Source organism: Leptopilina heterotoma, unplaced genomic scaffold, assembly GCF_015476425.1.
Source record: "Leptopilina heterotoma isolate Lh14 unplaced genomic scaffold, ASM1547642v1 Lhet_42, whole genome shotgun sequence".
Classification (NCBI taxonomy): domain Eukaryota; kingdom Metazoa; phylum Arthropoda; class Insecta; order Hymenoptera; family Figitidae; genus Leptopilina; species Leptopilina heterotoma.
This window is the reverse complement of record NW_025111078.1, coordinates 753,420-859,751: the sequence shown is the minus strand read 5'-3', so window position 1 is coordinate 859,751 and position 106,332 is coordinate 753,420. Positions and strand designations below refer to the sequence as shown.

Below are 106,332 nucleotides of genomic sequence, written 5' to 3'. Positions count from 1 at the left end.
TTAATAAGTGGTTTTTGAGTTTGAAGAAGAGCTCTTAATAAATGATACAAAGTTGCATGAAATCCATCGGTTCTTATTGAATCGAGACATAACTAGCCACAAAGTTTAGAAACTTCATCAGTTTATACACTCCGAGTTTGTTGTTGGAAGGTTGAAGTCTCCTGCAACAAGGGGGGGAGGAGAGATTTTCGTTCCTTTCGACCACCGAATGGCATCTCTATTACATGCAAATTCGTAGCTCGTCGGTTTATAAACGAGACTTGAACCCCCGTAGAGCCCGAAGGGGTTAGTTGTTAGTTCAGTTCGGTTTAATTTAGTTTAGTTTGGTCAATAGTTAAACCGTTATTGTATTTTGTGTCCTATCTGGCCAATGAGATGAAAGACCGCTTTTCCTTATTTACATACTTCCTATTCCTGCAAATAGAACTCGCGAAAACTTTTCTTTTTAAATTTCATCAAAGGGAATTATTTAATATATCCCTGACTTTTAAAACATTCATTAAAAAAAACCCCCCCTTTCTCAAACATAAATCAAACAAAAATCCACTTCTGGAAAATAATTAAAGAACAAATTTTATCGTCTAACTATTAGTAACTTTTATTTGTGTCGTAAATCAACAAATCGTGTGTCAATAAAATTATCAGATATCAAGTATAAAATTAGATGTTTGAGTGCATTTACTATCTACATATAATTTTTCTTTCTTACACAAAAAAATAAAGATTTAATCTTTAATAAATTGCTGACTTCGGGATAGTAAAAAGAAATTTGTTCTCAAGAACAAAGTCATAGTTTTTTTTTTAAAATATAAAGAAGTTTGAAATTACGAATTATGAAGAACTTTGTTGAAAGCGTTGTATGATGTTTCCAGATCGAAAATCAATTGTCTAACTTGATTGTCGGAAAGTTCATCGGAAGCTGACATGTTGTTTAGAGTTTGTAGCCAATCGGAAACTTTTTCCTTACCATCGAAATCACTGGGAAGAATGCTAAGTCGATTCATTGTGTCCATTAAATCGCGAAGATCCGGATGCAATTGGTCCATTGCTTTGATTTCCAAACGAAGTTTATCCATTAAGGTGATAAATAAAGATACAATATCGGCAATGCATTTTGATGTATTGCCCTTATCGTCCTTTATCGTTATTGGCCTATCCTCTTTGATTCTCTCGAGAGCAGCTGGACAGTCGAGCCTGAAAGCTCTTGCAAAAGCATCAATCGTTGGATATTGATCGCTCTGTACCTAAAAGGAAAAAAAATGTGTATGACAATTATTCAAAAACAAAATTCAGCTCAAATCTCTTGTTTTGTGGCTCTAAATTAATTTTCTAAAACTTCTCTCTTATTTGGGATAATTATCTCAAATACTTAAGAGAGAAGTTTTCTGAAAACTAATTTACCTTTTCTGGTAAGTATAATAACTTTTTGGGGTAAATAGAAACTTTTTCGCCTCCATGGAAACTGATAAAATTTTTAAATAAACGACTCGGGAGGGAAAGATGTTTAAAAAGTAATGTCATAAATTTACCTGCTTGAAAGCAGCTCTGTATTGTACTAATAATTTACTGCAGGCTGCTGTGTATTCTTTTGGTGTGACACAATCTCTAATATAGGCCTTTTCAAGATGCTGGAGAGTATTAACAACTGCGTATAAATCAGCTTGATTATCGTATTTTTCACGTTCTCTGGAATTTTTATATAATTTCACCTCCTCATATAATTCCGGTCGATCCTGCGCAATCGACATGATTACCTAAAAGCAAAAAATAGTAAAATTATTATTTTTTCCAAATTATTTTTTTTACCTAACTTGGATTGATTCCAATAATTATCAATCATCTATAAAATAGTAAATCTGACACAATATATAGAAAAATTAGTCCAATATGTAATACTTTCGTATTTTATATAAATTAAATTTTTCCTTTAGTTCAAAGCGTAAGGAATTTCCAAGAATTTAAACAAACGTTGCATTTGAATGAATTAGAAATTTAAAAAAATTACAATTTTTCGCATTAAGAAATATTTTTAGGTTATGTTACCCAAAGTGTTTATAGTTAAATAAATTAACACTAATAAACATAGACATTATTATGACAAACAACATTGACATTACGACACAACAGAATTGTTAAAGATGTACTTAAATAAATTAAAATAATAAAATAAAACTCTGCGTGTGAAGTAAAAAGTTTAAATGGTTTTTATTCAATTCTGGGCTTCTGGGAATAATTTTTCAACTCTATTGACTATATTTTTAAAAATGAATTTTTTTAAAACTTGGTTAAATTTATAGGTTATGTTTGGGTACCCTAAGATTTTTAATAAGTCTTCCCCTTTGAATTGAAACGGTAAATTAAATTAATTAATAAAGTGAAAAGTAAATTAAAAGTAAATTAATTCAACTAAATAAACTAGAAAATTAGAACAAAATTTAATGTGACATATAAGAAATGACAAGTGACTCATCCTTTGTCAAAACATTAGATTTTTTCCCCTTAAAAATTTGAACTGTTCTTACCTTAAAACAACTATAACTTGTCACAAAACTTAGTTTTATTAAATCTACACCCTATTTTTGAATAATTAACTAATTATTAATGATTCCTCCCCTAAATTCATGGGGAATAATAGACAATTTCTATTCTTCGAAGTATTGACCTTACGACACTGGCGGGAAAAATGGGAACTTGTTAGCTACTCGCAGAAATCTGCCGTACCTTCTATCGATAAAAGAACTGTCCTCTATTCCTATTGTAAATTTTTTTTGTAATTTTATTGTTGTTATTGTTATTTTATTGTAAATTGTACTTAGTTTAAATAAATATCGGAATGAGTGAAAACCATTTTTTTTAACGTATTCTGCAAGTGACGATATAGTGATTTATAATAAAAAAAGGCTGTAAATTTTAGTAAAAATTTATAAATTCAATTTTTAATCTTCTCTTATACAATTTAAATTCACAAAAACTAAACAAAAAATAACGTTCGTAATTGGTAACATTTAGGAACGATTGAAAATCTCTTTCATCACATTTGGTTTCTTAAACTTAAAATTACAATTTTCAAAAATCTTCCCTTCTTCAATACAAGGACAAGTGAAATTTTCAATTTTTTCACAAATTGCTTTTTCCTTCAATTTCCCACTACTAGACATCACGTTAATTGCCTTTGCATCGACTGTAAAATACATTACACTTAATGTTAATTTTCTCCTATCAACAACTTCCCAGGGTGAGTAGATTCTGATAATATTTCCTTTTTGTCCCTTAAATTCATCAACAAATTCAGGAACGAACATCAATGTTAATACTTTGTTGGTAAAATTGAAAGAATTTTTATTTTCTTCCTCATTTATTTTTATCTCTGAACTTAAGAGATAAGTTAATTGTTCATATTTGTCGGATATTAAAAGACACTCGGCAAATTGTCTACTGTATGCATTGTATAAATTTTGAATGCACAACTCGACAAATTGTGAATTAATACTTTGAAATGTTGACTGATTTTTCTCGTGTCGCCAAATACGTAGAAATGACTTTTCAGTCTCGACTAGTTTTCGTAATTTTGCCGCAAAACTGCCTCTGAAAATAAAAAATAATTTCTTTAGATCCTTTAGTTTATTTTGTAATATTTAATATTTTAAATATTTAATTTTTAATATTTCAATTTTATGAATAATTCAGACTTCGCAATCAATAATTAATTTTTTTTAAAAATATAATAGAAATTCTAAAAAAACAGAAATAGTATCGCTTTTAGTGCCTGAAATCTAAAAAAGTACCAAAATAGTAGCATAAAGTTAAAAAGAGTAGTAAATAGCAGGTTTTAGTAGATGAGTGCGAAGCCTGAAAAATAAATTGAATGAAAGAATAAATCCAAAGATTATTATAAATAAGTCGAAAGACTGCTTTTTGATTTAAAAAAAAGAATCTTACTTCTTTAATCTTCGCTTTTTCTTCTCACTCCTTAGAATATTGCTGAATGATTCCAAATTTGCTTTCGGCGATGTACTCTCATTGTTGATGATGTTAAGTTCACTGGAATTCGGCTGATTAATTCTCGTTGATGAGAACTCAGAAATCCTTTGCGAGGGTAGAAAATGCTCTTGACTTTCTCCTTGGGAAAAAAATGTATCTTGCGAATCCCTTGGCAATTTAGAATCCTGCTGCGGTTTTTTTGTCGTCAAATCGTTGGCTAGATTCACAATATCCGGCGTATCGGCGTCTTCAATAATAAAACTCTTACTTTTCTCCGAGTCAGTTACACTTTCAATAAATAAACTATTATTATCTATAATTTCCTCCTTTGTTGTCTCTGACAAATCATTCGTTATACTTTCTGAATTCTCTATCTTTATATCCTCTGTTTTCAAATTTTGATTTGAATGTTCCTCCCAATCTTCAATTAACTGTGATAATTCCTCTTTTTCTACTTTTATTTCTTTTTCCTCCTCGAAGAATGTTTCCTCAATTTGCGATAAGTTGCATCTTTCCGGAACGGTATTTGTCGTCGTATTCAATTCGCTCTTTACTTTTAATGTACTATCAAAACTCTGATTATTTTTACTTTTTTTCGAATGATTTTTTCGTCGTTTTAACTTTTTGGCTAGAATTTTACCACCAAGAACTGGCGATTTCGTCATCGTCGTTGTCGTCGTCGTCGTCGTCGTCGATTTGGATAAACAAATATCCGGACTTTTTTCACGTTTCTCATTATCATTTTGTCGAGGTCGTTTAATTGAATTCTTATTAATAATTGGCGATTCCGGTGAACGTTTTATTAACGGTGAAGATGGATATTCAACACTCGATTCCAAAAAATCATTTTCATACTTTTCCAACCATTCGGAAACAATTTTTTTACTATCATCTAAAGAATCATCTCGTCTTGATTTTTTATGACTTTCACCAGTGGAATATTTGAGGTTAGATTCATCTGATTGATCGAAATTCAATTTTTGTCTAACCTTTGATTTCAATGATTTTTTCTCATTTGACAATGTCTTTTTGCCAGATGTTGACATTTAAGTGAATAAATATTTTGAACATACCTCTTTTGGGGGAAAAAAATAAATTTTCTTTTTTCACACACCTATGACGAATTCCTGGTGTTTGTGAACAGTCGGTGGTCGACAACGACGGGGGAACATATCGAGAGCGATGTCGCACTTCCTGGCACAGTTTATTGTCGTGAGAAAGTAATCTTCTTCAAACATTACTCGAAAGTAAAAGAACGATAACGTGTGCCGCTATTGTTGATCATATTGTTAATTTAAACACATTTTTCATTATTCGTGAAAGAATTATAACAATGATGCGAGTGACAGTAGATGAATCACATGATTTAAAACAATTCAAACGAGTTTATCATCACACACGAGATAAAAAAACGTATGGACAAGTTGAAATTGTTTTTCAATATTTTAGAATAAAGAGAAAATTTATTTCAATTTTCAATTGTGATTTCACATGAACTTTTAAGAAGAGAGAGAACACTGATGCTTTAAATTTATTTTGATATTAGAGATATTTTTAGAAATGAAAACGACTGTAAACACATATCATGTGTACACGTGAAGTCACGCATAAAAAGTGTGCGCGCGCATATCCGCCATCTTAACGTTACTATGACAACGCAATTATTGTGGTTTGGAAATAATGCTGTTTTCAAAATTTTTTAAATTTTGCATGATTATTTTAGATTCAATGTTTCCCTAATATTCAGATTGTGAATTAGAATAATAAATATTTATGTGTATTGTAGAATTTATCCTTCTTAATACGTAAAATTATCAGTCATTCCGTATTTTAAATAAAATAATTATCCTACCGATAGCAGACGGAAAAGTAACTGATAAACTGAATGGTAACTGAAATTCTACGTAGCTTAATTAATTTCAATCCTTTTTTTTGTTTCTCTAGAAATTTTTAAAGACCGTAGATTCCAATGTAGGTTATGTCAACAAACCGTTATTTACCGTCTGGAAATGAAAATAAAAATATTTTTAAAAAATTTGCAATGGAATTTCCGTTAAATTTCAAATATATAATATATATATTATGTACCCTATGTACATTCACTGCCATTAAAATTATTTTCCCTGACAAAATTCTTTTTACAGGAAAATATGAAAGTTTTTCAAATAATGAGTAAAATTTATATGAATTTTAATAATTTCTAAAAATTATAATTATAACCCCACATGAATTCAAATATTTTCTACAATTTCCAAGTAAACTTCATTTCTAAATCAATTTGAATAATTTTACGAAAGGTTCTTTTAGAATTCAATTATATTTAGATAAAAAAACTCAAGCTTTTATAATAATTATAACTGTTCGTGTTTTTTTTTTAAGTTATTAAGATAAAATATTTTCAAAGAATTATAATAAAGAAATTCTTATGATTAATTTTTTTAAAAGTATTTTTCAATAATTTTTGAAAGATAATAGTTTTTTAATTAAATAGAATTTAAAAATTTTCAAATAATTGAAATTTGGTATAGAATCTTTTAAAAATAGTTAAATTTTTAAGAAATATATATCTTTTTTGTTATGTATTTGAATTTTTGGTAATTCAATTACTTTTAAAAATTTGCAATTAAAATTCTTCAAAAGTTAATTTTTGTATAACAAACTCATTGAAAAAAATAATTATTTCCAAATAAATTTTACAAAATTTCAATTATTCAAAGAGATTTTTATTATAGTTAAAAAACTTCTAAGAAATAGATTTTAAAAATATGTAATTTTTCGAAAATAATTGAATTTCTTAAAACAATTTTTGTACAATTTAAAAAAACTGATTAATTTTTTTAATGAATTTTAATTAAAAATTTTTTAACATGATTTTTTTCTACAAAATGTTAAAAATAATTATAAACTATTATTTGAATTTTTGGAAATATGTAACTGAAAATATTGCGAATTTTACCAAATTAAATGCAAATTTTCATTGATTTTCATTTTTAAATTTTACATTTAATAATTTTTCATTAAAATTTTTGATAATTCAATTATTTTCAAAATTTCCAATTAATATTCTGTAAAAGTTGATTTTCCAAAATTGTAACGAAACACTTGCGAAAAAATTAATTATTTTCAATTAAATTTTAGAAAATTTAAATTATTTCAAAAAGATTTTTATTATAGATAACATTTTGGAAAAATATAATTATATCCTTAAAAAATTGATTCAAAAATATTAAAAGATTTTTTTTATAATTACTTTTCGCACTTGAAAAATCGATATAAGTTGCATTTTTATACTAAAAAAATTTGGTACTTTGTTGCAATATTTTGAAGAAAAGTCGAAAAAGTCGCAATTTTTGAAAATATGTCGAAAAAAATTAATAAATAATCCAATTAATAAAAATACATAATAAATATTGAATAAATAATTAAATAAGACAAATAAATAAGAAATAAATAAATCAAAGTAATGAATAACGAATAAATCTATCGGGTCTAACAATTTATTTTATTATTATTGTTATTATTATTATTATTACTATTAGTATTATTATTATTAATATTAATATTATTGTTTGTTTGTAGTCGGAAATGAAAAATCTGTGAATTCAGATACCTGGATAAAAAAAACTAAGTTATATTATTATTGTTTGTAGTCGAAAGTGAAAAATCTGTGAATTCAGACACCTGGATAAAAAAACCCAGGTTATATTATTATTACTATTATTATTATTATTATTATTACACAGTGATGATAATTATTGTAATTTTACTATAACCTAAACTTTTCTATTAACTTTCATAATAATTTTTATTAACCTTTAAACTTGAGTAAAATTTCAAAGATATTCTTTAGTCTGTTACTTTTATCTCCTTCTATATTAAACTTGCAATAATTGTAACAAGAAGATTAGTCTGCTTGAAATTTTAATAATTATTTTCACGTTTAATTTTCTTTGTTTACTATACGAATGAGAATAACCACGAAATAATGCTAATAGAGAGAGAGAACACGTCTTATTAGATTAAGAAAAGTATTTAAAGTGGTGGGGGTATAAGGACTAGCAATTAAGGAAAACTTCTATTTCAGAAATGGACCACCGTGAGCGCGTCAATCGGAAGGTGTAATCTTTTGGCTAACATGCGAATGATTCCAATAAAAATGTACTTGTATTATGCAAAATTTTGTTTAGAATACAAAAAATTGTTAGAATTCTAAATTAATTGTAAATCCTATCAATATTGTCAATTTTTGTAAATTTGAGGTATTTTTATAGTTATTTGAGTAGTAAATCTTTGTGAAAATGATTCTTAACTTATTTTTCTGTACCTTTCTGCCATTATATTTGCCTTATTTTTATACCTTAATTAAACGTTTCTTCCCAATGGGAAGTAAACGATTGGTTCAATAATGGGCCATGCTTGGCGAACTCCGTTCCATTATTGGAACATTAATGGCAACCATCATTGGACCACCAATGGTTTAAACTTGGGATGATCACGCTACTGCCAATGATCGGTAGCCAAGCATCGGGCCAATATTAGTTGCCAAGGAATTGCCAAGGAAACAAAATCGATTTTCAAAAGCTTGATTTTTTATTGGCAGCCAACAAAAAACCAAGGTTTTGAAAATTGATTTTTTTCAATTATTAATTAAAATTTATTTTTAAAAAATAAATTTTTCAAAATTTTATTTAAAAAAAATATATTTTTTAAAAATATATATTTTTTTAAATTAATAGAACATATTAATTTAATTTGTCACCTCTGGTAAAACAAAGATGAAAGACTGATAAATTCCCTCACTTTATATCTTACAGTGGAGGGATAACTGTGAATGTCTTTGCGAGAGAGGAGCAGGTACTTATATAGAGCCAGTGAAACAGGTCACAAGCGAGAAGAAATCACTAGCATGCACTCTGGCGGCGCTTGTCGGAACTGTTTTCTGGCGCGCATGTATATCCTGACATTATCGACACAGCGCTTGGCAACCAACGTTGCGCCACTTCCGACAAGCGCCGCCAGAGTGCATGCTAGTGATTTCTTCTCGCTTGTGACCTGTTTCACTGGCTCTATATAAGTACCTGCTCCTCTCTCGCAAAGACATTCACAGTCATCCCTCCACTGTAAAATATAAAGTGAGGGAATTTATCAGTCTTTCATCTTTGTTTTACCAGAGGTGACAAATTAAATTAATATGTTCTATTAATTTAAAAAATATATATTTTTAAAAAATATATTTTTTTTAAATAAATTTTTGAAAAACATATTTTAATTAATAATTAAAAAAAATCAATTTTCAAAACCTTGGTTTTTTGTTGGCTGCCAATAAAAAATCAAGCTTTTGAAAATCGATTTTGTTTCCTTGGCAATTCCTTGGCAACTAATATTGGCCCGATGCTTGGCTACCGATCATTGGCAGTAGCGTGATCATCCCAAGTTTAAACCATTGGTGGTCCAATGATGGTTGCCAATTGTTTTGCCAAGAAAAAACCATTGGGTACCAAGCATGGCCCATTATTGAACCAATCGTTAACATTGGCAACTTCCCGTTGGGTTTTAGAAACTTTTAATAGTAGTTTTTAAAAAAATAAAAAGTAGTTAATAGTAGTTCCGTAAAAGTATATACAATTATTTTGAATATTTTTATTCCAATAATTACAAACAGCCTACAATAATTGTAAGACTCGTAAGGTGCTCTTTTCTTCAAAAAGCGTCAATAATATTTAGTATTGTTTTTCTTCTAATGTTTAAAACTTTAAATCAGATAATAGTCAAATAAATAAAATATTTTTTTCCGTTATTTACTATGTAGGAAAAATTATTATTTAATTATAGAGACATTGTTAAAAATATATTAAAAAATATAAAGACATATCTGATTCAAAATTAAAGAAAGATGAAAGTTTACAAATTTTAAATATCCGATAAATAAAGTTATATTCACGAAAAAAAAGATAAATATTCATTCGGTAAATAATAATAAATAGATTTTTTTGAGAAAATGCGGAAAGAAAATTTATGTGCATATCTAATCTTTATGTTCTACTGTTATCTGTATTGTATCAAAATTAACATTCATCAAAAATGCTAAAGATTGAGGAAAGAACTATATAAATGATCATGTCATGTAATACAATAGATATAAATCAATTTAATCTTTTATACGTGTGAGTATTTATTGTGTATATTTATGTATCCCTTTGTTATGTAAATTATATAATTCTCTTAATTCCTAATTATATATACATGAATTTTTTTTTTAGTATAGTCATGCACGAGACGAGACTTTTCTCGCATAAAAATAAGAGATGAAAATCATTCATTGTTTTTCTTGATAGAATTTTTGTTTTTTCAAGATAAGACACGACCATTATTTAAAAATTATTATTTATTTAAAATTCAAATCATTATTTATTAATCAAACAATTTTTGAAAATTTTAAAACGAATCAAAGTATGTTTAAATCGGTCGATTGAAGGTAAGACATAAATTTCGTTTATGCAAAAAAAAAATTAAATTAAAAAAGTCAAACAACAAAGATTCAGGTATTTTAATTATTTTAAGATTGGTATTTTAAAATACCAATTTTCCTGAATGTTTGTTTGACTTTTTTTTAATTTTTATGTTTTTCAGTACGTTTCTAACAATAAGTTGACCAGGTCAAGAATTATTCGTATCTGCGTATAAAAAATCTATTCGGAAAATTAAAGATAAAATGGAACCTAATTATTAGAAGATAAATTGCATTATTATTTATCAGTCAATTTTCCGCTTTGCATATTATTTATTTTGCATAAATATTTAATCGTTTCAAAGTAAGGAGAATTTTAAATTTAATTGTATAATGTAACCTGTAATGAAACCATTGGCTTAATTTGATAATTTAGTGGTACGCGAGTGAGAAAATCACTGTATCACTAATTATAATTGTATCACAAAAGTCATCGTTAATTTTAAAATCACACACCGTTTATAAAGTTTACTGTTTCACACTTATGAGTCAGAATTATTAAATTTGGGATTATATTCTATCATCCTTGACTTGCAGTATACGAAACAATTGAATTTTGGTAAATTGAAAAATCTTTTTAAAATAATTGAATTTTTGAAAAATATGAAATAATCAAATTTTTCAAGAATTTTAATTATAATATTGAAAATAATTGATTTTTTAAAAATTTCCGATGAAAAAAATTCTAAGAATCATTTTTATATATAAAATTTTAATATTATTTTTTTGCAGAGAAAAATCGAAAAAGAATAGTGAAGTTTTACAGCTATAATATAGTTATGTCACTAGTTTTAAAAAAAATTGACGGAGTTAATTAGAAACAAGACAATAGTAGAAATGCAGAAATAGAAATTAGACGCATAAAATTTAAATTATACTCAGCATTGGACTATTAAGGTTTATTGGGTTATTACACCGCGTTTTGCCACATCTCGAGGTCTTGCATTAATGACCTACGCTAAGATGTCGAGTCAAAAGGATGTTTCAGATAAAAGTACTGCATATTTTTAAATTTAACTAAAATAAATAAAACAAAAACCGAATTTTATGATGACCGGGAAATTTTTTTTAATTTTCCGTCAACGTTCAAAACAAGTCGAAATTGTTATATCTTTGACCGCATATTTAGCTAAAATTTGCCATTTTACCATTTCTTCGCGACAATGAAGTAAAAATAGAAGAAGAAAAGTTTCTTCCAGGACGAAAATCATCAGATAATGATTTCTCTCTCATAGCATATATAAAAATTAAAAATTTGCGGGTGCTCCTTATCTGCGAAAGAATAAATCGGCAAATAAAAAGCGAAGCAGCACGCACAATTACCGCGTGTGTAATGTCGAGGAACCCCTTTTATATTAATAGTCGACTGACTGTGACGGTGATGATCGAGGGCCTCAAATGGAAAGAGAGGGAGTGAGAGAGATAGAACAGGCAAACAGAGAGTGACAAGTTGAGTCGTTGCTCGAACGTTGCGGATCAAAAAGGGGGCTAAGGAGGGGGGCTTAAAAATAATAGATAGGAGGACGGGATAGGATACAAACTCTATATGCTGACCGTATATACATACATACATATACTTTTATGTTTCACTTTCAGCTCGCGATGACAATATATGCTGGTGGCTACTTATTCCGTCTAGAGCGAGTTTAGTTAGATTCACCAAATAGATAAGGATAGAGATAAATTCAACAGTCGAGAGAATGCTCCTTACGCAATAAATATAGACGCACAGAAGAAAAAAAGAATCGTTCTAATAAAAAAAGGGGAGACGAAACAAGACGGCAACAAAGACCATATATGATATTAGCAAAAGGGAAATGAAAAGAAGAAGAAGAATGGCAAATGATGAAACAGAAAGACAAAATTAAATGATACACGAGAGGCGGTGAAAGGGGTCAGGGAATGAAAGGAATGAGAAAGAACAATCAAATTGGATTTGAGGGATCGGGAGATTGAAGGAGACAACAGTGGAATTAAAAGGTCATTATTTTTTATAAAAGCGATTGATACTGGATTGAGGGAAGAAATGCAAAAGAAAAAATGGTGAAAACTATAATAGAAATTAGTGAAGAAAGAACATAATTCTTCATTTCCTTATTAGTTCTTCTTTTCTTCTTTATTACAATATACTTCTTTATTGTATTTCTTCTTTATTACAACAAAACAATTATAAATTAGATTAGATTTCTTCTAATGGTAACAATGAAAACAGTGAAGAAAGAACACAGAAAAGTCTGAAACCTTAACGGTTTCAGACTTTTCTTTATTCTTTCTTCACTGTTTTTTCTTCCTTAAGAAAAGACAGAAGAAAAGACCTTAACGGGTTCAAAATTTTTTTTCTTCTTTCTTCACTGTTTTTTTTCAAACTTAAACAGTTTCAAACTTTCCTTTGTTCTTTCTTCACTGTTTTCCTTGTAACTCAAGTAGTTTCAAACTTTTCTATGTTATTTCTTCATTGTTTTCCTTGAAACATGAACGGTTTCAGACTTTTCTTTGTTCTTTCTTCACTGTTTTCCTTGAAATCCAAACGGTTTCAGATTCTTTCTTCACCATCTTAAAACCAAATAATTAAAAAATCGCCTATTTTAAGATTTAAAACTTTGCCTTAAGTGAAGAAAAGAAAAACAGTGAAGAAAGAACAAAGAAAAGTTTGAAACCGTTTAAGTTTCAAGGAAAACAGTGAAGAAAGAACCAAAAAAGAAAACAGTGAAGAAAGAACAAAGAAAAGTTTGAAACCGTTTAAGTTTCAAGAAAAACAGTGAAGAAAGAACAAAGAAAAGTTTGAAACCGTTTAGGATTCAAAGAAAACAGTGAAGAAAGAACAAAGAAAAGTCTGAAACCGTTCAGGTTTCAAGGAAAACAGTTAAGAAAGAACACTGAAACCTTAACGGTTTCAGACTCTTCTTTGTTCTTTCTTAATTGTTTTCCTTGAAACTTAACCAGTTTCAAACTTTTCTATATTATTTCTTCATTGTTTTCTTTTGGTTCTTTCTTAACTGTTTTTCTTGAAACTTAAACAGTTTCAAACTTTTCTTTTTTCTTTCTTCACTGTTTTCTTTGTAACCTGAGCAGTTTCAAATTTTTCTTTGTTCTTTCTTCACTGTTTTTCTTTCTTCTTAAAATAGGCGAATTTTTAATTATTTTGGTTTTAAGATGATGAAGAAAGAATCTGAATCCATTTAGATTTCAAGGAAAACAGTGAAGAAAGAACAAAGGAAAGTTTGAAACTGTTTAAGTTTGAAGAAAAACAGTGAAGAAAGAACAAAAAATTCTGAAACCGTTAAGGTTTCAGACTTTTTCTGTATTTTCTTAAGGGCATTTGAAACTTGATGACGTTACACATGCTTTGCACAAACTGAAACGTCATCAAGGTTCAAATGCCCTTAAAAAAGAAAAACCAGTGAAGAAAGAACAAAGAAAAAAGTCTAAAATAATTGAAATGTCGACTATTTTTAAATTTAAAACTTTAAATTCATAACCTCTAGACATAACCTCTTCTATCAATTTTAATCAAAAAACATTATTTTTCACGGTCTAATAAAAAAAGCAGAAAAAAGCATCGACAGAAGAATAATGAGGAACAAAACATACAAGAATAAAATAAACGAAGCAAAAAATGAATCATTAAAAATTCTAAACGATATATTAAAATTAGAAATTAGAAATTATTTGTGCGTGAAAAATAAAAGAAATGTATCAACTTAAAAGGAATTAAACCAGGAGTTTAGGAGAAAGAAAAAGAAAAAATATCCTACCTCCCAGGAAATGGAAATATAAAAGAATGAGTACTGATGCATTCTAGTGAGAAAACCGAGAAAAAATTCCCACCGTGTGCACCCTCATGAAAAAGGAGACTGAAAACAAATGTTTTCTATATACTATTCTTTTTCTTCTTCTTCTTCATCTTCTTTTTAATAATGAATGAAAGAAATTTTCGTCATGCAAACTCAAACAATAAGATTTTTAGACGACGAATATATATATATTTTTGTGGAGAAAATTCAAAACAAAAAAGTTTAAATGTTTCGATATAGAAAATAAAAAGAAAAAGATCAAAGAGAAGGAATAATACAAGAATTTTGATATAACAAAAAAAGGAGAAATAAACATAAATTCTAAGGGCGATAGAGATTTTCAAATGAAAGTCAAAGAGATATTATTGCAAAGAGGTAAAATATGTAAAATTTTTAAGGAAAATTCCGACAAGCAATCGGTACAAAACTTTATTCCCGAAATCTTATTTAACATAAAAGTTATTTGACATAGAACCATTTAACATTAAGTTTATTTGACATATAATTTGATATAAAATTTATTTGACATAAAAAATCATTTGGCGTATATTTCGATTGACGCAAAACTTATTTAACTTACATAATGTTTGACATAAAAATAATTTGACATAAATTTCACTTGATAAAAATAAATTTCAAGTTAATGTCATTTGACATTTATTTTATCTTAAATGACTTTTATGTCAATTGAAGTTTATGTCAAATGAATTTTATATGAAATGAATTATGTCAAATGAATTTAATACAAAATAAAATTTATGTTAAATGAATTTTATACAAAATAAAATTTATGTTAAATGAATTTTATACAAAATAAAATTTATGTTAAATGAATTTTATATAAATCGAAATTTCTGTCAAATGCAATTTATCTCAACTAATAAGTTTTAAGTAAAACAAAATATATGCTAAATGAATTGTATGTTAAATGATTTTTATGTCAAATGAAGTTTGTGTCAAATGAATTTTATACCAAATGAATTGTTATGTCAAATGAACTTTATACCAAATTAATTATTATGTCCAATGAATTTTATACCAAATTAATTTTTATGTCAAATGAATTTTATACAAAATGAAATTTATCTCAAGTGAGTTTTAATGTAAAATGAAATTCATGTTATATATGAATTTCAGGTCAAATAAAATTTTTATCAAATGAATGTTATGTCAAATGATTTTTATGTAAAATGAAATTTATGTTAAATGAATTTTATGTCAATTGAAATTTCTGTCAAATGAAATTTATCTCAATTAGAAGTTTTATGTAAAACGAAATTTATGTTAAATGATTTTTATCTGATGAATTTTATGTTAAATGACATTTATGTCAAATAAATTTGTTTTCAAATAAATTACATATACAAATAAAGTTATGTCAAGTGAATTTTATTCCTTAAAGAAATTCATTTCAATTGAGTTTTAATGTAGAATGAAATTCATTTGACATAAAATAAAATCATAAAATATTTGTATCAAATGAATATTATGTCAAATGACATTCATGTCAAATGATATTTATGTCAAATGATATTTATGTCATTTGACATAAATGTCATCCTAAAATTTAAAGCATAATTTACTTTTTTTAAAAAATTTTTTTTAATATTTTTTTTTTAAATATTAACATTTTAATTTATTCAAATTGTTGTAAATTCTTTCTCAAGAAAAAGAGTGAGAAAGAAACAAAAAAAGTAGAACAGAATAGAAGAAAGAGCTTCCAAATAAAAATTAACTTTACGAGGGGGAAAAAATGTGGGTTTGAAAAAGGATATTTCAGGATTGAATAACAAAAATCTTTTTTTTCTTTTTCTTTTTTTTTTGAAAAGAGAGAAGGGAACGAGAATCGAATCATCTGCGAGTGATGAGATTGTGCGCTTTTCCAACGACCAATTTTCTCTCTCTTTGGTTGTGTACTTGAAGAATGATTTTGCTCAGACGCGCTTGCCAGAAGAAGTACTGACGGCAGTGGTAGCAGAAGCGAAGGAGACCGGATGTAGGTTGGTGCAGTGATTCCACTGATTCGTTTCAAGAGTGCCCGTGGCTTCCAGCGAACTTCCGAGTGCCGCGTTCGTTGTAGGCCTGTAACTACCGCGTGTGCTGCAAGCCATCCTTTTGTCACTTTCAAAAAAATAATTATCATTTTTTTTACACTCTTTATCCAGTTTTTTTTTGTTTCTTGTTTTGTCTAAAAAAAATTAAACTTTGTGCGAGAAAAAAAGTTTCGTTAATATAAAAAGAGATTTTTTTTTTCTTTTTTGAAATGTGAAACGAATTTTAACAGTTGCAACATTAAAAAAAGGATAATATTTTCGGGGTGAGCCAAAATTTACTAATTTCTTCTTTGATTCAAAAGAAACTAAATTCAAACTAAAGAACTAAATTTTGAACTTCAAGGAACTTTTAATTTTTATTTAATTTATGATTTTTATTTTTATTATTTTACGAAAACTTGTTGCCACAATTTTTTATTAACAAAGTGTTGATAGTTTCAAAAAATTTTCAAATGAAAGAACCGATTTAATTATTTATAAAAATTCTTAAAAACAAACTTCTTCTAACAAACTTTTAGAATTTTATTTTTGCAATCCATCAATTTTTTGATGAACATTCTTATAATTTTTATATAAACACGAAAGTGTTTATATCAAAATTATAAGAATGTTCTTGTATAACTTCAATTTTCAATTTTGAGCTTAGATCATTAAAATCATTTTTGGATTTTTTTTTTTTGAAAGTTTAAAAATTAAAAAAAAATGTTTAAATCCTAAAGTCAGTACAAGTTTTATTTTAATAAAAAAAGCTTCAAGTCGAACAGCAGAAATTTTCACGTTATTATTTAAATTTTTGGTTTCTTCAACTAAAACTTTCGCTGTTCCAAAGAAACTTATCGCTGGTCCAGATGAAACTATTTTCAAAAAGTTTAAAATTAAATGAAAAGAGTAAAAATTAACAAAAATTAATAAAAACTTAAATTAAAATTAAATTAAACCAAAAACTGTCTTTCATTGAATATTTACTGATAAATATTGACAGTGGAAATTATTTTCAAACTCACTTTTTCGATGATCGTTTATTTCGAAAAGAATGCAATGCTAAAAACCGTAAGGGTCATTTTCGTGTAACAAAAGACAGACTCTTTCAGAGTTAATTCCATTTCGAAAATCACGATAAAGGCATTTTTTACCAATCGAATAAATAAAAAAAACTTAAAAATTAAAAATAAATAAACTTAAAATAAATACTTGTTTCTAAAAATATTTTTAAATGGCTAAGTTATCAAATTTGTGTTATTTTTTTGGAAATCGATTCGGTATTTTTTTAAGGGAATAATTTTTTATGTTTCTTTTTTAATAACTTTTCTTTAAAAAAAAGTTTCTTTAAAAATCTTTTTCTTAAATATCTTTTCGTTAACAATCTTTTCCTTAAAAATCTTTCCTTTGGAAATATTTTCTTCAAAAATCTTTTGTTTTTTAAATACTTTCTTCAAAAATATGTTTTTTACATCTTTTCTTCAAAAATATTTTTTTAAAACTTTTTTCTTTAAAAATCTTTTCTAAGAAAGAATTTTTACTTTATTTTACTTTTAAATATTATTTCATCACTGCAAAAACGGTGAAATAAAAAAAAATTTGTGTCATTTTTAGGAAGAGTGATAAATAATTACTTTTGCATTTTAAAAAATGATAAATGTTTATAAATTATTATAAAAGTTTATAAAAGTTTATAAAAGTTTATAAATGATTAGAAATGATTAAAAATATTCATAAATGTTTATAAAAGTTTATAAAAGTTTATAAATGTTTATAAATATTTATAAATGTTAATGCATTTTTATAAATGTTTATAAATGTTCATAAATCATTTCAAATGTTTATAAATGCTTATGAAGTTTTATAAAGGTTTATAAATGTTTGTAAACGTTTAAAAATGATTTCAAATGATTTCAAATGATTAGAAACGATTACAAACGATCACAAATGATTATAAATGATTAAAAGCGATTACAATAATGATTCGAAATAAAGAATGAAAATTTACGAGGCATTTTTTTCGAGGTTCAAGCAGATATTCAAACCTCTTTAACTGATACCTCTTGAACTAAATAGAATTTCCTCTCATCAGAGCAGTATTTAGTATCACCTCTTCCTTTTTTGTTTCAATGAGAGATATATATGTAGGGCTTTTGCATTGATTTAATTTTTTTTTTTTTTTTTTTTTGAAGAGAAAGGGAATTTTAAAATGACGATGAAAATATTAGACAAAAGGTAGAAAACGAGTCGTCTGAAGAAGTGTGTTACAGATGGCGTAAACAAGATGTGCTTCGAGGGCGAAGGCGTGCGAAATGAGATGACATTGTTTGCACTCGTGATGTCACTAGTAATTGTAACTAACAATGAAAGAAGCACACGAGTGCGTACGTACTCACTTTGCAAAATCACCTAATATGCATTTCAACTTATTATTATTTTTATACCTATGTGTACTTTTTAGTTAAACAAAAAAATTTTCGGATTCGATTATGAAAGTGGGAAACTATATTTCTTTTTTTGTTTTTTTTTACTCTTTTCTTCGTCAGAAAACTATTCTAATTTCTACTCCTTTCTTCGTTAAAAACATTTTTAATTTTTTACACTTTTCTTCACCGAAAACTATTTTAATTTTTTTACCCCTTTTCTTCACCGAAAAGTATTTTAATATTTTTACTGTTTTCTTCATCGAGAACATTTTCAATTTTTACTCTTTTCTTCACCGAAAAGTATTTTAATTTTTTTAGCCTTTTCTTCACCGAAAAGTATTTTTATTTTTTTAGCCTTTTCTTCACCGAAAAGTATTTTTATTATTTTACTCTTTTCTTCATCGAAAACTTTTTAGCTTTTACTCTTTTCTTCACTGATAACTAGGATTTAATTTTTTTTCTTCTTTTCTTCACCGAAAAGAATTCAAATTTTGTCATCCTTTTCTTCACCGAAAAGTATTTTTATTATTTAACTCTCTTTTCTTCGTCAAAAGCTCTTTAATTTTCACACTTTTCTTCACTGAAAACTATTTAAATTTTTTTTCCTCTTTTCTTCCCCGAAAACATTTGCAATTTTTCTATTTTTCTTCGCAGAAAACTCGCAGAAAACTATGTTAATATTTTTACTGTTTTCTTCATCGAAAACATTTTTAATTTTTACTCTTTTCTTCACTGAAAACTATTTAAATTTTCTTCCTCCTTTCTTCACCGAAAACTAAGAACCTTTAGAAAAATCTTAATTCTCGACAATTTTTAAATTCTAAATTTTTTTTAAATATTCTAATATTTATTTATATAAATTATATAAATTATAATTTCTCCGATTTCCGAAGATTGTTTTTGTCAATCCTGAAAATTTAATTTCGAATAACATTTGATAATTAAAAAAAAATACAATCGAATATTAAATAAACTAACAATTATGAAATGTAATTAAAAAGTAATTAATTGAAATTCAATTTTTATAGGATTAATAACCCAGGATACCAAATTAATATGGGTCGAGAGTAATATTTCCATTTGTGATAAATTACTGATAAACGATTAAAATTGAAACAAGATTTTCTTCTCTCCTTGAAGCTCTTTACTAGTATTAATAAAATTCGGTTTCATTTTCTCGATACTCTCGTCAATTCCCAACTACTTTGAAATAGAGTTGAAATTCATTACCGGTGTATTAATTATTTATTCATCTTGAGACCTATCGAAGGAGTTTATTAATTGCCTAGTCAGACACGCCGGTGACGTTCGTAATTGCAAATAACGATAGACTTTTTTTTCTCTTCTTTTTCCTAGAAAAAATATATTTTATCTCGAAAAAGAAAATAACAATTTTGATTAGAGAAAAAAAATTAAAATAATTGTTTTTTTCGTAATAATTTAATATTATCAAAAAAATGATGAATTTTGTCGGAAATGTTTATCCTTTTTAAAAAAAATCATTATTAATTCGCTTTTTCATTTATGATAATATTTACAAAAGCAAAGTGCTCTCAAGCTTTGTGGCTTCTGAAAAGTGATTGAAAATATTCTTATCTCGTCCCCTTCGTGCTTTGTTGGAAAAAATAATTTATTTTTCAAATTCTAAAAATTACTCATCTACGATAGAATTGTTATTCATATCAGAATATTTAATTAATAATTTAAACTTTTGAAAAGAAAATTTGTTTCGGTTTGAAAAAACATAAAATTTCCAATATTTGACAAAGATAATTTATGATAATTATTATCATAATTATTTATGATAATTTTAAAAAGAGAAAATTATTTTAACTCTAGAATTTTAATCTAGAAAAATTTTTCTGTTTGCAGAAAAAAGCGAGCCGATCAAAAGCGAGAAACAGAAAAAATGGAAACAACCAGACAAGTGGAAGTCTTCACCGGAAATGGTTGAGAAAAAAAAATAAGAATCGTACATTTTAGAAATGTGATCACTTTTGAAAAGTATTTAAAAAAAAAGAATTGAAAACGAAATATTAAAAATTCTCTTCGTTTTAATAATCAACATGAAGGATTAGATTTTAATTCTCGAATTTGCCAAAAAAAAAGAAAATTAGGAGTTTATGAATACAAAAGAAACAAGAAAAAAATCAATGAAAATTCGTGATGGTGTTAATTTATTCACTACAACGATAAATGTGATTGTTTTATAGTGACGCAATTGCGCGGAGTTGGGTGAGGGCGTTCGCGATGAAATGTGAATCGCGAGGTGATGCGGAGGATATTAATTTTACCGGTGCCTCGTGCAAATGCACAATTCAAACTGGTAATTATTTTACTAAAAGTGATTAAAGTCTGGCAGTATTTATTTAGAATTCAAAGTGCAGTAAATAATTCATCTCGTCGAATCGGGTCAATTTTTATCTCTTAAATAAAAAAAAACATGGGGAAAGAATTCTGAAAATTTTTCATTCCATTCACATTAGTGATAGTTCACTTATAGTCTTAATTTACTAATGTTTATAAACAATTTAAAATCTACAAAATTTAGTAGATTTTTAGGGAATTTCTCTTTGGAGAAATATAGTGGAAAGAAACCTAATTAAAATATTTTAAAATTATCAAAAAAAGTAGATTATATTTAGTAAAATTCTAAAAAGATTTAGTAAATAAAATAATAAATTAATGGGCAAGAATTGAGGAAATTAATGAAATTAATGAAATTTATGGAATTGGTGGAATTGATGGAATTTTAGGTATTAATTCAATAAATAGTGAAGAAAAAGTATTTTATAGTGAAGAAAAAGGTATATAGTGAAGAAAAAGGGCATACAGTGAAGAAAAAGGTATTTTAGAAAATAAATGTCGCACTTGATTAATAGTGGATTTGTATAAGTGAAGTGCTAACTTCCGGTGCTGATGAGAGGAAGTGTTAGGCTTTAGGAGAAAAGGGCTTTGTGTCCTCGAGGATGAGTGGAGGACATGCCGAGTGATTTGAGGAGGATCACGCTTGTTTTACAAGAATTCTCATCCCCCTTGAGGACTTGGATCGGTCAGAGAAAGCTCCTCTTTTTTCTGAAAGATGAGCTCCATAGACTTCGACGAGGTGCTGTTACACGTGGGCGAGAAAGGAAGATATCAAAATATTATGTATTATCTGCTCTGCATACCAGCCACCCTGCCAGCTGCCTTCTTGGCTTTCTCGCAAGTGAGACATTTTTTTATTCAAAATAAATTATTTGCACGAAAATTCTTTTTCCTCATTCACACCAAGCTCAGATTTCAAACTTTAGTGACCATTTAACTACACTCATAAATAATAGTAAGCCTTGTTTGGTATTTCAAATGAAATTTCAAGTTTTTCTATTCTGGATAATAAATCAAAAGCTTTTTTTAATTTTTGAATACATTTTTAACTAATAGATGTTGCCTTTGATGCTATCTTTATGTAATCAGTATGGCAATGTTCGAAAACTTTATTGCAATGTTTACAATTCGAATTATAATGTTCAAAATCTATGTTGCAATGTTCAAAATCAATATGGCAATGTTAAAAAACTTTATTGCAATGTTTACAACTTCAATTATAATGTTTAAAATCTATGTTGCAATATTTAGAATCAGTATTCCAATGATGAAATTCTTTATTGCAATGTTTGCAATCTAAATTATAATGTTTAGAATCTATGTTTTATTTTTTATTTAATTTTTATTTTAAAATGTTTACAATCCTTATGGCAATGTTGAAAACCTACATTACAATGTTTACAATTTCAATTATAAAGTTTAAAATCTATGTTGCAATGTTGATAACGAAATTAAAATGTCTAATATCCATGTTGTTATATTTACAATCAGTATTGCAATGTTTACAATCTGAACTAAAGTGTTTAAAAATGAAATACTATATCGCAATGTTTGCAATATGAATTGGTATACTTATAATTTTTTAGGCTTGTTTTTAAATCATTACAATCCAAAATAAAATGTCTAAAATCCAGGTTGACACCATTGTTTTGTAATCTCTCCAATCCAAAATTAAATATCCAAAATCCAGGTTGCAATGTTTACAATCAGAATGGCAATGCTGAAAAACATTATTGCAATGTTTACAATTTAAATTATAGTGTTTAAAATCTATGTTGCAATATTTACAATCAGTATGGCAATGTTAAAAAACAGTATTGCAATGTTAAAAAACAGTATTGCAATGTTGAAAAATAGTATTGCAATGTTTACAATCCGAATCATAATGTTTAAAATCTATATTGCAATGTTTACCATCAGTATTACAATGATGAAAAACTGTATTGCAATATTCACACTTTTTTGTTTTCCCGTCTTTCTTCAAATATCGTTCGACGTTATTCTACTCTACACAATCGTATTTTTTGGTAATCCAAAGACAACCGATTGATTTTCAAATTCTAAGTTTCATGAAAACTTTAAAAAAAAAATTTTTTTAAACTTATTTTTTTCTGCAATTTTGGAATAAATATTCCTTTGATAGAAGTTGACATTCCTATATATGTATCGTGATGCTCATTCTCCTTGTTTAATAGTCCGTGCTTTCTTAGGACAATGATTGCATTGCATGGCTCACAAAGATCCAAATGGTCCAAAAAAGTGTACCGCGATTACTGGTCGTATGCATTGATACTTATGGGTGGAAACTCCAAATAACGTCTAGTTTTCAATGAGCTCTGCAAAATTTTCTCGACAGTTTTTCGTTTTGAAAGAAAAATATATAAATAAAAATAAAATCGAATTTCTTTTGATCCTATAATTTACAAGTTGAGCACATTCTTAGGGCAAAGTTGTCAATCGTCTCTTGAGACACAAAGTGATCACTTGTCCATTGATTATTTAGAATAGAGTTTCCACTTGTCTTACTTTAATTTTAAAACTCCGACAAATAGTTCTAGAAATCCCTATCATTATTTCTTACCATCAATTATAATCCCTTTTTACATTTTATTTATCTCCATTATATTTCTTCTTCCGAATACCGAATATCTGAAATACCAATACAAAAACCCCGCATATCATATTTTCGCCTCTCATCATTAGTTCAATCTTTGATGTTCCAAATGGGGTTTCGTTTTGTTTTCTTGTATCAGATTTCTTGTCTTTAACTTCTTTACGTAACATAAATCGATTTCAGAGTCAATTTTGGTCCAGGAAATTAATCCATTAAAACTGACCTAGTTTATTTGATAAGACGAAGGAAGGTCAAAGAAAAAAAAAATTGTACACTGCGGTCTGTAAATGAAATTTTTTTCGCAAAAAAAAAGAATTAATTTCCTGTCTCTCTCTCTCTTGTTAATGATACTCTTTTTTTTGGATAAAGAGTTTCTGTGGATTCATTTGATTTTCTTTTATGTTTTATGATAAAAGCTTTTTCCCCTTCATAATTTATTTTCTCAGATATGAATGTTTGAATATCAAGTATCAAAATCTTTTATGAATAAAGTAAATTTTTTTCATAATTATTATTTAAATAAGAGGAAAATATATAAATGATAAAGATAGAAACTCAATATTATGGGTTTTTAATGAAAATATGCAAATAAAATTAGTTCTCTTAAAATAAAAATTCGTTTTTGCATTTTTAAATTAATTAATAAAAGAAAAATTTGTGTTATCTCAATTTTTCTAAAAATATTACTTGGCGTTTCATTGCAAAAACATATTTGATTGAGACATTTTTTTTTATTTATAAATTTTGTAGATTTAATCTATTTATAAACTGAAATTCAAAACCAAAATCTATTTATAATTAGGTATTACCTCTACTCTATTATTTTTTATTGATTTTATTTATTATTTTATTTACCAATCCACTGTTGTATACTTTACTATTTATTTTTTTTATTGTTTTCACTATTTATTATTTTACTTAGCCATCCAGTTTTATTGTTTTCCTCAAGTATATTTAACTTTGAGAATAATTTTAAATAATGTAATTTTTCCTTTCAATTGTATTTTTCATTTTTCTCTTCAGCTCGAATTTAATTTCTAAAGAGCATATAATCATGTTCCTTTCATGTATTTCTTTATTCAAATAATAAAATTCGGGTTCCATATGAATATAAAATCATCATTTATATTAATAATAATGGACTGTATAAATGAGGAAATCATTTGTATTTCTCTTTCAACAAATTCAATTGTTGTTGAATATTGTTCTTGGCTGTAATTTTATGTAATTATTTGTATGTATGGTAATTGTGATAAAAATAATTTATATTCTTTTAATTTAGTATTTGTTACTTCTTATTTATTTCTCTTTAATCTATTTTAATTATTTATTTTATAATTAATTTTTATTGTTTATTTATTGCAATGTTTACAATTTAAATTAAAATGTTTAAAATCTGTATTGTAATGTTTACAATCGATATTAGTATTGCACTGTTAAACAACTTTATTGCAATGTTTACAATCAGTATAGCAATGTTGAAAAACAGTATTGCAATGTTTACACTTTAAATTATAATGTTTAAAATCTGTTTTGTAATGTTTACAATCAGTGTAATGTAAATAAAAATCGGTATTAGTATTGCAATGTTTACAATCAGTATGGCAATGTTGAAAAACAGTATTGCAATGTTTACAATTTAAATTATAATGTTTAAAATCTGTTTTGTAATGTTTACAATCGGTGTAATGTAAATAAAAATCGGTATTAGTATTGCAATGTTTACAATCAGTATGGCAATGTTGAAAAACAGTATTGCAATGTTTACAATTTAAATTATAATGTTTAAAATCTGTTTTGTAATGTTTACAATCGGTGTAATGTAAATAAAAATCGGTATTAGTATTGCAATGTTTACAATCAGTATGGCAATGTTGAAAAACAGTATTGCAATGTTTACAATTTAAATTATAATGTTTAAAATCTGTTTTGTAATGTTTACAATCGGTGTAATGTAAATAAAAATCGGTATTAGTATTGCAATCTTTACAATCAGTATGGCAATGTTGAAAAACAGTATTGCAATGTTTACAATTTAAATTATAATGTTTAAAATCTGTTTTGTAATGTTTACAATCGGTGTAATGTAAATAAAAATCGGTATTAGTATTGCAATGTTTACAATCAGTATGGCAATGTTGAAAAACAGTATTGCAATGTTTACAATTTAAATTATAATGTTTAAAATCTGTTTTGTAATGTTTACAATCGGTGTAATGTAAATAAAAATCGGTATTAGTATTGCAATGTTTACAATCAGTATGGCAATGTTGAAAAACAGTATTGCAATGTTTACAATTTAAATTATAATGTTTAAAATCTGTTTTGTAATGTTTACAATCGGTGTAATGTAAATAAAAATCGGTATTAGTATTGCAATGTTTACAATCAGTATGTCAATGTTGAAAAACAGTATTGCAATGTTTACAATCTGAATTATAACGTTTAAAATCTATATTGCAATGTTTACAATCAGTATTGCAATGATAAAAGTAATGCAATGAAATTATTGCAATTTTATTATAAAAACTAATATTTTTTTTAAATCTTTTCTGAAGAGGGAATGAAAAATTTCATATTATTTACTTCTATTTATTATATTTCTCATGACGTCTCTACATTTCAGTTCTATATTTAAAAATAAAATAATATGAAAACTCTTGGAAACTGCTATAACTTAAAGTTATTGAATTCACATCAGAATTGTTTGTTTCTCATTTCCCAAGTGTATCGTCCATCAAATAATATACGCATATTATATTAAAATTTGAACGAATGAGGTTAAACTTTTTTTTTAAATAAAATTTTATAACAAAAATCTAAAAATCATTGTCATTAATCAAAAAATTATTCTGTCAAGTATCTCTTTAAGCTTTTTGGCTCGTTTTCTTTTGTGCTTGTGTGTGTGTGTTTGTGTGTATATTTGGTCCGCTTTTATCATTCAGTCTGAATGGAAAATCCATACCTCATGTTTCTCATCTTTCTTATATTACTTTCTAGAAAATTCAGATATGAGATGGTTTCTTTTGTTTGTATAAAAGAAAGTAGGTTTTACTGTTTTCATTGTCATTATGTATATATATATGCAGAAAACGTGTGCATCCTTTATGTGTACCTGCAAATCTTAAGGTCATTTTGCTCAAACATACGTCACAACTTTTTAATTTATTTATAAAATTCCTTTTTAAGAATCCTTTAAAGATTATTTTTTATTTTTAAATTATTCTTTTCTTGTATTTTCTTTACTTGAATTTCTTTTTTTTGTTCTTTATTTTTTTTATTTTCTTCACTTGTATTTTTTGTATTTTTCGTACTTTCTTCACTTGTATGTTTTGTATTTTTTTCACTTGTATGTTTTGTATTTTCTTCACTTGTATTTTTCGTACTTTCTTTACCTGTATTTTTTGTACTTTTCACACTTGTATTTCTTATATTTTCTTCATTTGTATTTTATCCTCTTCTATATTTATACCATATCCCAAATTTTAGACTCTTCGTGTCCTGATGAATAAATAATTTTTATGCAACGTAACCCAATTTTACATTTTTCTCGAGGAATGAAAATTGTTAGGGCTTTTTAAATTTCAAGTTGAAAATTGCCAGCAACAGGTGCTCATATATTTTTTTAATTAGAAAAGGTTGTTTCGGAAATGAAATGGATATTAAAAGTTTACAAAGACGATTCAATTAGTTGGTTTATTGCAAATTAAATGTCGAGGTTCAGTTATATTTTTTTTTGTTAATTCAAACAGTTCTACTTGAAGCTTTTTAGAACATTGACATCGTAAGAGTACTCCTAAAAGGTCCCTCCTCAAACTTCAATTGACACACTTATATTTGGAGTTTTTTTACAAACCCTACTGCAAAATTTTTAAATCGACATCATTTACATTCAAGCATTTTCTAACAGAAAAAATTATATTTAGTATACGTTATAACAAAAAACTTATGTGCAACTATACATTTCGAGAGGGTTGAATTTTAAAATTGATTTCTGGAAAAGGTTTTGCTGTATCTATTTATTTTTAAAGTGCTATTCATTTTCAAGTTACTATTTTTTTTATTTTTAAGGTGTTTGTCAGCGCATCGCCAGATCACTGGTGCAAAATACCAGAACTGGATAACTTAACAAGTATTCTGAGCCTGGATGAACGTAAGGCTCTTTCACTGCCTTATAGAATTAGGTCAGATGGAAGAAGAGAATATGACAGGTGTACAATGTACGATGTAAATTACACCTCAATTGTTGAGTCATGGTTAGATAGTTTCTTATCAAATGACTCTCAATTCGAGAGTTCAACTTCGTCATCATCCATAATATCGTCGAATTTGATTTATCCACCAAATCGTCTTCCACCGCCACCGGTCAGCAATCCCAACTGGCCAATTACTAAATGTCGTCACGGATGGGACTATGACACTAGAGACTACGACAGTACCCTCGTCACAGAGGTAACATCATCTCTCTTTCACTCTTTTGTTACATTTTTACATTTTTTGTTTTCATTGAGAAAAATGGATTACAAAATCTCTAAATTTTAAAAATGCATTCAACATTCTATACAAATTTTGTTTTTTTAACGTTAAGATTTAAATTTTCAACCTTTAACTTTAAATTTTTAATCTTTAACTTTAAATTTTTAATCTTTAACTTTAGATTTTGCCTGTAATCCATTTTTGTCAACAACTTTAATCTCTTTGAATGATTTGAAATAAAAATAGTAAAAGTAAATGGTTCTGATTATGTGTAATGACAAGTTTATTGGTCAAATTGCTATAATAAGGGCATTTGAAGAATTAAATCTGAAGTACTTCCGGTTGCAAAAAAAAAATTTGCGACCTTCGATTATAAGTGGTTAAGGACAGTACACGATGGAACTGTTGAAAACTTTCAAACATTCATCTTCCTTCAGTGAAATGAACAGTTTATGGTCAGACAAAATAGAATCTGGGCAAAAAAACAATACAGTATTATTTCTATTTTTAATATGTGGAGTAAAACAAACAGTATTAAAATTTGTCTGCTGAATTTTTGAAAACTTAATAGAAGCAGGAAATAGAGAAAGAAGTTTGTAAGAGAAAAAAAAGAGAATATTATGAAAATATTATATATGGGTTAATGTTATGAAAAGAAGAATTGTGAATAGAATGAAAAGAGGAGGGATATAATGTGGGGTGAGTGAACGAAAATGAATTCGACAGGTGAAAATAGGCGTAAACGTATATAAGACCAAATAAATTGCAGCTCTTGGTGGCGTCAGCAATTGACGACCAATTTACCTACCCCCACATCCGGTCATGTGATACATTGCGATCAAACGCTCATGCATGCCTCTGGCTTTTATCTATACAAAAGGGTACATCTCATCCGTAAATACATACAATCCACAATTTTTCTTTGTATGACGTAAACACGCCCCTTCATTATTTCCACCCTTCTCTGATTATTCTCCGTTATATGAATTTCACGTTTATTTTTATTAGCTTAAAGCTCTGCACTCTCATTCGTTGAAAATATTTAATTTTTGTCTTCAATTATGCCAAATTGTTTTTTTAAACTCAAATTATGCCAAATTGGGTTTTTTAAATCAAATTCTGACAAATTTTTTTTTTAAATAAAGGATTGCATACTGTTTGATATTTAGTTGCATATTTACTTTGCACTATTTGTTCTAATTAAAATTTTATATTACATTGGGAATTGTTAAATCTTAGGTCAAATTATTGCAGTGTTTACAATCAGTATTGCAATGTTTACAATCGGTGTTGTAATGTTTAGAATCTATGTTGCAATGCTTACAATCCGTATAGCAATGTTAAACAATATTGTTGCAATGTTTACAATTTAAATTGTAATGCTTAAAATCTATGTTGCAATGTTTATAATCAGTGTGGCAATATTGAAAAACAGTGTTGCAATGTTTACAATCAGTATGTCAATGATGAAAAACAGTATTGCAATGTTTACAATCCGAATTACAATGTTTAAAAGTTATATTTGAATATTTACAATCCGTACTGTATTGATCAAAATCTGTATCACAATTCTTCCAATCGGTATTCAAATTTGTTGATATTGTATAATATTTACCATTTGTAACGGAAAAATAACAATTAAAATTGTTAATTCTGCAAACAATTGCATTTGAATTTGATCAGTGCGAAAAAAAAGTATACATAAAGAAACAATCATTCGTGTAAAGTGCATGGGACCGTGATGCTCGATACGGAAAAGACAATGACTTGTTCCGGGACTCGATGTAGTGGGGAGTGATTATGATTAAGTCGCAACTCCTAAATCGAGCCCAATAAATCATCGGATCGGAAGCAAAAGTCAGTGTGTCGCCTACACGTCATCACAGGCTCGAATCGTGCATGAACCAGAAAGCAACTGCGGCTTGTGACGTAGTTACATACTTACCTACTAAACACACATTGGCATTATTGAATATGCACGAACATTATTATCTACTTATCCAACGATACACGTATGCGCTTATCTCCGGCTTTCAGCAGCTATCTATTATTTCATTCATAAGGTTAATACCGCACGAGTCCTTAAGATAAATCGTTCACTTCAAAAAGATGCATCTATTAATCATCTCATCTACTTTTATTGTCTCTTTTCACCACCAATGGTAAAACTGTTGTTCACAGTTAACTATAGATCCAAAATTATCTTTTATCTTAATTTTCAAAAAAATATATCATCCCCGACAAAAAGGGGACAATTTTTCTAATCTTAATTGACCGAACAAAGAGAAAAATAAATCTCCATTTACTATAGAAATAGATCCTCTACGATAAAAAATATTTCCCATATCACATAGCTAATTGTGGAAATAAAATCTAAATTGTCAACAATATGTTCAGAGAAAGAAAAAACATATTTCCCACACTTGAAATTCCATTAGATGGTAAAAGAAATTGTTTTTTTTTCAAAGTAAAGTTAAAATACGTGGTTGGGAAAATTTAATAAACGAGAGGTATGAATGTTGATGAACATTATTGAAAGTCCCTCATCTCTTACTTTTTATGTTATTCGGCGAAAAATCTAATTTCCTGATAATGAAAGAAAAAGAGAGAAAGAGAGAGATAGTGAGAGGGAGGGTGGGGAGTATACGAGGTAAATTTACAGTTCACCACAAGAATCGATGAATCAGCCAATTCTCCCCTTGGATTATTAAATTACTGTTGCACTCGTCCTCGCGAATTTCAATAACCTTCGACCATTCCGCTCATGCCTATGAATACGTCAACGTAAAAAAAAATGTTCCATTAAAGGGACTATACTACATTTTTCTCGCCTTAAGCTTTAAGCTTTATTTTTCACGCTCTCTAAACAAAATTTCGTTTGATCTTTTATAAACTGAGAAAATTTTTTAACAAGATTTTCAAACTAGAGGAATTTGTTCTATAACAGAATCTGAATTCCCTCAATGTTGCTCTATTTTTGCAATCTATTCTTTTTGATATTAAATATTTAGGATTGCTATTCAAGTTGTTGGATTTTTTCTATCTTAAAATCTGTGTTACAGTTTATAATCTGAATTGTAGTGTCATTTGCAATTACAATACCGCAATGTTGAAAAACCGAGTTGCAATGTTAACGAACGATATTGAAATACTAAAAATTAGTATTGCAATGTTTACCATCCGTATTGTGATATTCAAAATCTGTATTGCAATGTTTACAATCTGTATGAACAAATATCGGTATTGTACTTGACAAAGTAAAGCATTTAGTGAAATGAGATGAGAAATATTAATGGTGGCAGCGGTGGGATTTATTTCTAGATAGAGATTCAGATGACAAAGAAAATTTGCTGATGCAAATTTTACTCCTGTTGAAAATGTTCTCGAATACCCAATGGAATATTGGGTCATCATACTCTTAATGCTCCAGAAAAATTGTCAATTTGTAAAAAGAGAATTTTTGATGAAATGAAAAACAGAAAGGGAAACAATCATGTTGGTGATTGTGAAAGAGATTGACTAAACAGTGGGGAAGGACGGTGGAGTGGAGCAAAGGGTGAAGATGAGGGGCCAAGAGAGAAAGGGGGCACGTTCCTCCTGTCAACTGAGGGTGATGGACACCTCTTTCTGTGGGAGCCACCAACACAGATTGCTATTACTGTAACCATGTAAAAGAATTATATATCAACACATCACTGGATGAGAATATAGATGTGATCGACGTTGGTACGACCAACGATCTTTCAACGATCTTTCTCTCTTCTTGTTTTAATTCTGAACGAATAAAATAAATATTCTTTGATGCGCGCATAAAAACATTGCACTCCTTTGGTAACAATTGTGACGTGTCACAGCCAACACGTGTATGATGACTACGCAACAAGTACACATTGCTGTCATTCAACAAATTCAACGTGCCTTCCGATTGTCGGTGTAATTACGTTGAACGTATCGTAACGCACGTAATTCATGATGCGTGATTAAAATATAAATCACTCGAACACTCAGATTCGAAATAAGGAAGTGCTTCTTCTTTAGATTCAGAAATCAAATCCTCTTTCCAAAACCAATAACATAAGAATGTCTTTCTTTACCTAATTTTTTCTACTCTTTTCTTTTAAAAATTGTAAAATGTGGTAATTCGAGATTGGAAGAAAATTCGAATTAGCATCAAACAGAAAAAAATTTGTAATTAAATTTAATTTTAATGGCACTTTGCATCCACATAGCTAGACCTCGTTTGCGACAACAGTTGGTGGCCTTCCACGTCGACGACGTTTTTCTACGTGGGAAGTTTATTTGGAAATGTTGTCTTCGGCTGGATCGCAGACAAATGGGGCAGGAGAACAGCCTTTTTCGCTATACTCTTCTTAGAGGTTATTTTCTCCATAGCCACTAGTTTCAGTCCCAATTATGTCATCTACACAGCGTTAAGAACCGTCAATGGCCTTTTCTTTCCTGCCATCTATCAAATTCCCTTCATCCTCGGTATGTACTTTTACAAAAAAAAGTAACTAATTATTACATTTATAAATTAAGGGTATCCTAAATTAATTAGAAAACAAATAATTTTAATCTTCTGCTTTTTTAATTTGTCATTTAATCAAGTAATATCTAGGGACAATTTTTTTTCAAAGTAGTCGGAAGTGTGTTTAATTGAAAACAAAAACATTTTTATTACAGCCCTCGAATTAATGGGACCGAGGTACAGAACCTTCGCTGGCATGGTCATTTGCATGTTTTTCGCATCTGCAATGTCACTTCTCGCGTTATTGGTGAGTATTTTTAAAAAATTCATTAGTAGTAGGTAAATAAGATGATTATCATTGCATTATAAATCAATCGTATTGTTTTTCTCACTGAAGAAAACGGAAAAATTTAAATAACAGTTCGTGTTTAATTCACAATAACAGTTAGACTTAATTTACGGATGCAATAATTTTATTTTTCCACAACGTTTAATTATTCGAGATTAATTAATTATTGAGTGGAATATTTAGTTTCTAGATATATTAGAGAACTTTGCTGCTAATATTTAATCCTTTTTTTCTTTTAGGGATACCTTCTGAGACATTGGTACACTTTATCATTAGCCACATCAGTTCCATTTATTCTACTCTTTAGCTACTATTGGATCATTCCGGAGTCTCCAAGGTGGCTTCTCAGTAAAAATAGGATAGACGAGGCGGAAGAAATTGTTCAGCACATGGCAAAAATGAATGGTAAAACAGTGCCCACGAATTTTTTGAGAAAAATGGAGGTAAGCACTACAGCAAAGTTTGGATCAATTTTGTACCACAATTGTCAAATAGTTTTGTATTTATAAACGTAAACACAGTTCTAAAGAAAACATTTTTCTAGATGGATATTTTAAGACGTCAAGGAGTTGCCTGTAATGGAAAAAATTCCGCCGAATTCTCAGAGGAAATGGAGACTGAAGACAGACCACCACCACCATCAGCTACCCCAATGGATTTAATAACGAATCCCAATATCAGGAAGAAATTTTTTATTTTAGCATTCGATTGGGTTGCAAATGCAGTCGTTTACAATGGTTTGTCGTATAATACGACGAATCTTGGTGTCTCTGATTACTTAGCTTTTTTTATCGGTAAGTAATTTTGAACGTATTCTACAATTCTATAAACTTTCTTTTAATAAATCGAAACAGACGTTCAGGGTACTACTTTCAATGAATTCGGTTAGAAGGAAAATGAATAGGTTGCTCATAGGAAGAGGAGTTGTTATCACTTTTGTATTTACTTCAAACAAATTGTTTGCAACTTGCAAATTGAACTACTCAATGATGTTCAAGTGCTTCATTCCTTTTGTTGCGGTGCATAACGCTAAAAGTTGGGTTCTCCATTTCTTAAGTTTTAGGGTTTCGCGAAGTCTGTGTTACTTCCTTTTAATTATTTTAATTTTTCTTCAGTCCTAAATTCTTCTTTCCACGTTGTCTAGCCTAAAAATAATTAATAAACTTTATCTTTCACAAATGTTTCAGGTGGAATAGTAGAAATTCCATCCTACGTAATTACATGGTACGCTATGGATAGAATAGGAAGGCGATGGGTTCTTTGTCTAACAATGCTTCTAGGAGGTCTAGCATGCGTCTCCTGCATGTTTGTTCCCGAAGGTACGATCATATTTTCACAATTAAAATACTAATTAGAAATTTTTAACAGTAGAAGTTATCAACTAATGAGAAATTAGCTGAAAATATTACCAAATACTTTTCATGAATCCAATAATTAAATTTAAACGTTTGTCTCAGCAGATGCCGTTTGGGTAACAGTGAGTCTAGCCATGATTGGAAAGTTTGGAATAGCAGCGTCCTTTGCAGTATTCTACGTCTTTGTGGGAGAACTCTTGCCAACTGTTCTCAGGTCCCAAGCAATGGGAATTGCATCATTTATAGCTGGAATTGGTCTCCTAACATTTCCCTACATTGTGCATTTAGCTGTTTATTCCAGAGTTCTCCCTCTGATAATTATGGGATCATTAAGTGTAGCCGGAGCTATAACGTCTATTTTCTTGCCAGAAACTTTAAATATACACTTGCCACAGACTGTTGAGGAAGGCGAATTATTTGGAGCAGATTTTAAACTCTGGTCTTGTCCACCAATTTCAGCGTAAGTAATCAAAACTCAACTATTATTTGGATATAAATAAAATCGAAAAAACTAAAGGTGATAAATTATCTAAAATCTTCAGGAGATGTCCATCAGAAGAAAGGGCAGAAATCCCTCTAAAGTACTTCGTGAATGGAGGACCTGAACGTCGTTCAAAATCCAATATCCTCTCGGACTCTTCGCCATCGGAAACGGCGCCCTTAGAATTAGAGAGATGTCTACTGTCATTAAGTGAAGACGAAACCGCGAATTTAAAATATGCCGACTGTGAAGATGTTTAAAAAAACTTCATAAAGAAACTAAAAAAATTAGTAACAGTGCTAGAAGTTAACAAAATTTCTAGCAGTGAAAAAAGTGTCAAATGTCCTCTTACTGATGATAATCAGTTACCTGACTGTATCAGTCCTTTAATTCTGTATTATATTCTCAGCATAAGGAAGCGTTGTATTTATTTTTATTCCGTTATGATAAAAGTCTAATGTCTTCGTAAACTCTGCCTCGTGACCGAATTTTTATGCGCTGCACGCACTTTCAGAACATTTTTTTTTTATTTATTTACACAGTGGAGAATTTTGAAATTTTTTTATTTCAATATACAATCAACTTGACTCGAGCATTATTTTAATTAATAAAACTGTGAAATAAAAAGTATTTTAGTGACAAAATGAAATATTGTAAATAATGCCAGAGACATGAGAGCAAAGTGCGTGTCTATAATATTTATTACAAAGCTGCCCAAGTGAAAACGTTATCAAAGTACACAAAAGTACGTGGACTTAAGACTTAATACTTAACGTTAATTTCAGACTAATAATTATTGTTTGTTATTTAATATTTATTTGTCGAACGCACTGCCCTTATGAAGAAGACAACCATTCTCAATTCAAGCTTACTGTTCAACAAAAAATAACTTTGTCTAAAGTAAACTTGATGAAAAAGTTTAGTTCGAGATGAATGGACTTTTTTAGATGAAAGGTTATTTTTGCATCAAGAGTTTTAAATATTTTATGTAACAATTTAAAAGACTGCTTTGTAAAGATTACATTGTCATTGTATTACTATAATCCTTATGCTCATTAATTCTTTCAGTTTTGTAAGACTAGAAAAGGAAAATTGTAATTTTAATTGAAAATCGATGTTTTCTTCCAATAGGACTTATACGCATATTCTCTTGTGGCATTTCGGTCGCTAAGATCCTATAGATTATTATAATAAATGATCTTCCGTCACATTGTGTGACCTACTGTATTATTTGTGCAATATGCAAAACTCCAAAAAAGCATGACTCCATGTGTTAGTCTTATAAGTGACGTGTAGAAAAGATAAATGTATCTCATTTGTAATAAAGAAATACCGAAAAGGTGATTGAATCGTAGAATAAATATTTCCCTCTTGGACAATCCTTGACGAATTAGTCAGTCCTGGAAACGCCTTCAAGTTAGTTAGTCCAGAAATCATCACCGAATTAACTTCGCGTCCTCTTCGTGTCAGTCCAGGAATCGCCACCAAGTTAACTAGTTGTGTACTGTCATCCAGTTTATTCTTCGACTTCAGTCCAGAAAATTTCTTCAAGTACCAAGTGCATTCGTCGAGTTTCGTGTTGGTCAAGTTCATTCAAGAAAATAATTTCTACCACGAGACATATTTCTATTTTTCTAAGGACTGCATTACCTCGACATCAACGTCAAATCAATAATTCGGTCACTCCTAAGCTGAGGGGTGTTTTATCAAATTTACATCGACACCTGGACTCCAAACCTTTCACTTTGGCTGGCCCGAAAACAATTCGAGGGAAATCTACTGCATTCTCTGTTTCCGCTAGTCAACGTCATTTCTTCGACCTCACACTGAAGGAGGTATCGTTTGTTGGGTCTACGATTCTAAGAATAATTGATTCCACAAAGTTCTAATTTTGTTTCAGTGTCCCTGAAGACATCTGGATCTACTCTTTCTCTCTGATTCTAATTGTAAAGGATTCATATAAAAACTTTAATAATTTAATTTCAATTTAACAGTTATGTTGGTTTCGTTCTGAGACATAACAATACCAACCATATTGGGGGTACTGGAGTTTGCGGAGTAAAAAGGATTTCGGGTTTAGGAGTAGAAATTTTAGGAACACAAAGGACTACAAAGATGTAGTCACGTAACCTAGTCGTAAATAATAATTTCCCGGACTTTGTACAAAAAAAGAATTTAGTTAGATTAAATTCGAAATTATATTTTGTTACTATACAGTAAGATAACGCCTTTAACTATCACTTGTGAGGTCTTCTAACATTGACGCCGTACCCGCTGGGTTATCAGTTGGAACCTGCAGCAATAAATACCAATGTTAATCAATTATTTGAAATGGAAATAACAAACAAATTATTTTAGGTTATTTACCATATGCCCTGCTCTGTTTATCCAATACATTTTTAAATTTCCATAAGCTTTTACGTAACCCTCAATGACATTGTTCACTACCACTGGTTCTCTAGGAGCCCACTTCCACTCATTAGCATTCTCCCATTGCAATTTTTCCACCCAAAGAAGAGTTCCTAATAAAGCAAGTTAGAATATTTATAATATTAGTCATTATATACTTTTCGGTTTAATAAAATCTGGTGTGTTTAATTACCTGGTGTGTCGACAATTAAATCTAATTGTCCAGTGTACACGAAAACTTTAATGTCCGTCTCATTTAGAAGGAGTTCCACTAAAAACATTTAATAAAATTGATAATACATACATGTATATGATAACGACTCTCTAGATTACAATATTTACTTTAGATTACCTATGTCAATTGCAGGCTTCATAAAATCTCCGTTAAGGGCAGAAAATACTTCAGAGCCCTGTATTCCCCAAGTGGAATTTATTCTAAGCGCTTTCTTTACTTTCGTGTTCATCAATCTATCCAAAGCAGCATCACTGAACGTATCTTCAAAGCTAACGTTCTCTAAAAACATTAACAAACCCTAATAAAATTCGCATTCACTTCTAAAAAAAATGTTCAATTTTTACCCTCAATATTGTTGTTCAGATCTTTTACGCTGCTTCCACTTTTAGACTTGTACAAAATATTATAAAAGTCAATATTGCCTGTCATGTTCAGAATAACTCCCTCAGTAATACCCCATAATTGAGTTGCTAATTTCCACTGCTCTTTCTCTACGGCAACTTTTGTTCTATTTGCAGACGCCATTATTTTTTGATATCCTTGGGTGTCAACCATACCCTAGAGAATTATTTCTAATTATAAATAAGCAATGAAGATATCTATTTTTAATCTTCTGCTGATGCAGTCTTAATCTAGCGTCCTGATGATTTTTGATGATAGTCGTCAGCATCAGCAGAGGGTTAAAATTAAGAATTCGTAATAGCAAAACAAATTACAGTCTCTAATAGAAATGGAGCCCATGTCAGGACAGAATCAATTGGTGAAATCCAAGAATCTCCCAGTCCAACTCCTTTTAAGTTACTATTAATTTCGCCTTCCTTTTGGGCCTGGAAATAATTGAAGGTGTAAGGTGTATATATTTTTGTGTATTTAGATGACATCGTTACTTTTAAATCCACTTTATAGTCTACATTAATTTTAATTACAAAAATTAGAAAGGGTCAGGAATGAATGAGTAAAAAATTCTTTACAGTTCAAAATTTTAAGGAACCAAAAAACGTGATAGAAATATAATCAGTTTTAGGACTATTTGGATACCATTGGAATTTTTTTTAAAGAACTCTAACTATGTAGTCAAATGATTGAAAAGATAAACTACAAATTGTATTTGTTAATTAATTCTTGAATAAATAAAAGCAAGACAATTTTTTTACCTTGTACCATAAATATGCAAATTCAGCTGCCATTTTCCCGCCATAGGATTCGGCAGTAATGTATGTGGGTACCTTTTCAAATTCAGGGAATTTTTGTAAAAACTTTCCAATACAAACTAAAAGATCAAGTGCAATTTGCCTGTTTGTTCGTGCAAGGGCTTTACTCGTTGTAGTACTACTGAAACCCGTTCCCACTGGATTGTCGATGAATAGTACATTGTAATTTTTAACCTAATAAAAATATTACTAAATAAATGTTAAGGAAACAAAAAACAGTATTATCACAATTTTTTTGTAAAAAGTCCTGTATATCTTCAAATAAATAAAAAACAATTTATGATTATATAATTGAAATGGTGAAAACTGTTACCCAGGTATAATTTCTGTAGGCTAAATTAACATCAAGTGGACCAATTTCTTCAAAATTGCCATAACCAGTGGAGGATGCTCCTGGACCCCCTTGTAACCAGAGTATTAATGGCTTTTCGGTGTAGTTCGTTACATTAGCAGTTGTGTAATAAAGCCACCAAAACATTTGTGAGTGTTGTCTAACATTCACGAATCCCCATTCTTGTTCGCCAGAACCAAATCCGGACTTTCCTGAGGACGTTTCAATTTTTAAAAATATTTTAAGACGGTAATATTCAAGAGTTTCAACGTGTGGAATTCTTTTATATTTAAATCATCTTAGGATGATGAAGGTTACCCTTCTAAGGCTAACTTCAAACTCTAATCATATGGGACGCTGCAATGACGCTGACCAAAATTAACTATTTGGGTCTTGCATCTGGGCAGCAGATACCAAATATGTTAATCAGTGTTTTGTCACTCTCCGATAGTCACTCACCAGCCTAATACTAAGCACACGCGCCTAAATTAAATCAACAATAAAATGTTGACCCCGAAAGTAATTAAAGTGGGTGAGCATAGTTTACTCTTGCTCACTCACAAGGAACTTAAAAGGTGACACTCTTGCAGAATTCGTCAGTCCAGGAATCGCCACCAAGTTAACTAGTTGTGTACTGTCATCAAGTTTATTCTTCGACTCCAGTCCACAAAATCTCGTACCAAGTGCATTCTTCGAGTTTCGTGTTGGTCAAGTTCATTCAAGGAGATAATTTCTACCACGAGGCACATTTCAATTTTTTTAAGGACTCCATTACCTCGACATCAACGTCAAATCAATAATTTCGTCACTCCTAAGCTGAGGGGTGTTTTAGCTAATTTACATCGACATCTGGACTCCAAACCTTTCACTTTGGCTGGTGAAATCTACTGCATTCTCTGTTTCCGCTAGACAACGTCATTTCTTCGACCTCACACTAAAGGAGGTATCCCTTGTTGGGTCTACGACCCTAAGAATAATTTTAAAAAGTATTTTTAATACTTTTTAAATTTTGGCCCCATTTAAATTCTTGATTGATTCCACAAAACTTTGTTTCAGTGTCCCTGAAGACATCTGGATCTACTCTTTCTCTCTGATTCTAATTGTAAAGGATGCAAACTTGAAATCTAATCTTCATCGACACCTGGACTCTGGACCATTCACTTTTGGCTGATCCGAAAGCATTCCAAGGAAAACGTCTACTTTCGTTTTTCTGTAACCGGTCGTCAAGGTCATTTTCTCGACGCCACACTGAAGGAAGACTTATTTCCTGGGTCAACGACTCTAAGAATAATTTAAAAAGATCTGACACTCTCGTAACAAACATAATTTAAATTCCGAAATTGATTCCTTACAAATTTTAATTTTGTTTCAGTGTTTCCAATAAAACTTCTGGATCTATCTACTCTAGATTATAAAGGGTACAAATAAATAGTTTGAATATCTAAATTTAAATACAGTTTCTCTTTTCTTTAACTTATATCCCTTCAGCTCTGTGAATAAAAAAGAATTCACTACCGAGGTAGACTATTAAATAGAATATAATTATGTTTACAACTTCATATAACTGGACCCCAGTTGCCAACACCCAATTAATCTTTTTTGCGGTGATTTTAAACAAAAAATATTTAATTTTCAAAATAAAGTGGGTGCTGGTTCCACATTCACTAAATCTTGGATCCTCGACCAGAATGAATTTTTCTTGTTCTAAATATTAAGCAAGTATTCGTTATCGAATAATGAATCCGATTTGTGATTCGGTCATCAAGATAAATTATTATTTTTACGTCGTATAATTAATTTAATATTGATAAACGATTAGCAAACGTGAGGTGTGTTGCATTTTAGAGCATTTTCTCTAAAAACTTTCAGGAAGTCAATTAAAAAAACTGCGAAATAAATTATGGCGTCACTTCATTAAAAAATAATAGCATCGCGAAATTTATCATCAATTATAAAAATCACAAGTTTAGTAAATCTTTTTACTCTTTTAAAGTAAATTGTATAAATGACACCGCATATTCTAGGAGGGACTTGCTAGACGGAAGATCCTGAGAAGCACGAGAGGAGTTCAGTATTACTTTATATACTAAATAATTAATTAAAATTTATGATTACATATTTTGTTATACTAAATATGAAATGGAGAATGTATATCATTAAAAAAATTTTAATTTCCTCTTACCATGACTGACATGAAGAATGCCTAATAGAAGAATAAAAATACAGTTTTTTGAAAACATTTTATTACTATTACTCTTATTCCGGTAACTGCTTTGTCAACCTACTGACCACGTTCTTCAGAAACACTGATATAAATTGAGGATGTCCCGGTTATCTTTCTTGTGTCGATTAGATTTACATTGTCGCCTTTATCAAAGGAAACCTCTTCGAATGTTTGAATTTTCCCCTCCGAAAAAAAATTGATTCGTCAATAATTAAATTCAAAACTCTTAAGCATAAATATTTTGGATATTTTCATCATTATAATTCTTGTGAAAATTTTGAAATCTGTAAAAACTGTAATCGAACTTAGTTGTGAAAATTAAAAAAAAGGTCCATTGAAGATGACTATGGAATTTAGTAAAAAAAAAATTGATTTCAAGAATTAAAAATATTTTCTTCTCTAGGAGACACAATAGTGCAACACTTTGTCTCTTATTTAATCTTCTATTTCTTTATTAATTCAGAGCTGACCTCATAGAGGAAAATTATCCACTCAACACATCATAATCATAAGTATCATCCAACAATAAATTAATTTTAATTTTTACAAACAATTTTAGAATAGTTTACTTGCTAGCTTTTGTAAATTAAATTTCAAAGTAAAATTTCCAATTAGTGAACCAATTTAATCATTCAATCTTAAAAATAAAAGAAAATGTTAATTATTCTGTCTTATTAAAATTCTTAACTTTTAACAAGTCGAAAATTAATGCGTTTTATAAAATATACGCCAAAGAACTGATTTCTTTTTTTATCTAAATGGAACGAGAATAATCAAACCAAAGTAAACGGAATTCTTTCACTCGTCTTTATGTTATTTTACCTTTAACTAAATTACAATTACTATAAAAATAAAGATTTAAAGGCGAAAATTACCTTTTTTTATTATAAAGCTTTAAATTTTATAAAATATAATTGGAATAATTACAGAATCGAGAATTAATATAAATTTAAAATTAATTTTTTAATTAAATTTCTAAAATATTAGAAAAAATAGTTGTTGACAATTGTTACTGAAAAAAAACACTGTCAACTGTTTTTTCATTACGTTTATCAATGACATTAATTGCAACAAAAATTTCTAGTTAACCTTTTTGTCAACCTTCAAATATTCGGATGAATTTTATAAATTTTTTGTAAATGTGAAATTTAACAATAAATACTCAAAATATTTTTACTACTTTTTTCGAAAATTTATTGGAATTTATTTCAAAATGCGTGAAATTGTTCACATTCAAACTGGACAATGTGGTAATCAAATAGGTGCAAAGGTATCAAAGATAAATAATTAGTAAATTAATTAATAGTTAATAATATGAAATAAATAATAATTAGTAAATAATATTAAAAAATAATTAATAATAATTTAACAACAACAATTTATTAAATTATTCGAAACTTAAATTTATAGTTCAATTAAATAAATCGAAAATCAAATTTAACCTTTTTAATAAAAGTAACTTTAGAAATAATAATCAAAAATAATTTTGAATAGAAATATATGTTGTTAAATTATAACAAAAAAATTGAAATAGATTCTAAACCATAGTGGAAAAAAATATTTTTTATTAACAACAGTGCAATTTTCGTTAAATTAATATTTAGTTGTGAAAAATTTGAAATTATTCAATTTCTATTGCATAATTCAATAAAAATAAAAAACATGATTAAAATTATCTTATCTATTTTCTCCATCCTTCAATTTATATATTAGTGATGATAACAAAAATACAAAATATATTTTATTACACACTTTTATTTTATTTATTATTTACTTGAATTTTCCATGAAGGTCAATTACTTTATTTTAATAAATTTAATAAATAAAATTAATAAATTTAAATAAATTATTAATTTTTTTTATTTTAATTTTTTAGGCCCTTATTATTCAAATAAATAATCGTCTACAATTTTTTTTTTTCATATTATAATATTTATAAAGATAATTGAATTTTTGAAACATGATTCAAAGCAACTTTAGAGCTGAGACTAGCACCGAGAAATTAAATTTTGAAAATTAATGTAAAATATTTTTGATTATGAAGCTGAAACTGGCAAACAGTTATCAGCATCCACTTAATTTTAAAAAAAAATTTTTTAATTTTTTAAATTAAAAAATTTTTTGTAAGTTAATTTTTTTTAAACGAACATAAAGTTTCGTAAAATTAAGTGGATGCTGATAACTGGACCAAAGTTAATTTTTTATTTTCAGTTCTGGGAAGTAATATCCGACGAGCATGGAATCGACCAAAATGGCGTCTACCGCGGAGACACTGACCTTCAATTAGAGAGAATCAACGTCTACTACAATGAGGCAGCAGACAATGTTTACGTTCCCCGATCGATTTTAGTTGATCTCGAACCAGGAACAATGGATTCGGTCCGTTCGGGTCCATTCGGACAAATTTTCCGTCCCGACAATTTCATCTTCGGTCATTCCGGCGCTGGGAATAATTGGGCAAAAGGACACTACACCGAGGGAGCCGAATTAGTCGATTCCATACTCGACGTCGTGAGAAAGGAAGCGGAGAACTGCGATTGCCTTCAAGGTTTTCAAATGACCCATTCGCTAGGTGGTGGCACTGGATCAGGACTTGGAACACTTCTTATCTCGAGAATTCGTTGCGAATATCCTGATAGGATCATGAACAGCTATCCGGTCGTTCCATCACCAAAAGTATCAGACACTGTCGTTGAACCGTACAACGCAATTCTGTCGGTTCACCATCTGATTGAAAATACGGATGAAACTTATTGTATTGACAATGAAGCTCTGTACGATATTTGTTTTCGAACTCTTAAACTTCCGACTCCAACGTACGGGGATTTGAATCATTTGGTATCCCTGACGATGAGTGGAATTACCACATGTCTCCGATTTCCAGGTCAATTGAATGCTGATCTTAGAAAATTGGCTGTGAACATGGTTCCCTTTCCTAGGCTTCATTTCTTCGTTCCTGGCTTTGCACCCCTAACGGCACGAGGAAGCCAGAATTATCGCGCCCTAACTGTTTCGGAATTGACGCAACAAATGTTCGACTCGAAGAATATGATGGCTGCCTGCGACGCTAGACATGGTAGATACCTAACGGTTGCCACAGTTTTTCGTGGTAAAATGTCCATGAAGGAGGTCGATCAACAAATGTTGAATATTCAAAATAAAAACAGTTCCTTCTTCGTCGAGTGGATTCCGAATAATGTCAAGACAGCCGTTTGTGACATCCCTCCCAAAGGATTGAAAATGTCCTCGACATTCATTGGCAATACGACGGCAATTCAGGAACTGTTCAAAAGAATTTCCGAACAATTTTCCGCAATGTTCAGAAGAAAAGCATTTCTTCACTGGTACACCGGGGAGGGAATGGACGAATTAGAATTCACCGAAGCTGAATCGAATGTCAATGATCTCGTCGCTGAATACCAACAATATCAGGAAGCAAGTGTCGATGACGATATCGATAATGATGATGACGACGACGATGATCAGAGCGATAATTGAAAATATCAATTTTGATACTGTAAAATTTTACATAATAAATAAAAATTGTAGTACAATTCTTTATAAACATTTGTGATATTTATTTGAAATAAATTTTATTAGAAATTTCTGATTCCTAACGAATACACAAAACATTTTACAATAACAGTTTATATATTTTAAATATAATTTATAATTTCGTCAATCAACGAGCTTTGCATTTGGAGGAAGTCTCCTTTTCTTCACACTTCTGACTCTTTCATGAAAAAAAAATATACAATATTTATATTTTTAACAGGACTGTGCGCTTATATTACAGTGCAAAAAAAACTACCGCAAAGAAAAATATTCTTGTACATTAATTAAAAATTGAAACTGTATCTACACTCGAAGGAATAAATTATCAATGAAAATTCGTTACAACTCGCTTATCATCACTTCACAAACTTTCATAAATTTCAATAAATGAAACATTTCATAAAAACAAATTAAAATTTAAAGCCCTTAAATATCTAAGCTTAAAAAAATGTAACTGTCTAGAAAAATTACAGTCGTGTCAAAAATATAAAAAACATTCAATCCATGGAAATAATTTCGTTAAATATTTAATTACAATTTTAGAGCAATTGTAAGAAAATTGATATGCATTTTCTTTACCAACTATATGTTTAAATAATTCGTATACTTGTAAGGCTCTTAAAAGAGATTTACTTTTCGAAACAATATCGTCATGGAATGTTCAGTTAGAAAAAAAATGATGCACAACAAATTGACTTTTTTGGAACCAAAAAAAAAACATTAACAAACACGAAACATGAAATAAAAAAATGGATATAACACACGTCAATGAGATTGTGATTTGATTGAACCTAACAAAGTAAACTTATAAAGAATACCTAAAAATTACTCATCGTATAATTACATGATGCCTGAGATGGGTAAACGATATCACGGTGAAAGGAAAAAACAATTTTTTCCTCAAGACCTTTTTTCAAAGAAAAAAAAAATTCTGATACCAGTATAACGCAAGTTCTTCTTCTTCTTCTCTTTCCTCTTTTTTTTATTCAAATCGCTTTTTTAACTTTTGAGCAATTGAAGCCACAATAGCAGCACCCTTGCCACTTCCATCCTCGACACTCATCAAGTTAAACTGAAAAAAATGTCAAATTGTTATTAGATATTTAATACTTTTGATTTAAATAAATATTCAACAATATTTATAATAAAACAATTTATATTTAATAAGCCAGTAGCAAAACGAGGAATTAAAATGAATGATTTTTAATTTTACCTTTCGTCCAGGAGCTAATAAACGAATGTACTGGTTCATCCAGGACTTGAGTCTGGGGTGGTGTTTGTATAACGATCCATCTACAGCTATCGTAACTTCCTCTTTATCTATTCTTTCAAGAAGGACTGATATACCTGTGAATAATCAAAAATTATTAAATTCTTCCACTAAAATCTGTAACGAGCTTAAAATTTAAAAAAAATAATATTAAATTCATAATCAGCGACCCCAAAAACCCCCGAGTAACAATTTTTATGTAAATTCGTTGAATTTTTAAAAAACATGTCCGCCATATTGGATCAGCCATTTTGAATTTTCAAAAACTGATATTAAATTCAAAATCAGAGACCCCAAAAACCCCCAAGTAACGATTTTTTTGTCATTGACGACCCCGAAAACCCCTGAGTGACAAGTTTTAGGTAAATCCGTTAAGTTTTTAAAAAAGATTTCCGACATATTGGATCCGCCATTTTGAATTTTAAAGACCTGAGATTGCTCTAGTGGTGCGTCTAGGACAATAGAAAATAAAAATGTTTACTCACACGAGGAGACAAGAAGAGCTGCTCGATTAGAAGCCACTTCACAGACATACTGAACAGCAATCAAATCATCTTGATCTGGTATAATGCCAAACTTTTCTAAAACTTCTCTAGTATTGTTGTATCCACCATCCAATGTATCTCTATAAAAAATGTTACGTTAAGTCAGAAAAAGTGATGTCCACAAAAAATTCTATCCTTTAAATTATCATCTAAAAAATTACACACTGTTCTATGTGAGAGACAAGATCGCTTGTGAGGTTTCCAGGGGTTAAAAGAGCTCCTGAAGAATTATTTACAAATAGAAGTCCTTCCTTTGTTAATTTAGCCAAAATTACTCTCACTATTTCTCCTAGATATTTTCCGCTAATATACTTTTCAAATCTAAAACAAGAAAGGTCATCTCATTTAAACTTAGTCAAAGATATTTGATTTCAAGGATATTTCCACAGTAATTCGGTTTTACTTACGTAAACGAATTAACAATAAGGGAATTTGCATCATTCTCTCGATCGAAATCAGTCTTAATAAAATCAAGGACACCATTGTCTCCAAATGCACCCCATTCAATGTCAATTATGACCTGAAAGAAGATAAATCTTAATTACTTTTGAATTATTGTGTTAAACATAAAACCCCAGCGCTTTGGGATTGTTTTATAAAATTAGTTTTACAGCTTTTTCAAATATTGAAAACAAACCTGTCGTTCTCCATGTCTCTCAACTTCCCAATGTTCCACCTTATCGGCACGTTCAAGATAGCAGGCGTTACTTCCTGTTCCTAAAATTAGACCAATGGCTGTATTGGGGTCCTCTGTAGCACCCTGAATTAAAGTTCCTGTAGTGTCATTCAAGATGGCAAGAACATTAACTCGAGTGTCGCCTCTTCTGTCCAAGGCCTCACGAAGAAGTTGAACTGCGTCTTTGCCAACAACGTCAGGACAATTGAAACTCTTTGTCCACGTTACCAATATGCCAACATCCAGTGAATGTTGAATCATAGGAAATGAAAACGTAAAACCTGGAAAAATTAGTTAGGAATTATTACATGAATGAGGATTATAATTGAAGAGTATAATTGTTAGGATCCGTTCGGTAAATTTCAATTCCCCTTAACACTAAATCTACTTGCAGCAGATATCTAGGTTTCCGCAATCGTTTCGTCTTTCATTCCGGGATTTTGCTATTTTATTTACTTTCAGTTCTTGCAAGAATTTTTGTCGCCTCCTCAAGAGCTCTTCGAAAGACTCCACAAACCCCAGTACCCCCAATATGGTTGGTATTTACTTTATCGCCGTACTTTTCCTTACATCAGAAGCAACTAGAAATCTTTTTACTAGCGAAGATCTTGTGACCAGGTTTAAAGCACTTAAAGCACGCAGCCGATCTATCCTCCTTCTGCCAATTCGTTTCGTTCTAATATGACCGTATCCCAAACATCGATGACACCGGACGATCATTACCCTTTTCTTTAATTAGGCAACATATAAAACCAATTTTTACGTGTCCCAGTTTCTCCAGCCTATCCGCTTCTTCTGTGTTGGTGATTACAACTGCAAGCTTCATCCCTCTGCGGTTGGCCCCCAAGAGCTTCACCCTTCTGCTTCCCGGCTTTCCTCAATCGCCATGTTAACAATCTTCTGGATCTTATAGTTCCATTGTCAGAATTCATGCTGCTTCATTTTCCCGCAGTTTATTGTGGGAAGATAAGTGAGGAAGTGATCGTGACTCTGCAAATCCATGTACCTGGATTCAATTCAAAGATTATGTAGGGATGACCACTCTTGTTCTGGTCGACCCACTAAAAACCACTCCCGTCTTATCCTGGGACACTTGATCCACCTGCAGTACTACCGTCAGGTCTTGAACTTCGCAAGTGGTGGTCCCCTTGTAACTCGGGAACTGTTGCTGTCAATTTTAGAAGCATTACTGAAAACAGACTTATAACTGACTTGACTGGTAACACTGCTCGTAATCACCTATTTGAATAAACTATCAACTCTGTCAACAATAACCAGTGGAATTCCAGGAGTTGGATAGTCCCTCCGATCATTGCTCCTAATAGCATTTGCTGATGCAGGTCAAAGCTAACTTCCTTCACTCCATGTAGCATTCAACATCCCTCACCTATAGTAAATACAATCTTCACACATTGTTATTAGATTACCTCTCGGAAAGGTCACATCAGGTCAACGTGGGCAGTTACTATTCAACTCCATTTACTCCATCATCCAGAGTCTTCATAACACACAATTTATGGGTGATATGAATCTCCATAATCTCTCCGGACCTGACCTCTAGTGACTACTAGATTAACCGAATATTATCCGGTTTCGACTCAATATGGAATTTCATCCTTTAGATTCCATTAAATTAGAACTTTTCTATCACAACATTTCATCAATGGTCTTAAGTTCCCCAATGGAAAATTTTCATCCTTTGGATTACATTAAATTAGAACTATTCTGTAACATTTCATCAATGGTCTTAAGTTCCCCAATGGGGAATTTCTTCCTTTGGATTACATTAAATTAGAACTATTCTGTCACAACATTTCATCAATGGTCTTAAGTGTTAATTAAATTTTTGGACTCAAGGTACTCTAATTATTTGGACACAGGAAGTGATGGGGACAATAATAACACTAACATTAATTAGGATCACAGCAGTGGGTTTGCGTAAGAGATATCGATTTCAATTTACCAAGAGGAAGCTCTACATTCTGAAGACCCTCATTGATGACGAAGTCACTGACACATTCGGCAAGATAGTCAAAGAGAGGGATCCCTGAACCCATTCTAAGATCCGCTCGAATGTGATATTTCTTCACGTCCTCACGCACAGCCAAGCCATTCTGAAGTTCGAGTAGAATTACTCGAAAATTTGTGCCCCCAAGATCCAATGCCAGGAATAGTCCTTCTTCTACAAAATCATGAAAACAACTCTTTTAATAAAATTACTCAAATGGGTGAAAAAAAATGAAGGGAAATTTACACCAACCTGTTCCATTAGGAAGCTCTGGTATGTATGTGTTCTCCATCTGTAGGGATGACGATTGCTGATGGATGCCTTTTTCCATTTCACTTTTGAAGACATTTTGTATTTTTCTGACAGTAGCTGCCGAAAACCGCATTTGTTCCAATCGATTTTCAATCTGAAAATAATAACCTTTTTAGTCATCTAGAGAAAAATCTTATTAAGAAACGAAAATCAGTGGAAACAAAACTAAAAATAAATGAGAGGAAGTGGAGATTATATCACATCCTGCAGTTTGCAAAAACGATTTTAAATTCAATACATCGAAATAATACTTTTAAAAAGTGTCAATATCATCAGGTGATAAATATTTTTTAAAATATGTCCAAATATTTAGATACATTATTCATTTCTTGTTTAAATTTCGACAGTTCATGGTCTTCAATTTTGTCTCTTTTGTTGCTGGAGCATTACAAAGAAATGCGCAGAGTTCAAGAGCAAATTGCAAGCAACTCTTTCGCAATAAAACTGTCTCAGGAACTTGAAAACGTTTTCCTGTCGCGGAAATATTAACAACAGATGGAAAACAAATTTTTTTGAAGAACTGCTTCTTTTTTATTACTTTTTTTCTTTTTTTCTCTTTTTTTAAATTGAAAAAAACTTTCTAGCAATTTTCTAGTATCCTATCGATAAATAGATGGAGAAATTGAATAATAAATGTATCTATAATATTTACTTAGTGGTCATTTTATGAAACCTTTGAACATAAGGAGAGCGAGTCGATAACCCTTTTGCACTGTGGATCTAATAAATAAGACTTAATTAGGCAAATGAAGAAAAAAATATATATGAACATATAGTCTAAGGTCAAAAGTCTCAACAATCATTCAATGATGAGAACTGTGAACTTATCTTGTCAAATCTTTCTGAAAAAATGTTTTTAATATTTTATTTTCTTACTTTTTGCCGTCTCACATCATCCGAGAAAACCAAAGGCGAAACCTGTATGGCTTCTTGAATGGCGCGATCTGTAGGTACCATTTTTTGTCAGTCCTTGTTAATTATCTGCAAAAGAAATCATTTCTAATAAAAAAAAAGTGCATTAAGAATTGGAAAAATTTGAAAATTTTAAATTTAAATTTCAAAAATAGAATTTAATAGTAGAAAAATAAAAAAATAGGAGCAAAGGGTCAAATTTCAAAAAATTGCAAATGTTCATCAATATATTTTGTTTTTGTAAAAATTGCTAATCTTTCGTTATTTGTTTCTGATAATATCGTCAATACTTTCACTTTTTATTTTGTGTTTGTAATTAAAAAATATATTTATATTAAACAAACTTTTTCTCGGGAAAAATAATATATGCGTCGAGAATTAAATTTCGAAGTACATATCACGTTTCTCTAAGCAAGATGTTTATGACTGCGCCTATATTATTTTTTGTCGAAGAAACATTCCTTTAGTAACTTTGATCTCTATTCTCAACTTTTTAAAAAAAAAAAAATTTAGGAAAACAATAAAAATTTCAAAATTTGAAAAAAACAAAAATTTAAAATTTAAAGTAAAAACATAAACTTTAAAGTAAAAATTGTAAATTTGAGAGTAATCATTTTACCTTTAAATGTAAATATATTCCTAAGAAGCAAAAAGCCCATATTTTTAAAATGATTGACGAACCAACAATAAAAAAAAAGAGGAAAAAAATTTAATACATTTTAAAAAAATTGAAAAAAGACAAAATATCTACATTAAAGAACCATAAAATTGAACCTTGACAAATAATCATAAACGTATATAATTCAAGGTAATATTTATAGACAAAGCATTATTTTCTCGTAATACTTCTCGACTTCAGTTTTGTTTCAATGTGTCAATCAAAAAAGTCATAAAAAATATGAATGAAAAATTTATATTTCGCAAAATTAAATAAATCTTCCTTTTTTTGTTCCTCACGACTACAAATTCGTTTACAAAAAAAGCAAATTTAAAAAAAAATCTTTTCTGAAAAGAATTAATTTTTAATGTATTTTATATTTTTGCTATTCAAAATTATATTCAATATTAGAAAAAACTATCTATGCTTTTTATCGCTTTAATAAAAGAATAATTAATAATCTAATCAAAAATTGTTTGTTGAGAAAACGGAAATTTTTGCGAAAAGCAATAAACAGACAAATATTAATTTTTTTTGATGATTTTCCAAGATAGGACTAATATGAATGTACATACGTCATTATTAACAATTTAAAAGCATAAAAAACGGGAAAAATTACAAGCTCTTTAAAAGACATTTATTACAAAAGATTAATGAAAAAGATTTTCCGTCGCGATATATTTACTGTGTCATAAAACTTGTCACATTTTATATACAAAATGACAATAGTAAAATATAATCCTCGTAAGTTCGTATTGACTTATTTTCAGGATATCATATTCATATATGCAAAAAAAAACCTGTTACACACATTAATGTATAAAAATATAAAATATCAGTAACAATATATAATCCTGATGCAAATATAATATAAAACTGAAAATTTTCAATCTTATCTTATTCTATTTTTTTTTGCAAAAAACAAATTCAGAAAAGTAATAAATAAATAAAAATTTATATTCTTCCGGGAAAATTGAATTAAATATTATCTAAAAATTTTATGATTTTGTAATAAAAGTTGTATACCTATTTTTTTCTTGAGAGGGATTGTGAGAATAATTCTAAATCAACTGCATTTGATATTGAAAATAAGATATAATTTTGAGCACATGTTTCGAAAATTTTTAAAGGTAGAACATGTCAACACGAACTGAGGTTGTACTTGGTGTATTGTTCGCATTTTCTTCATTGACTTATGGATTCTGAACGCACATGCGCGAAAATCCTATTCCCATGTGTGGGTGTATAAACGATATCCGGAATCGAATGTAGTGAAAGTAAAGCGAAATATAAATTTTTTTAAATTTGTTATTATTATAATTATTATTTTTTATTACTATCATTATTATTATTATTATTATTATTAGGCCAAACAAATGAATTTAAACATCTATTATTTATATCATTTATAGCTTCCAAAAATATTGAATTATTATTATTATTATCATGAATTAATTAAAATAACATGTGTTTTTATTTATTTATTTATTTATATTTTATTTATTCAAAAATATTGAATTAAAAAAACGTGGAAAAAACTTTTTTAATAAAAAAATTCAAAATACCGTCACCCTGAAATTATTGTGTTATTTAAAAGAAGAAATTTTCAATTTTCCCATCACGATTAAAATTAAAAAAATACAATGAAATGAGAAAATATACCTAAAAATACTTGATTTATGAACAAGAGGAGCATATATATATACAATATGTAACAACAAAAAAGGTCAATTAGAATTCATGCATTAATATCAATTAATTTCTATAAAATTGTGAACGTGTTGTTTTCTCGCTCCCTCCTTGCGGTTATCAACTCATGACGCCTCTATGAATAACGGTCATTCTATTATAAAAGAAAAAGAAAGACTTATCGTTTGTAAAAGAAGCTTATTGGCTCTAAGACGAGACGTGCCTCTTCCACTCATATTAGTTTTTTTCACATTCATCAACTCTCTTAAACATGTAAATATTCTCTAAGCTGCTTTCAATTATTACGTCACATGAATGTGTACGACAAATATTTACACGAAATATTTCAAAAAAAAAAAAAAAAAATTCTTAACTATCAAATTAGATTTGAATATAAAATTAAAATATGAATTAATTTCCCATTATATTAAATAACTCGAAAATTTAATTTAACCGATCAACATAATGTTTACTATCTCATACATATTTAATTTCACGAGTTATTTTTGAAAAAAGAAATTTTTTTTTATAATAATTATTGAAATAATTAATAATTTTATGATAAGAGTTACTAGTGTTATTATAATATAATTAATAATTTTATAAAGTGGGGGGATTGAGATCTGTAAAAACCCAAAAATAATATACATGAACATTAAAAAAAAAAAAAAAAAAAAAAAAAAAAAAAAAAAAAAAAAAATTATGAGTAACAGGGGTTATTTTTAAAAAAAAATCTAAAAATTGAACTAATAGAGTAGAACAAAAAGACAATGTGCGATAATTATTGGGAAAAAATATTTATAATCAAGAAATAGTAATATCCGAAGAACATTCTTTAGAGTCATAAAGCGGAGAGTTGTTCTTTATTAAAATAAATTGGAAGGTGCAAAACGTTAACTCCAATAATTCAGCCAGTTGACCCTACAGTAACTCTAATTGGAAACGTAACACGCACACTTGTAATTTACCATTTTAGAGTTAAAAATTGAAACTTGAATAGATGGTTTTACTATCTAGAGCAAATAAAAGATTTCGGGTGATATTAATCATTCAGATGAAACATATGCCCCTATTCAGACGCAGTAAAAAAAGAAGTTGTGTAAGAGTATATAAGAAATATAAATTTCTTAAAATCTTCTTTCAAAAATAAATACGCATTGTTTATTCAATTTAAGAATGATAAATTGTATATAAGAAAATCTCTCATAAGAGGAAAACGTGTCCGGAAATAAAGTCTCTCGTCATTCTCAAAAAATTTTTCAAGAGACTAAATTTTTGTTACTAAAAATAGTTTATTGGAAAAAATTTTTATTAAACAAATTAATATCAGGCAGGTGGAAAGTTAATATTAAGAAAAAATGATAATTCAGAAGGAGGTCAATATTAAAAAAAATTTAATACTATTATATAAAATAAATACTTTAAAAAAATTTAATTTTAAAGTAAAATTTAATTGAAATTGTCATCTTTAAAAAAAAATTTTATTTTCTGTTAAATTTTTACACGCAGTAAATGAAATTCGTCTCGTGCGTCCCTTGCAGGCGACGCCTCTGTTCCTATGATTAAGATGAAATTAATGACAAATTTTATATATCCAGGGGTCGAGATCAAAGAACCCGTGTATAAAAGCGGTGTTCAAAGTCTCGTTTAACAATAATGGGTGACACACAACAAATTATTGCATTCTTACTATTTTAGTTCACTTTTCTTTTATTGTTCATTAATCAGTTAATAATTCTATCAACTTTGTTAAAAACTTTCATCGGAAAAATGAATTGTTTTTTAATATTTCTAAAATTCGATGAAATTTTTCTTTTAAGAGAGGATAAAAAGAGTGAATTTTCTTCCCGGCTCAAATGTGAGAGAAATCATTGAAAATTGTTAAAAATAGTTAAAAATCATTCTAATAATACAAAATTTTAAAAAATTTGTTGAACTTAAAAAAATAAAAAATTCCCTAATATTCATCTAATAAGAAAATAAAAAATACGTGTTTTCTTATTTATTACACAGAATTAGAAAACAATTCCAAACAAAAAAAATTTTTTTCAATTAAAATTTTGCCTGGAACGACCCATTTATATTTTTTAAATTAAAAATTTTTTATTTTCAAAAGTATCCCATTTTTTATTCATAAATGAGTAAAATGAATTTATAGATATAAATAAATTTAAATAAACATTGTAAATAAGTAAGTAAATAAATAAAAAAAATAAAAAAGAATAAAAAAGAAATATTTCATAAAATATAAATGGGTCGTTCCAGGTAAAATTTTCATTAAATCAACAGATTTTTCCTTAAAAAAAAGATTATTTCTAAAATTTTATTTTTGCATGTCTTTAAATGAAACTGACCTCATAACAATGTGTCTATTAATGAGTCAAAGAATATGTTTGCATCTATTTAGTAACTTGACAAAAGTGTCTATTAATGTAATTAAAAAAAAAATTCTTTTTTTTATTCCACGTGGTAAACAATTTTTGGTCACAACTTCTTTTTATACATTACTTAATCTAATCCGAAAATTTCTGATAAATTAAAGGCACTTAATCTACCCAATGACATTTATTATTTTGAAAGTAACTCCACCTCTTATCTCCGGCCATTAAAATAGTTCACAAAGTTTAACACGTTTTTGGAGAAGGAAAAAAAATTTTTTCCCACATTTAATTATAAAAATTAGTTCTTTATTTTGAATTATCGTTCATTAAATACCACTTTCTCACTTTTTATCGTTAGAAAAGTATTTTTCAAAATTATATTCTCTATAAAAATAAATTTCAAAAATTAAAAAAAAAATTCTTCAGAAATGGAAAGAAAAATAAAATTATGAGCATTTTTCTCTTTTATTAATAGATTTTGGTTCTAAGACTTAGATAATAATAATTTTAAATTAATGTTACACTAACTAAAAAAAATTAATGATAAAAATTTTTTTTTAGATTTTTAAAAAACTAAAGGGAAAAATATGCTAAAAAATAAATAAATAATGACTAAAATAAAATAAAAAGTATTTCAAATAACGATAAATTTAATTCTTAAAAAATTTGAAAAAAATCTATTTTTTTCGAGAGAAAAAATAAAATTCAAATTCCAATCTAAAATTTCGAAAAAGCACTCACTTGGTCGTGTGAAAATTTACATTAATGATATGCAAATATTTCTGAAATTAAGAACTGGAAAATTCAATGTTAATTATATTTTTCCTTCAACTTTTTTTTTTATTTATCATTTAAGTATCTTTGTAATTCAACACTTTTATTTAAAAAAAAAGTGTTGAAACTTTTTCCGGATAAAATTTTCTTTAAAAAAAAATTGTTGACCTATTGAATTTCGATTTTATTGATTTAATAAAATTAACAAGTCGGCATTATGAAATATAAAATTTACTTTAAAAAATTATTTTCACGTTCATTGATACTTTAAAAAATTTTTTTTAATTTAAAAAAAAATTTTTTTTAATTTTTTAAAATAATTTATTATGACAATAAAATTTTTAATTATTTCATTCTTTTCCTTTCAAATTTAAAAAATAAAGCAAAAGTATTTGTGAAATTGTAATTTCACGTTAAAATATTCGCCACAATTCGAAACTATAATATTGTAAACCTGTTTTTGGAGGAACTTAAAAACTTCGAAAGCCGAGCATATAATATAGGAAACGAGTTTTCAGATAAATAAAGCAACTGAATGTAAAATAAATTTAAATATATTGTTTATTTATATTAATTTTGTTTGTTTGAAACACTTTTCTTTAAATTTTACAAAAACAAAATTTTTTATAAATGATTGGATAATTAAAAAAAATTTTTTTTTTACCTAATTGTTATTAATGGTGTAAAAAATAAATTAAATGAATTAAATGAATTAAATAAATTAGACAAATTATTCTTAATTATTAACAAATTATTATTATAAAGCATTTTGAAACAAAAAAAACAATTTTTCTTTTGGAAAAATTTTTTTAAAAAAAGAAATGATTTTTAATTACCTTTATTTGGGAAAAATCTCGTTTCCTTTGTCACAATTCCAAATCGACACAATAATTTTGGTTTTAAATTTTAATTCCAATTGTTAAAGATCATAGAGAGAAAAAAAAAATTTCGAAATGATATGTCGCGCGATGAGTTAACTTTAAAACGACACACAAGACTGTCCAGATATTCTCAGAGTTTCACGAGCAACTGACAAAGTGCCTATACTATATACTGACGTTAGCGTAACATTCGCTCGATTAGAGACGTGCCCCCAACACACGGAGGCCGATCTTTTGCTTTTTAATTATATAGAGATACGCGGACGACAATTCGTTTTTCAAACATATTTTCTACTTGCGCTTTCATTCACCAATACGAATCAACGATTGTTTATCATTACGCGACACACAAATACATGAAACTTAACACGTGGATTTCAAGCACGAGGTATTCCACGCGTGACATGTATCATTTTACTTTGAACATATAAAATACGTATCTTTAAAAATTTTTTGACTTACAAGCTTAAAAAAATATATTTTTATAAGATTCTTTCGAAATCGGTTGAGGAATTTCATTTCTAATTTTTAATTTTAATTTCAAATTTTTAAATTCTCTCGATGTTAATATAGGATTAAATTCTGTGCGAGGAGAAAATAAAATTTTTTATTTTTATTTTGACGAGAATTTAAAAAAATCGTTGAACATAATTGAATTTCTGCGAAGAATTTTATTATTTTTAAAAATAATTGAATTTCTGCAATGATTTGTAATTTCTCAAAAATTGTGGTAATTATTAATGCAATATTTAAGAAATAAAATTAAAAGTTAATTTAAACAAAATTCTTAGTAATGTAGATATGTTTACTTTATTCTTGAGAGAAAATAATAATATGTTTTTCGCTTCAAAAAAAATATTTCATTTATTTTCTTCAATTGATTCATTTACGCAAACTCGGGAGAATAAAAGAGTTCATTGCTTATCATTTCTACTGATTTTATAATTTTTGTCACCCCGATTTAAGAAAAAAAGAGTACAAATTACTGAGAAATCACTCTCATATCTGCGAACATTAATTAAATTATATCATAAAAGTTAAATCCATAATTGTTTTAAATTAATACCATAACAGCAATTCTTTAATTGTAATTTTAAGCTGATTTAAAGAAGTAATTTTTTTAAGTAATTTAAGTAATTTTTCTTTCAGTGATTTAAGTAATTTTTTATAAGAGAAATTTTTTTCCAAAAGTCATTTGAAACTAATTAGAAAAATCTTAACCTACATTTACGCATTTAATTCTTGGAATTATTATTACGTAACAGCATCTATTATTTTGTTTTCTTCCTCTTAATTGAGTCAATTAGAGTAATTTGTATATCGAAATCTTAATAAATGTCTGAAAAAAGCCAAAATAATTTCTCCTTCTACACTTTTTTTATTCAACATCTGCAACTACAATTCAAACGTTGTTTGTTATTAAAACAAATAACAAGTTTTGAAACTATTTTTGTAAATCTCTTCGTAAAATAAGGCACTTGTTTTGTGGTACTTATTATTATTTGAAAAAACTTTTTATAAAATAGAAGAATTAACTGTTGAGTAAAATATTGTTAAGTGTTGAACAAAGTCATCATTCGTGTAAAGAAGATGAATGACAAGAGATTATGCAATTTAACAATTTCATAACATTGTAGAATTTGAATGACGTTCCTCTGAATGATAAAACATTCGTAATGACTTGTTTTGATTAGCAATAAGTAGAGATGAACGATAAAGTAATTAGATGATAATGTATTTATTCCGGTAGTAAGTCGTCACCAAGTTCTTCATCTCCAAAGTCGTCGTCTCGTTTTCCAACCGATGTCATTGGTCTCACTGGTAGTGCACCAATTGGATCCGAATAATGTGAATCTTTAAATAGAAAAATTTTTTCAAAAACTTAACGAATTTTGAATTGTTTTTGGTACAAAACAAAAATTGAAAAATTTTTTTCAAATGGGGTACTTTTCTTTTCTCTATCAGTTGATAGCAAAATAGTTGATGTGAGCGGAACATTTTTTGACCATAAAAGATTTTGGAATGATTGGATAGAAAATTCTTCCGTTATACAAGGATCAATGAAAAGATAAATGTGATACACGAAAATAAACTGTGAGTCGGAAACATTTTTCATTCATCACGCATTCAATTCATTAGCCTAGTGCTTGCAAACTAAAATCGAAATTATTTTCCACTCGGAATTTCACCAATATTCCAAAAATAGTCCAATTTATTTGCAATATTTACCGAAATAAAAATTTATGAAACATTTTCTAAATTTTAAATTACGAAATCTACTTTATGGCAAACTGATAAGAGATTTCAAATAAAAAAAAATATTTATAGAATTTTTATCTAGTCTTCTTCTTCAATTTTAATTGGAAAATCACTTGATTTGGGACGTAAATTAAAATATCAGTTTTGCATTTATTGCATAAGATGATACATAATCTCTTTTTTAATTTATAAATTATATGCAAATGAAACCGAAAAATGTTTAGAGAAAATGTGATTAGAATATGACATGTACTATCTCTCTGCTTATGACGATAAGAAAATTTCTTCATTTATGTAAATAATTCCCTATATGCCGTCGGCAGTATATAATTTTCTGGCTGTAACAGGTTTCAAAGAATAGATAACAAAAAGAAAGATATATAGAAGAGGAAAAAAAAGTGGTAACTCACTTATGTGTGTGTTGGAATTAATGTGAATTGGTTTATTAATTCCTGCACTATTTATTCTATGATCCCCACGACTTAAGGCGGATCCTGCACGATGTTCTGATAAGGTGCTCATTCCGGATCCTCCCCTCGATGAATTTCCGCTGTTGCTTCGTTTCGAACCTATTGAAGGAGGTTATTATTATTTTTAAAAAAATTTGGTAGCTATTTGAGAAAAAATACTGTGAGGTAATTTCAGGAATATTAATTAAATGGGGATCCCTAAAAAATTACAAATTTATTCATCATCCGAAAGATTTTTTAAAAGCGTCTTTTAATATCATTTCTAAGAAAGGAAAGGTCGATCAGTTGCTGGAAATCAAGAAAGGAAGAGTCAATTTAAATAGGTTCATCAATTATTAGAAGTCCTTGAAAATCCAGAAGAAAACTTGGTGAAGTTTCCAGGAACCAAGCATCGAGAGATGATGCTGGAGGTTTTTAGAAAACTACCAAAAAGAAACGAAAGGACGTTCCTAGAAAAAAAAGGTCGAGCGAATGCTGGACATCAATAAAGGAATGCTCCTAATATGAAGAGAAAGTGTAGGACCCCAAACAGCAAATGTTGAGGATTCGTAAAAATCCAGAAGTAAACTTGGCACAGCTTCTCCTAGAATCATCATCATCAAGAAATGATGCTGGAGATTATTAGAAAGCTACACAAAAACTGAACAGGTTCGATAACATTCATCAGTGCCTGGAATGGACCTCAAGGAACGGGATGACCTTTTCCTTGATGATCCTTTTTCCTTGACCGTAGACCAGTCATCAACAAGAGATATAATCATCAGTGCCTGGAATGGACCTCAAGGAAAAGGTCATCCCTTTCCTTAAGGTCCATTCCAGGCACTGATGATTATATCCCTTGTTGATGACTGGTCTCCTTTCTAACATATTTCGAACATCAGTGCCTGGAATGGACCTCAAAGAAAGGGTGATCCCTTTCCTTAAGGTTCATTCCAGGCACTGCACCGAAAGTTATTTCCATGATGAGAAAAACAGACCATCAAATAAGATGGTCTAGAAACCGGACAAGTTGGTTTTTACTGGGTCGACCATAACAAAAAGAAACATATTTGGCTAGACCACAATAAACCGAAATGTTTCAAAAAATTTACTTGTTGTTCCAGGTCTTCCAGATCCGTGTCTTTCCTTCACCTCCTTAGCTCTTTCAACTTTCTTCAATTCCGTCGCATACATGTGAGCTTCATTCAAACCCAAATCACTACAAAGCCGGATCAAAAATTTAAGACACTCAATATTTTCCGGAAAGAGTTTATGTATATTTTTGTACTCTTCCAAAGCTTTATGAAATTGTCCCGTTCTCCTCAAACATGTAGCAACCAGTAGTCTCCATCGCGGCTCATCGGGGGCCAACTCTATAGCCCTCTCAAAATATATCATTGCCTTTTCTACCACCTATTAAAAAAACAACCTCTTTTAAAAACAACGTCAAAAAAAAGTTTAGATCTAAAATCCTAGTTCAAAATTCCTCCAAGAAAAAATTAAAATCCGCATACCTGCATTGATATAAAATAAGAACCTAGCCAATCGATGACTTCGAAATTAGCAGGATAATATCTGTAAGACTGTTAAAAATGATAACTCATAGACTGTAAATGTTAATTCTAATTTTTCCAAATAGTTAAACTCACGTCACTATAAAATTGATATGCCTGTTGCTTATCTTCGATTGTATCGTACATTTCGCCTAGCTTTTGTAAAACACCCGGATCAGATGGAATTATCCCCAATAATTGATTATACCTCGAAGAAATATAAAAATTAGCTGATAATTTACAAATTTAAAAATACAATAAAAAATATAGAATTAAATCTTAAATTCAAGATAAATATGATTGAAGATAGAAACATTTTAATTAGAGCAATAATTTAAATAAAAAATACCATTCCGCAGCTTGATCAACGTCACTCATCAACTGATACAAATGACCTATTTGATAGAGCGTTTGTGGGTCATAGTGCACTATAGTCCTTAACTTCCAAAAGCATTCGAGTGCCTCTTCAAACATACTTTGCTTTTTGTAGACTAATCCTATAAAGATAAAATTATTGTTCATTAAAATGACATAAAATGCTTTTTTAAACTTGAAAATAATTATATTATTCCTCCTTTGTACCGAGATTATAGAGAGCTTGTACATGACTTGCATCAGTGTCTAAGGCGCATAACAATAATTCACGAGCTCGTTCAAGTTCGCCTTTTTTTATCGCGCATGCAGACAGATTAACATAAGCTGCGGCACTATAACTATCTGCTTTACGAGCAGCCTCACCGCATTTTTCAGCTTGTTCATAATCTCCTTGCTGGAAAAATTTCATCAATTCAATTATGATTTGCAAAAAAAATTTTCTCCTTGGTTTTTTTAAAAACTAAAAACGTTCCCCTAATTTAAAGTCGTTCTGTAGACTAACATTCAGAATACAAATATATTCAGTATACAACACATTAGGACCCAAAGAATTCTTACCAGAAAATAAACGAAGGACAACATCGTTGACGCTGAACTGACAACTTTAGAATCACGATTCTCGAAAACCTTCAGAGCATCAATGGCCAATTGGGTTTCTCTATTGTGCAAGAAGACCATTGCTTTATTAATTTCTAAATCTGCGGCAAGTGTACTGTAGGATGAAGATTTGATAGCGTCCACACACCTATTTGAATCAAGAATTCCGTTTTAATTCCAGGAGTGGTTTTTATATAATTACCAATTCTAAATAAAATATTACCAGGCATAGCCAGATGTAAGGGTGTCTTCAATTACTGGAGCGATAAGATTAGCTGCGTTTAGGATTGTCTTCTCCGCCTCGAACTTTAATTCCCGTTCAAGTTTCGATAAATCGTCGTTCTTAATCATTTCGTTCAATAAATTTGCTGCAATGTCGTCCTAAAATGGTAAAATTCAAGTTGACGGTATCACTGGTGGGTATCTGGGTATCTTGGTAATTAAATTAATTCCTTGTTACAGCAAATCAACTTACTGCGCTCACACTATACTTATCATCTTCATCTATATTGAGTTGAACTTCTAGCAATTCTAAAAAACCCCTTTTCATTTTATCCCGGTGAGATAATGCATAATGACACAAAACTGCATGTAACCCGGCTCTGAATTCAGGCCTCTCCCTCATCACCCATTCAAAACTATTAGCTGCTTCTTCCAGTCGACCCATTTGTACAAATAGCATTCCAATATTATGCATTATCTTAATTCTGTAAAATAATTTTGACATTATTCTCTTATTTTTTTTTGTGTATAGGGACTTTTGGGAAATCTGCTTAGAGATCCAATAGCGACAGATACTACAAGTCATTAAGTAATCAATTATTAATAAAACGTTTACCTTAAATCTTTATACGCTGTCGGAGCCTGATCCAAAGCCATACGATACATTTTAATCGCTTGAGGTAGTTGTCCCATTTTAAAATAAATATTCCCCATATTAACTTTCAGTCTTGCACTGTTGCTGAACATTTTATTTCTCGTTATCGCTTGATATGTTGCTACAGCTTCTGTATATAATTCATTATTTGCATATTGACTTGCTAAATTAAAAAGTACCTGAAATGTGCAATTGGGATTATTAAGTCCTCTTCGCTAAGAAAGACTTCTTTCTAAACTAAAGAAAATGTTATGGTAAAAATGTTTACCGCGAATGTCAAATCTAAATTATGATTGTCACTAAGTCCGGCTTGTTCCTGCAGTCTTATGAGAGATCGTTCCCTGGTAGAAGCTTCTCTAGCCCTCTCGAGTGCAACAGACATATTGTTCTCACAAGCAGCCTCAGATGATCTCTCGATTAGTTCCATTATTTTCCTCTCGGCAGTTTTAATCTTCTCCTCTGGCCTACAAATCACAGGAAATAGTTTACTATTATTACTTATTAACCTACTTATTATTTATTACTTATTAACCATAGAGTAATACAATGGTTCACCATGATTTGAATTTTGGTAATGCGAACATGAATTAATGATTCTAAGGACTGTTAATATTTAGTGTAGCACTTACGTATTTTCTTTATCTGATTCCAGAGGAGGAGCTGGACCTCTACTGTTACTTCCCATATTTAGAGGATCGAATGGTTGACGACCACTACTTGTGTAACCAGCACCTCGAACTGCAGTCATGGGTCGAGGTCCAGCAGTGTCTAAACGACCAGCAGTACCACCTCTGTGAAACTAACATGATGAAAATAATTAAGATTTACGTATTCTGTTCAGAAGCTTCCATCGATTTTGAATCGAATTACATTTTTCGTTACAGTTTTAATTAGAGTCGTGGGAACAAGTCTAATTAAAACTGTAATGAGAGGTGTAAGTCATTCAGTCAGTCAGCAGTCATTCCTTAGTCATGTCCCTCAGATGGAAGACCCAAGATAGAACAATCTAATTCTCAAAATTATTTAAAATATAAAATGATTTGTAATTTATACAATTGAATAATTGGATGTTAAATGTTTTATTTTTTATAGTCAGCAGCAATCCTTCATTCAGGAATGGAAGATCCTAAAACTAATTTTTAAGTTCATTGAGAAAAAAGAATTTGTAATTTACACAATCGAATAATTAGAAGTGATGCCATTCTTAAGCGTCGATATATTTGTGAGTCAGCAGTCATCCCTTAGTCAGGATGGAAGATCCAAGATAGAATTATCTAATTCTCAAAATTATTTAGAATATAAAGTTTTTGTAATTTATACAATCGAATAATTAGATGTTGGACTGTATTTTTGAGTCAGCAGCCATCCTTCATTCAGGATGGAAGATCTAATTCTCAAGTTTGTTTATAAAAAAAGATTTGTAATTTACAATCGAATAATTAGATGTTAGAATCCGTTTACCAAAAGACTAACCCAATGTCAAAAGAAAATTATTTAAGATATTCTGACTGCCCCTATATTTTGTTTTTTACTTACACCAGATGCTGTTCCAAATCTCATAGCAGTTCCAGGAGGTTTAGGCGTCGTCTAAAAGAAAAAGAATTCTGATGCATATCTATTTACTTTTTAATATTTTTGGTTAAATAGAAAATTTAGAAAACCTAACGAAGTATTAAACGTAAAAATATAAAAAAAGTTCTGTCTATATTAGTTTTGCGAGAAAAAAAATTTCCGAAAAGTTAATTTTCAGGAAGTCAGTTTAATGTAACCCCTTAAATTTCTAAAAGCACTTACAATGGATCGTTTAGCATAACTTGTTTTAAGCGCTTCTTGAAGGACCTCATCCTGATCGAGATCCTTTGTACTGTAAACTGTTGGGTAATCATTGTATCCAGAATAAATATCGTCATCAAAAGTAATTTGGTTCATTAACCTCGTAGCCATAATTTCTAAACTGGTAGCATCTCACTTCAGATTAAATAATTATTTTTCGAATCCTATTCAATAGCCTACAAATATTTATTAAAATAATAGTTATTAAATAATTATTTAAATTCTACTCATAGAATTCTGTTATTTTTTATAATTCTCATCGTTTAGAAAAGTTTACATTAGAATATAGTTTACTTACTTGAATTTAGATCCAGGTGAAGTTTTTCTACCGGCAATGTTTATCTAATTAACATCTGACACTGACATTGTAAATATAATTACTTCACTTTCGTAAGAAGTGGAAAAGATAACATTTTTCTAAATTATAAAAAATAATTGTCAGAAACACAATGTTCGGATACTTATTTTATTTTCTTGACAAATTTAAATATAGCAGACACGTTCTACTGTAGGTTGTAGGGAACTTTCTATTGTGTGGTTAATCACTATAGAAACATATACAGAGTATTTATAGGCAAGTTGTATACCAACTCAGGTCGCCTCCTCTACTTTGCGCTTGCGTTAAAATACATATTCTAATCTTCAAGGTTTTTCCCGTAATTAATTACATTTTTATTTTAAATATTATTAATACAAACTTATAAAAAAATGACACTAAATTTCTATTTCTCAAATCATTTAATTTTCATACTTTTATTTTTTGCAAATCGAATTTTTGAAATAAAATTTTGGTAATTTTTCTATTTAAAAAGATTTAAATAATCTGTTTTTTGTAATATTTGTAAAATTATATTATAATTATACGAATTAAATAAATTTTTAATATTTTGTTTAGTTTGACCCGCTTCAGTGACTACCATCATATTTGTGTATCGCGTATGTCACCATGGTAACGCACATGGGGTCTGAAAACAGTATACTCCAACTTTATACTCATTTATACTTTTAAAATATATTCGGTCAAAGACCTTGTCTAGAACTTTAAGATTATTATTTCTAAATAAATGTAATTTTTAATAAATAATTAAGTACAAAATGGTTGCTGTCGATTGGGATCGTGTATTATCAATAAATCCTCAATCGCTAAAAGATGAAGAAATTGAAGATCTTTATCCAATGGTTGTTGAATGTGATGCAGAAGAAATTAATAACATACATAACCTTCAAGTGCTATTTAAAATTTCGCAGGAAATTTTGCAAATTAAAGACAGTCAGGTAATTTTTTTTTCTTTTTTCCTCACTTCAGATATTTTTTACTATGAATACGAATTTATTGATTTTTATTTATATTTTATTTTTAATAATTTAATTGATTTTTATTTATTTATGTTTTTTGATCGATTATCGGAAGAGTGATAAATGAAACACTTATTTCGCTTGTGCAACGTTTTTATTTGTATATTATTTTTACTATTTACTTATTTAAATAAAAAAATTTTTACAATTTTATTTTAATAAAACTTTCACCTGGAATGACCCAAATATTATTATTTATTAATAATTTTGGGTCATTCCAGGTGAAAGTCCTGGAAAAATTGATAAATATATATTTCGCCTATAAATTTTAAAAAACTATTTTTATTATTAATTAAAATTCTAATATTAAAATTTTTGATTATTATTCATTATACTTTTCACCAAAAAATTTGTTATATTTAATTGCAGATTGAATCACTTCTAATTGAATGTGATGAGTACAGGGAAAAAATTCTCATGGAAAAAGAAACACCTTCAAGAAAACAAAAATCAGGTAAATAAAAATTAAAAAGTAAATTAAATAGTAAATTACCAACTTGGAAAATTTTTAAAAAACAATTTTTTTTTTAATTCTGAAAATATAAAAATTTCCAAATAAAAAAATGAATTGTTGTAGGTAGAAAATTGGAAGCTACCGATGAAAGCGGAATCGATTCGCAGGTAATTGAAACACTTTTCTTTGAAATAAAAGTTGATAAAAATTCTTTTTGAAGAAAATCGGAATTAAACATAAATTTAAATAAATAAATTGAAAATAAAATTGATAAATTTAAAGTATATTTTTTTATATTTTAAAATAGCGTGATTCTGGATATGAGGAGAACGTTCAAGAAATGTTGCGCGAGAAGAACAGTAAAATTGAAACACTAATGCAAGAGTTGGAGGTATGATATTTGAAATAAATAATTTGGTTTTCTTTTATAATAAAAAAAATAATTATTATTATTAACATTGTAATTATAAATAAAAATCTTGAAAAAAAACTTTTTTTCCTCGATTATTTAGGGTTTTGAGCAAGAAAATACTATTTTAAAAGAAAATTTAACAATACTAAAAGAAGAAATGGAGGATGCAACAGAAAAAATGAATGAAATGACAGATAAATTGACTTCTCTTCAAGAAAATATAAATATTTACAAAGGTACATTAACACAAGTAGCTCAATAAATTAATATAATTTTTTTTTCCAATGAAACTTTTTTTGCAGAAAAATCAGGGCAGCTAGAATGTGAAAATAAAGCGCTCGTTATTCAAATTGAAGAAATGGCTGCTCAGCAAGTTGAAAGAGATAAACTTATTGACGACTTTGGCCTAGCCATTGACGCCAGAATAATCGAATGGAAAGTAAGAATATTAAATCAAATCTTAATTTTTTTATTTTGAAAAAGTCTAAAATTCTAAAAAACTAAATTATCTAAATGAAAAAAAAAATAAATAACGTTTATTAAAGTTTTAAAAAGTTTTTTAAACTTGAACAGTTTTAGTACGTCAGTACTTTTTCTACAAACAAATTTTTCCAGAAAATTGTAAATTTAATTTTATAATTATATAAACTTTACAATTTAAGAGTATTCTCGATGAGAAAGACGTGGAAATTGCACAACTGAAGGAAAATTTATCACAAACTCGAATGCAAACGCCAACAACTCATAAAAGTAAAAAATCATCAAAGATCGAAAGTCTAAGTGAAGAAATTGATCATCGTGATAAAATAATATTAGAATTGCAAACTAAACTTTCTGAAGCTGTCACTGAAATTAATGAAAGTTGTTCGGTGATTGAAAAGCTGAAAACCGACTCACAATCGTAAGTAAAAAAAAAATTTAAAAAAAATTTTTTTTAACCAAAAGTCAAAATTTTATTTGGAATACATATTTCCGTATATGACGAAATTAATTTGGAATTTTTTTATTAACAGAACCGAAGGTTCGAGGAAGAAACGAGATCAACGGGATTTGATCAAAAAATATCAATCCGCTAATGAAAGGATTGAAAATCTTCAAAAATTGTTAGACTCCGCGGAAAATGATGCTTCAGTAAAGAGTAAAGAGGTGAGGATTATTCCTAATAGAATCTTAATTTTTAAATTAATTTAAAAATATTTTACAGTCCTTTAAATTTCTTTAAATTTTTCCAAATTTTATTAAATTTAGGCCTAATTAAATTTCTTTAAATTTTTAAAAAGTTTTCCAAATTTTATTAAATTTTTTAAAATTCTTTTATAGTTATGCGAGGCTCTGGTCATAATACAAAAATACGAAAATCACGATCAAGGTTTAACTGACACGCTAAACGAATTAAAAGAAGTCAAAGACCAATTAAATTACAAAAACCAATACATTCAAGATATCGTGAATGTTATTAATAAACTGGAAATGATAAACTCACATCAGGAAGCGGAAATTATTGCCCTGAGGTCAGTTACACTCTAAAATTAAATTCAGATCCGAAACTGAAGCTGGCACCCTATTAATTTATTTTATTTTTCTAATTTTTTTAATTTAAAAAAAAATAAAAAAATATTGTTTTTTAATTTTTAAAAATTTTTTGACAATGTTTCTGTATTTTTAAAAAAATAATATTTTACGTTAGGGAGAAACTTGGTATGCCAGAGGAGGAAGAAATCGCAGTTGATCACATCATCAAGAGGCGACAGGAAGAAAAAAAGAAATTTCAAGAAAGTGAACAAATGAACAAAATGTTGAAAGACGAAAATTTGGAATTAAAATCAGAAGTAAGTTTAGCAACATTATCACATAAGAAAGTAACATTATCACTTGGACGTATTCATCAATTTTCTTTCTTATTTTTCCAGATAAGAACATTAAGGTACAAATTAAAAAAACTAGCAACGAAAATTGTGGGACAAACTTCTTCGCCCCTGAAATTCGATACAATCGACAATCCAGCAGGATCATCCCAAACTCTAGCGAAATTGGATGAAAATTGGTTCACGGAAAGGGAAAAAGATTTCCTCTCAGATAAAATAGAAATAAAAAGAATAAAAGACGATGTACAATTTTTCGTCGAAGAAAATTCGGCACTCAGGAAGGGAATGCATGAAATATTGGACAGCATTCGTAATCAAGATGGTGAGTAAAAGTAACAAACAAAAAGAATCCTTTTCTTATAAAAACAAAAAAAAAAATTTTCTTTAAATTTTTAATCCCATTTGTAGGTAAAAGTGCAGTGCAAATACAATCGGAAACATTGGAAAGATTACTCGAGGCCTTGGATATAAGACACTTGGCTGGCTGGTATCATCCAGCAATGAGAATGCAGGAACAATTAAATGTCATTCAGGGAATTAATTCCGAATTGAGGACACAAAATCGGGAACTAAGGTAGCTAGCTAGGAATTAACGAATTTCGAAAATATTTTTGCTTCCTTATGGAGAAAGAATTGTAATCATGTTTTCTTTTTTGTTTCACAGAAATGAGGCGAAACGGAAAGACCTAATGCTACAGCAAGTGGGTTTCCAATCACCAAGGGAAGCAACGAACGTCGAGGATACAGAATCGGAGAAAACGAAGATAAACGTTTCAGAAATGGAAGAACTTCAAGAAGCTTATCAAAACGAAATCGAAGAATGGCAGAAGCAGACGGATTTACTGAAACAAGAGAAATCGGATCAGGAGGAACTTATCATCAAACTAGAACTAAAAGTCCAAGAGTATGAGAACAACTGGAAACTCCTGAACCTACCGGATGATGATGTTCGCTCCGCCCTAGATGCTAAAACCAAAGAATATATCGAAATGGCCGGTGAACTTTCCCTAACCAACAGAAAATGTACCATCCTCCAAGAACACTTGAGCAAAGAATCGACAAAATTATACCTAGCCCAGAAGGAAGCAATCGCCAAGGAAAGTTGTCTACAGAGACATTTAGCCGATTCGGAGAAAAGAATCAAAAACTCCGAAAATCATATCTCGACCCTACAGAGTAATCTCCTAAATTCTGTCAGTGTCCTCCAGTACAATGAACTAAACGAAAAGTACGTCGAAGCTAACATGAAACTAAGAGCTGCAGTTGAAGATCGTCTGCTCCAGAGAGCAAAGCTCGAGACAAAGCTAGAGGAAATTCAAACCTCCGAGAAAATGGACATCGTGGTCATGGAGAATTCGACACAGGAAATAAAAATCAAACTTCTCGAGGAACAGCAAAGAGCAGAACGTCTATCGCAACTTTACGACAAATCGAGAAAGCAATTGACACAAATTGAGATCGATCTCGCTAGAGCCACGGCGTCAAATTCAGAGCTAAGGGATCAACTCATACAGTTACATCAAACACTCACGAATGAAATGAAACTGCAAAATACCCAACAACCGGATGTTGAAGAACTCCTCCGGGATTATAATAAACGGATAAATAATTTACAAGTAGAGAATAAAAATCTAAAGCAAATGAATGATATCTCTAAGGAGGAGGCCCAAATGCAGTACGCGGTGAATTCGTTAAAAACCATCGAACTCGATAGTCTGCGTCATCAGATTTTGGATTTACAAGCAATCAGTGAGGATAAGGAAACAATAGCCAGATTGGGTTTCGAATTAATGAATTGTCGTTCATTAGAGACGGAATTACGAAAAAGGAAAGAGGTGCTAGACAACAATTTGCTGGACCTGAACAGAGAAATCGAGGAGGCGAGAAAATCGAACGAAGACATAAGGAAGCAATTGCAACATTATCGGGAACAATCGAAAAATCGCTGCCAGTAAGAAATACGCTTAAAGGTAATTAAATTTTGTACCAAGAGAAATGGTTTAAGAAAATAAATGATTTTAGGTCTTATGGTGAAATCGTGAGGTTCTTGCAACAGCAATACGCGGGTTCAACTTCCCTAACTGCTCTGGAACGGTACGAGAAGAATTTGGAGAAATTAATAGCGGATCGAGAGGAATGTCAGAAGATGACCCGAGAAGCAAAGGAGGAAAGTGAAAAGGTCAACATTCAGCAGGAAATACTTTCCAATCGCTTGCAAATAGTCGAACAATTGAAGGACATTTTGGAACAGCAGATCGGTAGTCCGGATGTGCAGACTTTAATGCAACGATTTTCCGAGGAGTCTCAACGATTTCTCAGCGTAAGTACAATCCCCCACAGCATCTAAACTTACAGTACCATTGACCCTTTTTATGAAAACGTTGTATGAAACAAGATTCTTTTCCTCCTTTTCAGGATTTGAAATACAAACGACAAATTTCGCATCTTGAGTACGAGTTGGAGACGGCGAACAAGAAACTATTAGAATATGAATCAACCGTCACTTCAATGGAATTCGAAATGCTGAACATGCAAAAGGTCTGGAAGGATAGGGCAAATGGAGAAAAGGCTACAAACGAAAAAACGAATAACGAAAGTCCGCAAGAAATTCCGGAAGTCGAAGTGGATATTACTTTTGAAGAACCGGCAAAACGAACGGACGACGAAAATCTAAAATCAAAGAATCACCTCAAGGAAAATGTTGAAACAAAAGAAGTCGTCACTACTTCGACACAAACGGATTCAGTAGCTAAACGTTCAATTGACCTACAGTGTGAATTAAAAATTCCCTCTCCAGAATCAGAGGTCGCGAAACAAATCCTCGATTTCAGTTCCGATTCGAATAAACAAATCGAAAAAGACGAGAAGATTCACATTTTCCATAAGGAACAACTCAATAAGGCACTGGCCCTAGCTTCTGAACGATCGGCAATTATATCGAGACTGGAATCACAAATCACCGAATTCCAAACGAAAATCAAGTCCCTAATGTTGAGTAATGAAGAGAAGGATGTAAAGATTAGCGAGAGGGATAAAATAATCGAGCTGGGGAAAAATGAGTCGAATATTCCGAGTACGGCCCGATCGGATGAGGCTCTGAATTCGACTATAAATACTCTGCAAAAATTAATTACTCAGAAGGAGGAAACAATCGCTAGATATCAGTTGCAACTGAAGGAGGATAGAAATGAGCATGGAAAAGTTGCGAGTATCTTGCAAGAGGAAATCAAGCATCTTCAGGAAAAAGTTGCAATTTATGAAAAAGAGGATAACAGTAGGTAAATATCCTAAAACGCAACATAATTAATTGATAATTCCTTTTTTACATTCAAATCATATGGGAAGGTATTTATTTTTGGTGGAAGGTGACTTTTTGTTAATTTCAACGTTTTCGATATTTTTTTAGACAAATGTACGAAGTGCCGGAGAGAGACGACAAACCAGAGAAGGAGGACTCGGTGAAGGAAAACCTAAGCAAGGACTATGATTCCATAGTTGACAGTGCGAGACTTCAGGAGAGAATTTTAATGCTAGAAGCTGATTTGAAAGCTGCTAGGGAACTTGGTCAAAGGTGGCATCGTTTGGCTGAGGACAGACTGGGTCATTCGGATGCAATGCGATCGAGGTAGTTATCGACTATTTCCAAAAATTAAATTCCAGGATAATTATATTTTAAATTTTAATTTAATTTTGTTAATTCTGATATCTAAATATTCGCAAACAAATAGACTGGAGGAACAGCATAAGACAGAATTAGAGAGCTATCGTTTGGAACTTCATAAATGGCAGAGCGAAACAATATCCCTACGAAAACAATTTTCGGAAAATCGGATGAAATTAGCGAAAGAAAATATTTCCATAAGCAAGGATCTGCACGAGAAAGAGAATCAAATTCAGGATTTGAGCGTCACTTGTCAGCAGTTACAGGTTTGGAATTCTATTTTTTGCTCTAACAAGGGAATAACTTTTGGTGTGTCACTAGAAATTGAATAAAACTTGGCATATTTAAAGGTCATTATAAAAAAAAGGTTTATTGCCCTCTAAACTTTTTGCCATAATTCACAGGAAACAAAATTGCGGACACAATTTGTCCGTTACATTAAAAAAATTAGAATTTAATCCAATTTGCTTGAAAATTGTTACTCGGGGATTTTTGGGATCGCTGATTACGAATTTGATGTCAGTTTTTCAAAATTCAAAATGGCGGATCCAATATGGCGGACTAAATTTTAAAATTTGATCAAATTTGCTTGAAAATTGTTACTTGGACGTTTTTGGAGTCGCTGATTACGAATCCGATGTCCGTTTTTCAAAATTCAAAATGGCGGATCCAATATGGCGGATGATTTTTTTCAAATTCATCGGAATCACTTGAAACTTGTTACACAGAGGTTTTTGGGGTTGCTGATTACGAATTTGATGTCAGTTTTTCAAAATTCAAAATGGTGGATCCATAATGGCGGACTAAAATTTAAAATTTAATCAAATTTGATTGAAAATTGTTACTCGGGGGTTTTTGTGGTCGCTGATTACGAATCCAGTGTCAGTTTTTCAAAATTCAAAATGGCGGTTGATTTTTTTTCAAATTTATCGGCAACAAGTTTAAAGAGCAATTAGTATCTTTTATGATTACCTTTAAATGTGCAAAGTTTCATTTAATTCCGAGTGACAAACACACCGGAAAATGTTCCCTTGTAAATGTTTAAAAGAAAAAAGTAATAAATAAGCATTTTTGATTGAAAAATGAAATTGAAAAATTAGGAAAATAATTTTCAGAACGAACTGGAAGTTATGGAAACGGTGGTAAACGTTCCGCAAACTAATACTTATGATGTAAGAGAGGCAAAAATTTGCGAGACAATACATAATTCTAGTCGGGAGCAAGCTATTAATCAATCGCAAACTCAATTAGATTGCCTTCGTCGTCAATTACAGGCTTTATTAGACAAGGAGAGAATATACAAGAATCAAATTGCGGAATTAAAACAACAGCAAAGCAGAAGGTATTTTAAAAAAATTGGACCCTAATTCATAAAATAATTACTCTTTTGGACCATTCTTTTTGTATACTTAATGATTCTGTTATGAAATAGACATTTTTTATTTTGATTTAAAAAATGGCCGCTATATTGGATCCGCCATTTTGAATTTTTAAAATCAGACTACAGATTCGTAATCAGTCACCACTGTGAATCTATTTTCCTTGTAAATATGTAAACTTATGAGCTTTGCTAAATGTTGATGACTGGGTGAAAATTTTTTAGGTACATGGCTACAAAAACCCAGGAGAAAAAAAATCTCCAAAGGGAAGTACAATTAGATCGTAAGGTTAAATCTCTAGAAGAAGAACTGCAAAGGACGAAAGAACAATTAAATAGAGAATCACTAGTTCATGAAGTAAAGAAGGCAAAGGTATTAAAAGAAAACTAAATCATTTCAATATTTCCTTAAATATCAAAATGAAACTTAAAAAAAAAACTTTTCAAAAAAACTTTTAAAAAAGGAACTTTTAACAAATCTTTAATGAAACTATTTTATCTCATCGTAGACTGCAGAGGAATTAGCCCTGTGGGAAAAGCAAAAAAAATGGCAACAAATGGCCGAAAAATTGAAGGAAAAATTAAAAGAAAAAACTGACGAAGTACAAAAATTGCAAACGAATCACGAGAAATTACGTTCAATTATTTCCTGTATGGAAAGAGAGAAATATTATCTAAGAAGTAAATTGAAATTAGAAAAAAGTGGAATGTCAGCTGGTTTTGAATTTAGTCCATCAGTTTCGGCCGTTGAGTCCAATATTGTCGAGGATCTCGAGAAAGAATGTAATTTTCTAAAGAACAGAAATCAGGAACTTGCGGAAAAATTAGCAAATAACGAATGTGATCAACTACGGTGTATAATTGAAGAGCAAAAGAGACGATTATTTGCTTTAGAAACTGTCGCTGCAGTAAGTTTAATTTTTAATACAGTAATTTGGATTTTTAAATACACTTTTTTTCCTAAATATAAGAAAACATTTTTCCCTTTGCTTGCGACCTTAAAAAATATTCTGATTCACTATAAAAATTATATACTTTTAAATTTTGTATTTTTAGGGAAATACCTACGTGATAAATCAATTGGAAAAACTTGAGGGAATAAAAAATACGTTAGAGAAAGAAAACCTGAGATTAGAAACAGAAAACTTTCAACTTCGAATTGAGGTTGAAAAATTGAATCTAGACACTCCTGGACTTAGGGAAAAAATCGAACACTTGGAGAAGTAATATTTCTTATATTTGAAAATATTTCTGTTTACTTGTTGGCAACAAAATTTAGTTTCTTAAATTAGAAATTAAAAAAAAAAATTTATTGGTTTTTTCTAGATATGTCCAGATTTTGAAAGAAGAGAAAATTTCAGACTCATCTGAAAAACTTCACGAAGGATCGAGTAGTAAGAAAACTGTTCATGAACTTGAGAAAACTCTTTGCGTTTTGAAAAGAATTATCGAAAAACTTCAGGGTGAAAATAAGAGACTTAAATCTAAAAATAGTCACCGTTTATCGCAACAGGTAATATAAAAATTCTTAAGACAATCTCTTGAAAAATTTGCCGTCGGACTTTTATTTAATAAACAAACTTAAATTAGCATAAAGCCGAAGTCTATTTTTTTATTTAAAATTTTTTATTTTTTTAGGTAAAGACAACAAGCAAAGGTGATGAATCGTCTTTAAGAAAACAATACGAATTGTCAAAGCAACAAATTGTTAGTTTAGAAACAGATTTACAATTATCCGAACAAAGAATAATTATGCTCGAAAATAGTCTACATTTTTCTGATGACAGCAATGGAGAAATAAAAGAATTAAAGTTGCAAATTGCCCATAAATCGGAGTTATTGGATAAAGTTAAACATTTACTGACTAGGGCAGCAATTAATGAAAAAGCTCTCAGACAAAAGGTAAATATTCTTTTCAAAATCTTATCCAAAAAGTACCCCCAAAAAATAGTTCGATTTTTTTGGGGTATTTTTGAATTTTCGACTTCACTGTCCGCCATATTGTATCCTCCATTTTGTTTTTTGAAAAACTATCATCAAATTTCTTTTATAATAATTTAAATTAAATTTTGAAAATAGTTTAATAATTTTTGTCTTAGAAATCACATAATTTATATTTCATAATTTTTTATAATTTTTTCTTTCTAGATACAACAATTGGAAATGAGACAAACACTCAGCACAATACCAGAATGCTGTATGACACCAACAAATACAAATTAATTTAAGAACTAGTAATTATTGTAATAAGTAAATTAAATTTTTGAGAAAAAAATATTGTCTTATGTGATAAGATAAAAAAAATACTAGATTTAGTGCCTAATAATTTTGCTTTCTTCGTTCAATGTGTTTTAAAATTTTTAATGCGGATAAAATGTAACGAATTCTCAAAAGTGAATATTAAATGTAATAAATTAATTTAACAATAAATATTAATTTATAATAAAAATTATTAAAATTACCCGCAATAAAATTTATACCACCTTTTTTCTATGTTTCAAAAAAACATTTCTTAAAAACGCCTGAAAATTAGTTTTTTGAGCCCGTAAGTTGAAATTTTTTAAAAAATTGTCAAATGTCAAGATCAATGTCAAAATTTTCTGTAGCAAAAAAATCAACAGTTTATAGGAAGATTTAAAAAAAATATTTCAAGAGTTGTTGTGACAAGAAAATAATTACTAGTTACATAGTTAATTATTTAATCTAGTTTTTTCGTTACAATATCATAAATTGGCTACAATAATTATTAATTTCAAATTCTTGAAAGTTATAAAACGACGTTGTACCCTGTTTTGTGAATTACATTTAATTTTTTTTTTGAAAATCGTAAAAAAAATTCGTGTAAGTTAACATGGCGAATGAATTTTTATAGCAACTAACTAGACTATTATTAATTTTTTAAAAAAAGTAGAAATAAAAATGGTACCACATTAAGATTAAAATTTTTAAATTTAAAATTTTTTAATTTAAAATTTTTTAAATTTAAATTTTAAAATTAAAATTAGAAGATTTTTAGAAATTAGAAGAAAGTAAAAAATATTTACAATTTTTAAATAATAGGTTTTGGCAGTTTGGCTTTTTTGCATACGTGAACAGATGCATTTTTTTTAAATATTTGTGTCACATACTTTGTTCTAAATATATAATTTTTTTTTTATTAATCGTCATCTGGCCTGGTTATAAACGGTTCGATCGAGTTGACATCCTCGCAGTCAGGAATTATTTTGCCTTTCAATTTTACGCAAGTATCGGCACATAAACTTCCCTCAAAGTATGGTCCAAGCATTTTTGTGCACTGGGCACAATTTCTCAAGCAGGTACCTAAACATGTTATAATTAAAATAATTCCACAAAAATAGTAAACTCCAACACAAAACATAATATTTCGTAAATATTTAATTTTTCTCAAGTGGAAAAAATATATTAAAAATTAACTTACAAGGAATTTTTTTTTGGTACTAACCGACATGAGCCAAACTTGCTGAACTTGTTAAAATTAGGAAGGAGGAAGCGATGAAACATATCAGAAGGACCTTTGCCAAATTTTTCATAACTGAAAAATTATTTATTATGTTATTATATTATATTATTATAAATTTAAAAAAAATTTTCTTCTAGTATTATTATACAAGATCAAGAATAATTTTTATTAAAAATAACTTATGACATATTTAATCATGCCTCTACAGTATATGAACTTGTTAATTAATTGTCTTGTAATTGTTAACTGATATCCCTTTCTGTAAATTTTCCTAAATCGTAAATTATTTTTCTGTACAAAGAAACTAAAACTAAAATACATTTCCTATTCTCTAATTATGAAGAGAATTTCGTAAAAATTTCCTCCTTGCTAAACACTTTTATTGCAAATAGTGCAATATTCATAAAATTTTCCTTATGCACAAGGAAATAATTTTTACTCTACAGCTTCCTGTAAGGACACCAAGTCGAAGACATTGACTTTTTGTGTATCATCAATAACTGTCAGTCGACTCACATTAAAATTAATTAATTAATCTCAATGTAGATGATTCCTGTTGCAATCAATTACTTGATTTAATCACTTCATCTTAATTGAGTTGTAATGGCAATTTCAGAAATTTATTTTCTTTCATAAACAGGATTTCCTTAAGAAGCCTCATGTATATAACAATATTTACAAATACAGTATTTTTATTTTTATTTTTTTCACGTACAAAAATTAAAAACGTTACAGTCCGAAACGGGTACTCTTCAAAATTATTTGTACTTCAAAGAAATTTTGATTTTTAAGAAATATTTTTTGATACTATCAAAATATTACTTTCGAAGAAATACTTTCAAAAAACTTCTGCTTTTTGATTATTTCAAGAAAAAATAGGTACAAATTTTTAAAAATTAAAAAAAGGGAACTAAATTATATTTTTGGATCTGAATTCCGAATATTTGTCTTCGGTGATACTATCAAAATTTTTGTGATAAATATAAATATATTAACAATAGAGATATAAAATAACTCACTTATCATAGTTTTTGACTTTCGAACGAAAATTTCAAGGAACGAAAATTTTTGACCACTTATTAATCATTTTCTCAATCACATAGAGTTTATGAACGCAAATAAAAAATCCCCCATAGACGATGAATTAAACAACTCTCGTAAGTGGGAAAAATTAAAAATTAACAAAATTGAATCTTCCAAAAATTTCCAACTAATTTTAGATTCAATGGCACATTTTCGTTTCGCGGTTTTTTGAACTGGAAATTGAACTTGATTCCACACTGTCGTTGGACTCAAACGCACTTGAGTCTTCCCGAAGAGACGCAGAACGATATTGGAATATATAAAAGCGAATGTTGAATTAATAGTTTGAATGTAACTGCTTGGGAGGATCATCTGAAGGCTGTTTACCTGCTCATACTTATATCGGTAATGGTCACCTCCCCTTTTTTTTATATGCCGTTTATAACCGGAATTCCATGTACTTCCGTGTTCACCTTATCGGCCATTGTAAAGACATTAAGATAATAAGAATATGAAGAATACCTATTCCCGATTTTGTGCAAATGTCAAAATCTTAAATTTCTCGTTATGCGAATATTGTCTACTTCCCAGTTGATGTCTTAAAATAACGAAAACATATACGAAAATAACCTGAAGTGGTAAAAAAAATTTAAGTCGTAAAAATTTGTTTACTAGACACTTTTTTTCTAGAAATGGAATCATCATGAATTTAGTGATTTTAGGTTTAATAATACTCTGATGTTTATCTTCATGTTTTTTAATGGTTGAAAAAAATTTGATAGGGAAAAAATTCTAGTCGATAATTATGAGGATGTTTAATAAAATCGAATTTCAATTCAGCAATTCTCATTTGATTTAAAGTCTAACGAATTAAAAACTTAACATTAAAAATTAGTATATTTTATTACTTACTGATTTTTTTTGGTGGTTTTAACTTTTTTTCGAACAATTTACACTCTCTTGAGGGTTAAAAAGAGACGAATGGTGAAGGAATGGAGAAAACAGAATGTTTTATATACTATTGAGAGGAAGTATCACAACGTGAACCCAACGGGTGATCCCATCGTCTTCATTAGATTTACTTAGTTTTCTTTATTTCCTACACTCACTATTGTTTCCTGGTTTGTGTTTAAAAGAACAAAGGAAATCGAATATTGGTTCTCACCATGCAGGTTCGAGAAAAAAATGGAACAAACATCAACGTCTAATAAAAAAATGAGAAAATTATTTATAAAATAATCAAATAGTTACAAACGATCAACAGCATATTCAGATTTAAATTAGAGAAATAAACAAAATATGTTATTTTAATTTTTCAAGAATATCGTTTCTATCCAAATAAAAAAAAATCCCCACCTAATCCGATTGATTTAAAAAAAATTATTCGCCATATTCGATCCGCCATTTTGAATTTTAAAAAACTAATATCTGATTCGTAATCAGCGACCGCAAAAACCCCCAAGTAACAATTTTCAAGTGAATTTGATCAAATTTCAAATTTTGTCCGCCATATTGGATCAGCCATTTTGAATTTTGAAAAACTGACATCGGATTCTTAATCAGCGACCCCAAAAACCTCCAAGTAACAAGTTTCAACTGAATCTGAAGAATTTGAAAAAACCGCCATATTGGATCCGCCATTTTGAAATATAGAAAACAGACATCGACCCTAAAAACTCTCCTAAAGGACTCTTGATTATTACTTTCTTTAATTAGAAAAATGTATGATTGAAATTGATCCGATAAAAACTGTTTTAGTAGACGCCCCTAAACATGAAGAAATAAAAAAATTAATTTTGTAATAATATTTTTATTAATTTTATATTATAAAATAAAAATATATTTGTTTCTGTTGATCAGTATTATTTTGTAAGAAACAATAGTTTGACTATTAAAATACAATTTAAAATTAAACAACAGTAGATGACACTAGTAGTGCAACCAAAATCTAAATAAAAACTATTCGTTTAGGAACTTTCATCTTCTTTATCATCACTATCATTAAAATAATATTCGTGTGAACTAATTTCACCCGAATTCTCAAAGAATGGTTTAAAAAAGTCCTTATCACCGTATTTAAATTCATCATCAGTGATTCTTATTAACTTTGCATCCTCATTTGTATGATCATCATCACCTACCTCAGATGATTTCTCACGATCACTATTGTCAACTTTTTCATCCGAGGAATAATGTTCAGAACTTGAAGTTTCTTTGGTTCCTGTTTGCCTGCCATAGTAACTTCCTTCATCTTCTTCTTTGTTTTCATTTAAACTTTCCTGTTCCTTTGTTTCATCATCGTCATTATATGGTAAATTTAATTCCTTAAATAATTCCTTGAAGCTAAATGGAGGTTTATTTTCGTCTGATGATGATGATGATGATGACTCTTTCGGAGTTTGCGAATCTTGAGATTGTTTTAGTGACGTATCTTCAGATTCTTGAGTTTCATGAACCGGAATTTCTTCCGTCTTATCGGTCTCATAAGTATCCTTGGCAGGTCGATAATCTTGAATATCGAACTGTGGGGTCTGAGTACTGACTTTGAGTTTGTCCGTTCCTTTCACTGCTTCTGCTTCTTTGTCAACTAGAGATGTAAAAAATTTATTGCCACTTTACCTTTTTTTTAGAATGACGAACTTTAAATATAAATTGAAATGGAGATTAATATCAAAATCTACATCTTTTTAATCTATTTGAATAGTTCCTGATAAAACTATCTAAATTTGACTACAGGTTAAGATTTCGAATGTTTAAAGCTAAAATTCTACGTATACAAATTCTAATGGAACATTTTTTTCAACTGACTTAAAAATCTGGTAATAAAAACATTAAAAAGAGATTTTTTATTAGAAGGTATCTCACCAGGGGCGGTAGGATCAACGAAATCCGGATTGTCATAGTCCGCGAACTTAGTTCCCGAATGGGGATCATTTTTGTCGAGACTCTCCTCTCGTTGATCGGCATAATCAGGAACGTGAACATACGGTATAATATCAGGATTATAAAATGGAATGTCAGCCGGATAACCAGGAACTGTTCCTCCTTCGGAGCCATTCAGTAAATTCTTTCGATGATCCAGAATATTTATGTACGTCAGATTTGTAGCCTCCTTCAGTAGAGGAGCTTCTGGTTTATTCACTATTTGTCGTTGCTTTTTAATTTTAAACGGTCTTGGTGAGGTTGTTTCCAGTAAAGGAATATCGGGTTGGGTTTTTACTCTCTTCACATGTCTCAGCAAAGGTGGTAAAATATTCAAATCCTCGACTTCAGTGGCGATCGAATCGTTATATGCTGAAAGGGGTAGAGGAAGAAATGAATATGGATGAGGAACTGGAACAGATTTTGTCTCATAAAAATTGATGTTCTCCTTGAGACCATAATTTGAAATGGCATCACTTGAATTTTGTGGTTCATCTGTTGTAGTTCTGGGAAAACCGTAAAAATTTCTCATTAAAGTCGTCGCCAGTGCTTTCCGAGACAGATTTTGAGGATTGGCTACAATCGAAACGGATCTACTCGTTTCTCGTTTAGATCGTAGCTTATTAATTTTCCTGTCTTTCGTTTTATTGCGCATGAGTTCTACGACAGTGGTAATTTTTATTGCTTCAATTCCATCGTGATCAGGTGTTCCTATTTTAAATCCAGTATCAAAATTTATTGAACTTGGAAGCTGGAATTTATTTCTGGAATCCTTTTCCCTAACTAATTCTTTCTTTAGTTGTTTCTCCTCAGAGATGTCGAGATTATTTAGAGAAGCTTTTGAATAAAGTAGCTTTTCTTTTAAATCCTGAAATAAAATAAGAATCATTTTAACTAGATGATTAACTTACGCGGTTTAATTCGTATTTCTTTACATTACAATTATACAATCCGTGAATTCTATAAAAAAAATTACTTACCTCATAAAAAGTTGTCATGACAATAATTCCACCAACAATGCCTGTGCAAATAAATATTTTTCCTGAACTACAAGGTGATAAATTGTAAAAATTACTCGGTGAGAATTTAAGATACTGATTTACTTTAATTATTCAATTTATATACATTTTTAAGAAGTCCAGATATTTTTCTACAATTACAAGAAGACATGAAAAGTCCATCTCAGTTGATTGACATTTAAAATTTATATTCAACGCTCTTTGCTATTAATATTAATTAATTTTTGCTACTTAGAGATCTTTTTACTGAACAATTTTAATATTCCTTCATGTCTTCTTGTTTATATTGAAAATATTTACAATCTACGTTCGGTAATACTTTAGTTAGGCAAATACATTTACTTAGTAATTCATGAAGAGCATACATCAGATGAACATTAATTGCATTTATGATTTCAATAAATTGCAATGTGCATGAACAGTGTCGACTTGATTAACATTTGCTAAGTAACTTAAAATTAAATTTATCAAAGTAAATAACTTAAATTAAATACAATATCTTGTAGAATAATAAAAAAAGCTTATAAAAGTTGCAGAAAGCAAATTAACGCAAATTTTAATTATTAAAATTAAATTTATTGAGAGTACCCCCAAAAGTATCAAAATATAATTCCACTGTCAAGAGTGCCTTCTAATTTTCTTAAAAGATATCTTATTACATTAGAGTATTTTATCAGGTTGAAAAGTTATTAATTTACTAAATTTTTCGTATCAAATGTAAAAAAAAGTACTTAATTAGTTAATACACTCATTCCTAATATAAATTTTATAAGATTAATTTCAGGTGGTGTAAAGCGAAACTGACGATAATTGACACCAATATAAACATGCTCTGTAAATACTAACTTAAAACACTATTAATATTTATAAAAACAATTATTTTTACAATGGCATAAAAATATACATTTTTAGAAAAAGGAGTAGAGTAATAAGTGCACAAAACGCAAAAAATAGTAGAAAAGTACAAAAAAATTAATATTAATAAACGTATTTAATAGTAAATGATAATTTATGTTTGTCTATTACTCTAAGAACCTTTTAAGTTTGATTTTTCTACAGAAAGCTGTTTTATTTTAACCATAACGAAATTGCCACAAACAAAATATTCAGTTACTCATAATCTATATTTACTATGGCAGAATCAATAAAACAATTGTTTATCCTAATTACTAAATTGCTACTTAATATAAATATACATAGTTATCGTAAACATATGGCAAGTCACTGATCATAAAACTTAAAAAAATGTGATAGATACGCGCGAAGATACCTAGGAAGTAAATAACTTCGGTACCTTTCTTCGAAACGTGTTACAATTATATAAACGGAAATTTGAAATTGTCAGTCGTGTTTTTTTGATTATCAAGGTTTTTAAAAAAAACTTTACCAATATCTTCAAGTATTTTCAAAAAAATATTGTGGCAATGCCCGTCAAGTATAAAACTGGCAACATTCTAGCCCATCTGGATTATTAATTCACTAACTATAGTAAACTAAATCTAAATTTTTTTTATACCAAACTGAAAATTCAATTTTTAAAAATATACAAGGCTTGGATTTTGTATACATTTTATAAAAATTAGCTAATTTAAAAAAAAATTATCTGTTTCAAGTTACAAACGATGGCAAATACAATAATAAAAAATGTGACTTGATTCGGAATTGCAAACTGCTGTTTACTTGATATTTCTAACTTGTCTAGTATTATCATAAGATAATAAATGTTAAATGTTATTTTATCAATTTAGCAATTTGTCTCAGATTGCTAAACGAAATAATTACAGACTACTCTACTACATCTGTGGATTGACTTCAATCTTATGTTACCATAAGAAGAAATACCGTCTTGTATTTAAAATTCATTGACTTTCCAGATAGAAAAATAATTTAAAGGCTAGCTAAATATATTTTTCTCCTGGAAAATGATCAGATTAATTTTAATTCGATCACTCACTTATCATAAACAGTGCTCATTATCTACTTTTGTGACAAAAATTTCTACAATTATTTACCCAAAAAGCCATATTGTCCTGGTACATTACTCACGTATTGAGATGCTCTATTTGGAAATTCGGCCCATTTGGAAAAATCGATTCCAGGTAGAATACCAGTTCGGCAAGGAACACGAGGATTTCTTAAAAAAAAATGCAAAAATATTTATTAGAATAAAAATACATGTGTCATCTCTTATTTATTTTAACACTATAATTAAAAATTAAAAACAACTTACATTTCATGGTCGGGTAGTACCATGGGATATATTTGGATGGTGTCAATTAGATCCGTATTGTCGCAGATTAATCGAGCTAGTCTCGTTTTCCGCAGTTCAGTCAATTGTTCTAGTGAAAATAAAAGAAGAAACTTTTAAATTACTGTCCAATACACTTTTCGAATTCTATCCAAATAGTAATTTAAAATATTTGAAAAATGAGAATAAAAAAAATTATTGACCTACCAGGAGTAAAGGACGATGGCTGATTGGGAAGTTCAAACCAAAATCGATCACCACGTCTTGAGTTACTGAATTGTGTTGCAATGACACACGCGAAAGTAGGTCCAAGCATGCTCCCTGGCAGAGGTCTTTCCGATACTCCTCCTGACCAAAGATCAACATCGTCTGGATGCCTGCATTCACAAATTATATACTTTAAATTATGTACATAATCTATTCTACGTAGTCTAATACAGCGGATAGAAATAACCTCTGTAAATTGATTCAACCTTTGAAAAACACAATGTTTGGCTTTCTAATAAAAAATTACAGCTTTCTAATAATAATAAAATAAACTTACTCAAAAATGGAGCTGTATCGTCGAATAGTTTCATTTGGCATTGATCCAAAGAGTTCTTCAAAAGAGCTTGCTCCAGGAAGTCCACAGAATTTCCTGTCGAAAGTAAAATACGACAATGTGTTATAATTGAGAAATGATCATTGGGATATATCTTGGAATGTAATCAATTTACCTGAATTCCATGTAACTGGGTATTCCGAATTCACGACCACGTTGCATATTGAAGGATACCAAGTCCATGCCAAATTTAGCGCCAACTTTCTTAAAAAGATGATTCGTCACCTGCAAGCAAAGGATCCTAAGATTTAGAGTAAATCTTTAGAGTGTCTCCTCCTCATACGACATGAAAAGTATTCACGCCTCAATGTCAAAGGTTATGATTTCATTTCCCAATAAAGCTAGCCAATTTCCCAAAGCTCCTCTCTATGGTTTTCAAGAAACCAAACCCTAATAAGTTCATCCCTTCTTTTACCACTTCTTTAAGAAATTTCCCCTTTTCAACCATGAAAATTAAAGAATTGAGGAAGGGACATCTCTTTAAAAACTCTTTCTATTATCTCATCAACTGGAATTTCTAGATTCACCAGATGAACCTAAATTCCTTTAATCATAAATTGTAGGACCTTTTCCTGAATTGTTTGTCAATTTCGGATTGTTTATTTGAGAAACACTCCAACGTAACACTTCACTTACTTCTTGAGTAATAGAATCGTCCATAGCCTGAGCAACCTGATTCATCAGTCCCATGAAATATTCGTCGATGACACCAGCTCGGTATAGATCATAAGGTCTCCTGATGAGATCGGATAATCTCTTTGAAGCTATGGAGAAAAAGAAGTCATTATTAAAAGACAGACACTATTTGCTGATGAACATAATTGTTAAAGTGAAATTTACCGATAAATTTATGAGCCTTGCTCCATCTTTCAACAGCAGTTGGCAATAGAGAATGACCAAATCTGAAAGCCGCTGAGGCAAACGCGTCAATCACTGATGGATTGACCTTCGAGTCATAACCATCCCAATGCCCCTAATAAAAATACAAGAATTTAAATGTTACCAAGTTGTAATTTAACAATACTCCAACATTTAGAAAATTGACTTCCGAAGTAAAAAAAACCGTACAGAATAACCGCAAACTTTCGGCGAACATTTAGCGGACTCCTGTCTCTCCATAAAGTCCGTAGAAAATCCGCTGGTTTAAAAGATTCAAAAATTATGGAATAATAACTTTTTTTGAAAGTCTGATGACTTTCTGTAGACAAGAGTCCGCTGCAAGTCCGCGAAAAGTTTGCAGGCACTCTGTGGATTTTTTCATTTGGGTTAAAAAGTTTTTTTTTTTTTTGAAAAGTTTTCAATTAATTAAGAAGTCAAATAAATTTGATAATTTCATACGTCTTTTTGAAGTATCAATCCAAATTTCTCCATGACATCTTTGCCTAATAGAATAGGAAGAAATTCGTTATAAGTCACGTGTTGTATTTCTGCAATAACGATGCGTCGAGATTCCTGGAAAAGTGTTTCATCATCCCAGTGAGGATTCACTTGGGTCAAAGCTTTTGCTGCTCTATTGTGTTCCCTGGCCATAAGCGTATGCATACAGGCCAGCACCAATTGTTCGTTCACTCGAATTTCCCCTATAAGAATAAATTTGAACTTTTCTATAATTTGGTAAACAAATAGTTCTTGGTAATTAATTTTCATAATCGAAAACAAAAATCCGAGGGTCCAAAAGAAGAGTTATAGTGGGTCAGGGCTGGCAGTAGGTCGCTAGCTATTGTTAAGCTTTAAATGTCTTTTAAGAACTGCAAAAGATTCTTTCTTAATTTACTTTCCAAAACAGTTCCCGAATTTGGGCCCATAAAAATCAGTTTTATGTGCTACCCAATTCGGAAAAGAGTCCAGGTGAACTCTCTTAATATTACATTAGTTAAAGATTTTATTAAAACATTTGATTTATGTTAACAATTTTTAAGGGTACACGTTACCTCATCGTGCGTTTGATGGCTCAAATAAAAATTTTCATCACGCATAAAGGCGTGTCTCTCAACTGTGTTACTAAATCATCGAAAGTAGTACCATTAAACAAGAGCAAATCTGTCTTGGGACAGAATTACGAAAGTATCACGAGTCGCAACGCAATTTAATCACGAGGAACCAATATCTAATGATCTGGTTGATCGTTGAATCACAGTCTTGTAATATATTATTAACTTGACAATAAATAGTTTCTTTCTGATGTTACGGGATCCACTTTTCCATTCAAACCATTCAGGAATAAAACAGGAAATTGAATATGAAAATATCAAAATAATTAACATGCAAGAACTCACCAGCCTCGAAGCAGAACATCGATTCGTTAGGTCGTGTACAACCCTCATCGGGAATATCCAACTTGAGAGGTAAAAGATCCTTGAGTCCATATTCAGAAAACACTGGATTCATTCTTAAAAGTCCCCCATAGCCAGTTCGTAGTTTTCTAAACAACAGTCCAAATAATTAAACTAAAAATTAATTATAATTAGTTAAATTTATTTAATAAAGTTTCGTTGACTTTTCATTGACTAAATTACATACATAGTAATTTATGCTGAAAAAATTATTATAGACTGTAAATCAATTATAACATTTACAACTAAAGGCAATTCACTTCAACAACTATAATTGTCGATTTGACGCAAACAAAGATTGTGGTCTCAACTGTAAGTGAAGACTGTGGCTATTGATTGAGTAACTCAATTCACATGACTTGCAGAATAGAAAGTGTTTAGCCCTGCTTTATAAATACGGGATTCACAATAGTGATTTATGGCCTCTTAATGTCGTAATAGAACTCGCAATAAACTAGAGTAAAGCGAGTAAAGCGTCTCTTAACTTTATAAGACAAATATTTTTATAAATCTAACATAATTGAAATAGAAACAAGATACTTGGAAAAAATATAATTTTTCAGTAAAAAAATAAAAATGATTCTAATAGGTTGCATGAAAAATTAATAGAGGGATTAGATGTAGAAATATTTATTTTATACCTTGCATGAAAATCGGTGACTCCATAAACTGTGTTTCCGTCCAGAACGCCGGTGAGTAAATTAAAAGGGACTCTGCTACCAAGACGGCAGCCAGGACGTACGGATGGGAATGCACGAACAAAATCCATGCAACGAACATTAAACAATCGATAGAAATAGTCATCCTCAGGAATGTGGATTTCATTACAATAGGGATGCTTTTGATGCGGTGGTCGATTGCAACATTCTTCTGGATCATTACGATTGAAAGGATCTACGAAACAAAGGGATTTTTTAAAATTAATTTTAAAGAGTAAAAATATTTAGAAACGGGAATTATAAAGACAAATATAAAGTGGCATGCACATTTTTGTGAATTCGGAAAAAATTCTCTTCTTGTATAGAAAAGCTAATGTATCTACATTTTATTGCATAACACATCACACGTTGTACTTTCGAAATATATTTTCCTATATATAAAAGATCCCCTTCCTTGTATGAATTCTGTCCTTTCCCCCCTCGCACACATATCGAATTATGTAATGTAAAAAAAAAAATTCCGACTACTTGATCAACCGGTACGCACAGAAGTGAGAGGAGGGTAAGTTACTCACCGAGTGGAGTGGCAGTGAGGGTATAGTCGTGATCCATGAATTGGCCCCAAGCAATAACCATGACGGTACCAGCGTGATCGTGAAAACCATCGTCAGGATGCATGGTACGTGAGACAATACGTGATAGAGGCAGGTTGCGACCAGATGATGCTATTCTAGGTGCTGACATTCCATCAGCAAAACGCGGAGGCAGCAATCTAGATTTTTAAAATAATTTTTAAATATTTTGACTTAAGGCGTAGAGAGAAATTGTAAATTCCCCATTATCATGTGTCACATGATTTTTACGAAAAATGTAGCAGACTAAGAAAGCACATTTTTTTAACAGTTCTGATTTTTGATGTTGATGTAAGACGTTGAGTTTTATTATTAAAGTTGTATTATTGACTATATCGTTTCTTTCATTATTTATAAATTCAAGTAAGGTATGTCTTACCCCGTCTGGATATTAATTTTGAATATCAAGAAACATCTGTCAACAGTGATTCAAGATCTATGGAATAACTGAAAAAATATTACAGTGTACCCTGACAAGAATGAAAAATGTACACCACTTGATTTTGCAAACGTGTTTATAAATATAACGAAATTTATAACAGTTTTTAACTTGATACTATTTGTATGGATGAATTGTAAGTCGTGAACTTAAACCCGCTCACCATGAGAATTTACGAAGGCTAAGGTAGATGGTACCCGAAAGAATTCTTTATAAGTAAATACAATATTTTATCTCTGAACTTTTCTCACCTCGCAAATGGCGATAACGATGCGCCCCATGTAGGGTTCTCCAAGTTTGTGCAGAGTCCATCGAAACGACGATATTTACCAGCTCGACACTCTACATCTTTTAAGAAAGGTGGACACACGTCGTAAATAAGAGTCTTGGATGTATCGATCAGAGGAAGGCGTGTTTCAATTTCTTCTCTTGTAAGACCATACCTATACATATTTCATTTTGGTTTATGTAAAGCGTATTTGAAAATATTGTTTTTTTTATTTTTAATCAGTTCTTCAAGTTCAGTTTTTTTTATTCAAATAGGCAAAAGGGAAGACAATTTTAAATTGGAAAAAAGATGAAATGGAATTTATAACACAATAGAGACGGCAATTTAATTTTTTGCTTTAGATATTTAGCTCGACCGCAGACAAACGGCAAGTCATCAGACAGTTGTGGTCAACACTCTTACTTTTTTTTGACCTTCTGCAAAGTGACGGCACAATTCGAACGATTCGTTTCGCTTTCATTCAAGTTATCTCCTATACCATATTATTTCTCCTTCCGGAAAAATGTGTAAATTTAAGACTTGGATATAATTACTGTAACTTAACACCTGAGAAAGTATCTTTAGTAAAATTTGATATAATTTACATAAAAAAAACTGAACTTGGAAAGTGCCAAGCCTTAGGGAAAGTTTATCAGCTGCAGAAAAATCTTCAAAAGTAAATATTTGCATTTTAAAATAATAAATTGTTAATTAACTAGTTTTCAACAAAATTATCCAGACTACTGATCCTCTTCAGCGAATGCTTATGATTATCATATCATAATACAATATTAGATGAGATTACTTACATTTGGGCGATCTGAGTGGAAATATCCAGAAGAAGTTCTCCGACTGTTGCCAATTCTTCTGGTTTCCAAATATTCGTTTTGGGTTGGGCAACGCCTATGAATTGTTTAATAGCAAATATTATATTTTTTACTCTATTAATAAAATAGATGACTGCTAATTAATAAAATAGAAATAATTGCTTTTTATTAGTTAATGAGTATTATTCCATCACCGAACCAATAATATTTTGTTAAAGGGTCGAGAGCTTCTGCTGACAAGTAGCCAGCAGTAGTTGCCAATAACCGGTCTTAGATGATAGACCATTGTTAGACGTCAATACATTTTCAACAATCATAAGTCATCCGTCATTCAGTTCGGAAGCTCCAAAATAGAACAATCTAATTCCCAACTTTACTTTTTAAAAAATGGTTTGTAATTTACTTAATCGAATAATTTGCTACTTCTTCCAAGAAAGTTCTTGTAAGAACTTCTTTGCAAGAAGTTCAGGAACAATTTTGCAAGAAAAGCAGTTTTCAAGGTCTTCGGGTCAATGCTTGAGGAAGCAAAGAAGACTTTCGCAAGGACAAGAAAGAAATAGGTCCAATAGATCATGAAAGGCATTGTCGCGCAAGCGGGATCCCAAGGACCTTCACTTACAAAGTTTAAAATCTCACGGTGGAGTATCAAATATCAGACATTTCACTTCCATCACCAAAAACGAAATTAAACCATAATTTCTTTTCTACAATTCAGGATAAGAATAAAGTATTAGATTAGTATTAGCAGATTTGTATTACTATTAACAAATTATAATTATTAGTATAATTAAACATAAACCAATATTAATGATTTAAAATAGACTCACGAATTCGTTTTTTGGCTTCGAGATAGGCATGGTTTATTGCCTCGTAAGTAATGCACGAGTGTCCACCAACATTCGGTGGGCTGCAAAAAATAAAAGAATGCAAATAAACTTGTGCGTCGAGATATCAGATTGCCATTACAATTGCCATTCTCTTTCGGTTTCATTATTATTTCCGCCTGACATGTATTCAAAGGGGTCCATGATACTTAAATATACTGACATGAGAAACCAATTCAGGTTAAATTTGTCCTGACACATTTCTATACCTAATACAAATTTTAACCACTGGTCACTGATATGTCACACTGTCATGCATTCAAAATTTATTGTCAACCAAAAAATTGAATACCAACAAGTTTCTCTCAATTCCAACATCTATAAAAAAGTACACATTCATCCACCTTTCTATTTTTAATTATTCCTTTACCATCACAATTTGTGAATGTATCCCAAGAATTTGTTTCTCATATAATTGACTATCTTTTCTCTTGGAAAAACAATTCTATACTTTAAAAGGACTCGTACGATTTCATTGTTGACAAGCATTCCGGAATTTTATTACGAAGTCAAAACATCTTTTCAGAAAGACCTTGTAGGTTCCTAGGCTAATTCACGTCCGCACACAAAATGTAATTTTCTAAATACTTTTTCGTAATTATAAAGTGTTTCTCAGAATTTAAAATTAGTCCCTCAATAGAATTGTCAGAATCATATGTAAAAAACAAGGATTTTTTCAGCATTCATTACATGTTGGTCGATAATAATTCAAACATTTTTAGCGAAATTATTGCTAGCTGTACTAACTTTTGCCACGATTGCTCACAATTGAAAGATAATATAAATTACAATTTTTATCGTTCATAATCACATGTTACAACTAGTAATTATTCAGTTTGTGATTTAAATGGCAGTGAGACAATTCCACATTAGTTACAGTGACACCTAATGGAACAAAATAAGAATAAAAGTAAAGTTCCCTTCCAAATGTGAAGGTGAATTTCTGAGCTAATAAAATATTAATAAATTTAGGATGACGATAAATCAATGAACCTACTGAATGATCGAACCATTTGTTACGTTAATGAGATATAGTGTATTGTATTCTTGGGGAATTCCGTATCACTCAAACTATTACACATAAAAATAATAATGGTTATAAGTATAATGGTTTTAAATTACAATATAATTATAATTCTAAGTTAATTCCTGATATAAGCCGAGAAGGAACATATGTTTTGTGATATAAAGACAATTGTACCGCATGTTCAACAATACGATTGCAAAATCGCGGAAGAAATGACGTATGAAACCGTTACAATTAACCACCTTCTAGGAAGACAATATTATGAAATAGCATCGCAAGATGCTATAAGCTGACACCAATTACGTAACACACTTCTGATGAGTTCAGAACCACGTGTCTTGTACTGTTTCCCACTGTGTCGACAAAAGCATCTCACAATTACATAGAAAATGCGTAATTTAATTCACTCGCCGCTTTTTTTTAACTCTTGAGTCAAAAGACTTATATTATACTTATAAGGAACTAACAAAACTATAAACCATACATACTATGTGTAACTAAATCTCGTAATTTTTTCCAGAAAAGTTGTTTTGATGACTAAATAAGGAGGGATCATAGTGTGGCGTGGTCATACGGATTGCGTGTATTTCTGGTAGCACTTCAATTTTCCTTTCAATTTAGGTTGAAATGTCTCCAGTTGACGATACTGATCTGTTAAACGATTAGAAAGTATTTACCATAATTGACCGGTACCATGTAGAGACAATTCAAGTGTGAATCTTGTTTTTTAAAAGAAAACCAGAAAAAACTAGTTCTTGATAGGTAAATACTCCCTAGGGTTTTTTTAATTACTTTATCTCAATTTAATATGATGGAAATGTTTCACAAAGGAAGTCCTCTTAATCAAGAATTTAAGCTATACAGGAGTCACTTTATAGACTAAATAATTTAAATAGCGTACTCATTGTCTAATAGCATATATCTAATAACATCTAACTATATCTAATAACAGATCTCAATAATGACTAGTAATCATCAATGATTAATAGCATTCATTGCAAACCTCACAAATTGAAACCCTGCTGATACCTGCTAATAGGGTACGGAAAAAATAATAATTGTGGAAAGTAAAACCATTTAATTACAATTCACCCATAAACCATAAAATTGAACTCCAATTAACGACAAATTATAATTCATCACGAACAATATTCTACTAGCAGAAAAATTACCTTTTGTAGTAATTACAATAGATTGAAATTATATCCCAGATCAATTTGATTGAAGGATGAAATATTTCATTAATTTTAATTAATTATTTTATCGTCTTATGATTCAGTCTTTTGTATTATGTAGTTGAAGGTATATAACTAGGTGAAACGTGAGACTACTATTAAGAAGATACCTTTCATTTAACCCTCAAATCCTTCAAGTCTTTTCAGTCACGCTTGCGGTAATAATTGTTAGACATTTCACTTGTTTACCTTCGCACCATGTCAAAGCTATTAATTTTATAGACAATGTCGTTTTCAAGTGAGTATTAACCTGATTGTTTTTCATTTGTCAGCAAATAATACACGTTGTCTTGTAATTAATTAACTTTATAAATCAATTGGGGCGTTCCTTGGACAGGGTAGACTTTAAATCTTGGATTTTTATTACACATCATCAAATATGTATGATTCGAAAATAATCCCTGCAAGTTTTGAATAAATGCAGCCATTCTGAATGAGGAATGGAAGATCGTAAACGAATTCTCAAAGTTATTTAGAAAAATAAATTTGTAATTTACACAATCGATTAATTAGATATTAAATATTATTTGTAGTCCATAGGGCGTTGTATGTCTGATCCAAAGACGCCTTACTCCAGAAAATCTTCATGAAATCCTTAGAACATTTTCAGAACATTCTAGAGACAAATGTAAATTCAGTTCAGGGTACTCCTTTGGACGTATTTTTAAACATTCCCAGAACCTTTAGAATTATTAATCCCTATGGCCTTTATCCATAACATTAATTATTAATGTACTTACTATGTTCCTCGAAGCAAATTGAAAGTATAATCAAATGTGCTTGTTCTTCCAGGACCATTGAGGACTAGGGCACATTCTCCACTACCACTGTAATATTCCAGAGGTTGATACTGCAATCCATTAATACCATGATTATAGCTCCCTATAAATAGTGCACAAACAGCAACGGACAGCGTGGTCCGAGCAATTGTGGTCCTGTAATGATAAGAAAATAATTTTGCCGATTAACCTTTTTGCCTTCGATTCGCCACGGTGCGATGGTGGTGACGGTGTTTGAAACGTAATTCAGATGGTAATCTTAGATCATTATATAATCAAGAAAGTCAAGAGTAAGAGACGCGGAAGGAGACGTGGAAAATAATCGAAAATATGTATTCTGACTACATTACACTATTACTTTCTATAAAATCCTTTTTTATCCTAATACTTCAAACTCTCACCACATGATGCAATAATTGTTAATAAATCATTGAGTGTCAAAAAAGCAAATTCTAATTGTTTAATCCCTAGTCCTATTTTTGTAATTAGACATACACTTCTTAAAATTTTTTGTTCGTGAAAATAATCTAGGAAATGGAATTTAATACTAATTCGTAGACTTAGTTCGCATTTTAAAAAGTTATTTATTTTTTTTCTTCAATAAACTATCTATCAAGACAAATGTCTGCAATGTAGATACTTTTTACTTTAGACGTGAATCAAAATGAGATTTTATAATTACTCATGCAAACTTGATATTATGTTGAAAGTGATGCAATTGTAATAAACTGATTTTTGCGCATGTAATTCTTATGTTCTCGAGGTACCCTGAGAATGTAGAATTCTTATTCTCGCAAGGCGCGATGCCCTATCAATTTTCAATGGTGTTCTATAATTACCGGAATAGAGTACAAAAATATAGTATAATAATCGGTCACGGCAAACAAGCCACGTTGGTCAAACTATAAATTGTCAAGGACAATCGTGTTCCTACAGTACATTAGAATAAATAGGAAATTCATTCACTTTCGTTCTACTTCCGAGTGGAAGTGGTCTTGTTCCTGGAGGTCACCATTTTTATACAGTCGAACAAATGAATGACTTCATACCCTATCAGTAATCTTTAGAGGGTACACCTTGTTCCTTCCCTCCTTTTCTTTATTTCAATTGTTTACCTGTTCTCGAATTTTTAGATTTTCAAGAGTGCCGGGGATGGCATGAAGAGGAAATATTATTTTAACTCTGAACTTGAAACATCAAACATCGAGAATCTCTTCTTGACCAAAAAGTAAAACTTTAAATGGGTTTGTCTCTAAATGTTCTAATTATTAGATGCTCGACTATTGTTAGACGTTAATATGTTTGTGATCAGTCGCAGCAACCATTCTTTATTCAGGATGGAGGATCATAAAGAAATTCTCAAGTTTAATAAGAATATAAAAATGGTTTTGTAATTTACACAATCGAATAATTAGATCTTTATACTTGTAGTCTTAATTCGTCTAAAAAGTATTGCAAACAAAAAAGAAATGGTAGACTTCTGGCCGCATTAAATCTTTTCTAAAAAAAATATTGCAGACAAGAAGGAAATAGTAGAATCCTGGTTACAATCCGATTTTAGAACTGTAAAACCCGGGAACAGTTTCTAATAATTGATCTCATAATTAGATGTTAGACCATTGTTAGACGTCAATGTATTTGCGGCAATCAGCGATTCTTTATTCAGGATATGCAAGATCTAATGCAACTCCAGGTTGCATTAGATATTTAAAAACCAATAGCCATCAGAAGCTCCTAATAAACGTTCTTATTATTAGAATTCATTTAATATTTCATAAAATTAAAATCCATAACTAGAGCAATCGGTAATATTAATCTTGATGACTATCTGAGGATATTTTGAAATATTTTCTTTATTTAAAGAAAACCACTTCATTCTAATAATACATGGAACATAGAAACCCCTTTTTCGCTAAAGCCACTGACAGGTACCTGTGAAGTTTCATAAAATAAATTATTATAATTAATTGAGTATAAAAAGTCAGTTGCACTAAAGTAATTTACAGCATATTATATAAATGTGGACTATTTAAGGAACTATTTCTCAGCTTGATTTTTTTTCCGCAAGTGATAAATTCATATGTTGTTAATGGAATGCAAACAAAATTGACAGTTAAGATGATTTTATATTCTAGATTATATTTAGAAAGTACCAAGGCCATTTATTAATTATGTATTTCCCAGGAATACGATAGTTGAACACTTTTTGTGTTCTTCGATTTTGATCGATATTTGTATCTAAAAGGATTCTAGTTAAGTGACAAATTTCAGCAACTCCTGATAATCAAATTCAGTTTGCTATATTGTATTTTCAACTACCAGGTGAATTTACTAATGGGTAAAAATTTCTCTAAGTTATCAATTTAATTAAAAAAGAATGCGGAGCTAATTTATATAGAGTGGAATAAAAATACATCAGTCATCCTGTTCCATTAAAATTTTTAACTTTCATTTATAGGGTATCCTAAAAATTCCGTTTTTTTATTACCAAAAGCACTTCTTCCCCTCGATTCATATTCGTCCTGTTCCCCACCTATAAATTAATTCCCTATTTGTTTTCTAAAAACTTTTCCTAAAAAAATAGTATAAATTGTCACATAATTCCTGTAGCTTGGCGTAATTTGACATTTGTTGCGTCATGGTAGAGCATGTGTTCTCTAATTATCGAATAGCGCGCTCTAATCTACCCGGCAGAAAAAAAATCCTTATAAATGTCTCCTGGCGTCAGAAGAAATGATTGTAAGTGAAACTTTATTCGGCCCGAGGCGGCACTGTCACATGTTGTAAGTGTAACGCATTGAATGACCTAAGTGCCTCTAAAGCCTATACATCAATGAATCGAATGGATCTCGCAAACTTATTGCAGAAATCACTTCATAAATATAACGATTGTGACAGATTCACACCGTATGCTTTATTCATCCCTATATTGCAACGTAATGTGTAAAATACTATAATCTCGAATTCTTTTCTTTCTAAATTTTCCTCTGTGCAATGTGAAAAAAAAATCCTCGAGGTATAATATCGAAATGTCGCAAACAATTTGATAACTATTCTTCCAATATTGTTTGCATCATTTTCTAACTCATATAATTTCGGTGGAAAGTTATAATATTTCCTTTCATTTATTGTATAACTGAATGGACACTGTCTATCAAATAAATTATTCCCAGTAATTTGACTTCAATGGTAAAAATTTTCAAAAACGGTTTTCTTTCATTTAGTAATTTTTTTTCCAATCGAATTTCTTTTATTTATTTACAAATCGTCAAAAGATTCTGGGGGTTTGAATAAATTTTTCTTAATTCATTTCTCTATTCGACGTCTTTGCAAAGTTTCATATTCATTAATCTTCGAACTCGTTGACTAAAATCGAAAATTCAAAATGGCGGATCCAAGATGGCGGACGAAAAATTACAAGTCTTTCAAATTAGGATAAGATTTATTACTCGGGGGTTTTCAGGGTCGCTGATTACGAATCTGGGGTCAGATTTCAAAAATATTAATAATTATCCCGACGCTAAGGCATTTTTTTAGCAAATCTGATGAGAAAAAATAAAACCGATACAATATTGAAAAAAACAAATCTGATTTATGGTTTAAAAAAATTATGAAAAAACAAACTATCAAATAACTGGAATTAAATTACAGGGAACATTTTTACATTCAGAAAATACATTTATATTATTTATATCTGATCATGTGCATCGAGACGTATAGACGTTTTTCCTTTGGCGATTTTTTTTTCTGCTACGAAACAAAAGTAATTATTTTAAACTTCTTGGTAGCATTTAACTGAAATGTGTCTAGTCGAGTTGAATTTTATGAATGGAGAATAAAGTGATGCGTAACAAACTACAAGATGCGGACAGATAGAGTGCTCGATATAAAGCACGGAAAGTACTTTCTCGCAGGTTGCCTTGATTCTCCTTTCACTTTTCACAGGATCCTTAACAATTTTACTGACGATATACAACAAACTAATGTCCACTTTTGTCATCTTACGTAATACATATGCCGTTTTAGGGGAAACTTTTTCCAAAACAAAGATTTCAGCTCCGTTTCTAAAAAATTTTTCTCTTTTTTTAAAAATATTTTGTTTTAAGTACTGTTCCCACATTTAGGAATTTTAACAAAATTTTTTGAAATCAGTCATTTTATTTATTTAGTTCAATAAAATTTCTTAATTATCTCCAGATTTTCTAAATAAACGTCACTTTCAAAGAAATTTGTTTAACTTTCCAGTACGTAATTACATAATATGTGAAAAATTACAGCAGCCATAAAGTTTAAACAGCAAATAAAATTAACCGGTTAAAGAACAGGGATTAGAAACAATATTGCCTCGTATATAATTTTTGACAAGGAGGCTAATTGTTTATTTTACAAATTTTAAATATTCAATAAAAGACGTAAAAGAAATTAATTTTTTTTTATAGATAACATATCAAAAAGGAAAGCAAATAAATATTATTTTTACACTCTACTTTATATTTTGCACTTTACATTCAGTTTATACATAAATGTATTTATATTACTGAAAAGTGGAAATTTAATGGACATTAATCTTCAATTTATTCCTGGTGCCTGCATCGACGAACCAGAGAAGTGTCAAGTTCAATCGAAATGACATAATTGTAAATACGTAAAAAAAAGCGGACAAATTAATTAATGAATAATGTAATCGAAAAATTTGCATTTAATTAAGAAATGCTTTCACAATTTTGGACTTTATATAATTATTGATAATATTTAAATAATTTTGAAAAAATAATAATTAAAAAATCAATGTAGGTGTAAGTGGAAAAAATAGCTCTTAGATTTGCATTAATTTTCTAATTGAGAAAAATTACAATTTGCAGATTAAGTGTTACCCAATTTTAAATAGGATTCGCTGCACTTCTAATGAAACTTGATCTAAATTCCTTCTAGTTTTACGCAATAGCCCTTGGAAAGCATAAACGAATCAACTATCGCGCACTCCTGTCCCCGTAATATAACGCTTTGGAAAACAGAAACCGTAAATTAATTTACGTTTCCGTATTTAGTGTCAATTTTATTAATTCTAAATTAATAATAAATTTATTTTATTTTACTATATTTATTTTAATATTCTGTCTTTAACTCTCGTCTTATCACTAGTCTTAATTATAAATAAAACTTTGAGGTTAACGATCTACGCCTAATTGGTAGTTAACAAATTATAAAATTTATTTTTTACTTCAATATGTGTCCTAACCATACAAATATTATTTATAATAAAAATTCTAACCTTTTTTTATTCTAAACTTATTTTTTCTAACTTTAAATATTATTTATAATAAATATTACCAAGTTCTCTTATCCATAATTAAAATAATTACTAAAAACGTCTCAAAAGGACAATTATTTGTCATGTAATTAATTTTGGTAAAAATTGAAGATTGAAAAAATAAGGGTAAAAAAAATGTTACTTACCGTTTTAACATTTTCTCCTCGAGTGTCTTATAAATAAAATAAATAAACACAGGAAAAAAGGGGAAAATAAAAATTAACACACCACTCGCGCACAATTTTTCAAGTTTAGCATAATCAGGTATAGAAAATAATTATTTGTCTTTGAGCAGTACCAGTAGTTATGGTTCGACTGTTCAACTCTTAAAAGTCGACCCCCGTATCTTAGCGCCTGCACTTCAACATAGTTCTTTATCGAAAGAGAGTCTTGGGGTGGGACGCAAAAGAGAGCCCCAAAAGTAACCGTAAAAGTAAAAGTCAGTAAGTCTTAGCGAAGAGGGAGGATAAAGAGAAGGGGTAAACGACATATACATAGACCCAATTTGCTCTGCTTTAGGTATACATATATGTATACCTAATTTATTCAATTCTCAAATCTCTCACATCAATCTCCATTGCTGACTACTTTCTTGGCAATTAATTATTATCGATAATTTATTTTGTCATTTATGTGACTTTCAATTTATATTATGATGAATTTTGTTGTGGATGAGATTATCTCTTCTTTTTAAATGACTTTTGATGTTGCCATCTATCAGTAAAAGAAACTATGATTGTACTGATCCTAACCCCTTAAATCTACATTCAAGGGGTTAGGATCTGTTGGATTTTTTGGTCCTAAACTAATTTTTAAGATTTTTTAGAAAAAATGATTTGTAATTTACCCAATCGAAAAATTAGATGTTTATTTTTAGACTTGTATTTCTAAAAAGTATTGTACACAAAAAATAAAATTGTAGACTGTTGGTTAAATTAATTATTAAATAACTAATAGCAGGCAAGAGCTTCTTATAACCGTTCTAATTATTAGATGCTGGACTATTGTTAGGCCCTCGGTTAGTTCGTCAATATATTTGTGGCAATCAGCTATATTCTTCATCAGGATGGAAGATCCTAAACTTGGGAATTAATTTTAAAAAAGAATTTGTAATTTACACAATCGAATAATTAGATGTTAATTATTATTTTTAGTCCTAATTCGTGTACAAAGTATTGCAAGCAAAAAAAAGTAAACTCCTGGTTAGAATTATTTTTTAAAATCGTATACGTAATAGGCGACAACACCTTTTAATGACCAGTCTGATAATTATATGTCTGACTATTGTTAGGCGTCAATATATTTGTAACATTCGAACATCGGCAAACGACCTTATGGCTCCGGAAACTCTTCAAAAAAAAGTAGATTCGAACTACTATTTCGATTTCTAAATGTTAAATTAAACTACCTTTAAAAAAAGAACATTCCTTCTAATTGTTGTTATCAATCCAATCAGGAAATAAAAATTTGAAAAATAGACCCCAACTAGTAATTTTTGTATGAAATTGTATATACTCTTTAAAATAGAGACCCCAGCAGTAATTTCACTCTCTTACGATTATACACTACAGCGAGCAGAAAAATGTTTCTTTTACCATTGCAAACAAGTCTATATTTGTCGGCAAAGAAGCAGATTGACATGACTAGACGCTACACTGGGCGGAACGGATTCAAAACAAATTGATCGGCAATCATCGAAAGAAACTCGACTTACCTAAAATGTATTTGCTATATACCAACTATTTCCACTTGTTTAATCAAGTAAAAATACGGAAAATATTTTATATAATCGTTTAAAGAAAAAACCAATTAAGTGTCGCAATAGGTGTTTAAAGCTTTATTAAAAAGTATCAATATCATTAGGGACAACGTGCAACAGTTTAGATACATTTTAATATATTCTTAAAAAAAAATTTGTCCTTTCGCTTTACGTTTTATAATATAAAATTTCTGATTATATATCCGGATTTACAATCGGCAAAAAAAAATATTAAATGAACAGTTTCTTTCAATGGGGAAAAAAATGAAAAATCAAACAGTGTAGGCGGAAGTGGTTTTATATTGTAGTTCTAAGCACGTAACTAAAATGCAAGAAATTGAAATTTTCATTAAAAGTCTAGACTTATTTTTATCGACTTGACAGTTACGCTTTCTATTATTCCCTAGGCCTTACAATTAGGAGATCTCACAATTAGTTGTAATATATAAAAATCTATATAAATATAAATATTTTTTCTCACTTACCTTCTTCTTTTTCTTCAATTATGCGGCTTTGATGACTTGTCAGGACAATTCTTTCTCACTTACCTCAAAAATATTATTCACCTGAAACAAAAAAACATAAATAGGTCACGTAACGAAACATAAACGTATTATTGTTTTTTCAACTTAGCCTCATTTTTTTTCCAAATACTTTCCTGCTAAGTATACTAATTGATATAAAAAAAATAATTGAACGCTTAAATTTTAAAACAAAATCGTCAAACAAAAAAAGTGTGGCCCATGTTGTGCAATAAGTACCATAATTATTGTAACTTTTTAAAAGCATTTTTGGATTTTTTTCTACATTATATCACACTTTTTATGGGGACATTTAAACCTTTTTCATTTCAGATAAAATAACATATAAGTTTATTATATCTCGAGTAAGAAAAACTTAATTGCTGTATAATTGTGACATCTAATTGATTGTTATTTCGAAAAAAGTATTTTTTTTTTACTTTGTTTTAAAAAATTCAATTTTCAACAATTTAGTTTAATAATTAGGTTATTGAAATATTAACATAAGGCCCGATAAAATTTCAAAAAATTTATTCTAACAATTTAATGACCGAATTTTTAAAAGTAATACGATTTTCATTAAAATCTAATCCTAAGGGTTGTTAGGGCACTTGATTATGAACCGATGTCAGTTTTTAAAAATTCAAAATGGCGGATCCAATATGGCGGACGAAAAAATTTTAAAGTTTAAGCTAAGGTCATGAAAATGGCTACTCGGGGATTTTTGGGGTCGCTGATTACGAATTCAGTGTCCGTTTTACAAAATTCAAAATGGCGGACGCAAAATTTAGAAGGTTATACTAAGCCGATAAAAGTGGATATTCGGGGGTTTTTAGGGTCGCTGATTACGAATTTAATAACAATTTTACAAAATTCAAAATGGCGGACGAAAATTTTAAAGTTTGATTTAAGATCATAAAAATATCAACTCGGGGGTTTTTAGGGTCAAGGATTACGAATCCAAAGTCAATTTTACAAAATTCAAAATGGAGGATTAAGTTTTGAGAAGTATTTAGATCCACTTGAAACGTGACACTCGGGATTGTTTGAGATCACTTTTTAGCTCAAATTTTCTACATTTCCCGTCCGCCATATTGGATCCGCCATTTTAACTTCTTGAAATCTTAGTTCGAAGATGACGTATGAAGGAAAATATATGTACGTTTGTTTTTTCAAAAAATTTTAAAAAATTAGAATTTATTACAAAATTTTTTTTTTAATTTTTATGAAAAAACACTTAATGTTACTTTCTAAAAATTAAAATTTTGACTTTCTAATAAATTGTCCAGGCTAATTCAGTTTTTTTTTGTCTCTAACCAATTTATAATTTTTGCCATCCAATGTTTTATTATTATTATTATTGTTATTAAAAACACATGAAGGAGTTTCATAATGTCATGAGTTTTTCTCATATGATGGATCGCTAACATAATGCTATTGATTGTTCGTCAGGTAGATTTGGATCATGATCATTATCTAGGAAAGTGTAACTTATCACGTCTTGTTCCCGGGTTACAGAGATCAAAGTGAAGATACTTTCACCTCGACCACGTACAAATTGTAATATCTCCAGTCGCATAAAGTATACAAAGAAATTATTTTGAATTAGTTAACAATAGTGAACCCCATAACCCCTGACAATTTTGTAACATTAATTCTACAAAACATACATTTATAATGATCAATGTGTTACAAAAATTGAAAACACCTTGAATGTCTTTTGCTTCACAAAAGTTTCTTGAAAAACGGTTCAAGTCCTTGATCTTTTCAACGTCTCGAGATTGTAGACTAATTTCGATTCGGTAATATTTTTTTTACCTTTACCGCACGTCAGTTATGATTTATTCTTTAAGGTTCCGATAAATATATATGACAAAAATATCTATTTGGATAATGAGAATCGTAAGCGCATGTGAAAAACAGTATTTTTTTATGTATATAACAAAACTTATGACTCTCGTAAATAATGAACTTTTCGTATTATTAAATTCGTAAAAATTGAGATTTTCGAATATTTAATATTTTACCAAGTCTGTGTTTTTCTCTTTAAAAAATATATATTGAAAAAATTTTATTTATTGATTTAAGTAAAATGTTCTCTTATTTGACTTGGACTGGTTATATTTTTGTCTGTAATTGGTCCGTAATTTATAATTTTTGGTCCGTAATGTCCGTATTTGTAAATACTTTCACTGTTCCAAGCCCTGCATTTTTGTTGACTTAATTAATTGACTTTATTTTACCAAGGATTGTGATGAAAAAAAGGGATTGAACAAAAACATTCCTTTAGGATTACTAATGTTATCTGTTGTAAACTTTTGATATAAAGATCGTTATTGATTCGTCAATTTAGATGCTAAACTATTCATATAAAATTGATCACTACTAGGATGCTTATCGTGATAAAATAAAATCCTTTCTCTTATTTTCTGTAACATTGTATCCTTGTTCTATATTCCGGATGCGATATATATGTCCAATCTGATTCCCGTTCGTTTTGTAAAAAATTATTTAAAAAATTATTACGATCAAAATTCTATCATGATTGGAAATTTTTTGATTAATTTAAAAAGAATAAACGTTTCGCACTTTTTCCCACGTCTTGGATATTCATTTGACTTTTTTAATTCGCTGAAACGCACCCAATAAAAAATTTCCAAGAAACATCAAATATCAAGAATATTAAATATACTCGATCTTTGAACAATTTCGAAAAATTGTTTTACTGAATTATCGAATCATGCTTTCGATTATCATTATTTTTATGCAAATATAAACATATTTTTCGAAGTATATACATATAGTGAATGGATATAGAGAAATATCTCGTGAAAAAGGCGCGAGGATAGAAAGAAAAGAATTTTTATTACTGTCATTATTCTATGTTTAAGTGCAACTTAAAATCTCAATTATCCAATAGAGTTTGTTTTTATGACCACACTTAAATACATATTTAATTTTGTATGTAGCGTTAAAGGAGGTGATCGTACTTTGAAAAAAATATGAATGAGGATAAAAAAAAGCAGAGGTTGTGGATATCTAACGAGAAAAATGCAAATTAATTCACAAATTGTAATTGTTGAGTAAAGTGTGAAAGAAAAGATTGTTGGTGGTGAAAAAAAGAAGTTTTCAAAAGAAGAGTGAATGTAAACACGTTAATTACATTAAACTGCTATTTATATATGTTCTCACTCTACAAATATACATACTGGATTACGACATAATTAAAGTAAAGAAAGGCAACGGGAAGGGAATTGTGAGTGTGACCTTGGCTTTTCACGCCACTCATCGTCTGTCCCGTTCTGGTTCACTTAACTTTCGCAAACATTATCCCATTAAATACGGAAATCAATTTTCCGTAAAATGTAAAAAAAATTGTAAAGTAGATTTGTGAATAAAAAGTAAACATCAAAAGTATCACAATAAGTATCGCAAGTATCGCAAGTATCACAAGTATCACAAGTGATAAGATTCAGTTGGTTACAATTTTCTTCATTGTAATTTTTTTCTTCACCAAAAAATTAACGAAGCGGAAAAAAGGCAAAGTTCCCACTGGACGAAAGTTTGATCAGATACGAAAAATTCGAAGAATTAATTAAATTATAAAAGTAAGCACTTTCTTTGTTGAAAGATGCTGCGAGGGATAAGATATTTTCGGAGGGATTGTTCCATGGGTGATTATGTAAAATTGTGTATACAAAGCGCTCTATATATTGTCTAATAATTGCGTAATATAGTTGATTACAGCACCGAAAGTCACTCGAAAGTCTCATGACATACAGAATAGTCCCTTTGGGGCGTTCACCAATTCATGGTAAAGGAATGACTTGAATGAACGCGCGGTGAAATGTTGAAAAAGAAATTTTTCTGCCGAAAGTAGTATAGGAAACCTTGGCAAACTTGGTAATTGTGACCTCAATTTGCAATGCACTCATGTGACTCGAATTTATCACATGCAGTCCTATCAACGTCATATTATACGTTAACTTTTACCCCAAATGTTATTTTCGAAAAAAAATGATATATTTCGCAAATGGTTGAGATGAGAATATGTCAAAATTTACCACAACAATTAGCAGTAGGTGAAAATCTGTTCAACCACGGTCAATGAAAAACATAATTTAAAACCATAACACTTGACTATTTTTATGACCATATGTATAATATGACCATATTTTGACTATCGTCACAAACGTATTTTTTTAGACTGTCAACCACCTAGCTTGTTGCTGAAACGTTGCTGAACAACATCCTGAAGGCTTGGAAATTTTTATTGGAACTTTTAAGCGCTTTTTAATAAAAGTAACCACAGCCTGACGTCAGCAGAAGATCATAATTGTCATGAAAAGACGTTTAAATTGAATTCTTTTTA

At 29.5% G+C, this 106,332-nt stretch overlaps 9 protein-coding genes across 13 annotated transcripts; 2 read left to right on the top strand and 7 right to left on the bottom strand.

Moving 5' to 3' along the window:
- Positions 1-572: 572 nt before the first annotated feature.
- On the bottom strand, positions 573-5,560 carry LOC122506523. Its single transcript, XM_043618757.1, has 4 exons — positions 3,940-5,560; positions 3,009-3,585; positions 1,530-1,754; positions 573-1,244 (listed from the first exon to the last, which is right to left on the bottom strand). The coding sequence occupies exons 1-4, from the start codon at positions 5,025-5,027 to the stop codon at positions 825-827; spliced, it is 2,310 nt and encodes a 769-aa protein (XP_043474692.1). The 5' UTR covers positions 5,028-5,560; the 3' UTR covers positions 573-824.
- LOC122506535 (tubulin beta chain-like) lies at positions 5,513-45,234 on the top strand. Of its 3 annotated transcripts, none has more exons than XM_043618770.1 (10): positions 5,513-5,650; positions 20,615-21,950; positions 27,795-28,175; positions 32,429-32,687; positions 32,883-32,974; positions 33,256-33,459; positions 33,561-33,810; positions 34,204-34,335; positions 34,477-34,831; positions 34,914-36,810. In XM_043618770.1, exons 2-10 carry the CDS (start codon positions 21,825-21,827, stop codon positions 35,110-35,112), a joined length of 1,998 nt encoding a protein of 665 aa, XP_043474705.1. In that variant the 5' UTR covers positions 5,513-5,650; positions 20,615-21,824; the 3' UTR covers positions 35,113-36,810. The 3 variants fall into 3 exon arrangements, with proteins under 3 accessions (XP_043474705.1, XP_043474707.1, XP_043474706.1); XM_043618771.1 differs by lacking the exon at positions 5,513-5,650 and adding an exon at positions 16,584-16,600; XM_043618772.1 differs by lacking the exons at positions 32,429-32,687; positions 32,883-32,974; positions 33,256-33,459; ... (2 more) ...; positions 34,477-34,831; positions 34,914-36,810 and adding an exon at positions 43,474-45,234.
- LOC122506538 (retinoid-inducible serine carboxypeptidase-like) lies at positions 37,032-41,357 on the bottom strand. The gene is made up of 9 exons (XM_043618776.1): positions 41,221-41,357; positions 39,021-39,250; positions 38,651-38,881; positions 38,213-38,323; positions 37,841-38,054; positions 37,614-37,775; positions 37,455-37,532; positions 37,220-37,374; positions 37,032-37,145 (listed from the first exon to the last, which is right to left on the bottom strand). Exons 1-9 carry the CDS (start codon positions 41,276-41,278, stop codon positions 37,083-37,085), a joined length of 1,302 nt encoding a protein of 433 aa, XP_043474711.1. The 5' UTR covers positions 41,279-41,357; the 3' UTR covers positions 37,032-37,082.
- On the bottom strand, positions 44,839-57,105 carry LOC122506537 (hexokinase-2-like). Of its 2 annotated transcripts, none has more exons than XM_043618773.1 (10): positions 56,879-57,105; positions 50,505-50,609; positions 49,569-49,722; positions 49,272-49,490; positions 47,270-47,589; positions 47,040-47,152; positions 46,798-46,953; positions 46,573-46,712; positions 46,031-46,164; positions 44,839-45,889 (listed from the first exon to the last, which is right to left on the bottom strand). In XM_043618773.1, exons 2-10 carry the CDS (start codon positions 50,583-50,585, stop codon positions 45,800-45,802), a joined length of 1,407 nt encoding a protein of 468 aa, XP_043474708.1. In that variant the 5' UTR covers positions 50,586-50,609; positions 56,879-57,105; the 3' UTR covers positions 44,839-45,799. The 2 variants fall into 2 exon arrangements, with proteins under 2 accessions (XP_043474708.1, XP_043474709.1); XM_043618774.1 differs by lacking the exon at positions 56,879-57,105 and adding an exon at positions 52,225-52,369.
- A 1,217-nt stretch (positions 57,106-58,322) lies between these two features.
- Positions 58,323-65,564, bottom strand: LOC122506513 (intraflagellar transport protein 88 homolog). Its single transcript, XM_043618742.1, has 16 exons — positions 65,165-65,564; positions 64,828-65,042; positions 64,570-64,620; positions 63,663-63,832; positions 63,302-63,497; positions 62,995-63,212; positions 62,632-62,863; positions 62,380-62,537; positions 62,118-62,304; positions 61,767-61,953; positions 61,534-61,681; positions 61,281-61,392; positions 61,146-61,214; positions 60,744-61,044; positions 59,593-59,751; positions 58,323-58,777 (listed from the first exon to the last, which is right to left on the bottom strand). The coding sequence occupies exons 2-16, from the start codon at positions 64,975-64,977 to the stop codon at positions 58,662-58,664; spliced, it is 2,454 nt and encodes an 817-aa protein (XP_043474677.1). The 5' UTR covers positions 64,978-65,042; positions 65,165-65,564; the 3' UTR covers positions 58,323-58,661.
- Positions 65,565-65,838: 274 nt separating this feature from the next.
- LOC122506483 (centrosomal protein of 290 kDa) lies at positions 65,839-76,406 on the top strand. Of its 2 annotated transcripts, none has more exons than XM_043618695.1 (24): positions 65,839-66,141; positions 66,592-66,676; positions 66,800-66,843; positions 66,984-67,067; positions 67,189-67,324; positions 67,391-67,527; positions 67,751-67,989; positions 68,102-68,234; positions 68,409-68,599; positions 68,776-68,917; positions 68,999-69,275; positions 69,362-69,527; positions 69,618-70,904; positions 70,976-71,273; positions 71,369-72,231; positions 72,360-72,578; positions 72,682-72,880; positions 73,715-73,956; positions 74,218-74,365; positions 74,502-74,900; positions 75,049-75,215; positions 75,319-75,505; positions 75,631-75,894; positions 76,141-76,406. In XM_043618695.1, the coding sequence occupies exons 1-24, from the start codon at positions 65,962-65,964 to the stop codon at positions 76,213-76,215; spliced, it is 6,162 nt and encodes a 2,053-aa protein (XP_043474630.1). In that variant the 5' UTR covers positions 65,839-65,961; the 3' UTR covers positions 76,216-76,406. The 2 variants fall into 2 exon arrangements, with proteins under 2 accessions (XP_043474630.1, XP_043474631.1); XM_043618696.1 differs by having other exon boundaries at positions 73,730-73,956; positions 76,141-76,405.
- Positions 76,407-76,784: 378 nt separating this feature from the next.
- On the bottom strand, positions 76,785-78,972 carry LOC122506446 (eclosion hormone). Its single transcript, XM_043618631.1, has 3 exons — positions 78,493-78,972; positions 77,456-77,545; positions 76,785-77,313 (listed from the first exon to the last, which is right to left on the bottom strand). Exons 1-3 carry the CDS (start codon positions 78,497-78,499, stop codon positions 77,150-77,152), a joined length of 261 nt encoding a protein of 86 aa, XP_043474566.1. The 5' UTR covers positions 78,500-78,972; the 3' UTR covers positions 76,785-77,149.
- A 1,429-nt stretch (positions 78,973-80,401) lies between these two features.
- On the bottom strand, positions 80,402-82,333 carry LOC122506482. The gene is made up of 2 exons (XM_043618694.1): positions 81,362-82,333; positions 80,402-81,083 (listed from the first exon to the last, which is right to left on the bottom strand). Exons 1-2 carry the CDS (start codon positions 82,305-82,307, stop codon positions 80,464-80,466), a joined length of 1,566 nt encoding a protein of 521 aa, XP_043474629.1. The 5' UTR covers positions 82,308-82,333; the 3' UTR covers positions 80,402-80,463.
- A 1,094-nt stretch (positions 82,334-83,427) lies between these two features.
- LOC122506481 (chorion peroxidase) lies at positions 83,428-100,067 on the bottom strand. Its single transcript, XM_043618693.1, has 16 exons — positions 99,827-100,067; positions 94,331-94,525; positions 91,272-91,351; positions 90,427-90,520; positions 89,601-89,792; positions 88,854-89,050; positions 88,261-88,513; positions 87,563-87,708; positions 86,625-86,866; positions 86,127-86,259; positions 85,923-86,050; positions 85,402-85,511; positions 85,230-85,322; positions 84,893-85,062; positions 84,668-84,776; positions 83,428-84,571 (listed from the first exon to the last, which is right to left on the bottom strand). Exons 1-16 carry the CDS (start codon positions 99,835-99,837, stop codon positions 84,442-84,444), a joined length of 2,283 nt encoding a protein of 760 aa, XP_043474628.1. The 5' UTR covers positions 99,838-100,067; the 3' UTR covers positions 83,428-84,441.
- Positions 100,068-106,332: the final 6,265 nt, after the last annotated feature.

Bases quoted from the DNA above. Each gene is read 5' to 3' on its own strand.
- LOC122506481 (XM_043618693.1), bottom strand. The intron at 87,709-88,260 runs GTATAAAATAAA...ACTGTTGTTTAG, and splicing joins GTCACCGATTTTCATGCAAG to AAAACTACGAACTGGCTATG. The intron at 86,867-87,562 runs GTGAGTTCTTGC...TTATTCTTATAG, and splicing joins GATGTTCTGCTTCGAGGCTG to GGGAAATTCGAGTGAACGAA.
- LOC122506482 (XM_043618694.1), bottom strand. From the start codon at position 82,307: ATGATTCTTATTTTATTTCAGGATTTAAAAGAAAAGCTACTTTATTCA. The intron at 81,084-81,361 runs GTGAGATACCTT...TTACATCTCTAG, and splicing joins CGTTGATCCTACCGCCCCTG to TTGACAAAGAAGCAGAAGCA.
- LOC122506537 (XM_043618773.1), bottom strand. From the start codon at position 50,585: ATGGTACCTACAGATCGCGCCATTCAAGAAGCCATACAGGTTTCGCCT. The intron at 49,723-50,504 runs GTAAGAAAATAA...TATTATTTTCAG, and splicing joins ATGATGTGAGACGGCAAAAA to ATTGAAAATCGATTGGAACA. The intron at 47,153-47,269 runs GTTTGTTTTCAA...ATCTTCTTTCAG, and splicing joins AGAGACATGGAGAACGACAG to GTCATAATTGACATTGAATG.
- LOC122506523 (XM_043618757.1), bottom strand. From the start codon at position 5,027: ATGTCAACATCTGGCAAAAAGACATTGTCAAATGAGAAAAAATCATTG. The intron at 3,586-3,939 runs GTAAGATTCTTT...TTTTATTTTCAG, and splicing joins AAAAAGCGAAGATTAAAGAA to AGGCAGTTTTGCGGCAAAAT. The intron at 1,755-3,008 runs TAAATGTTACCA...TTTTGCTTTTAG, and splicing joins AAGAGATTTTCAATCGTTCC to GTAATCATGTCGATTGCGCA.
- LOC122506535 (XM_043618770.1), top strand. From the start codon at position 21,825: ATGAGCTCCATAGACTTCGACGAGGTGCTGTTACACGTGGGCGAGAAA. The intron at 32,975-33,255 runs GTGAGTATTTTT...TTTTTCTTTTAG, and splicing joins TGTCACTTCTCGCGTTATTG to GGATACCTTCTGAGACATTG. The intron at 33,460-33,560 runs GTAAGCACTACA...ACATTTTTCTAG, and splicing joins ATTTTTTGAGAAAAATGGAG to ATGGATATTTTAAGACGTCA.
- LOC122506538 (XM_043618776.1), bottom strand. From the start codon at position 41,278: ATGTTTTCAAAAAACTGTATTTTTATTCTTCTATTAGGCATTCTTCAT. The intron at 37,375-37,454 runs GTAATTAAACAC...TTGCTTTATTAG, and splicing joins TTTAATTGTCGACACACCAG to GAACTCTTCTTTGGGTGGAA. The intron at 37,146-37,219 runs GTAAATAACCTA...TTATTGCTGCAG, and splicing joins TAAACAGAGCAGGGCATATG to GTTCCAACTGATAACCCAGC.
- LOC122506446 (XM_043618631.1), bottom strand. The intron at 77,314-77,455 runs GTTAGTACCAAA...TAACATGTTTAG, and splicing joins AGCAAGTTTGGCTCATGTCG to GTACCTGCTTGAGAAATTGT.
- LOC122506513 (XM_043618742.1), bottom strand. From the start codon at position 64,977: ATGGCTACGAGGTTAATGAACCAAATTACTTTTGATGACGATATTTAT. The intron at 64,621-64,827 runs GTAAGTGCTTTT...TTTTTCTTTTAG, and splicing joins GTTATGCTAAACGATCCATT to ACGACGCCTAAACCTCCTGG. The intron at 59,752-60,743 runs GTAAATTTTTTG...CTCCTTCAATAG, and splicing joins TGGAAGACCTGGAACAACAA to GTTCGAAACGAAGCAACAGC.
- LOC122506483 (XM_043618695.1), top strand. From the start codon at position 65,962: ATGGTTGCTGTCGATTGGGATCGTGTATTATCAATAAATCCTCAATCG. The intron at 70,905-70,975 runs GTAAGAAATACG...AAATGATTTTAG, and splicing joins CAATCGAAAAATCGCTGCCA to GTCTTATGGTGAAATCGTGA. The intron at 73,957-74,217 runs GTATTTTAAAAA...AAAATTTTTTAG, and splicing joins AAACAACAGCAAAGCAGAAG to GTACATGGCTACAAAAACCC.